A 112,409-nucleotide genomic window follows, 5' to 3' on the forward strand; every position below is an offset into this window, starting at 1 on the left:
AAAATCGCTTAAAATTGGAGGCTACCAGGCTGACTTCTTCCTGGAGGTAGCTTACCCGGGGGTGGCCTCGGGGGCGGGCTGGGCTCTCGGGGTCCCTCCACAAGGGGCAGATTTCCCAGGTCTCCCCTTCAACTGGCCTGAATTCACCCCAGTGACTTTTACAGCTCAACTTGCCAAATTGCTTGAGGGACACAGTTTTTGTTAGCCCCTAACCCTTTCCCCCACGAGCTGGGGACTCTGGGAGAGTTCAGGGTTGGTGGGCGGGAGTGGGGAGCACCGAACCCTGGCCTTTGGGCTCCTTTGGGTTTGACTGGTCCCTCCGTTCCTCACTTCTGTTTCCGGGTCGGTAAGCTCATGACCATGACATCTCAGCCCTATCCAGCTCACAGCTCTAGCCCTCCCATGGCGGCCAATGAGGAGGGCGAAGAAGGAAAAGGCATTTATTAAGCTCTCACCGTGTCAGGCATTGTTCTAAGCATTTGAGGGACTCATTCATTCTTGTCCAATTCTTCGTGACCCCATTTGGGGTTTTCTTGGCCAACGTGGAGAGTGTTGGCCGTCTCCTTCTCCAGGTCATTTTACAGATGAGGAAACCGAGGCAGCCCAGAGTCACACAACTAGTCAGTGTCTGCGGCTGGATTGGAATTCGGGTCTTTGTGACTGCAGGCCCAGTGCTCTCCCACTGTACCACCTCGCTTCCCTGAGCATTAGGGGGGAACTCAGAGAAAAATCAAGACAGTCACGTACCCTTTTTGGGCCTCAGTTTCTTCATCTGCAAAATGAAACAAGATGAATTAAGAAATCTCTTTTGGCCCTAAATCTAGGATTCTCTGAATGCAGGAGACTAGGGAGGGCAGTGGACACAGAAAGATTTCAAATCCTGCACTCTAGCCAGTGACCCTAGACAAGACACTTAACCTTTTTCTACCTCAGTTTCCTCTTCTGTAACATGGAGATGATAAATAATAGCATCTACCTCCTAGGGCTGTCGTAAGGATGAAATTAGGTAAATGCTTCACAAGGCTATCTATTATTAAGGCAGTTTGCCTTAGTTTTCATTAGTGGATAGCACAATGGATAGAGCACCTGACCTGGAATAAGGAAGACTTCCAAGATTTCCAATCCAGCCTCGACACTGATTAGCTGTGTGACTGGGCAGGCCAATTAGCCCGTAAAATGGGGATACTAAAAGCACCAAATGAGATGAGGAAAGCATTTAGGACACAGCAGGATATAATTACATGGTTCTTTCCCCTCTCTCCAGAGGGAGCCAATGAAACGACAGGTAAAAATGCCTAGGTTGGGTGGTTGGTTGGTTTTTTCAAAGTTTTTCTTCCTTTTCTCTTCAGACCCTTGGGACCGGGCCACAGAATTCGGTATGGAGCGGGGGGAGAAGCGCAGGAGGGGATGGTGTTAGGAAACTTATTTTCATTATTAAGTGGGAGTGGGACTGGTTATTGTCCTTTATATGTAACCAAAATGGCTTCCCAGTGTTAGAGTCAATTTACTCAGGTGTGTGTGTGTTGGGATGGGCAAGAAAGGTCTGGGCAACCCCAACACCCCTACAAGGGATCATCTCTAGGGCCAAGTTACCTCGGCTGCTCCTCCCCCTCTCTGTGGGACTCTGTGTCTCTGTCTGGGGGGGGGGGTCCCCTTCTCTGACAGCGCCCAAACATGGCTCAGTGTCCCTGAGCAGCCAGAACACAAGCTCCTCCCTCTTCTTCCCACTGCAGTTTTCCAAGACTGGCTCCATCCCCACTATGGGAAGCAGAAAATCCCTGGATCACCTTGTACTCAGAGCCCTCATGGTCCCAGAAGAATTCTCCCAAATCCCAGCTGGAAGGGGCCTTGGGCCAGCAACTCCCTGAACTTCATTTGGCCAGTTTTAGACAGGGCACAATAGTCGGTTGTCCACCTGGTACGATTTGAGGGACACTTAGAAGCTTTACAGTCAGAAATCTTCCCCCAAACAGTCCCACAGGGCCCGGAATTTCTCCATTAAATTGTCATTCCTATATGTTCTTACAGGTGTTACAGGCTCCCAGGCCCTCAAACTGCCGCCCCCCCCCCCCATTAATGTTCACATGTCCAAGGAGGGACCTTTCTCTGAAACCAGGTAGGATTCTATTGATATTCTGCTGAGAAAAAAACAAAAAACAAAAAACATGTGTTAGCTGGGCAGGAGGAGGAAGAGGAAGGAGATGTGAAAACAACCGCCAACTTTACATATATCACCCCCCCCCCTCCCAACTTTTTTATCCTGGCTGAAGATCTGCCCTGTCTGTGAGGCAGCAGACCCAGCGAGAAGAAAAGAGGCCTTTAGGAATAACAAAAATAGATCGAGACATCCTAAATGTCACACAGTGGATCGAGTCCTAGAGACAGGAAGACCTGAGTTCGAATGTGACCTCTGACATTGGCTAGCACGGTGACTCTGGACCCTTAAACTCTACCTGCTTTGGTTTCCTGCTCTGTAAAATGGGGATCATGATAACACCCATCTAACTTCCAGTGTTGTGGTAAGGATCCGAGGAGCTATTTCTAAAGCTCTTTGGAAACCTTGAGGTGCTCTACAAATGCCCGCTCTGATTACTGGATACCAGGTCTTTAAAGCACTGGGCTAGGAGCTGGGAGCCCTGGGTTCAGATGCCCTAAGCCTTGCCTTCAGCTCCCTTCCCCTTGACATTTGTCCAGAAGCCCATGTAGAGAAATGGGGCCGTCCCTCTGTCTGGGAAATCCCCGGCAGGGATGTTTCTAATGCCCACAAACTGGTTCAACAAACATTTAGGGAGAATCCCGTACGAGGTGCTGGGGGGAAGTCATTCATTGAGCACAAACTGATTCATGCCTATTCTGTGCTGGGTGCTGGGCGTTAGAGGGCACAATGAAAGGCCATCGGAGAGAGGAAAGAAGAGATAGAAATAAGAACAAAGTGTGTCCAAAGGAAAAATCCAGAGTGACCTGAGGAAACAGTGGGGGCCCTGGAAGAGGCTCCACACAGGGAAGGAAGGGAGCCTGCAATTATGGGAGGTGATCCTGAAGGGAAGGTTAGTCCCAGGGCAAAGGGATGGAGATGGGAGACGGAGTTCCTGGAAAGGAGGCTGATTTGACCAGAATCTAGTGTGCAACAGACAAAAGAATGGGCGCTAGATTGTGAAGGCGATGAGTGCCAGAGGACTGTGAATCTTATTCTGGAGACAGTAGGAAACTGTGAGTTTTTTGAGCAGGGATGTGATATGGTCAGACTGTGTTTCTAGCCCTTGGGCACCTGTGTGGAACATGGATTGGAGAAAGAAGAGATGGCCAGTTGGGAGCCATTGTAAGATCTCAGAACTTAGGCAGAGTGAAGTCAGCAGAACTAAGAAAACCATGTACACAGTGGCAAAAGATGGAGTCAACAGAACCAAGAAAATCATGTATATAGTGACAAAGGATGGAGTCAACAGAACCAAGAAAACCATGTACACAGTGACAAAAGATGGAGTCAACAGAACCAAGAAAATCATGTACACAGTGACAAAGGATGGAGTCAACAGAACCAAGAAAACCATGTACACAGTGACAAAGGATGGAGTCAACAAAACCAAGAAAACCATGTACACAGTGACAAAGGATGGAGTCAACAAAACCAAGAAAACCATGTACACAGTGACAAAGGAAGAAGTCAGCAGAACCAAGAAAACCATGTACACAGTGACAAAGAATGGAGTCAACAGAACCAAGAAAAGCATGTATACAGTGACGAAAAGTGAAACCAATAGAACCAAGAAAACCATGTATACAGTGACAGAGTATATGTAGTCAGCAGAACCAAGAAAACAATGTACACAGTGATAAAGAGTAAAACCAGCAGAACCAAGAAAACCATGTATACAGTGATAAAGAGTAAAACCAGCAGAACCAAGAAAACCATGTATACAGTGACAAAGAGTGAAGTCAGCAGAACCAAGAAAACCATGTACACAGTGACAAAGGATGGAGTCAACAGAACCAAGAAAAGCATGTATACAGTGACGAAAAGTGAAACCAATAGAACCAAGAAAACCATGTACACAATGACAAAGGATGAAGTCAGCAGAACCAAGAAAACCATGTATACAGTGACAAAGAGTGAAACCAGCAGAACCAAGAAAATCATGTACACAGTGACAAAGAGTGAAGTCAGAAGAACCAAGAAAACCATGTACACAGTGACAAAGAGTGAAGTCAGCAGAACCAAGAAAACCATGTACACAGTGACAAAGAGTGAAACCAGCAGAACCAAGAAAACCATGTACACAGTGACAAAAAGTGAAACCAGCAGAACCAAGAAAACCATGTACACAGTGACAAAGGATGGAGTCAACAGAACCAAGAAAACCATGTTTACAGTGACTACAACAATGAAAAAAAAAAAAGACCTCTTACCACAAACCAGAAGTAATTGTGATAAGATGATAAAGATCCAGCAGGACTGAGGAGAGATGAGAAGCCTCCAATTCAGCCCTGAGTAGAGGTGGGAAGGCCACAGGAGGTCACTTACACATGGAAAAGGTTCTCGGACTTTTCCCAATATATCCATCAGTTGTGTCGATTTTTCTTCTTTAAAAAATGCTATATCTTACTGCAACATATTTAACATTTATAGGACTGCTTGCCATCTTGGGGGGGAGTGGAGGGAGGGAGGGGAAAAAAATCGAAACATAAGTGAGTGCAAGGGATAATGTTGTAAAAAATTACCCTGGCATGGATTCTGTCCATACAAAGTTATTATTAAATAAAAAAATAAATAAAAATTAAAATTAAAAAAATAAAAAAAATAAAAAATACTATATCTGTTATATAGGATGCCTGGGAGTGGAAGGGAAAAGGATTTGGGAGGTAACTACGATGATATAAGAAATAGAAATAGTAATACAAACTTTTTTATAAAAGAAACAGCTACTGCAATGATTCATGTGAGATTTGGACTAAAGCATTAGATGTAGGAGGGAAGAGAGAAAGGGATGAATGCAAGAGATATTGGAGAGATAGAATCTCTTAGACTGGAAGGCAGTGAGGTGGCCTTTAGATAGAGCTCCAGCTTTGGAGTTGGGAGCACCTGCATATAAATCAGTTCTCAGACAGGACACTTGCTAGCTCACTTAATCTCCATTGCCTCATCCAAAAAAAAAAAAAAAAAGGATGTCTAAAACTTTATAAAAAATTGATTTAACATGGAGGGAGAGGAAGGAAGAAATGTTGAGAATGTCCATTTATTTATTGTGCCAACTATCCAATGATATATTCTCTTTGCAGTAACTGTTCACACCTCCTTGAAGGGTCTCCTGCCTCCTCCCCAGTCTTCATGGAGACATCCCTGGAATAGCCACAAAAAATCATGGAATCTCGAAGTTGGACACAACCTGAATGGCCATCTCATCCAACCCAAATTCCTTTCCTTTTTTTTAAGAAATATTTTTATTACTGTCTTCTTTTCCTTACATTATCACATTATTCCAAGTATCCCGGCCTCTTCCCAGAGAGGGATCCTATAAATCAAATAGTGTTTTTATAGGTATGGGTGGTGGTGGTGGGGAATCAGCACAACTGATGAATACATTGGAAGTTTGAAAACATATGCAGGTTGAGGTGTAACCCCTTAGAAGCTCCATGCAAGGGTGGTTGGGGGGGGGTGTCCTTTCCAATCTCTTCGTGCAAGTCCTACTTTGTCCTTATCGTTTTGTTACATTCGACTTTTGATTTGTTGGTGGTTCTTTCCATTTCTTTTGCTGTAATTATTGTGTATATTGTTTTCTTGGTTCTGCTGACTTCACTCTGCATCAGTTCATGTGGATCTTTCCAAACTTCTCTGTATTCAACCCATATATTATTTCTTATAGCACTATGAGAATATTCCATTAAATTCACGTACTTTCTTTTGTTGTTGTTGAGGCCATTGGGGTTAAGTGACTTGCCCAGGGTCACACAGCCAGGAAGTGGTAAGTGTCTGAACTCAGATTTGAACACAGATCCTCCTGACTTCGGGGTTGGGACTCCACTGTGCCACCTCACTGCCCCTATTCATGTACTTTGTTACCTTTCTAAATGATCATCCAGACTTTGCTGGTGGACCTCCGAGGCAGGGAACTTTCTCTTCTTGGGACTTTGGGACAGCTCTGGTTTCCTTTCATTGGGCCCAGATTTGTCTATTTGCCCTTATTGTCTACCCCGTAGGGCCCAGCAGAACCAGCTCAGCCCTTGCCCATCTTGCTTTCCTCCAGGTCAGCTATTCTCATGTCTTCCAGTTCATTTGCTTGTGGGTTCTTCCTCACTCAGGTTGCCGTCTTCTGAAAACTCTCCACTGGATCAAATCCTTTCTAAGACACCCAGGCCTCCAGGTATTCACTGATGGGGCAGAAGACACCTGGGGTTTTCTCTAACTTTCCATTATATTTCAGAGATGTCTGGCCACACCCAGGGACATCCCCTGGTCTTCTGATTCGGCTGAACCTGGGGATGTGAAGCGGGCTTCCAGGGGACTCAGGAGCTCCCTACTCCTTCTGGGTCTCCCTGCTCTGGGAGTCATTTTTATTCTGTCCTTCCTGGGCCAAAGATGGTTCTTTGTAGAGAAGACAGAAAAGCCAAGAACTGAGGTTTGCGCCGCTCTGCCAGTTCTCACTTCCCAGCCTTCTCTTCACGGTCTCATCCCTTCTTTGAGCTTTCCCAACATGCCTTAAAAACCACTTTTTCATTAACTTTGGTTTGCTCCCAAGCCTCAGCTTGCTGTCAGCCTTAGCACTCCTGATGCTCTTCTCACCACTCTGGGCCATGACACATACTCTTCGAGTATTTGTTCTTGCGTCTGTCTGTCACATGAGGTTACTGAAAGTCTAAGATGGGCAGGGAGTTTCCCACAGTTCCACACGCGTCTTTGGCCACAGTTTCTTTTCCTCATCAGAGCTTTCCCTTTGAGTCTCCAGAATTTCATAGTTAGGAACTTCTAAATTCACATAGAATTTTAGGCCACGGGACCCTCCCTACCCTTTCTCCAAGACCTTGAAAATCTCTCCCCTAACCTAGGGCATCTTATTCACATGGCCCATGTTCAGGTTTCCTCTCCTCCTTGAAAGATTCCCATCATCTCTGCCCCACAGCCAGCTCTTCTTTGGTGAGAATCAGATGTGGAGGAAGAAGTTCCTGCTACTCGTCCTGCCGCCTTCGAAAGATGAAATTATCATTAAGATAAAACAAGAAATAGTTAACTTATTGTCTGGGGTTGAGAGGAGAAAAATGGGAAAAGGGAGAGAGAAAGCAAGAAGGAGAGATTAAAAAGAAGGAAAGGGAGAGAGGGGGAGAGAGACAGAAAAAGGAGAGAGAAAGAGAGAGGAAAGAGCAAAAGGGACAGAGGAGGGGAGAGAGACAGAAAACAGAGGGAGAGGAAGAGAGACAGGAAGGAGAGAGAGAAAAGACAGAAAGGAAAGACAAGGAGGAGAGAGGAAAGAAGGAGAAGGAGGAGAGAGGGAGAGACAGAAAGGAGAAGGGGAGGGAGAAACAGAGAGAGAGAGAGAGCGGGAGAGAGAAGAAAGAGAGAGAGAGAGAGAGAGAGAGAGAGAGAGAGAGAGAGAGAGAGAGAGAAAGAGAGAGAGAGAGAGAAGAAAGAGAGAGAGAGAGAGAGAAAGAGAGAGAGAGAGAGAGAAAGAGAGAGAGAGAGAGAGAGAGAGAGAGAGAGAGAGAGAGAGAAGAGAGAGAGAGAAAGAGAGAGAGAGAGAAGAAAGAGAACAGGAGGGAGAGAGACAGAGAAACAGAGAGGCGATAGGGAGAAGCCCCAGCAGGGGCCCTTGAGGTTCTGCCACTGTTTTCTTGACTCCCCTCCAGTCTCCTTTTTGCCCATGGGGGGGGGGTCTAGAGCATCCTATGGGCTCTGTCCCCTTCCCCACTCCTCCACCTTCCCCCCCTTGCTGACACCCTCGGGACAGCCAGACCCCCCCCCTCGCAGGCCCTGTGACCACCTGGTGCCTTTGGTATGGGCTCTGTCTCTCTGACACCTCGAGGTGCCCCTGGGATGTTAAGGGAGCAGAGCCTCTGAGGAGTGGGGTCGGAGATTGGGAATCAAGGAGTCTCAGGTCACAGCCTTGCCCTCCAGTGAGTGTCACCTTAAGTGTCGGGTGTGGTTCCCCATCTGTGGAGGGTCCCCCAGGAGGCCGCCCCCCCCCAGCGGCCTGAAGAACAAGGCTCTGTGAGAGGAGGGCTGGGGAGGCGGGCCTGGGCTTCTTGGGGAGGTGGCCTTGCCCATCCCTGCCAGACTGGGGTCAAGGGGTGGGGCCCCAGGTGTGCAGAGACCCCTGAGCGGCTGCTGAGGGGGGATTCGCTGCTTTGGGGGAGCCGCCTTAGGGGGAGCCGCTGGGGGGAGGGGGGAAACCGCTGCGGGGGAGGATTCACTGCTTTTGGGGGAGCCGCTGCGTGGGGGGGGGAGGAGCCGCGGCTGCGGGGGCGCTTCCCCTGCCGCCCCACCCCCGGCTGACATTCTCCCGCCCCGGAGCTTCCAGCTCATGAGACTGTTGGCATTTGTGGTGGCGTGCCGGCGGGGACTGAGGCAGCTGAGGGCAGGAGGGTGGGGAGGCTGGGAGGGGAAGGAAACCCGGCAGGAATGTGCTCCCGCGGCTGCCAGCCCTGACACACTTTCCCTTTTCCCAAGGCGGGAAGGAGCCAGGAGCCGAGGGCTGCCAGCCCTGCCTTGCCCTGGGCTGCCTGTGACGTCACCGGAAGCCCCGGGGGGCACGCGGCAGGGCCTCCGCTTAGCTCACCTCGCGCCCCGCCGGGCCCCGCCGCGGCACCTGGAGCAGCCCGGGCCCTCCCCGGGCCCTCCCCGGCCTCTCCCCGGCCCGGCGCGAGCTCCTCCCGCCTTCCCCTGCGCTCTCGGGCTCCGTCTGGCCGGGCGCGCGGGCCGAGCGCAGGAGCCCCGGAACGCCCCCGCGGCCCCCGGGCCGGCTCCGGGCCCAGGCAGCCCACCCCCCGGGCTTCATGACTGGGTCTCCCCCGGTGTGTGTGTGGGGGAGATCCTTATCCTGAAGTGCTGAGTCACCGGCTGCCACCCGATCCGCTCCTTCCCTCCCTCTCCGGACTGCTCTTGCCAATGTGCGCGCTGGCTGGGCCTCCTGAGGGGCCGGGGGCCCCGGGAAGGGGAGCGGGGCCAGGTACGGCCTTCCTGAGCGTGGGGGGGAGCCAGAGAACGGCCCCGTGGCCCGGGCTCTGCTCCCGAGAAAGAAGGTGGTCCGGGCCTCCGAGCGGCTCAGAGGATCACGGGCACTTTCTAAACACCCCCCAGGGGGCGAGGCGAGTTGTCCCCCAACTCCTCGCAGCAGGACGAGCAGGGAGAGCTTCCTGTAGGAAGCGGGACCGCCAGCTGGGCCGCGGTGGCGCGGGGTCTCACCGGCCGGCTCATGGGAGGGGGTGGGGATACGGGCCGTCCTCGAGCTCAGGGCCTGGACTCTCCTCAGACCAGGAGCCGAACATGGGGGAGGACTCTAGGTGTGCGGGGGGAGGGGGGGAGGAGGGACCTGCTATTCGAGGCTGTATCGTCCAGGGAGGTTCTGGAGGTTCCTGTGGCCTTTAGAGCGGGCGGGGCCCTCGGGGACGAGCGGGGGCCAGTGGCTCCTGGTCCCTGGGTTGGCCTGGGGCGCTTTTACATTGCCAGCCCTGGAGGATGGGGGGGGGGGCGTCACCGCCGAGACCCCTTAATGAATGAATGGCAGCGGCCCGTGGGGTTTTCTCCTGAGCGGGTTGGGGGCTTGGGCTCTCCTCTCACGGGGCTGCCCTCGGTCTGGGTACCAGCCCACCACCGGCTGCCTGCGAGGGATGGCTCTCGGCCCGGCACCAGACTGAGGGAACTAGCCGTGGTGTCGTGCGCCCTCTCCCGGCCGCGGAGGGGATAGCCCCCGGCCAGCTCTGCCCCCTCCCCCTTCGTCCCCCAATCGTTGCCCAGAGCCCGAACGCTGGCCCCGAAATGCTCAGAATTAGAAAGACTCGGGTCCGATTCTGCCCGGGACACTCCGCCTTCCTGAGCTTCTTTCTGCATTAATAAAACCCGGGTCAGATGGTGGAGAAAGGTTTACACGGTGGGTTCAACTTCTATTTTACATGGTCAACATCTGCGGGGTTGCTTGCCATCTAGGGGAGGGGAGGGGGAACGAGGGAAAATCTGAAACACAAGGCGGGCAAGGGTCAGTGCTGGAACATTACCCGAGCACGTGTTTTTTTTTTTTTTCTTGTTTGTTTGTTTGTTTCTTTTCTTTTCTTTTTGTGCTGAGGAAATTGGGGTTAAGTGACTTGCCCAAGATCACACAGCCAGGAAGTGTCTGAGGCCAGTTTGGGACTCGGGTCCTCCTGACTTCAGGGCTGGTGCCCCCATCGTATGTTTTGAAAATAAAAAGTTTTAATTGAAAAATAACAAATTGGACAGTTGAAAAAAATCAAACTTGCATTTTGTCCTTCAGGGGATTGTTGGGGCTCAACGAGCCCTCCTGGGAAGTCGCTGTCCACACTGGAAAGCACCGTCCCCATTTCCGTCGTTATTATCATCACCCTCGGTGCTTCCCCGGCTGCCGGTCCTTCTGGACTTGAGGTGGGATCTGGAAACATAAGAGTGCTCTCCCCCAGCCCGTTCTCCTGGGCTGTGCCCCTGGCCGAGCACTCTCTGAAGCCCATTTTTCTCATCACTCTGTCCTGCCTTTCTCACAGCAGCCAGTGAGAGTGGCGGCCTCAGGGAGAAGCCCAGAGAGGCCTTCGTCCGCCCGGAGAGGCCTTTGTCCACCGGCCCCTCCAGGGCTGGCGTGGGGGAGACCTCAGCTGCCTCCCCTCCGAGGCATGGGCCCCAAACCTCGTAGTTTCCTTGCTAACTCATTAATGGGGCCGTCACCCGTGGAGTTATCTAAAACTTTTGTGGAACTTTCTATTTCTGGCCTGGACACGTCTTAAAATAAGGAGTTCCATGGGTACCCTCCCCCACGTGGGAAGTAGAGCTGCCTTTCATATGCCCTAAACTTACCTCTTTCTAGCCCCCGGCAGTGCTGATCCAGGTTTCTGTGAGTGACTCTATGTGGCCCACTTCAGCCGGACCTTCCCATGACCCGGAACTGGTTCGTTCCCTGGGAAATCCAGCCCCCGCCGCCATCACCCCAGCCCCCGCGCCCTCCCCTTCTAAAAAATCACAAAACAACAGTATGTCAGACTCGGGGGACCACCCCAAACCCATTGGATGACGAGCCTCGGGACTCCCAAAAAGGCCAGAGCCCTGAGCGAAACCTGAGCAGAAGAAATCCAATAGGGGCGAGTGCCAAATGACATCCCAGGTAACTGATGGCCGTGAGCAGGAAGATGAGGGAGGATCCCGTCCTCCACGGGATAGGAGGTGGCACTGGGTGGGGCACCACGATCGCTTCTGGCCCCAGCGCTGGAGCAGGGTTTTGACAAGGAGGCTGAAAGACCCCGAGTCTCTGTCATGTGGTCGTTCACCCTTCCTTCACAGAGGACCACGGCCTGGGGGATCCTGGGATGGAGTTGGACTGCAGTGAGGGAGGCAGCCTCCTTGCTCCTGCAGAGCTCCCTGGGTCCAGTGGTCAGAGAGATCCGGACAGGAGATGCCTCCAGATGTCACGTGAGTGTGCAGAAAAGGCGGATTTCTCTGACTCCAGGGCTCTTGTGTGGAAGAGGGCCCTAGGAGGCAGAATCTGTAGCAGTCGGGGAGATACCAAGGGACAACTTGGGACCCATTCCGAAGGAAGCGCGTGCTGACGAGAAGGGCCGTCCCGGAGCGGGAGGGGCAGCCTCCCCATCCTCCTCGGAGGCCTTCAGGTGGAGGCCGGACAGCCGTTTGTCCCGTCCTGCCTAGGAGTGACTGGAGGTGATGCTGATTTACACCTCGGAAAACTGACAACCGCCCAACAGGGCCTTAGCTGATTGTTTTATTAGTTGTCTAGTCTGAAGAAAGTGATGAAGAAATGTTAATAAAGCAAATTAAGTTTAAAAATACCTTTTTGGATAGCTGATGATTCCACATTTATGAGCTATCGGGGTATCTGGCTTAGTGGCGACTCCTTCAGGTACAGGAAGGGGCCCTGGAGGCAGCTGAGCTCCCTTCCAGTCTCAAATTTGGGGAGAGAATGTAGAAAGGGGGAGAGACTCTAGAACGCCCACTGTCAGAGCTGGGCGTGGAACCTGCTCGAGCTTTGGGGTGACTTCTTCCTTTGAAGAAGAGAAAGATAATAAAGCCGACATCGCAGGTGCGATGTGTAACACAAATTGGTTGATTAAATGGAAACCAAGTGACTTTCCAAGGATGACTTACAGTTTTCCCGGGGGTGGGGGGAGGGGAAGATGGAGTTAATTCTCTCTTTCTGCAGATCAGCATCCCGTTGGAGCAGATATAACCCCCCAGGTCAATGGCAGCCCCTCCACACACTCATAGACAATCATTGTGAGTTGCTGAGACCAAAGGAAAAACATCCTCTGGTGAGCAAGCTTCTGGGATCATTCATTGACAAGATCAGCCAAGAGCCCTTCCCAGAACAGGGTGCCCAGGGGCTGTGTCAAAAGGCCTCAGAAAAGGGGGAGGGGGGGTGGAAAGGCCTTGGAGCAGGGGGAAGGGGGCAGTTTCAGCACCTCTTTCAAAGTCCCCTTTGTTGGGCTTTCCAGACCATGAAGCATCAGGCTATGAAAGGCCCCGGGGGAGGTGACTCAGCTGAAACCAGGCGAGGTCCGAGAATGGGAGTTCTTGGGGTCACCCTCACTGTGCATCCCCTTAGGGCCGGCCTTTCTGGAAGGTCAGAAGCACGGACGCCTTTGTTTTCTCCAAAAGGCGAGGGAGGGGTCACTGTCCCGCAGTGACACGGCCACGTCAGGGTAACCCGAGGGACGGGCGCTCTCACCTTAGACTTCACCATCACTCCAAACTCTGCCACCCGGATGACATTTGATTCGGAAATAACCCCCTTTGATCACTTATTGAGCAACTGCTAAGGGCCAGGTACTATCCTAGGTGCTGGAGAGAAAAAGCACAATCCCCATCTCAACAATTTATTATTCTGTCGTTTTTCATTGTGACCAACTCTTCATGCCCCCATTTGGGGTTTTCTTGGCAAAGGTACTGGAGTACTTTGCCATCTTTTTTCTCCAGCTCATTTTGCAGATGAGAAAACTGAGGCAGATGGGGTTTAAATGACTTGTCCAGGGTCACACAGCTAGTAAACATCAAGTACATAGAGTGTAACTCCCCCTTGGCTCACTGCCCCAAGTAGCCCTCACACAGCAGGCTAGTTCTCTGGTTCTAGAAGGAACTCAGTGAATGACTTTTTTTTTTTTTAAAGTAATTTTTTTTCTCTAATGCTCTCTATTCCCCCCTCAAACATATTAAAAAGGTAAGAAAAAACAAAACTAAAATATGAAGTCATGTAAAACAAAGCCCCCATTAGCCATGTTCCAACTTTATTTTTTCTTCCTTCCTTCCCTCTCTTCCTTCCCTTCCTCCTTCCTCTTCTTTCCCTCCTTCCTCCCTTTCTTTTTTTTCCCTTGGAAGGCAGGCAGGAAGAATGGGAGGAAAAACAGAGAGAATACACTTTTCTCTGCATTCAAAGTCCCTTGGCTCGATTATCTGGTGGTGAGTCCCGGGTTTCATCTGGTTGGTGAGTTGATTCGTGTCCGTAAAGTCTTTTAAAGTTGATTACGTTCATAACATTGTTACCGCGTCACCCTTCTCCTCGTTCCGTTCGTGTAAGTCTTCCCAGGTTTTTCTGAACCCATCCCTCTCATCGTTTTGTTTTTGAAATGTTTTTAAACCTTTTATTTCTTTATTTTTAGGTTTTACATGTACATTCATTTAAAAAAAAAAACATTTCCATACGAGTCGTGTTGTGAAAGAAAAAGCAAAAAAAAAAAAAAAAAAAAAAAAAAGCTAAATAAATAAATAGAAAAAAGAAAAAGCAGAAGAAACGGAAAGAAACCAAACCAGGTGATCCCCATCCAGTCTCCGGAGCTCCCTCCCTGGATGCGGATGCCATTTTCCATTCCAAGTCTGTTGGAATTGTCTTGGATCGCCGAGAAGAGCCAAGTCTTTCCTAGTTGCTCATCTCCGTGTTGCCGTTGCCGTGCACAATGTTCTCCTGGTTCCGCTCCCTTCCCTCAGCATCACTTCTAAGTCTTTCCAGGCTTTTTTGAAATCAGCCTGCTCATCATTTGTACAGAACAACAGTATTTCATCGCACTCACGGACCACAACTTGGTCAGCCATCGCTCAGTTCTCGGGCATCCCCTCTGTTCCTTGCCACCGCAAACATTCTTGCCCGTGTGAGTCCTTTCCCTCTTTGGGATACGAGTAGAGACACTGCTGGATCGAAGGATATACACTTTGCTCATTCCCAACTCCACCAACAATGCATTAGTGTCCCCGTTTTCCCATATTCCCCCCCCCACTCCCCTCATTTCTTACATCACAGTAGTACCTTCCACAACCTGTTCAGCCATTCCCCAATTGATTGGGATCCCCTCAGTTTTTAATTCTTTGCCACCACAACTTATTATCATTTTTTTGCTATATTCTTATACCAAGCAAACAGGTCCAGTTTCATAGAGTCCAAATGGCTTTGCAGAATGGGATGCACTTGGCAAGAACACAAAGCATTTAGCATTTTTTTAATACAGCATTTGCCATTTTCCTTTTTTTTTTTTTTGATAACTTAGTCAAACTGATTATTATGAGGTAATAGCCTCCGAGCCGTTTTCATTTCTAATTTGCATGTCTCTGATTAGTGATCTGGAGCATTATTTTAAGTGGTTGTTAATAACTTGCATTTCTTTTTCTGAAACGAACCTGTTTATAGCCCTTTTTGTTGTCGAGTCCTGTCGGACTCTGTGAGCCCATTTGGGGTTTTCTTGGCAAAAATACTAAACGAGGGTTGGGGGTGGGCCTTCCTTCCCCTTGGAGCAGTGCTGCAGTTCGTGAGCCCCCACTAGTGTTTCCGAACAACAGAGGGAAACACAAAGACTGGCAGATGCGTGTGCGGGGGATACACGTGGCTAGGGCAGCCCACAACTCCAGGGTGGGGCTGCCTTTCCGGAAGGGGCACGATGATGGAGAGGGCCCCGCACAACGGGGCACTTCAGGGAAAGGAGTGGTGCAAGGGGCTCGGCGGCTCTGCCCGAGACAGCGCTAGCCCCTGGACCTCAGCGAGGGCAGCCGCAGCCCCGGCGTCTCCAGCTCCAGAGGCGGAGTGATTCTAGGCGCTTCCGGACCCGGGAGAGACCCTTATCTGGAGACTGACAGAAACCTCGGGGCTTCCCCTACGGGGGCACCGGGGAGGGTGCCCCGCGATACTTCTTCCTGGTTCCGAGCTGGGCTCTCCCAGAACCACGGGGATCGTCCGGCTGCATTTCCCAAATTCCCTGCGGGGCCTTCTGGGATCCGGGTCTGGCGAAGTCTGCCCAGGGCCCGAATTCCTTGCTCTGTGGCCTTTCCATGTTCAGTGGCTTCCAAAGGCCTTGGAACGAGGGGGGGGGGGGGGGGGGGGGGGCGGGGAGCCTCCTCCGGGTCCCCTCCCGCTCTCAGCACCTTTTGTCTCCCAGCTTGGGCTCTACCCTCCTCCCCGCTTCCCCCCAGGCAGGCAGGTGTGACCCGGGATTTTCTACCCCTAGAACTCCTTTTGGTCCCACAGGCAGAGCATCTCCCCCCACCCCCACCTCCGGGTTACCATGGTGCCCCCTTGTGGTCACTCCCCAGCTGCAGAAGCTGGCTATGGTGGGTCCCCCATCTGTCTCCGATTGGACTGAGCACATACATGTCGTGTGCTAGGGGTTCCCCCTGCCCCAGGGATGTGCCTTAGTCTCCCCCATGGGGAAAATGGGGGTCACACTTGGAGAGAGAGAGCTGTGATTTATTGATCATCTGCAACCCTCCCCTGAGGGCGATCCACCATTCCATCACTTTTTCCGAGTATCTATTAAGCACCTACTGCGTGGTGGGCACGTGCCTACCCTATTGGAGAACAATTTATAATAAGCAATTGTAACACTTTTGAGAAAAACCACATCGAAAGACTCGAGAACTCTGACCACTGCCTTTCCCAGGGCCCAGGATGCGTCTTTCCGCATCTCCGAATCTCACTTTCCCAATCTGCACAACGGGCACGAGAAGGGAGGGGGACGGAAGCATCTACGCATGCGCCTTCTAGGGGCGGAGTTTCTCTAAGCGAGAGCGTCGTGACGCCACCCAAATCAGTCAAATTAGATCACGTGACGAGGGCGAGCAACGGAGGCTGACTGTTTTCTCACGTGACACGGGGAGTGGGGTGGACTACTGTCACGTGGTGATGAGCACAGCAAAGATAGGTCAGTTTCTAGTCCACGTGATGGAGGAGCCCGCTTCGGCGGCGCGCGGTCCAATGAGAGGGCGAGGCGGGCCGGGGCCGGCACCGGGAACTTGCACCCAGGCCTAGCGCGCGGGAAGGGAGCCGGCCCACGGTGCTGAGGCCGGGCCGACCGAGGTCGGCGGGGGAGGCGGGTGACATGAAGTGTCTCGTGACTGGGGGAAATGTGCGGGGTGAGTGCTGGGCGAGGGCCGGGGGCGGGATCGGAGGGCACGGCCCCTGCCCTCTGACCCCGGGCCTTTCCTGCAGTGCTGGGCAAGGCCGCGCATTCGCTGTCGCGCATCGGAGACGAGCTCTACCTGGAACCGCTGGAGGACGGGGTGAGGGGGTGCGCCGGCGAGAGCGGAGGGGAGGGGCCGGGACCGGGAAGCTCCGATCGCTGACCCCTGACTTCCGTCCCCAGCTCTCCCTGCGCACGGTGAACACGTCGCGCTCGGCCTTCGCGTGCTTCCTCTTCGCGCCGCTCTTCTTCCAGCACTACCAGGCGGCCCGGCCCCCACAGGTGCAGCCGCCGCGCTGCAAGGTCCTCATGAAGGTGAGGGCGCGGGCGGGCGGGCCGGAGACGCGGGGCGGGGGCCGGGGGCACCCGCTGTCGCGCTGATGGCCGCGCCGTGTTCCCCGTCAGTCCTTCCTGGCCGTGTTCCGCTCGCTGGCGGCGCTAGAGAAGACGGTGGAGCGCTGCTGTATCACCCTGAGCCCCGAGAGCAACCGCCTGGTCGTCCAGCTGCACTGCAAACACGGTGCGGGTGGGGCGGGGCCAGTGCACGAGGGGCGGGGCCAGTACATACAGGGGCGGAGCTAGCACCCGTGGGGCGGGGCCTAAACTCCTTCTGCCTGTCCCCCCCAGGTGTGACCAAGACCTACAACCTCTCCTTCCAGGAGTGCGAGTCCCTGCAGGCCATCTTTGACCCCGCGGAGTGCCCCCACCTGCTCCGCGCCCAGGCCCGGTGAGCCTGTGCTTCCCCCGTGCACACACACAAAAACATACCCCCCTCCCCCCTTCCAGGTGAGGGATGCTGTGGGCTCAGGGCTGGCTCTGCTCAGAAGGACCAAGTCAGTGACTTCCCTCTTTCAGAAGCAGCCGGGGCCAGGGCTGGGGGGATGGGGGGCTGATTGAGCGCCTTCGGCCCGTGTGCTCCGGACAGGGTGCTGGTGGAGGCCGTGTCGCCATTCTCACCGGCGCTGTCGGAGGTGACGCTGGGGGTGAGCCGGGGGCGCCGAGTGGTCTTCAGGAGCTACCTGGAGGACGATACAGGTGAGCCCGAGAGGGGCCGGGGGCGGGGGAGGTGGGGGCCACTGCCGTTGGGGGAGGGCTCGGGGTGTGTGGGGGGGACAAGGACAGAGGCCCGGCTTCCTCCTCCGAGATGCTGCCAGGGCCATGATGACCGAGATGAGTCTCAGTGAGGACGAGTTCCAGCAGCTGCAGGCCCAGGAGGGCGCCTCCATCACCTTCTGCCTCAAGGAGTTCCGGGTGAGGCCCCGCCCCCACCCCCTCTGAGTGGCCCCACCCTCACTGAGCCAGACCTCTGCTGACTCTGGTTCTGGTCTTCCAGGGTCTCCTGAGTTTCGCAGAGTCTGCCAACCTTTCCCTCAACATCCACTTTGATGTTCCCGGCAGGTATGGTGGCCTCCCAGCCCGGGGAGGGGAAGTTGGCGAGGGGGAGCTGCAGGGCCAGCGGCCAACCCCTCCTGTGTTTCTGGTCTCTTCCCCCCAGGCCGGCCATCTTCACCATTGAGGACTCGCTGCTGGACGGTCATTTTGTCCTGGCCACCCTCGCTCAGCCACAGGCCGGGCAGGAGCCCCCTCAGCCTGGGCAGGGGCCTCACAGGTGAGGCCGCTCTACTTGTGGAAAACACGCCTTATGGTCCAGCTCTTCTCCCCTCCCCGCTCTGACCTCCGCTTCAGTCCAGACTGCCTTGTTCTAGCCCCCCCCTTCTCACCCCACCCCCTCCTGAGCTCAGTTGAAGCCTAGTGACCCCTCCCCCGTGAGAGGGGCTGCCCTGTCTGTCCCCTCACCCCCAGCTCTGGGCTTTCCTCCCCCAGCGCGACACACCAGGATGACTTCGCCAATGATGACATTGACTCTTACATGATTGCCATGGAAACAACTGTGTGTGAAGGCGTGGCTGAGGCCCCCCGGACTCCTTCCCCCGTGTCAGAGGACGAGGAGGCAGAATCCAACATGGTACCTGGGACCCCTCCTCTAAAAAAGGTGAACCAGAGTCCCTGCTCTGCTCCCCAGGGGGTGGGGGCTTCTCCAGCGCAGAGCCTGGACTCAGTGCGGCTTGTCTCTCCGCTTCTAGTTCCGCTCCCTCTTCTTCGGCTCGGTATTGGCCCCAAAGGAGCCCCCCTCGGAACCCAACCCGGTGCTGGCCGAGGACAGCGAAGGGGAGGGCTGAGCCCGGCTTCGGGGCCCCTACTGCTGCGCCACCTCAGGAGGAAGCTTCAATGCCTGCCTGGCTTGTGCCGGGAAAGGCCCGGCCGCTGCTTGGAGGGAGCGGTGTTCTCGGTGGAGATTGCCCCCCCACTCCCACCTCCCCCAGCGGGCAGGGGGCAGGTGGCCGCCACAGCCATCCCAGGCAGCACCTGGTCCCTCAATAAAGCCCTCCCTAACCCAAAGCACGCGTGGTTCCTGAACAAAAGGCAGGCCGGGAGGCTGGGGAGAATCCAGCTTTGACGTTTATTCCAAAAAGACCAGAGGAGGGCACAGAGCCTGGCGGCCCTCGACAGGGCAGCTGAGCCCAGCAGGACTCAAGCCGGCCTTCCCGCCCCCTCCCCACTGCCCCTCCCAGGACCCAGCTCAGAGGGCAGGGCCAGAGGGGGTCAGACTCTATTTGACTTTGTTTTTTATAAAAGAAAATGACCCCGAGGGTTGGTGCTCCCTGCCACTAGCGGCCCCCCGGGCCTCGGAGACCCTGAGAGGAGCCAGGATTCTGGACAGTCAGTCTTCCCTGGGGGGCCTGGAGCGGCTACTTCTTGGCCTTGGCAGAGTTACGGGGTGGGGTGATGGGGCGGCCGCCAGGATTCAAGCCGCTGAACTGCCCGTATTTGCCTTTGTTCTTGTCGGCCGGCTTAAGAATCTGCAGGGGGGGAAAGGCAGATCAGAAGGGTCCCTCCCCTGGGTGGCCCGGTCCCCCAAGTGTCCCTCCCTCCAGACCCCAGCTCACCCACCTGGAAAGAGCACATGAGGGTTTCATCCACGCTCATCATAGCGCCCGCATTGTCAAACTCGCCACAGTAGTTGGGGGCGGAGAAGAGGGTGACCAGCTGCCGTTTGGCAAAGAACTCATAGCCGTCTTCTACCACCTGAGCCAGAGTGAAGCCGGTCAGTGGTGCCCTCTGGGCACTGCCAGCCCATACCCCCCCCCAGTTCCCAAACTGCCCCCCCCCCCAACCTGGTGTGCCCGGCAGATGAGGTCCAGGTCGTGCTTGTGAAGGAACTTGGCCACCACCTCGGCCCCGAAGGTGAAGGAGACGCCACGGTCGTTCTCCCCCCAGCCCTGCACGTCCTTGTCGGGGTCTGACCACAGGAGGTCACACAGCAGCCCTTGGTCTGGCACGTCTGTGGGCCTCATGATGCGCCGGATCTGCTCCATGGACTGCAGGTCTGGGGACAGTCCTGGGGTGGGGGAAACACAGCTTCCCTGAGTGCCCGGCCCCCGATCCCTGACCCCAACCCCTGACCCTCGGCCTCCCCCTCACCTCCGTGACAGCAGAAAATCTTCTCGTCCACAATGGCCGCGATGGGCAGGCAGTTGAAGCAGTCCGTGAAGGTTTTCCAGAGCTTTATGTTGTAGCGTCTCTTGCCTGTGGGGGCAGGGGAGGGCTCGCTGAGGAAAGGCCTCTACATCGGGGCTGGGAAGGGGGAGATGTAGGGGCGGGACCTGGATCTCCTCAACCAGTTGGATCCTCCCCAGAGGCCCGGAGGGAGGGGGCCAGCTCCCACCCCTGCTCACACTCATCGTAGAAGCCATAGATGCGGTTGATGCTGGCGCACTCGTGGTTGCCACGGAGGAGGAAGAAGTTCTCGGGGTACTTGATCTTGTAGGCCAGCAGCAGGCAGATGGTCTCCAGGGACTGCTTGCCCCGGTCCACGTAGTCCCCCAGGAAGAGGTAGTTGCTCTCAGGGGGGAAGCCCCCATACTCAAACAATCTGAGCAGGTCATAGTACTGGCCGTGGATGTCACCTGCACGGGACGAGAGGCCCGTGAGGGGGAGGCCCCAGCCCAGGCTGGCCACAGGTGCCAGGGCCCACCTCGGGGTGCCTCCTGCCCACACCCAGGCTGGCCACAGGTGCCAGGGCCCACATCCACGTGCCCCTGCCCACACCCAGGCTGGCCCCAAACACCAAGGCCCACAATTCAAGAAGGGACCAGGCCCAGGGGGGGCCGGGATCTGCTCAGGAAAGTGACTCCCCAGGGCTCCCAACGTCTGTAGCCAATCAGGGGCCTGACTGGACCGGGCAGCGGTCACTGTGGTACTGCCCTCCACCCAAGCCTGGCCCCAGGGTCTCATCACCCCATCGGTTTACCCAACGGTCCCTCGGTCTCTTCTCTGGGCTCCCAATAAGCCCCGACAGCTGCCCCGAAGGGGCAGGACTGGGACAGGGGCCGGCTCTCCCTGGAGTCCCAGGAGCAGGCTGAGTTACCGGCTTAACTTCCCCCATTTGTAAGACAAGGAGCAGCCCCCGGCATACACCTAGCAATTAATAAATGCAGCTAGGAGGGCCTAATCAATACAGCTGGGGAAATGGCTCTTCCTGGGGGCCTAATCAACGCAGGAAGAGGGGCGGCCCTGCGGGGAGTCTCACCGCAGATCTTGAGGGGCGCCTCGAGCTCCAGGAGGATGGGCTGGCTCAGGAAGATCTCGCGGGACTTGAGGCACAGGCCGCGGATCTCATTCTCCGTCAGCTGCACGTTCTTGCCGGGCCGGGAACCCTGCACTGGACACAGGCCTCAGAGGCGGCCCTCCCCCCCAACCCCGCCCGCGGGCACTTCCGGCGAGGCCCGGCCCGCTTCCGGCCGCCCCCTCCCCCGCCCCCGCCCGGCCTCCGGCCCCCCGCCCGGTACCTTCCAGCAGCCGCCCGATGATGGAGTCCAGGTTGAGCTTCTCGCTGTCGGACATGGCGGCGCCGCCCCGAGGGCCCCGGCTGCGTCCCTCCGGCCCGTGCCCGCCGCTCCCGCCGCCGCCGCCGCCGCCCGCTCACGCCGCCGCCTCCTCCTCCGCCGCCGCGCCCTCCGCCCTCTGCCCGCGGCCTCAGCCCCCGCCCAGGCCCCGCCCCGAGCCGCGCACCACAGCGCCCCCGCCGCCCGGGAGGGGAGCGGCTGCGACGACGGTGGATTGAAGGGGCGGGACCAGTGAGCGAGAAAACGGCTCCTATAGGGGGAGGAGGAGACGAGGGGTGGGACCGGCGAGCGTGCCGACAGCCCGGATAGGAGGAAGAGAGGGGCGGCCGTGAAAGGAGCAGGAAAAGAAGCCGGAAGGATAGGGAGGGGCTACAGCCAGAGCCGGAAAAGAATCGGAGAGGGGCTGAACCAGGAAATAAAGAGCGAACTGGAGGAGAGCGGGGCAGCACTGGGCGGGGCCTGTGCCGGCTTGGGGGCGGGGCCTGGGAGGAGGCGGAGAAAAAGAGGGCAAGGAGCCGCGAGGTGGCGCTTTGCCCCCAGCGCAGGGGGCCCGATGCGGGATCGGATGGGCCTCCCGACGCTTCTCAGCTGGCGGCTCCCGGGCAGATCTCCCAACTCTGCCTGCTTCCGCGTCCGCATCTGTAAAATGGGCATGGCGATGCTCTGTAGAAACTTTGAACGCTACAGAAACGTTAGCTGCCGATGAAGACCGTGGGGAGGAGGGGGACGTCAGCTGTGGGGATGGTGACCATAATGAGAATAAGGAGGATGACGACCCGGGGGAGGGGTTTTGCTGTGATGATGATGAAGACAAGGATGACAGTTTGGAGGAAGGCCAAGAGAAAAGGAGGAGTTGGGCCTGGAAGGAAGGGAGCCCGGAGGGAGCCCGGGGCTTGGGGGGCCGGAAGGAAGGGAGCCCGGGGCTTGGGGGGCCGGAAGGAAGGGAGCCCGGGTGCCCAGCCTGGCCCTATCAGCCACACTTCTCTCAGGAACCGGGCTTCATCCCTGAGTCAGCAGGGGGCGCACCAGGGGGATGTGCCGCTGAGCCCCCTCCCCGTGGGCCCGCCAGCCTGGCCGAGTCCCCTATGAGGAAGCCCCCAGATCTCCCTCAGCCCCACCGGTGTCTGTTCTGGCCTCGGGCCCATGAGTTTTAGGATTTAGAAGGATACAAACTGGGGGCGCTCCTAAGGCTGTGCACCCAGGCTTCCGCCAGGCCCCCCGACGTGAGGAAGAAGGGGAGATTCTGTCCTAAGGGAAGCAGAAGCAGCAGCGAGAAGGGCAGCCCTGGGGGGTGGGGGGGGAGGCGCAGGCAGGTGGATGTGGGGCAGGAAGGAGCCAGGGGCACAGGGGCCTCCACCCTCACTCCAGGGGCTCCCCAGCTCTATCTGATGCTAAGGAGGAAGTGATACTGGGGAGGAAGTGAGCGCCAGCACTGAGGTGAGGGGCTGAGCCAGGCAGCAAGACTGAGGTGAGTCAGCTGGAAGCTTCGCGGGGGATCCCAGGCTGGCCCAGGGAGGACGGGGATGACCACGGCTGAGGGGCTAGGGCCGTGAGGTGAGTCCACTGGACCTTGGGAAGAGGAGGAGGAGGAGGAGGAGGAGGAGGACTGCAGGAGGAGGAGGAGGACCACAGCAGGAGGAGGAGGAGGAGGACCACATTGAGGTCCTGGGGCAGTGGGAATAAGGGGCTGCCGGCAGGCCCACCGGGACCGCTGGCTTCGGATTCTTCGCAGGAGGGCTGGCGATCCATGGCTGCCGCCCTGGGGGAGGACCTGGCCCAGGCCCCCGATACCCAGGACGATTCCAGCTCACTTGGCTCAGACTCGGAGCTCAATGGTCCGGGGCCCTACCGCAGGGCGGACCGCTACGGCTTCATCGGGGGCGATGCCCAGCTCCCGGAGGCAGGGTGAGCGGGGGAGGGCGAGGCCTCGATCAAAGACCCCGGGGAAGGATGAGCCGGGATCGGGCGCAGGTCGGGTGTGATTCACCATCGGAGGCTCCAGGGTTGCACGTAATGCAGTAAAGGTTCCTCATGAGCCGGGGTTTGCAGAGCTTAGTGGGGATCAGGGCCAGGGGAGAAAGTCTCGAGCCCAGCAGAGGTTTGGGGAGCTGGGAAGGGGGGCTAGAGACGGGAAGTCGGGAGCACTTGGAAGGAACGTTCAGAGGTCACCCGGCTAAGGCGGTTACCAAGGGGGGCTTGGAATACGCCGCGGCCTCAGCTCTAAAATGGGGGGAGCCAAGCTCCAGGCCCCCTCCGAGGGGGGAGGGGTCATTGAAAGAGTAGCAGCCTCCGGGGGCAGGCAGAGTGGGGCTGGAGCTGTCAGGGAGATGGGCTCAGGGTGGGCTGTGGGCTGGTCCTACTTGGTGAGACAAGCGAAGGCCGAGCCACGGTACCCAGGGGCAGGGAACACGGTCCCCTCCCCGGGTTTGGCCAGTCCTAGAACCCGATAAGGTGGCGCCCGGGAGACTCCTCGGTGGGATGGGCCGGGAAGCGGGCAGCGCGCCCCTCCCCCTCCCCCCCCCCCCCACTGGCTGCCCGGCCCGAGCTCCCTTGGCCTCCGCTCTGAGGTGGCCCAGCAGGGAGGGGAACCTGCGCCGGAGCCCCTCCCCCTCCCAACCACACGCCAAGCCACATCCTTCCCATCACAGTGACAACAAGACAGACTCAGGTTACTGCCCCCTCCCCCAGCCGTGGGGCCGACAGTGACCGTGGGGGGGCCTGTCCTATCTGACCCCTCAGCCCAGGGCAGCCCCCGCTGGAGCTGATCCGGCAGCGAGAAATGAAGTGGGTGGAGATGACCTCTCACTGGGAGAAGACCATGTCCAGGCGGCCCAAGAAGGTGAGGGCCCCGCACTGGGCCGGGCCCGGCCACCCCGGAGGGAGGGGGCCTGCGCCACGTGGAGCCGCCCTTGCAATCTCAGGGACTCGGGGAGTCCCCGGAGAGTCACGGCCAGGGCACCGCGGCGGGACCCACGCCTAGCCCGAGACCCCGGGGGCCGCTCAGCTGCCCGGGCTCAGACTCTTTCCTGGGTCCCTTCTCTCTCGCATCCGTCCTCGAGGGCACCTCAGGGTCCCTCCCCCAGACTGGAAGTCCTTGCTCCAGCCTCGGCTTCTAGAGCTTTGTTAAGGCCTTTTCTTGCCTTAAAAGCACCGAGTCTGCCTGTGCTGGGTTAGACGGTCCCTGAGCTCGGGAGGAACCCGGACAAGAAGGGGGCGAAGACTCTGGTCCCGAGAGGCTGATGCACAAGTGCAGAGCTCGGGCTCAGGGGGCATGTTCATTTCCACCGGGGCCTTCTGGGGACCGGGATTAACTCAAAGGAAGTCGGATGTAAACTCCAGAATAGCTCATTTTTCGGGGGGGGGGGGCGGCTGACCCTGTTCTCTACGTGAAGAGCTCGTGTGTCCAGTGGCCCAGCCCCCCACCCCCCGACCCCGCCAGGCTTTGGGCCTGAAGCCGCTGTGGGGGAGGGGATGGAGAGGCTGAAACAGGCCTCCTGGGGAGGGGGGAGGGGGGGCGTCTGGTTGAGGACGGCCCCCTTGCCTGCAGGTGAAGATCCAGTGCCGAAAGGGGATCCCCTCTGCCCTCCGTGCCCGCTGCTGGCCCCTGCTTTGTGGGGCCCGAAGCCGACAGGCCCAAAACCCCAACACCTACCAGGTGAGGGTCTGGGGCCTCTGCTCCCCTTTCTGCCCCCCTTCTCCTCGTGGCTCAGCACCCCCCAACTCTGAGTTTATTAACAAGGCCACGGGAAGGAGGAAAGCTAGGGTACAGCGGTGCGGGCGACTGCTTTTCCTGAAAGTAACCGTTCCCCAAGCCCACCCGTCCCCACCTCCCAGGAGAAGTTGAGCCCAAAAAAGGGAGGCAGGAACCTCTTGGAGGCTTCCTGAGGAGCCCCCGGGCAGGAGGGGGCCGCTCCAGACCGTCCACTCCCAGCCTTCTGCCCCAGCCCTGTCTCGGCTCTTCCTTCCATGTGCCTGTCCCTCCTTAACCCCAGGAACTGGTCTCAGCCCCGGGGGACCCTCAGTGGCTGGAGACCATCGGCAGAGACCTGCATCGCCAGTTCCCCCTCCACGAAATGTTCCTGTCCCCCCAAGGTCATGGGTGAGAGGAATGATCCTCGGCTCTTCCGGCCGTGCGGGGGAGGGAGGGGGGCGCGGGGCTGGCTCCCTCGGGACGGGCCCGGGACCAGGAGGTGTCAGGGAGGCTCCAGGGGCGGTAGTTGGGGCTGCCCGCGCTCACTGACCATACCCTGCTTGTTTAAGGCTTGCCCGGGCCCGTCTGCTGCCTCCCTTGGGTCACAGAGCCAGGGCTGGGGGTCCTAGGCTGGCCTTGGAATCAGAAGGGGTCACTGGGTCCCTAACAGAGTTTCCTGACACAGGCAGCAGGGACTCCTGAATGTGCTCAAGGCCTACACCCTCCACCGACCTGAACAGGGCTATTGCCAGGCCCAGGGGCCGGTGGCTGCCGTGCTGCTCATGCAGATGCCCCCCGAGGTGAGCCTCCGACCCAGGGAGCCTCCCTTCCTCCTCCTCCTCATCCCTAATGAGCCCCCAAAGTCTCCCTACTAAATGAGCCCTCCCCCCAAGTCTAATGAGCTCCCATCCACAGTGAGTCCATCCCCCCCCCAAATGAGTCTGTCTTTCAGTTCTGAAGCTCATCATCCCTCCCTCCCCACCTGGGCCCAGGGAGTTCACCTCTCCTGCCCCTCCCCGAAATGCAAGCCCCCATTTTCCCTGTTCCTGCTTTTCCTCCCTAATCTCCTGCCCCCCAGGAGGCTTTCTGGTGTTTGGTGCAGATCTGTGAGTTCTACCTGCCAGGCTACTACGGACCCCACATGGTGAGTGACCCCCTGCCCGGGGGCCTCTGGGTACCTTGGCGGGGTCAGTGATCCTGCAGGAGAAGGGATAGGTCTGAGGACAAGCCTGGGGAAGGCGCCGGGGCCAGCCTGGGGAGGGGGAGGGGGTGTTGGGGGGCGACGGCTCTAGCCTGGGGCTCATCGGCCCCGCCTGGGCTGTCCCAAGGAGGCCATCCGGCTGGACGCCGAGGTGTTCTCGGCCCTGCTGAGCAAGCTGTGTCCGCGGATCCACAAGCACCTCCAGCAGCAGGGCGTGGGGCCCCTCCTCTACCTGCCCGAGTGGTTCCTCTGCCTCTTCGCCCGCTGCCTGCCCTTCGCCACCGTTCTGCGCATCTGGGACGCCTTCTTCAGCGAGGGTGAGTGGGCCCGAATGGGGCCGAGCGCGGCAGCCGCTGTCGGGGGCTCCCAGAGCGACGTGGCAGCCGCTGGTGGGGGCTCTCGGAGTAAGGGACCCACCCAGCCTCCACAAGGTCTCCAGGGCTAGGGAGCTCACTCCTCCATTCCACCTGAGCTCGGGGACAGCCAAGGATCCCGATGGACCTCAGTCTGTCCCCTCCTTCCACCCTGGGTCCCGCTTCCGCCTCGGGTGCTGAGCAGGGCTCATCCCTCTTCCAGATGGGGACGGCCAGCCCCAGCCCCCCAGCCCCGGTGCCCAGGGTCTGCCAGCGCGGACATTTCCTCTTAACGCGTGGCTGGGCTCGGGTCTGGGATGGTCCGATTTGGCAGGAACGGGAGGCCAGCAGCTCCGCCCCCTGCCCTGTGCGGGCCTTCCCACGTGCCGGCCCAGCGGCCGAGACCCGCACGGAACCAGGGAAGGCAGGGGCTCGCAAGGGCCTTCCCGGCTCTAAGGCTCGGGGCCCAAGGCCCGCACGGGGCAGTTATCGAACAAGGGAACTCTGTGAAGGTTCCTGTGCACACAAGTTAAAGCACAAAGCAGTGGCTGGAGCAGCATCTCTTCAGCGCTCCCCGGGTGCCGAGCACTGTGCTAGGCCCCGAGGGGGGAAGGAAGGAACAGGCTGTCCCTGAGGAGCTCCCGTTCTGCCGGGGGAGGGGGGGAGGGGCGGCACGTAAAACATCGATGCGTAAAACGGCCGCAGGATGGCTGGCCTGAGCTCCCGGCGCGAGGCTCGGGGCGCAGTCGGACTTAATGTTTATCGACTGACTGATGAGGAGGAGCTGGAACGGGGAGTGATGGGGGAGGCTGCCTGGAGGCTTGGTCAGGTTTGAGTCTGAAGGACTGGGGCGTCCTGGCTCCCGGGCCCTTCCATCAGCCCCACGCGGCATGGAGCCCAGACTTGCGAGCTCTTGGTGCATTCGGTTAGAAAGAGTCCGGAGACGCCCGGATCTGGCTCCCGCTCACTCCTGGGGGCACGGCCCGGGCCGGGGCAGTGGGGCCCCAACCGGTCCTCTCAGGGCAGGCAGCCGCCCTGGGCTCCATCCCCTTGGCCTTCCGGCGCCCCTGAAAGTGACCTTTGGCAGGGACTGGGGAAATCCAAGAAGGCTTCCTGAAGGAAGGGGCTCTCAAGTGAAGGCTGTGGGGTTCGAAGTAGCAGGGGCAGGGGGCTGGAGTGAGCCTGGTTGTGCGGCAACACGCCCGCGAGGTCCCAGAGGTGAGAGGCCGGCCTCCGGGTCTGGTCCCCAGGCTGCCTCCAGCCCTCACCGTTTAGCGCATCTATGGGTGTGCCGGGAGAGAAGCATTGGAGGCTGGCTCCTCCCCAATGCCGATGGCGGGGACGGCCGGAGCCAGAACCCGGACCTCCCGGGCCAGAACCGTGTCCGGATCCAACAAGAGCAAGTTGAGTGGGAAGAAACTTAAAGTCTGACACTCGGGTCCAAAAATCGACCCCCCCCCCCCCGGGTGAGGGAGGCACATTGGACAGGTTTGTCTGGAAAGGGACTGGGCGGCCTCAGTGGACCACAAGAGCTCAGCCACAGAAGTGGGTGTGGCCTGGGCCGCGGTGGACGGCAGGAATGGGCAGAGTCCCTCCCCTTCCGTCCCGCCAGGCTGCGGTCGGGCTACATGGTCAGCCCTTGGTCACGGCTCAGGAGGGCCAGGCGGGCCTGGGGGCCCTGACACCCGAGGAAGGAACGGGAAAGAGCGGGGGGAGGACGTGAGCTGTCCACGAGGTGGGCGTGACAGGGGCTTCTGGGAGGCCTTCGAGGCCGCGCTGGGCGGGGGTGGGCCGTGGGGGCTCCGCTGACGTGCGCTGTCTCTCCAGGGGTGAAGGTCCTGTTCCGGGTGGGGCTGACCATGGTCCGCCTGGCCCTGGGCACGGCCGAACAGCGCAGGTCCTGCCCGGGGCTGCTGGAGACGCTGGAGGCGCTGCGTTCCATCCCGCCGGCCCAACTGCAGGAGGAGCCCTTCATGGCGCAGGTGGGTGGTCGCCACAGCCCCCTCCCCAGGCGGAGGTGTCCCCTGCCCACCAGCCCAACCCAGCCCACCCTGACTCCCCAGCCCCCTGGATGCCCCCAACCCCTGGACCCCCCCCCGGCCCACCTGGACCCTCCTGGCCCACTCAGACCCCCCCCAGCCCGCCCAGACTCCCTAACCCACCCAAACCCCCCAGACCTTGGACCCCCCGGCCCACCCGGACCCCTCAGCCCGCCCAGATCCCCCTAGCCCGCCCAGGCCCCGGCCCTCAGCGAGCTGTCCCTGCAGGTTCACACGGTGGCTGTGTCAGAGCGAGACCTGCGGCGGGAGAGCCTCCTTCAGCTGGCCAAGCTCCAGCACGCCTCCCCGGAGCTGCAGCTGAGGCCCCAGGACCGCCTGCCCGGGGCCCCGGCCATCTTTGAGGCTCAGCAGCTGGCCGCCGCCAAGCCGCCGGGCCGGGAGGTCCCGCGCATCGTGGTGCACCCCCCGGAGGAGCCGCGGCCCCGGAAGAAGCCCCAGACCCGGGGCAAGACCTTTCACGGGATCCTGAGGCGACCCCGGGCTCCCCCGACGGAGGGCCCCTCCAGGAGCCACCGGGCCTCCTCCTCCTTCCTGGACACGCGGTTCTGAGAGGCCTCCTGGGAGGCTGGGGAGAGAGGGGACGCAGCGAGCTTCGAGGCTGCCCCACCGGCCTCCCTTCTCCGGACCCAGTGGCGGGAAGGCCACTTGTCTCCAGGGGCTGCGGGCCTGTGCTCCTCCTGCTCTTGGGGAGGACCGTCCCTGCACCCCTCCTCCCCTGGCTCCCCTCTGCAGCCTGGATCGGCCAGGGAGGCCCAGGCCCCAGTTCCGGCCCCTCCAGGTGGGCCTAGAGATTGGTCACAGGCAGGTGATAGTCACCGGCTCCAGCAGGAAAGGGTCTTTGTGCCCAGCGAGATTCTGGGGTTCTGCCCCTCGGGGCTCCATCGCCAGCCCGGACTCATCACCTCTGGCCCTGAATCGCCCGTGATGTCGGATCGGGCCCTTCTCACTCCTGGCCTCAGTTTCCCCTTCAGAACCGGGGGGAAGAGTTGGGCTGGCTCGGACCCAAGATGGGAGAGTGAAGGCCCGAGGCCTCTGGGACACGTGTAGGTGCTTAATAAAGGCTGGTTCCATTGGCCACACCGGGGGCGTGGTCCTTCTCGTGTTCCTTTGGAGGGGTCTCCACTTGGCCAGTGCAGCGAGGAGGGGTCTCTCGTGTTCTAGAATTTCCTCCCCCCAGGGAGCCTAGGTCCTGGCAGCGAGTTTCCTGGGCCGGGGGTTCAGGGGCCTTTGGGAGGCCAAGGGAGAAAGGGGAGGGGGAGAACAGCCGCCATGACGGCGCCCTGGCTGCTTTGGCGTTAGTGGGGCCTTCCCTCCTCACGTTTCTAGAGCCGACCACTGAGTAGGGAAGACTTGGGGCGGGACCGGGGCCCGGACCAGCCTCGGACGCCCTGGCTGTTAGCACTCCTGGGTCCTTCCACCTCTGGGGGTTTGGAGAATGAGGGGTTCAAGCTCGGCGAGATGGGACTCCCCTCCCCCACTGGTCACCCCCCCGCCCCGCCCCCTTGGGCCACCTCTGCCTGCTCCAGGCCCCGTGAGAGGCCCGGGGAGGAGGGCTCTGCTTGGGCCTCCTGTGCCCCCCTTCCCAGAAGGCCGATGTGGAACAGAGGCTCACTGTGTGAGAGACAAAGGAGAAAGGCCAGAAGCTGCCCCCTCCCCCACGTGCCCCCCCAGGGCGCTCGGGGCCTGCGGGGCTCTGCCGGGGAGGGCACCCCCAAGGTGAGCCCAGGGACTGCCCGGCGGGACGGGACTGGGCCCAGCGGCCGCCGCCTCTCCCTCCCCTGGCCTCGGCCGCTCCGGCCCTGCCTCTGCCCCTGGCCCACGCCGTGGGCTCCCACCAAGGTCATGGAAACCCTCGGAGTCCTCGCCCCTAATGGCCGCCTGGTCCCCCTGGGCCTCGTTAGGGCTCCTTGCGCCTTCGCCGTTGCCGAGGCAACGGGGCTGGTCCTTTGAGACCCGCTCCCCTCCCTCCTCGCCACCTGGGCCGGCCAGGCTGTGGGAAACGCCCCCCACTGGCAAGTGGGGAAACTGAGACCCGAGTCCTCCCGAAATCAGAGCCGGGTCAGACGGGGGAGGGGCAGCTGCTGCCCCAGCCCGAGCCGGGTGGGAGAGGCCGGGCGAGCCCAGAGACCGAGCAAGGTTCTTGCTTTTAATCTAAGTCTCTTCCTCTTTCACACACATTGCTTTATGAATCACGGTGGGAGAGAAGAAGCGGAGCGAAAGGGAAGAGGAGAGATTGGGGGGGGGGGGGCGCGAGCTGGCCGCCTCCGCGGCTCCCTCGGGGCCCAGGGCGTTCCGCCCGCTGGCAGGAGCCCAGCCCTCCCTCCTTCGCCCACGGTCGCCGTTCCCGGGCGCCCGGACACCGGTTCTGCTGCTTTGGTTCAGAGAGATCAAGTTTCTTTACTTCCCCCCATGCAAACAAGAGGCTAAGCTCTCTCCCCTGGGCCGGGCTGGCAGGCCCCGCTCTGGGCCTGGGAGATAAAGCGCAGCAGGTGGGGAAGCAGGGCCCCCTCCCCTAGAAAGACTCCCCTCTGCGGCGCTGTAACTAGGCCGCTGTGACCCGGGCTGGGTCCCGGGCGCCACAGCCCTGAGGGGGCTCTGACAACGCGTTGGGCCGGAAGCAGCAAAGCTGAGAATGGTGGTTAGCAAAAATAAGGAAAGCAGGAAGCTGCCGGGCTCTGCGCTCCCTCCCCCCGGCCTTCCCCCACACTGACCGGGAAGCATCCCGGGGTCTCACTGCCCGCCCCAATGAGCTCGTGTCCCGGCCGCGGACGCCACAGGCGCTGCTTCGGCTTTCGAGGCCCGAGGCCCAGTTTTGGGCGTTCTGATGGAGGGTCACGGGGGGGGGGGTCCCTCCCGCGCGAGGATTCCGTGACCAGCCGCCTGCATTTGGGGGGGCCGCGGCGGGCAGCCCGAGGGGCAATGGGACATCTCGGGGTCCCGCTTTCGGACAATCAGAAGGCGACGTGTGCCTCGGAGCAACGGGCCTTTTGGCAGCCCCAGTCCCTGCCTCCGGCCCCAGCTGAGAGGGCCGTGGGGAGCATCGAGCGTCCCTCCGTCTTCGGACGGCACGACAGGGATCCGGGGAAGGGCTTGTTCACGTAGCCCGGAAAGGTCAGCGGCCGCATCTGTCCGCCTGCCTGACGTCACCGGCCCCTCCGGGACTCTGTGTCCCGGCCTCCCGCCGGCCCGTGCACGACGCCTGACGCCTCACGACAGATGATCACCACTCGCTGGACAAACGCGCCTCTCACGCTCTCCTCTCACGCCTCTCACGGCTCCGCGGACGGCCCTTGCTGTCCTTGGATCTTTCCCTTCATTATCGAAGCTCCTCTCTCTCCGGGCACCCTCCCCTGACTGACCCACCGGCCGACCCCTACCCTCTGACCCGCTGGCTGCCCCCGACTATCTGACCCGCTGGCCGACCCCCACCACCTGACCCATCGGCCGACCCCTACCCTCTGACCCTCTGGCTGACCCCTGCCTGAGCCGGTCCATTTCCTCCTTGGCGCCTCGGTATAAACAGCGCCGAGGGCGGATCCCCGTGGACGCTGGCGGCCCTCCCCCGTCACACCGTCCGGTGGGTGCAGGCGAGCGCAGGGCCCCCGGGCAGGGACGAGCTCCCTTTCCTCCTCCTGCTGATGCTTGTTTCTGAATGAACGAACCGATGATGTGAGGCCGGAGGAGGCGGACGAGGCTCCCTCGGGGTGCGAGAGACAGAAGCACGGGGGCGGGCGCTGAGTGCCGGGAGGGCCGGAGGAGCCCCACGTCTCCCTTAGCGACGCGGGCCCTTCAGGGGGCCCCGGGGCACTGATGGAGCGGGTGGGCATAGAGTCAGAATCCACTTCCAGCCTCAGACCCTCATGGAACCTGCCTCAGTTTCTTCTTCTGCAAAAGGGGATGATGTAGGTGATGCCGTCTGCAAACCTTCCTGCAGACGCTAGTTCTTGTGACTGTTCCTTCTCCTCCTCCCTCCTGCAGGACAGAGCTCTGCTACAGGCGGCCCCTGGGCCCGGGGCTCTGGGGCTGCCACACAGGGAAGCCCCCCCCCCGACTCCCTCCCTCTGCTCCGGGGCTGGGCGCGCCCTGTCCCACGCCCCCCCCCAATACTCTGCCCACGAATCTGGGCCGAGCGACAGCTGCTGCCCCCTTCCGGGAAGGGCTTGGGGGGGGGGGGTGGGCAGCGAAGTGGCTGAGCCGGGCCTCCTTCCTCCCCACAGAGGGGCCCTGGCCGGGGCGGCCGACAAAGCCACAGCCTCAGCCCCTCTGGAACATCTTGGGGGTCCCAGGACCTCCCGCTCCTCCTCTGAGCAGGAAATGGAGGCCCAGGGGAGGCTGGGCCGGGGACAGCTGGCAACGGGACGTGCTTGGCCAGCTGACCGGAGCCCGGTTCTGGAGCCCGGTTCTGGAGCCTGGTTCTGGAGCCCGGTTCTGGAGCCTGGTTCTGGAGCCCCGGCAGGCAGCGCCGGCTGGCCCTCACCTGTCTCCAGCTCAGGAGGTAATCCGGCCCCCAGTCGTGCCCTCTGCCCTGCTCCAGCTCAGCCTCCGCCGTCATTTCCCTTCTGTCCCAGCACGAAGCCCACGAAGAAGACTCCCCGACAATCCAAAGTGCATTTATTAAGCACCTACTGTGTGCAGGCATTGTCTTAGATTTGGGGGGTGCAAGGGCACCCCCACGACGGTCCCTGCCCTCAGGGCGCTACGTTCCTCAGGAGCCACAGGGGACAGAAGGACGCTGGGCGGCAGCAGGGAGGCCCCGGCGGAGGGCTCCAAGAAGCCCAGGAAAAGCAGCGGATCCTGGGGGGCGTTTGCCGGAGAGGGAAAGGCTCGGGGAGCTGGCTGGGGGAAGGGGGAGCTCTAGGAACTAGCGCTCATAAAGCCGTGACCTCACCTGGCCCCCACACTCCCGGGACGTGGGCCTGGGATTCTCATTTGGCAGATGGTGAAACTGAGGCAGACCCGGCGGCCCAATTTTGACTGCGAGTCTGCAGCCGGATCTGAATCAGTTCTGCCTTTAAAGGCTGACTCAGTCCGAGGCTTTATCCGCCGGGGGAGATTGGCCCGGGGCCAGGAGGGGATCGCAGCCTGACCCGAGGGAGAGCTTTCTTCGGACAATTATATCTGCCCAAGGGCGGGGCGGGCTGGGAGTGCGGGGAGGGGGGCCCGAGGCTCTCGGACGGCACCTCCCTGCGCATTCCCCGCTCCCGGGCTGGGAGGGGTCTCGCTGCCCCCACAGGGGGCGCTGGCCGGCTCTGAGACGGGGCGTTCGCGGAGGCAGCACCACGGCCAGGGCCGGGCGGGGTGGGGGGTGGGGGGGAGCTCTCCGGCCCGACGGCCTCTCTGGGCATTCCCCGCTCCCGGGCTGGGAGGGGTCGCTCTGTGGGCCGGCTCTGAGACGGGGCGTTCGCGGAGGCAGCACCACGGCCAGGGCCGGGCGGGGGGAGCTCTCCGCTCCGACGGCCCCTTTCCCCTCCGACGGCCCCTTTCCGCAGCGGCCCTGGGGAGCCGGCCCGGCCGCCTGGGGCCCGTGTTTGTGCCAGGCTCCCGCGCTGTCTCTGCGGGCCTCCGGCCAGAGCGCGGTTTCCATAGCGGGGCCCGCGGGGAGCGGGAGCCGCCTCGTCTCCGGGGCTCCGGCCGCCCGGCCCGAACAATGTGTCTCTGTCCCCGAGTCCCTGCCTGGGGGGGCGGGGGGGCGGGTCTGTACCAGGCGCTCGCTCTCCCCTCTCCGGGCCCGGTCCCTCCGCAGCTCAGTGAGTGTCCCATTCATCTCCCCTCCCCCTCCCTCCTCCCCCTTTCCCTCCTATTGTGGCGCTTTGGGTGGGACTCGGTGGCATTTTTGTTTCTTTTCTTTTTTTAATTCTCTTATCTCTGCATTTCCCTTCTGCCTCTGCTTCCCCCTTTCTGACTTTTGTCTTCTCTGTGTCTCTCTGTGTCTCTCTTTTCTCCGTCTCTCCTCTCTATCTGTTTCCTCTCTGTCTCTGTCTATCTCTGTTTCCTTTCCGTCTCTCTTTTCTCTCTGTGTCTCTGTCTGTCTCTGTCCCCCTTCCCCGTCCCTCCCCCTCCCTGTTTTTCCCGTCTCCGGGCTTTTTCTGCGTGGGTTCTCCTCCCCACCCCCACCCCCCCACCTCCCGCCCGCGTCTCTCCCTCTCCCTGTAACTTTCTCTGGCTCTGCCCGCCGGCGGCGGCGGCGGCGTCGGGCCCGGGGCAGCTCCCGCGCATCCCTCCCCGCGCCGCGCTCTCTCGGTGCCCCGCCCGCAGCTCCCTGGCCCCGCGGGACCTGAGCCCTCCCCGCCCTCCCTGGCACTGGGCATGCCCCGAGCCGGGGCTATATAAAGCCCGGGCGCCTCTAATCCCCGTACACTGGTACGAGCCCAGGCCAGCCCTGGCCAGCGAGCCGCGCCGCCCCCTGCTCACCCAGGTACCCCCGCGCCCCTGCTCGCGCGGGGCTGGGGAGCGCGCGCCCCCGGGGGCTGGCGAAGAGGGGAGGGGCGGGAGGGGGAGGGCTTGGGGGGGGCGGCCGGGGCAGGACGGGAGCCAAGGGCTGGAGGTGGGGGAGGCTCGGCAGCGGAGGCTCTGCCTTCCCGGGGCCCAGAGAGCAAGGCTAGAGCCCCTTGGAGGAAGCGGCCTCGCCCTCGGCCGGAGCCCCGGCCCTCCGGCGCCCCCACTTCCAGAAGTGACTGGCCCTTTGAGCCAGCCCAGGGTCAGGTCTACGGCTCTGCCAAACGGGGACCCAGAAGTCCTCGGCTCCCAGCCCAGTCACCTTCCCCGGTGCTCTGCAGAGGTCACCACTGATGTCCAGGTCCCTAGATGCTCTGCTCCCCCTTTCCGAAGGGGTTTCCCAGGCTTGAAAAACGCCCCTCAGCCCGCGCCTGGCTGTGGCCCCGGGGCTGGGCAGCAGTCTGGGACTGGAGAGGCTTGTGCCAGCCCCGGAGCCCGCACCTGGCATCCGGGCACAGAGCTAGCGGCTTCAGGGCTTGGAGGGCCCGGCGGGTGTGGGCCGGGTTCCCGTGGGCCGGAAACGCCGTCCGGGGCCCCTGGCAGCCGGTCGCCCCTGGCTGCGCTGCCCCTCTGCCACCCTGGGCCGTGGCCCTGGGCTGCTCGGCTCTGGTGACAGGGGACGCCGCGGTATCCTCCGCAGCGGCAAAATCACTCCAGCCGCCAGCCCCAGTGGGGGCCCAGCCCCCCTGCCTCTGCCCTCTGAACTCTGGGCCACATCTCAGCCTTTCAGGGTTCTGGGGAAGGGGGAGAGAGATTGGGGGGCAGGAGGGGCAGAATCACTCCAGCCGCCAGCCCCAGTGGGGGCCCAGCCCCCCTGCCTCTGCCCTCTCTCAGCTCCCGGCCACATCTCGGCCTTCCAGGGTCCCGGGGAAAGGGGAGAGATTGGGGGGCAGGAGGGCAAACGGGAGGGGCAGAGGCTCTCCTTTGGCCCTCAGGAGCTGGGGGCTGCACACACTCACTGGAAACCCCCTCCCCCTGTCCCTCTTCTCTCTGTCAGCCTCTTCATCTGCAAGATGGTGAGTCCACTTTCTCCCTCCCTCCTCCCCGGCCCCCTCCCCAAACCCCACACATCTGGGGCACCGGAGGTGGCCCCCACTCCTGCCACGGCTGGGACTCGGCTCCGGGACGGCTTCCTCCGCCTGAACCCTAATGGCGATTTCCCCCAGACCGCCGTGCCTGGCAGAAGGGCATCGGGGCCATTCTGTGCCATCAGCCTCCTGCTCCTGGTGGGAGGGACGGGGCAGGGTGTGATGTTCCCGTCTCATGTGGAGCCCGGAGTGGGGGGAGCAGCCGGTCACACGGGCAAGAGCCGGGGGAGAGCAGGGCCTGGCTTCTGGTTCCAGAGCAGGGACGAGACCCTTCTAGGCTTCCAGTCCAGCTCGTCACTGAACAGAGATACCCACAACCCCTCTGACTTGCAGACTTCCGGGGACGGGGAACTCGCTACCTGAGGAAGCGATCTCAGGGCGGCTTCGTTGGCAGGGAGTTTCCTCTGCCTTCTAGGCCTGCCCTCTGGGCCAAGCCCGGCCCTCCTGAGCCCTGGCCGCGGGCAGGGACGGCCTTGCTCAGGTGCCCGGGGAGGGGGAAAGCGTGCTGGGCTTGGTGCTGGAAAGATCGGGTTTCAGATGCCAGGAGCTGCCATCGCCCCGGCCTGGCAGAACCGAGGCTGGGAGGTGGCTCCGCTGGGGCACCTCCCTTCCCTCTCGTACCTCAGTTTCCTCATTTGTGCCCCTCCCGAGGCTGAGCGAGGCCCTTCCCATGAAGCGCTTTGCAGACCTGAGACGGCTGGGCCCGGGTCGCCACCGCCTCGGACCCGGGCCTCCGGGGAGTCTCAGAAGCCCCTGAGCCCTCACTTCCCAGAGGAGGAAACGGAGGCCCAGAGTGGCGCCGGCTGAGGCCGCCCGGTGCGGGGATGGCCCGGGACTCGTGTCGGGGAGGCGCCGTCCCCGCTCCGACCGTGGGCGAATATCGGGGGCGGGATGTGAACCCGCCTCCCGCCCGGGCCTCCAGCCGCCCAAGCTGCCTCTCGGAGTTCAGTAAAAGCCTCCCCGAATTTAATAAGAGTAATCCAGTAGTCAGTTAATTAATCCCCAACCCAGTAAGAACATCCCTGGTGCCGCCCACCTTCCTGGGGGAGCCAGTCATGGCGGCAGGCCCCCTGCTTTTCCCTTTCCCCCCGGGAGGTCGCCGGGCACCCCGCCGGGGAGAAGGCCAGAGAACCTTTCTTTGGCCGCTCCCTTCTTACATGCTTGACACCTTGTGGGCCGGACCCCGCCGCTCCCTGCCTCAGTTTCCTTCTCTGTAAAATACTGACGTTGGCGCCCATAGCCTCGAAGGCCACTTCCAGCCCTCCCCCTGATCCCAGAAAGCCCCAGTGCGGGCCCTGCTCACAGCGGGCGCCTGCACATGTTCGAAGGCCGCTTTCCCCGCGCTCCCGGACGCCCGGGCCGTCCCCCGCCTCCACAGCGGGCCGGGCGCTGTCCAGCTGACACTCCTCCTCCGGGATCCCGATCCACGCCCTCCTCGGGGTCCCCGTCCCCCCTTTCTGCCTCTCTCTGCCCCCCTCCCCCCCAATCTGAACCTCTCTCCCTCAAGCTTTCCTTCGGTCAGATGCGCCCAGACCTGGCCCGGCCCGTGGCCGCCAAAGACCCGGAGGACGAGGGCTGCGGGGAGCAGCACGGGGACCCGGAGCTGCCTCCCAGGGGGCCCCTGCTGGGCTCCTGGCATCAGGACGTGAACCTGGCTTGTAAGAGCTGCCCCGAGGAGGGCGCGTCCCGGGCGTGGACCACCTTCTACTACGACCTTTTACAGAGCTGCCTGCAGCAGGCCGGCCTGCCCGAGACGGGGGACCGCAGCCTAGCGCCTCGCCCAGGTGAGCCTCCCGAAGCTGGGGGGGCCGGGGGGGCCGTCACCGGCCAGACCTGGGCCGAGGGACGGGAGCAGGCCCCAGCCAGGCGGCAGGGCAGGGGCAGTGCCCACACACCGGCAGCTGGGGAAGCTGCTGCCGCCCCCTTCCTACTGTAGCCTCTGTCTTCCGCTGCCAACTTCCCATAGTAGCCTGGGTGCCCCGTTCTCTCAAGAACAGGGAAGACAGAGCAGACAGGATGAATGGGCACAATACAGTGAAAGGCTGGGGTGGCATGAGTGGGCATAATACAGTGAAAGGCTAGGTGGCACACTGGCATGGGTGGGCATAATACAGTGAAAGGCTGGGGTGGCAGGCTGGCATGCATAGGCATAATACAGTGAAAGGATGAGTGGCACGCTGGCATGCATGGGCATAATTCAGTGAAAGGATGAGTGGCAGGCTGGCATGAGTGGGCACAATACAGTGAAAGGATGAGTGGCAGGCTGGCATGTGGGCACAATACAGTGAGAGGCTGGGTGTAGGCTGGCATGTGTGGGCACAATACAGTGAGAGGCTGGGTGCAGGCTGGCATGGGTGGCGGGGTGAGGGACGGCAGGGGAGCCAGCAGAGAGTGAAATCGCTCCTTTTCTCCCGAGGCTGCCCCGGGGCCGAGGTGACCATGTGCATTCTGGGCTCTCCCAGTTCCTTCTTCTCCGTGCTCCTGGAGGGCGGGGCCCAGAGCCCAGGTAGGTGGGAGTGTGCCAGGCTGCTCAGGTCAGGGAGCCCTGCCCGGCTCTGGGCACTCAGCCCCGCCCCCTCAGCCCACTCCCGCGCCATACCTGACCTATGGAAAGGGCAGCAGAGCCGCGGCCGCTGCCCAAAATACCCGAGCCAGGCAGCTGCTGGGCATTCCTGAGCAGACAGCTGGGGATTCCTCCCCGGGGGCGGGGCGGGCCCGGGCAGGGGGAGGAGGCCAGGGTCAGGCTGGGGGGGCCGGGCCTGGGCAGGGTGGGGGAGCGGGCCCGGGGGGGGCAGGCCTGGGCGGGGGGCAGGGAGGCCTTCCTGAAGGGCCCCCAGCTGACATGCCCTTTCCCTCCTCAAAGCCTTGGGCTCAGGGGGAGAGAACTGGAGAGCAATCCTAGCTCTGGCAGCCAGGTTTATTAAGCGCCCACTGTATACCAGGCACCGTGCTAAGTGCAGGATATAAAGGGGCAGAAACGGCCGGCTCCCCTCCAGGACGAGCTGGAAGCAGCGCACGTGGTGCCGCCGGGCAGAAGGCATTCGTGCAAACTCTGGGGGGGGACACGATAAGCCTCGACTTTCCCACCCGTAAAGCCGAGGAGCTGACCCAGCTGGTCTCCGGCTCCCCCTCCCCACCCTCCTCTCCCCTCCTCTCCTCCCAGGAAACTCGCTGCTGTGTCTCTCTCCATCCTGGCTGAGCAAAGTGCCCGTGGCCGGAAAGCCGGGGGACGCGGCCCTTCTGGTCTCCAAGGCCGTGGCCTTCTACCCGGGGGGCCTCTCCTTCCTGGAGGAGTTCGCCCCCCCGAGGCGCGTCACCTACTTCCTGGGGGAGCTGGGGCCCAGGGCCGGCCGGGGCCGGGAGGCGGCGGAGCTGAGCCGGGACCTGGGCTGCCCCGCGGGGGGCTCGGCCGAGCTGGCCCGCCTCCTGGAGGACCGGCTGCTCGCCCGGCAGCTCCTGGCCCAGAGCGACAAGGTGGCGGTGCCCGCCACGCTGGCCCTGACCTACAAGCCCCCCCAGCAGCTGCGGGGCCAGGCGCGGGCCCAGAGCCTGTGGCGGGTGGAGCTCAGCGACAAAGAGGGGCAGCGGGGGCTGGTGGAAGAGGAAGTGGAGACCTTCCTGCGCCTGGGAGCCCTGGGAGAGGCCCGCCAGGTACCGGGGATGCTGGGATCGGGGATGAGAGAGAGAGCCTGGGGAGGAGAGGATGCAGGGAGGAGAGGTCGCGGGCAGGGGGACCTGGCGCACGCCCATCTAGCGGCAGCCCCGCAGCCGGGACCCCCGGGGGCCGGGCACTCTGCCATGCCCCCGGGACGAGAAGGGCTCCCCGGTAACAGCGGGACACAAACCTGTGCACGAGGCGTCTGGGGGATAAATGAGTGGGGGGGAGCGTGGCGGGGGGAGACCGGCAACGGTTCTGCAGGAGGTGGGAGGTGCCAGGGGCAGCCCCTGTAAGATGGAGGGCGGGTCTCCAGGGCTCCTTTCCCAACCCCAAGTTTAGGAGCCTTTGACCTTCCCATGTGTCTGGGGTGGCGTTCAAGGAAGGGCCGGGCCCCCCAATCCCAGACTGAAGTGAGCCCAGGGAGCTTGAGGCTCAAAGAGGGAACTGCCGGGCTTTTAGTGCCCAGAAGCCAAGAAACCCATGGGATGGCTGCCAGTCGGTAGCCATCGCGATCGTAGGAGGAGGCAGGATGGCCCAGTGGAGAGAACACTGGATGAGAGTCAGGAACACCTGGGTCTCCCCTGGTTAATGCGAGACTCTGACAAACTCAGAGTAAGGTAAAGTGCAGGTAAAGTGCAGAGGAGCTCAAGATCTGGGTTCAAATCCTGATTCTGCTGTTTAAGTGCTCTGAGACTCAGTTTCCTCATCTGTAAAAATGAAAGCGTCGGGTTTCCTCCGGCCCTGGGTGCACCCGCTCGGTCGTTACCAGCGCCGCTGGGGTTCGCTTCAGTCTGGCCGTGAGGTCTTGGAGCCCTACTCTGCGCAGAGAGGAAGGGAGGCCGGAGGGCAGGGCAGGAGGTCCGGGCCCCTCCCTGACGCCCGCCTGTCCCGTTAGGTGGCAGTGAAGCCCGGGGGCTGGCGCTGGCGGGGGTCCCGGGCCATGAGCCTGCACCCGAGGTCCGAGCCGGAGGCCGTGGTGCGAGCCGTGCTGGCCCTGCTGGAGAAGCTGGAGGAGGAGGAGAGCGTCCTGGTGGAAGCCGTGTGTCCCCCGGCCCACGTCCTGCAGCCCGACGCCCCCGGGAAGCTCGCTTCCCAGCCAGGTGAGAGCCGAACCGGGCGCGGCGGGGCTCCTCTCCTCGGCCCGCGGCCTCACACCCGCCTCCGTACCGCTGCAGAGGCCCGGCCCCGGAATCCGAGGCCCCCGCTCTAGCCCTGGCGTCCTGCCTCGTCGAGGGGCACTCCCCCCATCCCCAGGACTGTAAATCCCTGTCATAGTCACAGAGCGCCGAGTTCAAATCCCAACTCAGGCACTTGCTACCAGGTTTGGCCATGGAGAGATCACGATGGCTCTAAGAGCCTCAGTTTCCTCATCTGCAAAAGGGGGGACACTTGCCTACAAGGTGGTGTAATGAGTGGATGGGGTGCTGGCCTTGGAGTCAGAGCTTGCCCCTGCCACGTCTAGAACATGGATAGTTCTGAGTCCCAAGGGACGAAGACCAAGCCGCCAGTGGGCTGCGATCTACCGTGGGGGAGGGAGAACCCACACCGGAATTCCTGTTTACCCAAACAAAAACAGTAAACCTCTCAGGTCTGAATAGGGAAGAAGAAAGTATATTGGACCTCCAGGGGCATTGTGGGCATCTGGCAGGTCTGTCTGGGGCAGCCACCAGGTTTGTCTGGGGCATCCGGCAGGTTTGTCTAGGGCAAGTCTGTCCAGGGCAGGTCTGTCCGGGGCAGGTCTGTCCGGGGCAGGTCTGTCTGGGGCGTCCGGCAGGTCTGTCCGGGGTGGGTCTGTCCAGGGCAGGTCTGTCCAGGGCGTCTGAAGGTCTGTCCGGAGCGGGTCTGTCCGGGGTGTCCGGCAGGTCTGTCCGGGGTGGGTCTGTCCGGGGCGGGTCTGTCCGGGGCGTTGACAGGTCTGTCCAGGGCATCCGACAGATCTGTCCAGGGTGGGTCTGTCCGGGGCGTCCGGCAGGTCTGTCTGGGGCGGGTCCGTCCAGGGCATCCGACAGGTCTGTCCGGGGCGGGTCTGTCCAGGGTGTCTGGCAGGTCTGTCCAGGACGGGTCTGTCTGGGGCAGCCACCAGGTCTGTCCCGGGCGCCCAGCAGGTCTGTCTGGGGCAGGTCCGTCCAGGGCGCCCAGCAGGTCTGTCCGGGGTGTCCGGCAGGTCTGTCCAGGCTTTGCAGCAGCCTCGTTATTGAGGATCCTTCTTGTTTCTGCCAGAGCTGGCCATCCGGGCCTGTGCTGTCGTGTGCAGAACGCAGGGCGATCGGCCTCTCATGAGTCAGGTAAGAAAGGGAACCCGTCGTGGGCTACAGAAGGACCCCATATCCTCCAGCCTCTCAGAGCCCCTGAGGAGCATCCTAGGGCTGCTTGCCCACTGCTGCCCAGAGGAGAACCCCTGGGTCTAAGCAGACTCACCCAGGGCAGCTGGAGGATTAAGGGGGAGGACAAGAGGAAGCTTCAAGGCAGGGTTTGAACCCTCTGTCCAGAGGCCCTAGCTTTATCTCTGCTACTACTCCTTGTGACGAGAGGCTCTGCCTCGGTTTCCCTGTCTGGAAACAAAGAAATCGCCTTAGAAGGCTGCTGGGGTCCCTTTGGGCCCTAACTTTGTGAGTCTGGGTGTGGGCTGCAGGGGTCCCAACAGGCTCCTGATGGGAGGGGGGCCAAGGAGAATGGGCAGAGTCCCGCCGGGGGAGCTGGGCTGGAGGAGAGCCATCAGGCAGGGGCTGCAGGCTTGGGACAAAGGCCCGGGGGCCCATTTCCTCATTTTGTCAGTGGGAAACAACAGGGCAAGCGAGCTGCTGGGTCCGGGACAGAGGGAGGCCGGTGTGGCCACAGAGCTCACTTAAGGAAAGCCCCCGGAGCCGGGCATCAGACACTCGGGCCTTGAACGCCTGGACATTGGGGAGCCTGTTTCTGAGAGCAGGAATGGAGACGAGGTGCAGGGAGGGGCCCATAGGCCAGCCCCTGTTCCTCCCCCGCTCCCCCCCGGCTCCCGGTGGGCACTGGGAGAAGGCCCGGTCCGGGGCCCTCTGGGGCTGACGGCGCCCTGCCCGGCACCCAGGTGGTGTGCAGCGTGGGCCGGCCAGAGCAGCCCCTGCGGCACCAGGTGGCCCTGACGCAGAGCCTGGAGACTGCCCTGGCGGCCTGCGGCCTCAGCGAGCCCGCCACGGTGGAAGCGCTGCGGGGCCGCGTGCGGGAGGCCGCCGAAGCCGCGTTCGGAGCCGTGCTGGACTTCGAGGCGTCTCTGAGCCCTGAGCAGCGGGGCGGCCGCCAGGCGCAGACCGACGTGCTGGGTGAGTCCCGGGTCTTTAGCGCCCCCCGACGAGCTCGTGGAGTTTGGGGGAAACGGCAATGTCGGACCCACCTCCGTTCCCCTGACCCCGGGTCCTGGGCCACGTCCTTCAGGGAGAGCCTACGGGGCAGGTGGTTCCAGGGGGCCAGGATCTCCGCGCATGCGTTTTGGGGAGGGGCTAAGTGGGGTCTGTGGGCCCCCAAACGGGCACCTGGGACGCTCAGGCTGGGGCGGGGGATGGGGCAGGCCTCTATGCCTCCAGGCATGAGCCCGGCAGGAGGCGCATTGAGGTCCCGCCAGCCTCAGGGGGCGGCAGGTCCTGGGCTCTGGGGGTTGCCCCAGGCCCAAGAATCTGCGCCCTTTGACCCCATATTGGACTCCCGACCACTTCGGGGTGACGTCTAGGCCCGACTCCCAAAAGATCTCAGGCCCTCAGGGCTTGGCTGAGGCGTCCCGGGGCTCGACGCCCATATCTGAGGGAGATCCAGGGCGGCCCCGCCCCGCTGACCCGGCTCCTTCTGCCCCCAAAGGTGTGGACCTGGCGCTGACGCCCGTGGGTCCGGGAGGCTCCCTGAGCCCCGTGCTCCTGGAGCTCAACAGCTGCCTGTGCCTGGAGGCCTGCGGGCTCCTCGAGGGCCAGTGGAGCCGGCGGGGCCTGCGTTCCCAGTGGGCGGCCGCGGGGCCGCTGGTGGAGACCATGCTGCGGCGCTCGGCGCGCCACCTCATGGAGGGCAAGCACCTGCTGGTGGTGGGCGCCGGCGGCTACAGCAAGAAGTTCGTGTGGGAGGCGGCCCGGGACTACGGGCTCAAGGTGAGGGGGCGGGGCCCACGCAGGGGCCGAGCCAATGAGGGAAGGCCTGAGCGTGGGGGCGTGGTCAGAGCCTGGTCTCTACCGGTGCAGAAGGCTTGACCTGCAGGGCCACAGCGGGGGTCGCCGCAGGCGCGACAACAGAGGCGGGGGCGGGAGCCCTGGGCAGGGGGCGTGGCTGTCTCGACGTGGGCAGGACTTGAGAGAGGGAACCATCCCCCGGTGGTTCCGTTCAGTTTGCCAGACGGGCCGCCCGGGTTTGCCGGGCGCCAGGGGCTCCCCGTTCTCCCCCGGTCATTCCTCCGGGGGATGACCCATCCCAGAACTCCGAGCTGGCCCTCTCGCAGGAGGTGGGCACAGCGGGCGGCCAGAAGGGGGCCTCCCTGTGCCAACGAGTGACGCAGCTCCCGACCCCTGGGCTCAGCTCCCTGGGAAACAGGCTCCCTGGCGGGGGAGGGGGGGTACTGCCGTGGCACTGCGTGCCCAAGCACTGGGCAGAAGCGGCTTCCGCCCGCTGCTGGAAGAGGGACTTAGCTCGGCCTTCGAGGACTAGGCTAGAATCCCAGGGCTCCCGAGGGAGCAGCCTCAAAGGCATCCGGGGCCAACCGAGGCAGAACTCCCCGGGCTCCTCCAGTCCCGCTGGCACACCTCCAGGGCCGGGGAACTTCCTGCAGCAGCCCCCTCCACTGCGGCACCTCCCAGTAGCCCCCGGTTCCGTTCTCCCAGGACCAGCTGGGCAAGTCTATCCCACTGTGGCGATGACTGATATTTAAAATACCCCAAGCCGGCAGCCCTTCCTCCTGACCCACCCGGCCTTCTCTTCTTCATCCTTCATATGCCCAACTCTTCCAAACAATCCTTGTGGGTTATGGCTTCCAGAAGGAAGAGAGGAAGGAAACAAGCATTTATTAAGGACCTACTGTGTGCCAGGCACTGTGCTGAGTGTTTTATGAATAATATCTCATCTGATCCTCACCATAACCCAGGGAGATAGGTGCTATTACCCCCATTTTACAGATGAGAAAACCAAGGCAGAGTTTCAGTCACTGAAACTTGAGCTCAGGTCTTCCTGACCCCAGGGGCTCTATGAGCTGCAGCCGAGGCCCCTGCCCCGAGGGCCGTGGGCGGGACAGAGGGCCGGGCTGCCGGACCGCTCTCACTCTCCATCCCGTCTCCTCACAGCTACACCTGGTGGAGTCGGATCCCAATCACTTCGCCTCTCAGCTGGTGCAAACCTTCATCCACTTTGACGTGACGGAGCACCGGCGGGACGAGGAGAACGCGCGGCACTTGGCGGAGCTGGTTCGGGCCCGGGGCCTGCAGCTGGACGGCTGCCTCTCTTACTGGGACGACTGCCTGGTGCTGACGGCCCTGCTGTGCAAGGAGCTGGGCCTGCGCGGCTGCCCTCCGGCCGCCATGAGCCTGGCCAAGCAGAAGAGCCAGACGCAATCTCACCTGCTGCGCTGCCGCAGCCCGCGCTGGCCCGCCCCCTCCCTCTACGCCGTGCCCTGCTGCCCGCTGGAGGGCCCGGATGACGTGGAGCGCGCCGCGCGCGTGGTGCCCCTTCCCGGCGTCATGAAGCTGGAGTTCGGGGCGGGGGCCGTGGGCGTGCGCCTGGTGGAGGACGCCTCCCAGTGCCGGGCCCACTTCGCCAAGATCTCCCAGGACCTGCAGGGGGAGGCCGACCACCCGGGCATCGGGCTGGGCTGGGGCAACGCCATGCTGCTGATGGAGTTCGTGGCGGGCACGGAGCACGACGTGGACCTCGTGCTGTTCTCCGGGAGGCTGCTGGGGGCCTTCGTCTCGGACAACGGCCCCACGCGCCTCCCGGGCTTCACGGAGACGGCGGCCTGCATGCCCACGGGGCTGGCTCCGGAGCGGGAGGCCCAGCTGATCCAGGCGGCCTACCAGTGCTGCCTGGGCTGCGGCCTGCTGGACGGCGTCTTCAACGTGGAGATGAAGCTGACCGCGGCGGGGCCCCGGCTCATCGAGATCAACCCCCGCATGGGCGGCTTCTACCTGCGGGACTGGATCCAGGAGCTGTACGGCGTGGACCTGCTGCTGGCGGCCGCCATGGTGGCCTGCGGCATCCCGCCCGCGCTGCCCGCGCGCCCCAGGCCGCGGGCCTGCCTGGTGGGCGTCATGTGCGTGGTGTCCCAGCACCTGCAGGCGCTGAGCTCCACGGCCAGCCGCGAGGCGCTCCAGGCGCTGCACGAGCGCGGGCTCATCCGCCTCAACCTGCTGGAGGAGGAGCTGGTCCCCGGGGAGTACGAGGAGCCCTACTGCAGCGTGGCCTGCGCCGGCAGCAGCCCCGCCGAGGCCCGCCAGCGCCTGCTGGGCCTGTGCCAGGGGCTGGGCATCGACTCCCCGAACTACCCCGTGGCCCATTTCTTGTCCCATTTCAAATAGCAGTGGGGGCGGGGGGCGGGCAACGCCATCCTTGGCTGGGAGGGAAGAGAAGGGGGTGGGGCCCCAGGGTGTCCGTCAGCCCCGGGCAGGAGGCGGGGCTCTGCTGAGAGGCGGTGTCGGCCGGGAAGGGGCGGGGCGTCTGCTGGGAAGGGGCGGGGCCTCCGCAGAATCCGTCCGGGAGCTTCCCGGAGAAGATAGCGAGGGGGTGGGAAGCCGGAGGGCCTGAGACGAGAACGGGGCGGGAGGGAGAGGATCCCCGCTCCCTCCCAGCTGTGGCCGGGAGCGCGTCGGTGCGTGGCTCCGTGGCCAAGCCCGAGCCCATCTTTGCCTCCGAGACGAAAGTGGCGAGGGGATAGACAGATCCATCCCCCGCCCCTCCTAGTTCCCTGTCAGGGGATAAGATCGGGGGGTTGGGAGCCGGGCCTTGAATCCAGACCCTCTCTCGGCGGCCGCTGCGCCTGGCCACCCCCTCACCCACTGTCCCACCATCCCATCCCTCCTCCCGGGTCCTCCAGGCCCCAAGCCAGGGTCTTCCCGGGGCCTGAGGTGCACAACGCTTTCACTGGGAGGGAGGCAGCCATTAGCCCAGGAGCTGCCTTTACCTCTTTCCTTCCTGCAGCCTGAAATGAAGGCCCCCCTGCCCCTCCTTCCCATTCTCCAAAGCAGCAACCATCCAGTCTTCCCCGGCTACAATTCTCCTGGGCCTTGGGAGGGTGCTGCAGGGAATCATGGGTACTCTGGCAGAGACGCCTCTGGATCACAGAGAGGGTTCTGGGAGGAGAGGGGCAATGGCCCCTAAGCACCGAGTGGCTGTCAGCGATTAACACCCCCCCCCTCACTTAGGAACCCAGGGTTCCTTCCTTCTCCCCCTCCTGCTTTGGCCATCCTAGAAATCCACAGCATCTTGGTTTTTAAAGTCTTATCTTCAAGCCCAGTGTTAATGACCTGGCTGCCCACTGGGACCATCTCAGTTCCGAGGAGAACCCCTTCCCTGCTAAAAACCCCCTTATGGCTGCAGAGACCCTACGTGAACCTAATGGCTGCAGAGACCCTACTGAACCAACTGCTTCTCAGAGAGCCCAAAGTTCTAGGCTGGAAATAGGGCCCAGGCCAGTCCCTTCCTTTACTACGAGGCTCAGAGGGGAAGGGGCTAGCCCAGGGTCTTAGTTTAGGATTTAGCAGGAATCGACCTCCTACAGCATCTTATCCAACCCTCCTATTTTGCAGATGGGGAAACTGAGGACCAGAGGACAGGGCAAAGCTAACTAGGGACGTGGCTGGGTCTCCTAGCACAGGGCTTTAACCAGGCTGCCCTGTTCCCTTTCCCGGAGTATCCCCCCGGGCTCATCACGGTCCCAGTTCCTCTGGAGGGCCTTGCTCGCTGCCCTCCGCGCTAGTCCTAGGTTCGCAGAAAAGTTGGAGGCGGCCCTTTAAGCCACCGCCTCCGCTGGCTGGAAGTCTCCATGACGTCACCCCTTCCTTGGCAACGCTCCCAGCAGAGAAGACGTCAAGGGAGCCCTAGCGGGCCGGGGCCCGGGAGGACCACTGCGCCTGCGCCAACATCTCGGGTTGTTTATTTTATTATTATTTTTTTTTTAATTCTCTTGCTATTTCGCTCAGAGAAGAGTGCCTGGTAAATAAAGTCTCTGTGAAGGAGTCTCGTCCGGATTCTCACCGTCTCCAGAGCCCTCTGTCCGGCCCCAATCCACTTTCTTCTTCCGGGGCGGGGGGATGGGCAAGGGGAAGGCTGGACTGGGGCAGTGGCCGAGGGCCGCGTTCCCTGGCTTCTCGTGGGACGGGGCGGGGGACCCGAGGCTGGTGCTCTGAGGAGCTGGAGCCAGCGAAGACTGATTTTATACATTTTTGCAGGGAAGTGGCTCTATCGTTTTTTATATTTTTAATAACAGCCTTTTATTTTTCAAAATACGTGCAAAGGTCGTTCTCGACATTCACCCTTGCAAAACCTTGCGGGCCATATTTTTCTCCCTCCCTCCCCTCCCCCCCCATCTGTCCCCTCTCCTGGACAGCAAGTAATCCGATTAGATTAAATATGTTCCCACAGTTATCGGGCTGCACGAGAAAGATGAGCTCAAGAGGGAAAAAAAGAGCAACAAAATAAGCAAACAACAACAAAGGTGAAAATACTCCGTTGTGTCCCCAGGCTCCGGTCTCTGCTCTCTCCATCACGAGACCGTCGGAATCGGTCTGAATCGGCTCATTGCCAACAAACACTTATTAAGCGCCTACTTTGCTCCCCGGTGCTAAGCTGTGGGGATGCAACGAAAGAAGAAAGTATCAGCTTTTAAGGGGTTTCCAGTATAATTGGGGGAGACACCCAAAGGGAGGCAGGAAAGGTTGAGAGTGGGGGGGCTACGCCGGGCATGCGGGGGAGAGAGGGATGGGGAGGGCCCTCTTGTTTTTGCTCAAAGTAGGGAGAGCAGCAGATGCAGAGGGGAGTGAGTGGAGGAGTCCGGGCTCTCTCCCTGGATGGATACAGCTGGAAGATTGGTAGGCGACCCTCCAGCCCTCCGATCCGAGGGTAGAGAAGGCGAAGAGAGGCTGTAGGTCAGATCTTGCGTTAGCAGCGGGCTGAGAGATTAGGAGGCAGCTAGATGGCTCCATGGATAGGGTGGCCAGACAATGTCACGAAGCCCTAGCGACTGAACCATAATGATCAGATTAGAGGCCGGGAACTTAATCTGGGAGGCACATCTTGTCACAGTCACACCCAGAATTTAATTTAAGCTCTCACCCTTGGCTTGGACTCGGGCCACCGCCTCCTAATTGGTCCTTCTGCCTCAGGTCTCTCCCTTCTTACTCCATTTGGGGTTTTCTTGGCAAAGATACTGGAGCGGTTGGACATTTCCTTCAGCGGCTCATTTTACAGAGGAGGAAACTGAGGCAAACAGAGTGAAGTGATTAGTCCAGGGTCTCACAGTAAGTGTCTGAGGCCAGATTTGAAATCTACCCTGTCCATGAAGCCCCTTGCCTTTACAAGCAGGCAGCGCCCTGTGTGGGGCCCCCAGTCCTCCAGAGGGACTGTTTAAAACACAATTGGGAAATATTTCACAATGTCAATAAAATACAATGACACACCGATAACAGGACATTTGAAAGCTAAGTCAATATGCAGCAGGCAGGGATATTTAAGGGCAATTGTGTTTCTCCTCTCCTCCCCCTTTTGTATTTGCTTTCTAGAGAAGAAATTCCCGTAACAATTCCTTTGCAAGCTTATCAGCACCGAGTTTTTATTATTTAATGGGTACAAGGACGCTGTTGTTTGTGCTCATTCTCTGCCGGGACATCGGGGAGGCCGGGACGTGCAAGTGAATTGGATTTAAGGGAGGGAGGGAGGGCTGGCAAGGCCACCACCTCACACTCCCCTCCTGAGCCATCTGGGTGCAGTGGCAAGATAGAGATCAGGACTAGAGAAGGCTCTCAAGGCAAGGGGGAACAGGGCCTTTTTAAGCTCCTTCTTTGGTCTCAGTTTGACACAAGACCCAATCTGTGACCGAGGCTAGATATGACTGTTACTTCAAAGTGAGATGAATCTTCCTTTCTGATTTTTAATGTAGCTGACCATTTAAACGCGACTATTGATCACTTGTGGCTTCCTTTTGCCAATTTGTTAAGATTCTTTGACCATTTATTCATTGTGGCCTGGGAGTTCCCACTGCTGACTGCTTAACAGGTCCTCTGGTGATTTTCTTCTTTTAAAATAATATAAAGGTTCTCTCTGGGGGAGAGCAGGTTTCTCGGGGAGGTTTTCTGGAGGCAGCCTTAGTTTCAGTTGAAAGTAATAATCACCCAAATACAGCCAGGTGCTGAAAGTTCAAATCTTTTATTGATTCCTTCAATATTAACCCGGTTAGCTTTTCTTAGAGCTCTCTCTCTCTCTCTCTCTCTCTCTCTCTCTCTCTCTCTCTCTCTCTCTCTCTCTTCTCTCTCTCTTCTCTCTCTCTTCTCTCTCTCTCTCCTCTCTCTCCCTCTCCTCTCTCTCCTTCTCCTCTCTCTCCTCTCTTCTCTCTCTCTCTTCTCTCTCTCTTCTCTCTCTTCTCTTCTCTCTCTCTCTCTTCTCTCTCCTCTCTCTCTCTCTCTCTTTCTTCTCTCTCTCTCTTCTCTCTCTCTCTCTCTCTCTCTCTTCTCTCTTCTCTTCTCTCTCTTCTCTCTCTTCTATCTCTCCCTTCTCTCTCTCTCTCTCTCTCTCTCTCTCCCCCTCTCCTCTCTCTCCTCTCTTTCCTCTCTTCTCTCTCTCTCTTCTCCTCTTCTTTCTCTCTTCTCTCTCTCTTCTCTTTCTTCTCTCTCTTCTCTCTCTCCTCTCTCTTCTATCTCTCCCTTCTCTCTCTCCTCTCTCTCTCTCTCTCCCTCCTTGGTTCTAAGAGCTCTTGCAGCTTTGTCCTTTGCTTCTGCCTCTGCCTCCAGCCAGCACCAAGGTAAATGTTGTAATGAATCCTTCTTGCTTCCGAGAGAGGGCTTCTGGCTCTCCCAGAATGCTCTGTGTCCGGCCCAGAGTGCTTCTCTCCAATCTAATTCAGCCGAACAACCACGAGTCTGCTTCTTATATATCATCTCCCAAAGGTTGACTCCTTCTTCTGGAGGCACACCTAAAGGGAGGCCTGAATTCACAAACTTACAAAGTTTACTTTGTGACTCTCCCATACTTGTGAACTCCAAGGAGTACTTAAATACTTCTTGATTATATGAGCTCTCTAAAGGTGTGAACACAAGCATTGTATCAACTAGTTCTACTTAGTGCCTTGTTTCAGGTTCTGGCCCAAAACATCTCCTTGTAAGATTAGATCAAGGATCCTGAACTGTGCTAAATTAGATAATTATCGTTTCTATCAACTCTAATGACTTAACAATTTGGAAAGATTCCAACAAGCTCCATATTTTTTTTGTTTTTCTCAAAAGATGTGTTTGTGTGTGTGTTTGTAAGTGTAAGTGTGTTTGTGTGTGTAAATGTGTGTGTACGTGTGTGTTTATATGTATGTGTTTGTATGTACGTGTGTAAGTGTGCGTGTTTGTGTGTATGTGTACATGTGTGTAAGTGTGTGTGTGTGTAACTGTGTAAGTGTGTGTGTGTGTGTGTGTAAGTGTAATCCCAAGATGGCTTTATGGAAGATTGTAGATCCTTGAGAGAAGGAGAAAAGGAGAAGTCTCTGGATTGGTTTTGGCCACCGTGCAGCCCGGACACTGAGTGGTCTCACGTATTTTTGGTGGGGTGGGTCCTTGCCCCAGAGCGGGGCCCTTTGACCTGTGTCTATGGAGCCATATTCTGAGATGCTCAGAGACATGGAGACAATGAGCCAAAGAGAAGAAAGAGTTAAGACAGAATCGGGCTCTGCAGAGTCGGAGAGAGCAGTCCTGGGCCCAGCTTTCAGAGGTGAGGGCCCTGCCTCCCAGAGTCAGCCTCTTCCCGGATCTTGGAAGATGGAAGCGAATGAGAGAAAGCCCCCAGGGCTGGGGGGGGAGGGGGGGAGAGGGGGGGAGGGGCCCTTTCATGTACCTCTCCGGTCATGCTCAATTGCCATCCCTGGTGAGACTTAGTAAAAGATACATAATATCCCCCGAGGAAGTCATTAACGAAAGAAGGGCTCCTTAGATACCAAATATTTATAGCAGGACTTTTTGCGGTGGCAGAGACTTGGCAACAACGTTGCCTCGCACTGGCCTTGGCAACAGCCAAGCCAGTCTGGCCCGCAATGGAACAATGTTGCGGTGTAAGAGACAGTAAACAAAGACTGGAAACAGAAACAGAGAAGCAGGGGAAGAGTTACATGCAAGGGTACAGAGACAGAAGCCGGGTACAGAGACAGAAGCCGGGTACAGAGACAGAAGCCGGCTGCAAAACCAGAGACACTCTAATGATGACGTGGAAAAAAAGAACAACCAGAAAAGCAACTGAAACCAAAGCGAGGCAGGAGCTGTCTCTCAAAGAAGAGCTAGGAAGAGACGCCTCCCCCCACTCCTTTGCTCCCTGCATGTGGAATATTGCATATACTCTCTGTCTCTCTCTCTCTCTGTGTCTCTCTTCTCTCTCTGTCTCTCTCTCTGTCTCTGTCTTTCTCTTCCTCCCTTCCTTTTTTTTTTTTTTTTTTTTTTTTTTTTGCTGAGGCAATTGGGGTTAAGTAACTCACCCAGGGTCACCCAGCTAAGAAGGTTTTAAGTGTCTGGGGCTGGATTTGAACTCAGGTCCTCCTGACTTCAGGGCCGATGCTCTCTCTCCATCGCCCTACCAAGCTGCCCCTATTTTTTTTCCTATATGTTGATCAGTTTTGCCATTTTTTCCTTTGCTTCCTCTCTTCAAAAACTGTTCTAAGGGATGGCTCCCTGGGAGTGAGGAGGGACTGAAGGGAGAAATCGAATCAATGGAAAAACAAAAGAGATCAATCATGGATCAGCCATCGACCAATCAATCAAAGCCGGCTCCTTTAAAAAAGCACAAAGCCCTGTGGCGCTGACCCCTGCTGGCCTTGGCTTTGGAAGTTTGTCTTTTTCTGACCACAGGGCACTGGGCAGGGGGACGGGAGCACGGTGGGATCCCGGGGCCCCGACTAAGGGCAAGAGATTGGTTGGTTCTCCTTGACCTCCAGTAAGGAAGGGAGGCAACATCTGCAGAGGGGAATGGGATGAGACTACCGTGGTGACTGGATGGCAGAAAGTCTTTGGCTGTGTCTGCCCTCCCCCTCCCCTCCCCCCACCATTCCCTACAAGACCCGAGAGGTCAGAAGGGGACAGGAGTTGGTCACCCAGAGTTTACCTGCCGGCTATCCCCGCCGCGGGGATGCTGATAGTGCTACCCTTCCCTAGATCACGGAGTCTCAGCCCCTTATTTGCAAGAAGAGGAAACTGAGGCTAGTCAGGTTATGACAGAATTTGAACCCAGCCCTTCTTGGCTTCCAACGTGACCCAATGCTGCGAGAGTGATGTTGAGGAAATGGGTGGGAGGATGAGCCAAGAGAGCATTATGAGTCATTGTTGAAATGATTATTTACCTGATTCTGAAGACCAATAGGAGGGAAGATCTAGAGAGGGCTGCAAATTACCTGCACATGCTCAGTGGAAGATAACCGGGATAGGAAGATGAGCGCCACCTGGTGGCCCAGGGAGATGCTCCGAGGCCCATTAGGAGTTATCAAGTAACCTTGTCCCAGTAGTACCGGCTGTCGCTAAGCTGGGGCCAAAGTACATCTTATTAAACCTCAGAGGGTACTTAAGTCTCTCGGCTCTGTGTCAAGAGTCCGTAAACATTTGCTAAGTGCTGCGAGGCCCGGGCTGGCTTTCTGGAGGCCTCCGGAAGGTCTCGGCCGGACAGTCCCCGCGAGGACCGACGAGTCGAGTCCAAAGTCTTCCTTGTCCCTTCCCAGCCTGACCCAGTCTCCTCCGGCGGTCTGCTTCCTGTCCCCTTCTCATCTACCTTATGACAATGACGTGTGGAACTTGGAGAACCATGACCTCACCGCGCTAAGTACTAAGTACTTAATTGTCTCATCGGCTCCTCTGAGTTAACGCCACACACCGTGTGCCAGGCACTGGGGATACTGAGGCAAAGGACAGCCCCTGCCCTCAAAAAGCTCAGTCTAACAGGAGAGACTACGAGAAAACAACCTTGTAGAAAAAAGGAGCGATGTAAAAAAAAAAAAAAAAAGGAGCAACATAACGAGATAAATGGGCTAGGATTCAAAGAGAGAAGACATTTCAATAAAGAGGCGATGGGAAAGGCTGCCTGTAGAATATGGGACTTGAGGAGAGCCAAGGAAGTTAGGGAGGAGGAGAGGAAAAGGGAGAGAGCGTTCCAGGCATGGAAGAGAGCCAGGGAAAATTCCTGGAGCTGGGAGATGGAGGGGCTCGTCTGTGAAACAGCCGGGATTGGGCTGTCAATAGATCAAAGAGCATGTGTTGGAGAGTGACGCGTGAGAAGGCTAGACAGGTAGGTGGGAGCAAATAATAAAGGATTCTGAACGCCAGACAGGATTTTGGATTTGACCCTGAGAGTGATGGGGAGCCACTGGAGTTTAATGAGTGGGAGCAGGGTTCAGGAGAGTAAGGTGACATGATCTGACCTGCACTTTAGGAAAATTATTTCAGTGGCTTGAATAGAAGATAGATTGGAGTAGGGGGAGACTTGAAACAGGCAGACAACGCCCCCCTCCCCCATCCCAGCAGTTACCATAATAGTCCAGGGGGAGTCCAAGGTGAAGGTCATGTTAGAGAAGAAGAAGAGGGAGTAGGAGACATGGTACAAAGGTGAAACTGGATCTGGGGGTTTCGAGAAGTGAGAAGCCAGCCTAGGGGACTGGGAGCACCGTAGTGCCCTTGACTGGATTAGAAAATCGAGGGGGAAAGGGGTTAGGGCAAAGAGGCTACGCTCTGTTCTGGGCACGTTGGGTTTGGACATCCAGGCCGAGATGCCCCAAAGGCCGTTGGGAAATGGGAGATGGGAGCTCTGTAGACAGGTGGGGGCAGGAGAGGGAGATTTGAGAATCATCAACTTAGAGATGATAATTAAATCCGGGGGAGCTGATGAGATCACTGAGTGAAACAGTCTAGAGGGAGGAGAGAAGGGAACCCAGGTCAGAGCCCTGAGGGATGTCTGAGGTCAGAGGGCACCATGGGGAAGAGGATCCAGCGAGCTTCCTGGGGAGGAGGAAGGCCCTGTCTGGGAAGATCAAAGAAAAGGGTTTGCTCAGTGAGGTCAGAGGCCGCAGAGAGGTCAGAGAGGATGAGCACTGGAAAAAGGTCATGAGCTTGGGCCATTTAAGAGACATTTGTAACTTTGGAGTTCTGGTGGATCGATAGGGAATGTGTATGTGAGGGGAGGGGGGCACAAAAAAGCAAAGGGGAAAAAGCGGAGGCGCCTACTGCAGATGGAGTCTAGCCCAGGGCACAGAAGGGGGCCGGGATGGCAGTCACGGGGCCGAGAGGATCGACTGCAGGCTTCTTGAAGGGAGGGAAGCCGCGGGCGTGTCTGTGGGCAGCAGGGAAGGAGCCAGCGGTCAGGGAGAGAGCCCACGTGATGGAGTGGGGCCATCTGTTGGAGGAGAGGGTAGAGGATGGGGTCCATTGAGCGGGCAGGGTTAGTCGGCGGCCCAGGTAGATGCCCAGCAGGAGCGGGTGAGGGCTGGCCTCCATTTGTCCCCTAGGCAGGGCTCCCAGCTGAGAGGGCAGGGGAGGGGAGCAGCCTGTTTCCCCATCCGCCCTTTCAGGCCGCCACTCCCCTCATTTGCTGCATAGCGCCTTCTGTGACTCACCACTGCCCGCCTTACTTCGCCTTTTTTTCTCTAGCCCTCTTCTCTCCACAAGAATGGGTCAGCTCGGGCCCCCTTCTCATTCCCCTGATTTCAAACCAAAGGGCCCCGAACCACCACGAAACTGTCTCCCCTCCTCCTGTCGGCCCGTGTCGGACCGTAGGCCGTGGCCCCTGTGGGACTGTAGGCCGTGGCTCCTGTGGGACCGTAGGCCGTGGCTCTGGTTGGACTGTAAGCCAGCTGAGGGCAAAGACTGTCTCTGCTCTTGGATTTGTGTCCCTAGAACTCGGCAGATGAAGTGCCAGGCCTGTAGTCGGGAATGATATGGATTCAAATCCAGCCTCTGACACTCACTGGCTCCCCATCATTTGCCTCAGTTTCCTGATCTGAAAGGAGATGACAAGAGACCCCGGATTTGGCCAGAAAAGCCCAGATGGGATCCCGGGGCCGGACACAACTAGGTTTATAAAACGATTCTCGCTCCCCGGGGCTGTTCTGGATCCTGCTCTGCTCCGGCCATCCCCTTCTCTTCCCGGACCCGGCCTGGATAAGGGGGCAACAGCTGGCTTCCCACAGGAGCAGACTTCATAAACTGCAGCGTGTGAATCAGCTCGAGCCATGGAGGCACGCCCCCCCCCCCCCCCACCTGAACCCCACTCCCATCTCAGGGCCCTTGGAAAGCTGCGGCTAACTCTAAGGTGACTGGGATGGACTAACCCAAGGCGGCCCAGCTAGGACTTAGTCCGCCCCCCCAAAACCCTGGGAAAAGACCCCCGGGCTCCTGCTGCGAACCCTACATGCCGCTCGGGGCCCCCTACGTGCGGGAGTGACTTTGGGGCTACTTCCCACTGCCTCCCTCCTCCTCCCCGCCCGCAGCCTCCGCGGTAATTAGCATGCGGCGGCACTCCCTCCCGCTGTCATCTCGGTGGCTCCCAGCGATGACCCGAGGAACCAGCCGGGCCTGCCCCCATTTCGTAATTGGAAGCTTCCTCCTAAGTCCCAGCAGCGGAGGGGGAGGCTGAGGCCGGACGTCCTGCACCCTCCCCCCGCCCGGCCCGAAGGGGCTTCCCTGGAGCTCCGGAGGCTCCCTCAGGTCGCCAGGGGCTTAAGGACCTCCGCCTGCGTTGATTGACTGATTGATTGATTGATGGGATTAGGACTCCCCCCCAGCCCAGCCCCGCCCGGGGCGGCGGCCGCGGAGCTGCTTTTTGTCCCGGGGCGGCGGACGCCCGGCAGATCCCCACCCACCGCCCGGAGACGCGGCCCCGCGCTCGCGTGAGAACTCCGGCCGGGAAGTGTGTCCCCCGGCCCGCGCCGGGGAGCGGACCAGATCCGAGCCGGAGGCCGACCAAGCGCAAGTGAGCGGGCCGAGCCGCGGGACCCAGCCCAGCCGACTGCGCCGAGCGGGGCGCCGGGGACGCCAAGGTTCGGGACTGACGCGATCGGGCGGGGGAGGGGACCGAGAGCGCGCCTCAGCCCAGCTCCCGGGCCCGGGCCGAACTCGAACTCCCACAAGCCCCCGGGAAGGACGCCACCTCCCTTCCGGGCCGTGTAGGCGGTGGGAGGTGGCGGAGCGGGGCCGGCTCGGGGTGACCGTGACGCCCTCACGCAGAGGCGCACGCGCTCGGCCGGCCCAGCGGGCGGGGGGACGCGGGGGGACGCGGGGGGACGCGGGGCGCCGGCGCCCGGGCCGCCATGGCGGCGGTGTTCGATATTGACCTGGAGACCGAAGAAGGCAGCGAGGGCGACGGCGAGCCGGAGCTCAGCCCTGCGGTAAGGCGCGGCCCGCTCCTCTCCGGGCCTCAGTTTATCCGGCAGAGAAGTGAGGGCGCTGGACTGGCGAGGCCCCGCCCCGGAGGGAGGGAGCGGAGGCTGCTGTCAGAGTCGCGTGCCGGGGTCTCCCTCCTGGGACCCTCCGCGTTCTCAGGGCTCTGCTTTACCTCTGTCACTCCAAAGTTCCGAAGTTTCTCCTTGATTCCTGAGTTCTGAGGGTCTCCCCGCTCTGACACTACGTTCTACATTCTAAAGTTCCTCCCTGATCTCAGGGTTCTGCTTTAACACGGTCAGTTCTAAGTTCCCAAGTTTCTCCTTGATCTGTCCTGACACTCCTGAGTTCGGAGGGTCTCCCTGCTCTGACACTACATTCTAAGCCCTAAAAGTTCCTCCCTGATCTCAGAGCTCTGTTCTGACACTCCTGGGTTCTGAGGCTCCCCCTATTCTGACATTTAAGTTCTAAGTTCTAAACTTCCTCCCTGGTTTCAGGGCTCTGCTTTAACACTGGCAGTCCTAAGTTCTGAAATTTCTCCTCCATCTGTCCTGACACTCCTGGGTTCTGAGGCTCCCCCTACTCTGACATAAGTTCTAAACTTCCTCCCTGATCTCAGGGCTCTGCTTTAACTCTGTCAGTTCTAAGTTCTGAAGTTTCTCCTCGATCTGTCCTGACACTCCTGGGTTCTGAGGCTCCCCCTACTCTGACATAAGTTCTAAACTTCCTCCCTGATCTCAGGGCTCTGCTTTAACTCTGTCAGTTCTAAGTTCTGAAGTTTCTCCTCCATCTGTCCTGACACTCCTGGGTTCTGAGGCTCCCCCTACTCTGACATTTAAGTTCTAAGTTCTAAACTTCCTCCCTGATCTCAGGGTTCTGCTTTAACTCTGTCAGTTCTAAGTTCTGAAGTTTCTCCTCCATCTGTCCTGACACTCCTGGGTTCTGAGGTCCCCCCTACTCTGACATAAGTTCTAAACTTCCTCCCTGATCTCAGGGTTCTGCTTTAACACTGTCAGTCCTAAGTTCTGAAGTTTCTCCTCCATCTGTCCTGACACTCCTGGGTTCTGAGGCTCCCCCTACTCTGACATTTAAGTTCTAAGTTCTAAACTTCCTCCCTGATCTCAGGGTTCTGCTTTAACTCTGTCAGTTCTAAGTTCTGAAGTTTCTCCTCCATCTGTCCTGACACTCCTGGGTTCTGAGGTCCCCCCTACTCTGACATAAGTTCTAAACTTCCTCCCTGATCTCAGGGTTCTGCTTTAACACTGTCAGTCCTAAGTTCTGAAATTTCTCCTCCATCTGTCCTGACACTCCTGGGTTCTGAGGCTCCCCCTACTCTGACATTTAAGTTCTAAGTTCTAAACTTCCTCCCTGATCCCAGGGCTCTGCTTTAACTCTGTCAGTTCTAAGTTCTGAAGTTTCTCCTGGATCTGTCCTGACGCTCCTGGGTTCTGAGATTCTCCCTGCTCTGACACTATGTTCTAAGCCTTAAAAGTTCCTCCCTGATCTCAGGGCTCTGTTCTGACACTCCTGGGTTCTGAGGTTCTCCCTACTCTGACAATATGTTCTAAACTCTAAAGTTCCTCCTTCCTCTGCTACTCCTGTTCTGAGAGCCCCTCCCCCTCCTTCCATACTCTGCGCTCTCATCCTGGGCCTGGCCTGACCCTCCTCATTCCTGGGAAGTCTCTTTGCCCCGACGGGGACCGGGCTCAATCCTGCCCCTCTCTGCCCCTCAGCATGCTGGGGGGGCTGCTCAGACACGCGCTGTCCTCTCCCCGGCTGTCTGACATTCTGCTTTATCTGATCCGAGTCGTCCTTCAATCCCAGTGTTTTCATCTTCTGGGCCCCCCACCCCTCGTCTCTCCCGCATCCTTGGGGCTGCGAATCGGGCCGCCCTTCCTCCAGCTTCCCCCGGGCTCTCTCCGGTGGAGCACCCCGCTTTCTTCTAGCACCTTTGCTAGCCCCCTGCGTGTCTGTATGGCCTCCTTCACCCCCCGCTCAGGACTCCGGGGTTCCTTTCCTATTCTCCAGATGCTCCCCCGTCCCCTCCTCTGGCCTTGTCTGTAGCTCTCCCTTCCTTCAGGGATCTCGCCTCCCCGGGCTTCCCTCTCACCTCCTTCCTCTCCCCGCCTCCCTTGCTTCGTGCCGTGGGTCGTCTCCCTTATTCCAGTCCCTGGTTGGGCTTGGGTCCCTCTGAACTCTGACCAGATGATGGGAGCTGAAAGGAAGAAGTCCTTAAGTTCAGTCATCCCATTTTTCTAATGAGGAAACCGAGGCAGAAAGACTTGCCTGGAGTCATATGTCTAGTTAAGTGTCTGGAGTTGGATTTGAGTGTCCGGCGTGTGGTGGGCTACCCGTGATGCCACGCTGCTTCTCAGTCGCCACCTTCCCATCGCCTTGCTCTCAGGCCTGGGGCCCTGGTGTGGGGGTCCGGGGTCAGGGGTGACCGTCAGAGCCGGGACACTGACCTCCACTTTCTCTCCCAGGATATGGACCCGGATTTGAGGACAGCTGCTTGTTTGGAGTGAGTAGGCCGGAGACGGAGCCTGGACTGGGGAAGGAAAGGGTGGGGGGCTCTCCTGGGTTACCGGGGGGAGGTTTCGTTCCACTGACGGTATGCCCACAGGCCCGTGGGGCACTACGAAGAGGTGGAATTGTCAGAGACCTGTGTGAACCCTGGAACCGAGCGCATCGGCCCCCACTCTTTTGAGCTCCTCCGAGTCCTGGGCAAAGGGGGCTATGGCAAGGTATGGGGGTCTCCCCTGGGAAGGTGTATCTCCTGGAGGGGGGGCCCCTCCCAAAGGCAGCCTGGGCCCCCTCCCAAAGGCAGCCTGGGCCCCGCCGACCTCGGTGCCTTCCGGGCCTGGCTGCCTGGGTCTTTTTCCATGGGTGCTGCCCTGTGCCACAGTACTAGGACGCTGGGCTTCCTGACAGCCACCCTGTCTGCTTTTCCAGGTATTCCAGGTCCGGAAGACACAAGGCACCAATGCAGGGAAGATATTTGCCATGAAGGTGTTGAGGAAAGTGAGTACGGTCCCCAGGAGTCGGGACAGCTGGGTCTGGGGTGGGCCCCGGGGAGCAGGGGCAGCTGGGTGCTGGGGTAGTCCCCAGGAGTCGGGACAGCTGGGTCTGGGGTGGGCCCCGGGGAGCAGGGACAGCTGGGTGCTGGGGTGGAGGAGGCAGCTTCCAACAGAGTGTGACTCTGCATCTCTCCTGCCCCTCATCCCCACCCCACCAGGCAAAAATTATGCGCAACGCTAAGGACACGGCCCACACGCGGGCCGAGCGGAGCATCCTGGAGGCCGTGAGGCACCCCTTCATCGTGGAGCTGATCTATGCTTTCCAGACCAGTGGCAAGCTCTATCTCATTCTGGAATGTCTCAGTGGTAGGGTTCTAGCTCACCCTGGAGGCCCCAGTGGGGGGGGTTCTAGATTATCCTAGAGGGCTCGCGGGGCGGGAGGTGGTTCTAGATTATCCCGGAGGCCCCAGAGGCTCGCCGTGGAGGCCCCTAGCAGTATGGCCACCAGGGCAGAGCCTGCCTTTCCCCCCCCTCCCTCCCCCCCATCCCCCTCCTGCTCTTGGTCAGACCTTTGACACGAGCAAACTGAGGCTCAGAGAGGGAGTGATTGGCTCTGGGCCCCACAGCGAGGCGGGTTTGTGTTCCAGGAGGGGAGCTCTTCATGCAGCTGGAGCGGGAGGGCATCTTCATGGAGGACACGGCCTGGTGAGTGCGCTGGGCATGCGGGGGCGGGGGCCGGGTCTCCCTCCCTCCCTCCCTCCTCCCGTGACCCGTCTTGTCCCCACAGTTTCTACCTGGGGGAGATCACGCTGGCCCTGGGCCATCTCCACTCGCAGGGCATCATCTACAGGGACCTGAAGCCCGAGAACATCATGCTGAGCAGCCAAGGTGCGTGTGCGTGTGCGAGTGTGAGGGGCTGTGGACTGTCTGTTTGTAAGGGGGTGTAGAGGGGAAGGTGCGTGTGTTTGGAGGGATGCGAGTAGATGTACGGGAGTGTGTACCTGTGTGTAGGTGTGGGTGTTTGTAGGCCTGTGTGCTTACAGGTGTGGACGTGTTTGTAGCAGGTTTGGACGTGTTTGTAGCAGGTTTGGACGTGTTTGTAGCAGGTGTGGACGTGTTTGTAGCAGGTGTGGATGTGTTTATAGCAGGTGTGGACCTGTTTGTAGCAGGTGTGGACGTGTTTGTAGCAGGTGTGGACCTGTTTGTAGCAGGTGTGGACGTGTTTGTAGCAGGTTTGGACGTGTTTGTAGCAGGTGTGGACCTGTTTGTAGCAGGTGTGGACGTGTTTGTAGCAGGTGTGGACGTGTTTGTAGCAGGTGTGGACGTGTTTGTAGCAGGTGTGGACGTGCTTGTAGCAGGTGTGGACGTGTTTGTAGCAGGTGTGGACGTGCTTGTAGCAGGTGTGGACGTGTTTGTAGCAGGTGTGGACGTGTTTGTAGCAGGTGTGGACGTGTTTGTAGCAGGGGTGGACGTGTTTGTAGCAGGTGTGGGTGTGTGTATAAGGGCGGGACAGGCAGAAGGGGAAGGCCAGACTGGGGTGGGGAGGGGGCAGCAGCAGACCCCTGTGCTCCAGAGCTCCCCATCATCCTGACTGGGCTGGCCAGGGAAGCACTTTGGGCCTCTGCCCTGAAGGCGCTGGGCTTCCCCCGTGGGATTTGTCCCTTCCCCTCTCCTGAGAGCCATCCCTTAGCGGGGGCCGGCTGCTGCGGGCTCTCATGGCCTTTCCGAGGGGCTGTGGCTAGAGGCCCTGCCTCCCTCCCGCCCGGTCCTGCCTCCGTTTCCTTCCTTGGGCCCCCGCGGGCTCTGCAGTGGGAGGGAAGCTTCCTGGGGGCAGGTTCATCTCCCCTTGGTCCCCTCCCCCCCTTCTCCCCCCCAGTGGCCCTCGGGGCACTCCCTGAACTCCCTCCCGCCTCCTCCGCAGGTCACATCAAGCTGACGGACTTCGGCCTGTGTAAAGAGTCCATCCACGAGGGCTCCGTCACTCACACGTTCTGCGGCACCATCGAGTACATGTGAGTGGTGGGGGCCCGAGGGGGCGGGACATAACTGGGGCGGGGCCCAAGAAAGAAGGGGCGGGGCTCAATGAGGGCGGGGTCCCAAGGAGGGAGAGGGAAGAGTCAGACAGCCAACGGACCCCTCCGCAGGGCGCCCGAGATCCTCACCCGCAGTGGCCACAACCGGGCCGTGGATTGGTGGAGCCTGGGATCCCTGATGTACGACATGCTCACAGGAATGGCAAGTCCCCCGGCTTGGGGGGGGGGGAGGGGTGACGGGGGAGGGGAGGGGGGGGCAGGGAGGGCGGCGGCACCTGGCTCTGACCGCTGTCCGCCCCCACAGCCGCCCTTCACTGCAGAGAATCGCAAGAAGACGATCGACAAGATCCTGAGGGCGAAGCTGGCGCTGCCCGCCTACCTCACGCCCGACGCTCGGGACCTGCTCAAGAAGGTGGGCCGCGTCGGGTTCGGAGGGGGAGCCGGTTTCCCAGGGGGAGCCGGTGCCGGCTCTGTGGCTCCCCCTCCCGGCAGCAGGCTCCGAGGAGTGCTCCCCGGACTCCCGCCCCCAGGGCTCCCTTTCTCCCACTTTCCCCTCCTCTGTCCCCGCAAGGGATCCTGGGTAGGGGACCTCCAGAACTAAGGCCCATTCCTAGAACCCGGCAGAGCTGAAAGAAGCCTCAGTCATCCAGCGCTGTCCTCTTAGTTAGCAGGGTCGGAGCCACAGTCGAATCCAGGACCCCCAGAATCCCAACGCCCCATTCACTTTCAGAAAGGGCCCTTCTCCCTGGCCTGGGGCCACAGTGGCCGGAATCTCCTGCTGGTCTGGAGTCGGGAAGAGCTGGGACGGCTCTTGCCTCCGTGGCCAAGGAGCCTGGACCTCCCCGGCCTCAGTCTCCACATCTGTAATGTGGGACGTCACCCATGTGAGAATGGCGAGCTTAAGTGAAGGAAGCCCTGTCAACAAAGTGCTTGGCTGCCTGACCTGGGCAGGGAGATTGTAGAGGGCGCGGGCTCACCGGCTTCCCTCCCACCGCACTAGTGCTGCCCTGCTGCTCTGGGCGCTGCCCGACCCCTGACCTCCACTCACGCCCACCCCCTTCTCTCCCTTTTTCTTCCTTCCCTAGTTTTTGAAGAGAAACCCCAGCCAGCGACTTGGGGGTGGACCCGGGGATGCAGCGGATGTCCAGGTGGGTCAGGGGTCATTGGAAGGGTCACTCTGCTCACACAGGCACCATATGAAAATTCCTAAAGCAGATCTGACCGAGGCACCCTCCCTCAAATGCCATCAGCGGCTCCCTCTTTCTGCCAAGAGAAAAGCCAGACTTCTCAGTCTGAAAGTCCCCCCCACTCCCCTGCGTCCGGCCCCAGCCCACGTCCCTTCCCGTGTTTCCCATGAGTCCTCTTCTTGCCTGCTGAGGTGCAGACGCAGAGGCTGGGCTCTTCCCCACCCCGGGCCTAGAACGCGCTCCCCCCGGTCTCTGCCAGCTTGGGTTCCCCCCTCCCCCTTGGGCCCCTTTAGTTCTGAGGACTGTATTCCACTTGGAGCGGGGGCAGCTTGTATTTCCTGTCCCCACTACGTTCCTCCCACCCTCCCTCCCCTGCTTCCTCAGGGCATGGCCTTCCATTGTTTCCTCTGTCTTGCACACAGTAGGTGCTTCATACGTGTTGGAGTGGTCTGGGATTGGGGCACCCTGCTTGGGGGGGGGGGGCCGGGGGCGGGGCTGTCATGTCCAGGATTGGGGCAGTCGACCCTGACGGGAGTTCTCGTTCCCTAGAAACACCCTTTCTTCCGCCACATCAACTGGCAAGACCTCTTGGCTCTCCAGGTAGAACCGCCGTTCCGGCCCAACCTGGTGAGTGTGGGGGCGGGGTGGGGAGTGGAGCCCCTTGCCCGTAATCCTGACCCCTGACCCCAATCCTGACCCCTGCCTTTCCCACCCACCGCAGCAGTCGGACGAGGACGTGAGCCAGTTTGACACTCGCTTCACGAAGCAGACGCCCGTGGACAGCCCCGACGAATCTGCGCTCGGTGAGAGCGCCAACCAGGTCTTCTTGGTGAGGAACCCCCGCGGTGTTTGGGGGGCTTGGGGACGGGGGGGGGGGGAGAGATGCTGCCAGGGAGGGCAGGAAAAGGGGTAAGACTTGCGCCTCCGCTTCCAGGGCTTCACCTACGTGGCCCCCTCGGTCCTGGAGGGCATCAAGGAAGGCTTCTCGTTCCAGCCCAAACTGCGGTCCCCTCGGCGCCTCAACAGCAGTCCCCGCACCCCCATCAGGTATGCCGAGCGAGGAGGGGCTTGGGCTGGAGCCGGGCTCAAAACCAGGGCCTCCCCCTCACTGTGCCTCGGTTTCTCCTGCAGCCCCCTGAAATTCTCACCTTTTGAAGCGTTCCGACCCAGTCCCGGCGCCCCGGAGTCCATGGAACTACCCCCACCCCCGGTCAGTTCAGCCCCGCTTCCCATCCGGACTCCCGCCGGCAAGAAGTCCAAGAAGGGCCGGGGCCGCTCCGGGCGCTAGAGGGGCCGCCGCGTGTCCCAGCCACCCTCGAACTCTGATCCCCGCCTCCCCTTGACCCCTCGAAAGGATTTCCTGGCATTGGCCTGGAAGTGCTGTAGGCCCCTTGGGCCAGGCTGAATGAAGTGCCCTTGGGGGCGGGGAGGCACCTTTTGCACAGAATCATGGGAACGGACTGCTGCAGCCTCAGTGGGCAGCGAGTGCCCCCTCCCCCCCCCGCCCGGCTGCTGGGCTGCGGCTTTTAGCAAATAAATATTGGAATCGTGGCCGCTGCCGAGACCTCGTCCTTTCCTGTGAAGGGGGCGGGAGCTCAGGGCCCCCCATCTGTCCCGGGCTCGTGGGGAGCCCCTCACGGAGCTGGCGTTTGGGGTCTGGGTGCCCGCCCTACAGAGTTTGGGGTGGGGGTGGGGGCCTAGAAAAGCACAGAGGAGTCCAGCGGAGGAGCCTTTATTTCAGAAGGGGCCGTCCTCCCCCCGTGCTGGAGCTGGATGGAGCTTCCGCCCCGCACCCACAAGCTCAGTGGTCTCAGTCTGGGGGGGGGGGGGGCACTGCTTTGTGCCGCACAGTCTGGAGGCTGGGGCTGGGCACCGATCCCGGGTCAGGGGGGCGCCCCCACCCCTTCAGGACCAGGGGAACCGCTGTGGAGTCTGGGGGCGGGGCAGGCTGGGCGGGCCCCGTGTATCCCCCTGTGCCTATTGGGCCGGAGATGGGCATCAGGGAGGCGAAGCCGGACCCCCGCGCCTAGAGCGCCGTGACGCTGAGGCCGTGGCCCCCCTCCGTGCCCGCCCCGTCCTCCCAGGCTGCACTGCCCGAGAAAGCGTGGAGGTCGCTGAGCAGGGCCCCGGCGCTGCCCCGGGCCTCAGAGAGCTGGGTCCCGGAGCTTCCCCCGGCCTCGGAGGGCTGGGTCCCGGAGCTGGACCCGGCGCTGCCCCCCGCCTCGGAGGGCTGCGCCTGGGGGCCTTCCTTGGCCTCCCCCCCGCTCGCCTCCAGGCCCTGGGAGCCGCCGGGCCCTCCATCCTCGGGCTTCTGCTCCGGCTGCTGCCCGTGCTCCCCGTCTGGCTCCAGATCCTCCTCCTCCTCCTCCTCCTCCTCCTCCTCCTCGTCCTCGTCCTCGTCCTCCTGCTTCTCCACGCTGTCCTGGAGCTCTTCCACGGCCGAGCCTCGGAGCCAGCGGGTCAGGCCCGAGGCGCGCAGCAGCCGGCGGGCGCGCCGGCCCAGGGAGGAGCCCAGGCGGGTGGGGTGGTAGTGGCCCCCCGACTCCCGGTTGAGGTGGTACCAGGCCAGGGCCAAGGCCGCCAGGAGCAGCAGCAGCAGCAGCACCAGCAGCCACACGGTGACCGAGTTGGGGGAGCCGCTTCCCTCGGAGCCCCGCGCCCCCGGCAGGGCCACCAGCGCCGCCACAAGGCCCAGCCTGCACCGCGCCTGTGGGGAGGGAGGAGGGAAAGGTGGGCGGGGGCCGGGGCCGGGCCCCTCTGGCCCCCGACCGCCGCCCGCTCGCCGAGATCCAGCCTCGGTTCTCTCGTCGGCAGAACGGGGCGTGACGGTGCAGACGGGGTCTCGCGGGAGCGAGACGAGGTGGGAAGGACCAGGTTTACAGCGTGGCCCGGGGGGGGCTCCCCGAAAACACCAGCCCCCCCGGCGTCCGTGCCCACATCCTTCTCAGAAGGGCCCCGGCCCTCGCCAGCTCTGAAACTGGGCCGTCCCGTCTGACCCTCAGTTTCTTCCTCTGTAAAAGGGGCGCGCGCTCTCTAGGGGGAGCACAGGGACACAAGCTGGCAGCGGCTGTCGGGCCCCTCCCCCGAGGGCTCCCCGGAGACGGAGGCCCGAGCAGGGCGGGGGTGGGGGCTGGCACTGGGCATTTCCTGCCTCGCCCCCCACGGGCCTGGGAGCCTCCCCGAGCTCTCTGCTTAGCACGTCCTCCCTGCCCCCCCAGCATGTGACCGAGCCCACTGCCGCCTGGGCCGCCTCCGTGAGAGGAAGCTTGCGGTCGGAACAGCAGGTGGGGCCTGCCCTGCTTGTGTGCTCGCGGGGGGGAGCAGAGCCGGGGCCCCCATTTCTGGCCCCTCGGAACGTGGGGGAGGGGCTCGGAGCCCCTTGGGCCCCGGGCCTCACGCGGGGAGGCCTGAGGAGCTGAGACTTGGGGCTCCTTCCTCGGTGACCCTTCGCCTCTGACCGCCCGGACCACCTGCCGGTCCTGTCAGGTGCCAGGTACTCCCGGCCCGCGCTCCCCAAGGCCGGGTCCCGAGCAGGCCCTCGGAGACGGGGAGCAGGAGGCCCAGCCCTGGCCCCGCTCGGGGGCCCCTCCGCCCCGGTCCCTGGCGCCCCCGGCCCCCTCCTCGTCCCGGGCCCCCTCACTCACCATGTGGCCCTGCGGTCTCCGAGCGGACCCGGCTACTCTGGGGCGGAGAACTCCGGCCGTGGCGGGGCCCGAGCGCAGACTGGGCGAGGGAGGCCGGGACCGCGACCCGACTCACACTGGGGCTTCCGGCTTCCTGTGTCTTGCCCACCCCCTCCCCGAAGCTGGCAGGGGCCCGATGGTGGGGAGGGGGCGGGGCTGCCGAGGGGGGAGGCACACACTCCCTCAGGTCGGGGCCCAAGGCTTCTGGGGGGGGGGGCCAATCATGAAATTAGCAGAAACACCGCCCCCTCTCCCAGAGCTCACGTGCTGCCGAGCGAGACAAGGATGTCAGGGGGAAATGGGGGGGAGGAACGGGGGTGGTGCAGGCCCGGAGCCCCGGGCGCAGGGGCCGCTGGTACCGAGGTGGGACGCGGGGATGGAGCGGAACGGGCCCGGGCGCTGGGAGAAGTGGGGGGGCCTCCTGGTCGGTCGGGGGGTAACAGGGAGCCCCGGAAACTCATTGGGCGGAGCTGACCCGGTCGGGTCCAGGCCTGGGCGGATCACTGGCTGCCGGGTGCAGGATGCGCAGGATGTGCCACGGTCCAGGTGTGAGTGACTCACAGGGGCCACACTAGGCCCGGGCACCTGAGGGCCAGGCAGGGGGGCCGGGCTGGGGCCGCTGGGGGAGCGGGAGGGGAGCGGGCGGCCAACAGTGGCCCAGGGGGTGGAGACTCAGGGGGGCCCCTGAGCCAGACCCCCAAAGGCTGAGGGGAGCTGGAGGCCCGGGAGGGCGGCGTCCCCCAATCCCAGAGAGGAGGCCCGGGAGGGCGGCGTCCCCCAAACCCAGAGGGGAGGCCCGGGGGAGGGCAGTGCCCCCCAAATCTAGAGGAGGCCAGGAGAGAGCAGTGCCCTCAAGCCCCTGGAGACGGCGAGGAGGGAGAGTTTAGGAACTGGGGAAGCGAGTGGAGGACACTGGGAGAAAGAGGGAAGGACCGGGGGGAGACTTCAAGGTGCCGGAGCGCGGGCGTGCTTGTGGTAGAGGCGCCGCCGGGGGCAGAGATCGGGCTCAGGATGGGGGCTGGCGACAGGTGGGGGGCAGCAGAGCCGCAGATGTCATTTCCTCCCCCGGTCCCCAGGCGCGCCGCCCCCCTCTCCCTCCCCCCGCCCCGGGCCCCCCACAACAAAGGGCCAGCCGGCCGCATTCTTAGAAAGGTTTTTATTTGGAATGAAAATAGAGTCGGGCCCACAACTTCCACCAGGGGAGCTCAGGGCAGCAGAGCAGAGTCTGGGTAAGTCTTGGGGGCTCGCGGGGGAGGGGGTGCCTCGGGGGCTCCTTGCCTGGGATACATATAAAAAATTCTGGGTAACAAGTATAAAATGGTCCAGCCGGGAGGGGCCCCGGCCGGCTACACGTCCCCGTTCTCCATGCGGCCCAGCTGCTCCTCCAGCCGCCCGATGCGCTCGCCCTGCTCCTTGACCAGGGCCCGGAGCAGCCGCAGCTCCCGGGTCACCTCCTCCAGCTTGCCGGCCTCCTGCAGGGGGACAGGTCCGTGAGGGGCTGGGGCGCGCTCTGGAGCCCGGCCCGCCCCGGGGAGCCCGCCTGACCGGCCCCGAGGACGGCACTTACCCCAGTGGCCGGGACGCCGGGGGCGCCGACCGCGCTGCCGGCGGAGGCGGGGGTGGGGACGCCCGCCCGGGAGGGCGCCGGGGCCGAGGCCGCGCGGTTGTCGTGGAGGACGTTCTTCCGGCTGACCTTGAGGTCCCTCTGCTTGCTGGGCACGTAGGCCTCCCGCAGGGAGATGAGCAGGGGCTCCGCGTCCCGGCCGCTCACCCATTCTTCGGCCTCCAGGGCGGGCTCCGGCCCCGCCGTGTCTGGGTACAGGTCATCCTGAAATAGGTCTGACTGCGGGGGCAGAGAGGGGCGCTGGTGGGCGAGGGGGTGGGGGGAAGGATGGACCCCTCCCCGGGAAGGCCTGGGTGAAGCCCCCTCAGAGCTCTCCTGAGCCTGTGCCCTCTTGTTCCAGATGGGGAAACCGAGGCCCTGAGCAGGAACTGGCCTGAGGCCTCCGGACGGCGAGGCGGGAGAACCAGGGCCTAAACCCGGGCCTGCGGCTTCCCGCGCTCACTCCCCGAGATACTGCCTGGGGTCACACTCCCGGCCCCCTCGCCTCCGACCCTCCCGGGGCTCCCTGCCCTCCACGCGCAGGGTGAGCTCGGGCACCGACGGGCAGCTCCCTGGGAGGGCAGGCCCCGAACCCCGGTCCAGCCTCCACCTGGGCGTCCGCTGCCTTCCCGCCACCCCAGCTAACGTCAAGGACCGCGAGAACCGGGCCCGGCGGCCTTGGGCTCCCACAGGGCCTTGGGCTCCGGGAATGAAGCGGTTAAGGGCTGGAAGGGACCCGGGAGACTTCTGGTCCCACAAAGGAGGCTTGTCGCCCAGCAGCGGGCGCTCTCGGGAAGCCCTCCCGGGGGGGCCGCCGGCGTTCCAGCCGGAGACGGCGCTGACATTCTGCCCCAGTTGGAGCGTGCCCGGGGCCCCGGGAAGGCCATTGTGGGAGCTTGGAGAGCGTCCAGGACGGGCCGGGAAGCGCCGCGTCACATGAGAAGGAACAGATTGGAGGGAGCCGAGGGCGGAGGGCTGGCCCGGCCGGACACCAGCTCTCGCGCCGGGAGCCATGAGAGTCCTTCCCCTTGGCCAGAGGGGAAGTAACGGCGGATGGAGGGCCAAGGTCAAGATGAACCTGCTGCCCGCCTCTGGTGGGGGATGGGCCGCGTGTGAGGGGGCCTGGGTTCCGGGCAGGGAGGGTCCCTTCGGGCCGCCCCTCCCTCCAATTCTGGGTCCGTCAAGTTCAGTCATCCCAGAGCCAGCTCCCCAGCTCCTCCGCGGCCAAGCAGGGCAAGCTCAGCTTCCAGGGCCGAGAGCCCCTGGGCCCAGCTCCCTCCCTCCCCGGAGGGGCCGAGAGCCCCTGGGCCCAGCTCCTCCCTCCCCGGTCTTCCCCACACTGAACAGCTCCGGTTCCCTCCCCGTCCTCAGCTCCCAGAGACGGGCCGGACGGGGGCTGGCCGGGGCTGCAGAGGGCAGAGGTCTGGGCGCTCGGGAGCGGGGACTCAGCGGGGGCCCGAGGGCCGGGCCCACTCACCTTCCTGGGCACCGTCATGATGATGGGCTCGCACTTGCGTTCGTGGAGCTTGTAGAACCTGGGGGGGACGAGGGGTGAGCCTGGTGGGGGCCGCCCTCCCCCCTCCTGCCCGCCGGCGCTCCCGGGCCCCTCTCACCTGGCAATCTCGCACTTGCTCACGTCCAGGCCTCTCTTGGGCATGCGCCCCATGCCCCGCTGAGGCTCCTTGCTGGTGAAGGTGTTCAGGAAGTGGATGTAGGGGGGCTCGGCCGTGATCTCAAAGTAGCGGATGCTCGAGTCCCCCTGAGAACGGGGGGGCCCGAGGCAATCAGGGTCCCGCCCCCCCCCCTGCGCCCGCCTCCGCCCAGCCCCGGGGCACCCCCAGCCCCACCTTGCCACAGACATAGATGACATTGGTGTCGGGGTCGTAGAAGGGCAGCAGGGCCCCGTTGCTCGAGTCCAGCTCCTGCAGCGCCATGGGCTCCTCCAGGTTCTCCTGCAGGTGAGAGGGGGCATTCGTGGGGCACTGGGGGCTTAGAGCCCGCTCTCTGCCAGCCCGTGCTTCCGTCTGCGCCCCTGCTCTGTGCCCGCTCCTTCCCACCCGCCGAGCCACATTCTCGGTCCCTCGAGCTCTGATGTTCTGTGTCCCAGGGTCTGATCGTCCCCCGGAAGCCCACGTTCTGGGGGTGAGGCTCTTGCCAGCTGACAGTCTGTTCTCGGTTCCCTGTGGCGTTCCGTGATGTCGGGGACCTCGGTCCTCCCTCCTCCAGCAGTGGGGGCCCGCCCCGGCCTTAGCGCCCTAAGCCGAGTGTCCGTCCCCTGCTGGCCCCTCGGCAGCCCCGGCCCCACCGGCCTCGGCTTACCGGGTCCCAGAGCGCCAGCTGCCGCTCGCTCATCCGGCTGAAGCCCGTGGTGAACACCTTGCCGTTGGCCAGGAAGATGGCCCGCATGGGCCGGGCTCCCTCGTGGGCCTTCTCTCGCTCCTGCGGGCACGGAGGCCGGCCATCCTTACGGCAGGAGTTTGGGAGCCCCGCCCATCAGCGCCTCCCCACAGAGCCCAGGAACCCAGGGCCGATCTCCCAGCATCCCCCTCCCCAGAGCTTAGCATCGCCCCCTCTCCCAGGACTCAGCATCGCTGTTACCCCCATCACCCCTGGGCTCAGCATCGCTGTTTCCCAACCCCCCCCTCCCGGCTCAGCATCACCCCCCCCCCCCGGGAATCAGCATCGCTGTTCTGCCCCACCCCCGGAGCCGGCGCCCAGTCCCCCACATACCGCCACCAGCGTGCCTCGGCGGGGGTCGATGATGCGCACGCTCTTGTCCTTGCAGGCGGAGCAGAAGAGGCTCCCATTGCGGTTCCAGGAGATGTTGTAGATGAGGTCGGGGTGCAGGTCGTCCAGCCGGTACAGCTCCTCGGCCGTGCCCACGTTCCAGATGAGCACCACGTTGTCGCAGCCTGCGCGGCCCCCGCCCGTCAGTGCACCCGGCCCAGACCCCCCCCTCCCCCCCCGCCGAGGGAAAGGCTCCGATCCCAGCCTGCCCCGGGCCTCCTCTGCAGTCTCGCTCTCCCTATCTGGAGAATGGGCCAACAGCAATGGACTCCTCACTACCCCCAATTACACAAGGACCCTTCTCACCCAGGGACCGGCTAATGGGCAGCCGGGCGGGCTCCCACAGCCAGGAAGCACCGGGCCGGGCTCTCTGGGCGCTATAAACCTTATCTCCCTGAGTCTGCACGATAAACCCCAGGGCAGGTGCTGCTCGTGCCCCCATTTTGCAGGCGAAGCCACCAAGGGCAAGAGAAGGAACGCCTTGCCCAGTTAAATAAGCACCCGCTCCTAGCGGCCCCTCCCTCCCGGGGCAGCCTGGGAAGGGGGGCGAGACCTGCGCTGAGGAGAACGTTCCGCGCTGTGGGATGCCAGGTCACAATGCCCACTCTCTTGGAGTGGCCCTCCAGGACCACCACGGGCTCCGTCAGGGGCGCCACCAGGCCGTTCTCCGGGATCTGCCAGACCTGCGGGCCCCCCGCCAAGGGTTAGCAGGGGGTCCCCAGAGCAGGGCCCCGCCCCCCGCCCCCGCCAGCCCCTCACCATGACCGTGCAGTCCTCCGAGCCGCTGGCGATGACCTCGTCGTTGTGGGGGCACCAGTCGATGTCCAGGACGGGGCCGGTGTGCCCGCACACTGTGGGGTACGACTTGTCGATGCGCCCGGTCTGTGGGCATGGGGAGGGGGAGAGGGGGAAGAGGTCACGGAGCCGGGTCACGGGGGAGCCGGGTCATGAGGCAGGGCCTCCCCTTTCTCCCCTCCCCCCCACCTGGCACCGGAGCTCCACTCCCAGACTCCAGTAGCAGTTTACAGTCTGGGTGACCTTGGTCAAATTGCTTTACAGCTCACGCCTTCACTTCCCGGTCTCTATAATGGGACTGGGACCTCCCCCTTCTTCATCAAGGTCAAGATAAGGGAAGGGAGCCACTCGAGGGATGCTCAGGGAAAATGGCGGCTGGCGCTTCTGGACTCCCCGAATTCTGCTGGTTTTCAGGCCTGTCCGGCTCTGTGCGGCCCCTGCCCTCGAGTCCCGGGGGTGATGCCCTCAGAATCCTCCCCCGGCATCCAATCAGCTGCCAAGGCGCGTCCATCCCTTCTCCTCCATTCCCTTCTCCCCTTCCCGACACCTGCAGGGCCCCTTCCCTGGCCCGGCTCAGTCCCCCTCACCCCGACCGCTGCGCTAGCCGGGTCCGGCCCACGCCAACCTCGGGCTGCTCCACTGACCCCGGCTTGGAGTTAAAATGCAATCGTGCTCCCCCAAAGCACAGATCTGAGTCACCAGAGCCTCCCCTCCCCTCTCACCTCCAGTGGCTCCCTATCACCTCAAATGCAAACTCTCGTGTTTGTGACCCTTCAGCATCCGCCAATGACTTGTTTTTCTAGACTGATTTGACACCCCCCCACCCCCACTCCAGCCAGCCCACCCGGCCACTTCCTAGGGCCGCGATTTCCCTCTTGGCAGATGCTTTTGCAACAGCTGTCTCCCCGGCCTGGAACACACTCACTCCTCTCCCCTGCTCTTAGCCGGTACCTCCCACCCAAAGGCTTTCCTGGCCCCTCCTCAGTACCGTTCTTGCCCCCATGATTACTTTTGTGCCCACTCCTCTGTCCCCCTGAAGGTACTCTCAGGACTTTCCCACTTGCCCCTGCCAGGGCAGCTCTAGACCCCTCTAGGACAGACTCCAGGTCAGCTCTGGGACCCTCTAGGACAGACTCCAGGTCAGCTTTGGGACCCTCTAGGACAGACTCCAGGTCAGTTCTGGGACCCTCTAGGACAGACTCCAGGTCAGCTCTGGGACCCTCTAGGACAGACTCCAGGTCAGCTCTGGGACACACATGATGAATAACCCGGGGCCCGCCCTCTGCCCAGGAGGGCACCTTGCTCAGGGGCAGCACCATGAAGGCCCCTCCCCCGCTGGCCTCCACGATGATCGCCAGGAATTTGGGGTTCACGGCACAGAAGGTGCTGTCCCAGGTGACTCGGGACACCCGAATGTCCTCATAGCACTGGTCGTTCTTGACCGGCTGCCCGAAGACGTGCCGGAACTTGCTCTGTCTGACCACTTTGCGGAACGACATGACTGGCAAGAGAAAAGCAGAAATGAATCTCGCACCCCTTCGCCCCCCAGTCAGACGAGGCGCCCCCTCCCTCCCTCCCTGCCCGGTCCCGGGAGGGCATCTCGGGGCAGGCGGACTCTCGGCCTCCTCCGCAAGGGCCACCCCTTCACTTTACGGATGGGGAAACTGAGGCCAGGAAGGAAAAGGGGCCTCCCCAGATTCACTGCGGTGGCAAAGAGAAGAGTCAGGTCCTGAAGCAGTTCCCAGACTCCGGGTTTCCTGCAGGAGTTTCCACCACTGACTGACTAGTTTGACTTCTGTTTGATTTGGGCCACCTCTCTTTCCCGGAGTCTCAGTGTTCCTATCTATAAAATGGGGCCATCGCCCCCTTCTGCCTCCTTCCCTCCTACAGACAGAACTGGAGAAGGCCAAGGCTTCCTGGGGATTTTGGGAAGCCTTTCTTTAGCTGTCTGCAGGGACGGGAGTGGGGGTGGTGTTCCAGAAATCTCCTCCCAAGGCCTTGGAAAACAGGGCTGTCCTTAAACCACCTCCCGCAGCCCCCGAGCCGCTCCTCCGGCGCTCGCGCAGTCCGCAGCCTCGGACGGGCGCCCCTCTCCCAGGCCTGCTCCCGGCTAGACCCTTCTCTGCCTGGCTGGGGGGAGGGGAAGCCCCCCTCCCCCTCCTCCGGAGGAACTAGGCCAGGGCCCAGGCTCCCGCAGTGGGAAGGGGGGGGGCGGACGCAGATCTGCAGAGGCTGCGGCTGGAGGGAGGCAGGGGGGTCCCGCCCCCCCCAGACCCCCCCGTACCCCGCGCCCCGGGCGGCTCCGGGAAGGGCCCCGGGTCCCAGCGCGCGGGGAGGAGGGGCTGCCTCGGGAGGCCGCGCCCCCTCCCCAGCCCCGCCCCTGCTCACCGGCGGGCGGGTGGGCGCCGCTCGCGCGGGACAGCGGGACCGAGTCCGAGTCCGAGTCCGAGTCCGGCGGCCGCTCTGGATCCCCAACTCTGGGAAGCAGGAAGCGGGAATCAGGAAGTGACCGAGGATGCCCAGGGGGGAGGGGCCGGGGCGGGCCGGGGGGAGGGGCCTGGCTGGAGGAGGAGGAGGAGGAGGGGTCTGGGGACGCTGATGGGGGAGAGGACCTGGGCAGGGACTGTGGGGCGGAGGAGGGGCTGGAATCCAGGACTGGGGCGCCGGGGAAAGGGGGGGCGGAGGCGGGACTAGGGGCGGCCGCTGGGAGGAAAGGAGGAGTGGCTAAGGGGCTGGGGGCGGCCGCTGAGGAGAGGGCCTGAGGAGGGAGGGGCGGAGGGGGGCCGGGATTCGAGGCAGGGGCACGGAGGGCGGGGCGGAGGCGGGGCTAGGGGTGGCCGCTGAGGCGAGGGACTGAGGAGGGAGGGGCGGAAGAGGGGCTGGGGCGGCCGCTGGGGAGAGGGCCTGGGTAGGGAGGGGGGAGGAGGGGGGCTGGGATTCGAGGCAGGAGCACGGTGGGGAGGGGCGGAGGCGGGGGCTGGGATCCGGGGCAGGGGCGGCGGGCCGAGTTCTAAGATGCCGAGAAACGGCCGGGAGGAGCAGCCTTGAGAGGGGCCTGCGGGGGCTGCGGCACTTCCCTGCAATGGCTCCTGAAGGGTCCGGGAGGCCGTAATCCCAAGGAACTAGAGAGGAGAAGGCTGGGGGAGGGGGGGGCGAAGGAAGCGGGGGGGCGGGGCTGGCAGAGCCCCCCCGGATTGGGCCATTTGCTGGGGCTTCTCTCTGCGCTTTCCGACGGGCCTAGGGCTGCCCCAGCTGCCCTCTGGCCCAGGTGCGGGCGCTTGGGCGTCTGAAGACTTGGGTTCAAATCCCTTTTCTACTATGAGCCCGTGGGCTAGTCTGCGCCTCCCCCCAGCCCAGACGACACCCACGGCTCCTTCCTGCTCTCTAACCGGAGCGGGGCCCAGGCTGGGGCCGATTCAGCGCGCTGGGAGAGGCGCAGAGCTTGCCTGCCTACCTTCTGAGCGCATCCCCGCGCCAAGTTTGCCCGCTGGGGAAACCGAGGCTCCAGGAGAAGGGGCTTTGGCTGAGCTCGGCCAGGGAGGGCGGAGGAGGCAGGATGGCCCCCGGGCGCCCGCTCCCACTGCAGGGGTGTGGGGTGCAAAGATGCAGGGGATGGAAACTGAGGCCCCGAGGGAAGGGCCCCGCCCCCAGGTCAGACAAGCAGAGCGTCCCAGGGGGGTTATTAGTATTTCTTAGTCATTGGGAGGCCCTTCGCCCCCGCGCCCGGGATGGGGGGAGGATGGAAATTCCAGAACTCTGGAGAGCCCGGAATGTGGGAAGAGACCCCGCCCCACTTCCCCTCCCCCTTCCCCTCCCCTCCCCGAGAAAGTTCAGAGCTCCATTACTGGGGCCAAACTGCCCCCCCCCCCCCCCCCCGAGGGAGGGGATTTGAGCGAGTGTCCCGCCCCTCACCCTCTGTCAGGGTTCCCGTTCCGAGTTCCCTCGGGCCTGCTTGTCAGTCAACAAACATCCGGGGCCCTCCGGGCCTTCTGACCCAGATCTGGCCGCTGGCCGCGGGCGGCTCTGGAGGGGAAGTGAGGCAGTGAGCCCGGCCGGCCCTCCCGTAAAGTCATGGTATCACAGGACAAACGAGGACAACTGAGGCACCGCGCGAAGCCCGGCCACACACAGAAAGGCCTCGCTTAGCAGCCCGAGAGAAGCTAAAAGGAAATGATCACCAGAGGGGAGCCCCCACACTGAGGGGCTGCAGGAGGAGAGATTTTAGCGGGACTTGGAGGAAGGCAGGGAAGCCTGGAGGGCAGCGAAGAAGGGAGAGGTCCTGGCTGCGGGAGGTGGCCGAGAAATGCCCGAGTCCCGCGGGCATGGAGCACCTGGTTTGCCGGAGGCCAGGAGGCCCTGGGCCGGATCAGAGCACAGAGGGAGGGGCTGGAAGGGGCAGGAGCGCCTGGACCAGGAGCTTGACCGCAGACCCTGGGGTCTGTATTTGATCCGGGTGATGGGGCGCTACCGGAGTTCTGGGAGAGGAGGGATGTCATCAGATTTGCACTTGAGGAAGAGCACTTTGGCAGCCCAGGGAGGACGGACTGAAGTGGGAGAGGCTAGGGGAGGAGGCCGAGCAGCAGCCTGAGCAGCTTCTGACATGAAGGGGCCAGGGCTGATGTGAGAGCAGGGGCAGAGGAGAGAGGGCGTGTGGGAAAGGTCAAATCAGCAGGCGACCCACTGGGCCTGGGGGATGGGGAGAATGAGGGGAGGCAGGAGAGTGAGAGGCTGGGGATGAAGGGGCTGGGGATGAAGGACAATGAGGGGCTGGGGATGAGGGTGAATGAGAGGTTGGGGATGAAGGAGAATGGGGGGCTGAGGATGAGGGTGAATGAGACTCTGGGGATGAGGGTGAATGAGGGGCTGGAGATGAGGGTGAATGAGACTTTGGGGATGAGGGTGAATGAGGGGCTGGGGATGAGGGTGAATGAGAGATTGGGGATGAGGATGAATGAGGGGCTGGGGATGAGAGTGAATGAGAGGCTGGAGATGAGGGTGAATGAGACTTTGGGGATGAGGGTGAATGAGGGGCTGGGGATGAGAGTGAATGAGAGGCTGGAGATGAGAGTGAATGAGACTTTGGGGATGAGGGTGAATGAGGGGCTGGGGATGAGGGTGAATGAGAGATTGGGGATGAGGGTGAATGAGGGGCTGGGGATGAGAGTGAATGAGAGGCTGGAGATGAGGGTGAATGAGACTTTGGGGATGAGGGTGAATGAGATGTTGGGGATGAGGGTGAATGAGAGGCTGGGGATGAGGGTGAATGAGACTTTGGGGATGAGGGTGAATGAGATGTTGTGGATGAGGGTGAATGAGAGGCTGGGGATGAGGGTGAATGAGACTTTGGGGATGAGGGTGAATGAGGGGCTGGGGATGAGGGTGAATGAGGGGCTGGGGATGAGGGTGAATGAGACTTTGGGGATGAGGGTGAATGAGATGCTGGGGATGAGAGTGAATGAGACTTTGGGGATGAGGGTGAATGAGACTGAGGATGAGGGTGAATGAGATGTTGGGGATGAGGGTGAATGAGAGGCTGGGGATGAGGGTGAATGAGACTTTGGGGATGAGGGTGAATGAGGGGCTGGGGATGAGGGTGAATGAGGGGCTGGGGATGAGGGTGAATGAGACTTTGGGGATGAGGGTGAATGAGACTGAGGATGAGGGTGAATGAGATGTTGGGGATGAGGGTGAATGAGAGGCTGGGGATGAAGGTGAATGAGACATTGGGGATGAGGGTGTCTGAGACATTGGGGGTGACTCCTAGGTTTGGTGCCCCAGAGATGGGGAGAATGAAAGCACCAGCACTAGTACTAAGGGAGTCCTAGAGGACAGTTTGAGAGGAAAGCTGAGGGGTCCATTTTGAACATGTTGCTGGACAAGCTGTGTCCGGGACAACCCCTCTGGTGGCTAACGGGCGAGCTGGACGGAGCCAAGCCAGAGAAGGGGGGGAGGGGTCATCGGTGTAGGGGAGCACATGGAATCCAGGGGAGCCGATGAGCTCGCTCCGGGCAGTGGGCAGGAAGAAGAGAAGAGGGCCCGGGATGGAGCTGTGTGGGACACTGGTGGTGAGAAGGCGGGACTTGGAGGAGGATCCAGGCCAGGAGCCAGAGAGAGAGGCGTCAGATGGGGAGGGGGAGAGCCAGGAGAGGGACGTTTCCCAGAAAGCCTTGGGAGTATGTAGGAGAGAGGAAACCCCATCACCCGAGGCCGCAGGGAAGTGGAGGAGAAGGAGAGCAGAGCAAAGGCCATTACGCTGGGCATTTAAGAGGTCTCTGATACCTTTGGAGAGCTGTCAGTCAAGCTCTCCTGCCCAAAGCCCGGCCCTGCTGGGAGATGACCCAGAGCTGTGGAAGGTGTTAGCCAGCACGGGCCAGCTTCGGGGAGCTCCGGGGTCCTGGGAAGGCCCCCAGGCCGGCGCCGTGATGCTTAACGTGCAGCCCAACGTCCCCCAGGTTCCTCCCCATCGCCATTCAAAGACCCAGCCTTCAGGTCACCAGGGTGGTAACAGGCCTCTGTCTCCCAAAGATATAGCAGGGGTCCTCAAACTACGGCCCGCGGGCCAGATGCGGCAGCTGAGGGCGATTATCCCCCTCCCCAGGGCTAGGAAGTTTCTTTATTTAAAGGCCCACAAAACAAAGTTTTTATTTTTACTCTAGTCCGGCCTCCAATAGTCTGAGGGACAGTGAACTGGCCCCTATTTAAAAAGTTTGAGGACCTCGATACAGAGAAAAGGGGGAGGACGTGCATGCAACTATTTGTAGCAATTTCTGTGGCGATTGGAAGAATTGGAGACCGAGGGGAAGCCCAGGAGCCGGGGACGCCGGACACGCTGCGATCCACGAATGGGATGGAACACTCTGGGGCTATGAGAAATGTCGAGCAGGATGGGTCAGGAGAACCCAGGGAGGCTCAGGAGAACTCAGGGAGGCTCAGGAGAACCCGGCGAGGCTCAGGAGAATTCAGGGAGGCTCAGGAGAACCCGGCGAGGCTCAGGAGAACCCAGGGAGGGTCAGGAGAACCACTACCAAGTGAAGGGAGCAGAACCGGAGATTCCGGCGGCAATAATGGAACAAGGTTCCCCTGGAAGGACCGGTCCCGTCCAGACAACGATCCACGCCAATTGCAAAGGACTCTTGATGACAGATGCTCTCCCTCGCCCCAGAACCGATGAATCCCGAGTGCAGATTGTTTCTCCTGCTTTCCTTATTTTCTTGCTTTTCCCCCCCTTGCAACAGGGCTAACACTCTGTCATTGCCCGCTTGCATTGTTTTCCTTCCCAGGTTATTTTTACCTTCTTTCTAAATCCAATTTTTCTTGTGCAGCAGGAGAACTGTCTAAACATGTCTACATATATTGGATTTAACGGATACTTTTTTTTTTTCATTTTAAGGCTTTTTATTATTATTTTTTATATAGCTTTTTATTTACAAGTTCTATGCACGGGTCATTTTTCAGCACTGACAATGGCCACACCTTCTGTTCCAACTTTTCCCTCCTTCCCCCACCCCCTCCCCCAGATGGCAGGTTGACCAATACATGTTAAATATGTTAAAGTACAAGTTAAATACAATATATGTCTACATGTCTAAACATTAACATGGGGGGAAAGAGGGGAAAAGTTGGAACAGAAGTTTCTGCAAGGGTCGATGTTGAAAAATTACCCATGGATATGTTTTGTCAATAAAAGACTATTAAAAAAAAATGGCTAATGTGGAAATATATTTTGCATTGGTTTTTTTTTTTTTTCTGAAGCAATTGGGGTTAAGTGACTTGCCCAGGGTCATACAGCTAGGAAGTGGTAAGTGTCTGAGGTGAGATTTGAACTCAGGTCCTCCTGACTTCAGAACTGGTGCTCTATCCACTGCGCGGCCCTCCTGCCTCTTGCATTGATATTTGACATATCATGGGCAGTTATTTCTACTCTTGGCAATGGGTGGGAGAAGGGGTAGAGAGAGGGAGGGAATTTGGGACTGAAAATTAAGATTAAAAACGTAAAATAATAACAGAGTAAAACAAAAGTTAAGAATGACGGGGCTTCCTAGAAGGGGAGGGTTCTGGGTGGACTCTGGACAGCAATGGCGGGGAGAGAGGCGGGGCTTTTCCCGTAATAGCGGTTATGGCGTGCCAGATGGGGAAACCACGTGGGTTGGGGGCAGAGGGATGGAAGGGAGAGAGAGATCCCGGCCGGGCCTTTGTTGGAGAATCTGCCAGTATGGACTCTGGAGGAAGATTTAGGGAGACGCGAGCACTGCTTTCGAGCACCTGTTGCTCAGTCACGTCCAATCCCAGTGATCCCATGGGGGGGTTTCTCGGCAAAAGTCCTGGAGCGGTTCGCCATTTCCTTCCCCAGCTCATCGTACAGATGAGGAAACTGAGGCAGACAGGGTGAATGACTTGCCCAGGGCTGTAGAGCTAGGAAGCCAGTCTTGCTGCCGCCAGGCTTCTGTGGCGAGCCCGGCTGCCCCAAGCCTCTGTAGGTTGTCCTAACGGAGCTTTGCTTTGTTCTGCTTCACCCCAGAAGCTAGAAGGGGGGAAGAAGCTACAGAAAGGGGTGGATTTGAACTTGAAGTCCTCCCAGTTCAGACATCCCGGGTTCCAGGGGCCCCCGCGGCTCCTACCCTCCACATTCTATGCCATTCTGCAGTAAAAGTTTTGAGCCATCCGTGGTGGGCAGACTCGAAGGAGTCAGCTCTGTGTCACCCTCGAGGCCCAGAAAAGACTGGGGGGGGGGGCTCCACTTCTCTGAGGACCCGTGTCTTTTAGGGGATTCCTCTGGGGCGGAGGCCAGAAGCTCCCACGGCCCCCAAGGACTCTGCCCAGGATCACGACTCCTTATCCCAGAACAAGCGAAAGAAAGCTTCCTGGCAGCGCCCGCCCGGCCAACGGGTGTGAGCGTTTATTGAGCACCAGTGATGTGTCCGGGCGGTCCTGGGCGCATGGAGGAATCCGGCGGCCGCCCCCTCGGGAGGAGGGGCTCGCGGACGGCTGAGAAGCCGTGGGAAGGGCTGGCTCCCTTATGGCACAAGGTCGGCCCCTGCATCTTGGGATACAATGTAGCCCTCCCAGGCTTATCTGGGCCACAGGGCCTAGTAGGGAGTCCTAGGCTAGAACTGAGACAGTAACAGTCGGTCCTGGGCTCAGTGTCCGCCAGCCGTGCGGCCTTGGGGGTCCCTGGAAACTGGGTACAAAGATACTGTAATAATCATCTCCGGGCTGACGCCTCCTGCAGGAGCCGGGCCCCCCACCACGCGAGGTCGTGGAAAGGGGAGACGGACGCGGCTAAAGTTCGGTCCGGGGGGAGGAGCTGGGCCCCCCACCACGCGAGGTCACAGAAGGGGGAGACGGACGCGGCTAAAGTTCAGTCCCAGGCGGGGGAGCTGGCGGAAGGACCCCCGGCCAGACATCTGGAGGCTTTGCACATGGTTCCGGTGGGCTCCACTTGACCTTGGGGGCAGAAAAAGGGAAAGCCTGGGGGCGGGGGCGCCCACCTGTAGGGCCCGAGTCCTTTTCAAGGCACCGTCACCGAGTCCTTTCTGCGGCCTCGGAACATCTGCCTTTAGAATGCAAGGGCCTCAGTGGGAGAACTCCATTCAGCTGGCGTTAGTCACGCGCCACTCAGTCTCACTTAGTCCCAGAGCCCCACCCCCCGCAGGATCGGGGACGTCCACCAGTCTCCAGCATTTATCCCTCGTCTCCTGGGGGGGCAGGTAGATACTGGGCGCTGGTGAGGGGAGACAGGAATAGCTACCATTCAAGCCCTGCCCTCAGGGAGCTCCGGGGGGGAAACAAATGGTATGAAGCCGAGGGAGCGTCACCCGGCCCAGAGAGGAACGTGGGTCTCCGGGAGTTACAAAGAAAAATGGCTGATGGAGGCATTGGGAGGGGGGAAATTGAGAGTTATTGCAAGAAGAAATTGACAGCAAAACTATAATAGTCGGAGATCTCAAACTTGCACTCTCAGAACTAGATAAATCAAATCACAAAACAAATAAGAAAGAAATTAAAGAGCAAGGGGGGAAATCCAGGGAGGCTTCATGGCAAAGGTAGCCTTCAAGCTGAGCCTCAAATCCCGGGTAGGATCACGTAGATGCTGGAGGGAACAGGGTGAACAACATAGAATTATCAAGGTCCGGCCCTGGACGCGACCTCCCAAGGCCTAGAGTTCCGCCGACAGATCCCCTTGACGACGAACCCAGCGGGTGACCCCCGGCAGCCTCTGTGCCCCGTCCCGCTCTGGGTCACAGGAACAGGGTTCGCTTCTAAGCTCACTCTGGGTTTGGAAGAACCAGCAGTGGAACAACGATGGTTCTCACTGAGCCGTCATTAAGTCGGAGCTCCCAATGGGCCCCAGGGACCGTCTGCCCAGGATGACGATCCCTTTTATCCCAGAACAAAGGAAAGCGCCCAAAACACAGCCTCTGTCTCACTTCTCACGCTGAGTCCGGTTTTGTTTATGTTCCAAGAAATGTAGTCATGCGTGTATACATATACCTTCCCATACATTACACCAGTGCAGCCCATATACATATTATTCATGGCTCTATATACATTTTAAACACATATGTAAGCACAGACCCATTCAGTGGAAGAAGAAGAAGGAGAAGGAGGAGGAGGAGGAAGAAGAAGAAGAGGAGGAGGAGGAGGAAAAGAAGGAGGAAGAGGAGAAGGAGGAGGAGGAGAAGGAGGAGGAGGAGGAAGAAGAAGAGGAGGAGGAGGAGGAGGAAAAGAAGGAGGAAGAGGAGAAGGAGGAGGAGGAGAAGGAGGAGAAAGAGGAGGAAGAGGAGAGAAGGAGGAGAAAGAGGAGGAGGAAGAAGAGGAGGAAGAGGAGGAGAAGAGGAGAAAGAGGAGGAGGAGGAGAAGGAAGAGGAGAAGGAGGAGGAAGAAGAAGAGGAGAGGAGGAGGAGGAGGAGGAAGAGGAGAAGGAGGAGGAAGAAGAAGAGGAAGAGGAGGAAAAGGAGGAGGAAGAAGAGGAGGAGAAGGAGAAGGAAGAGGAGGAAGAGGAGGAGGAGGAGGAGGAAGAAGAAGAGGAGGAGGAGGAGGAAAAGGAGGAGGAAAAGGAGAAGGAAGAGGAGGAGAAGGAGAAGGAGGAGGAAGAGGAGGAGGAGGAGAAGAAGGAGGAGGAGGAGGAGAAGGAAGAAGAAGAGGAGGAGGAGGAGGAAAAGGAGGAGGAAGAGGAGAAGAAGAGGAGGAGAAGGAGAAGGAAGAGGAAGAGGAGGAGGAGGAGGAGGAGGAAAAGGAGGAGGAGGAGGAGGAGAAGGAAGAAGAAGAAGAGGAGGAGGAGGAAGAAGAGGAAGAGGAGGAGAAGGAGAAGAAGGAAGAGGAGGAAGAGGAGGAGAAGGAGGAAGAGGAGGAGGAGGAGGAGGAGGAGGAGGAGGAGGTCCATGTAAGGTTTTTTCCTTTTTGTTAAGGCAACTGGGGTTAAGTGACTTGCCCAGGGTCATACAGAAAGAAGTGTTACGTGTCTGAGAGCACATTTGAACTCAGGTCCTCCTGACTTGAGGGGTGCGCCCCCTAGCTGCCACGGATCCATGGAGTTTGGTACTGAGGTAGATCGAAAACAGGGAAAGATTTTACAAATGTCCCATTCTAAGCCACGAGCAAACCCTTGAATGTGTCCGTTACGAAAAGGCCACGGAAGTTGGCGGCATCCCTTTGGTAGCAGGTGCTGCGCTCGTGGACTGGGCAGTTCTAGGTATTTCTATCATCCCGTTCCCCATCTCCTGGGAGGAGAAGGAATCTCTATGAAGACCTCGACTTGCCTGGAACTCATCACCTTCCAAAGCCGATTATTATCCCTTCGAAGAGTAACCAAGAAAATAGAGACGTCCTCCAGTGAGAGGGCTGGATGTGCTGCGAGCAGTGGGACAGAAGGCTGGGGGAGCCTCGAATGCCAACCGAAGGAGACAGAACTTTATCTGGGAGAAACCAAAGCGGGGGGCCGCGATCAGAGAAGCAGATGCCCCGGGGGCCCGCTGTGGCGTGGGAAACCGTGTCAGACAACAGCTCACTTAGGTCGTGGCAGAACTGGTTGGGTTTGTGGCTCCTCGTCAATAAAAGGAGATCTCCGGAGCATTTCCCGAGGGTCTGCATTTGACCCTGACTGTTTACTCCTTTTATCAATTATTGGAAAGAGATTATAACCTACTCATCTAGCTATAGGTTTTTTTTTTTTGGGGGGGGGGGTCCAGAGTCACGGATAAAGGAAACTCCCGGTGGGGAAACTCCCTTCCTCAATACCCAAAAGCAGATCGGCAAACCCAGAAGCATGGAGAGAGTCGGGGCCCGATAAGCCCGTGGAGACGGTTGAGAATGCCGAGAGGTTCCTCAGTTGCCCAGGATCCCACGGCCAGCGAGGACCAGAGGCGAGCCTGGAGCCCACGTTTATTCGGACTGGGAAGCCATGGTCTCTCCGCTGCCCCCTGCTGCCTGTCAGAGATGACACTCTTCTCTAATTTGCACATGACGCATAGCTTGGAAGGACGGCGGACATGCTGGATCCAAAGAGAGCCAAGAAGGATCCCGAGTGATTTCAACTGGTTACAATATTTGGCTGAATTTAAAAAGATGAAATTCGACAAGGGTAGATGTAAAGTCTCACCCTTAGGTTCCACATGCTTCCCAAGAGCAAGATGGAACAAGTGTATTTAGAAAACATATTGAAAAAAACCGAGGAGGGAGGCTTGAATCTGAAAAAAAAGATCTGAAGGTCTGAGTAGACCACAAGATCAAGGTGAGTTCCTCATGTGGGTGATGTGGAAGCCGGGAGAGCGGATGCCATTTTGACCGGCCTTCCCACATCTGCAGAGCTGTGTTCCGCTTTGGTTCCACGTTTTTAGCAAAGTCACCGTTGGCTGGGGGAGCATCCGGGTTGCTTAAAGTGCTTCTATACAGCAAGCACTCGATAAGTGTCTGCCCAATTGTATCGATGGACCATTCCACATGAGATGTGCTCGTTGGCGGGGGGGAAGCTCAGGCTGGGGACTACGTGCCCGCTGTCACGTGGAGGAAAGCTGAGGCTTCTTCCGCTTGTCTTGGCCCTTGAGCACAAGAGCCAGAGCAGTGGGGGGGGGGCAGAAGACAGGAAAGAGGAGACTGAGTTATAGAGAGGAGAAGTCCCTGATAGGGAGGTGTTGGGAGGGAGGGAGCTCCCGCTCCTGGAGGCCGGCACGGATGCTCCGGACACCTGCGGTGAGTCTCTGGGGAGGGGCCTTCCATCACCAGGATTCTGTAAAAATGGTGGAAAGGCTGGAGGCGAAGCGGCGCAGCCCAGAGAGCCGGGGCCCCCAAGGGGCGCCTCCTGAGAAGCTGGCACGGGGCGGGCAAATTGCAGCGCGCTTGACCAGCCCGGGGCACTGGTGAAAGGGCCTCTGGGAGCTCCCTCTGACTCCCCGCCACCTGCTCCATCTTGGGTGCTGCCATTCACGAGGGCTTCTGGCTCCCTCCAGAGAGAGCCATGAGAGGCTCCCAGAGGCCACTTGGTGCGGGATGTCCAGTCTCCTCTTGGCATTTTGTGGGAAGGCAGAGGTGGCTGGGGACGGGGGACTTGGGGAAACTGCTCCTTCCCCCTGCGGGGAGGCCGGGGACCGCTCCCAGGCTCTGGGGGACGCAGGGAGCCAACAGCCCACCCCTCGTTACCGCTCTGAGCCCTCAAGTCAGCGGGCCGGGGGGCTACTGGTGCCTTTGATGCGACTCATGGCTTTCGTTCCCTGCGGAGCCAGGGGCGCCTCCTCCAGCTCAGTGATCAAGGGGGATTTCCCCCCACTCATTGCTCCGTCCCGCTCTCAGCCATTGGTGAGGGCCGGGTGCTTCTCTAGGCCCCCTGTGTGGGGCTGCCCTGTCTGCCTCCTTCCCCCGGCCCATCTTCACCTTCTCAGGAGGGGGCTTGGGCGGGGGATGTCTCCGGAGGAGCGTCTCCAGAGCCGTCCCCCCGGGGGGCGGGGGGCACGGCCGTCTCTTCCGGGGGCGCGGCCGTCGGCTGTTCAGTGGCTGCGGGTCCTTCCGGGGGGTCGGAGGCCGAGGGAGGGGGAGGCTCAGAGGGCTGAGCCGGAGGGTCGGGCTGCGGCAGCTCGGCCAGATTCGGCTGGGGCTGGGCCGTGGGGTTCACCTGGGCCTGGGCCGTGGGGTTCACCTGGGCCTGGGCCGTGGGGTTCACCTGGGCCTGGGCTGTGGGGTTCACTTGGGCCTGGGCCGTGGGGTTCACCTGGGGCCCGTCCTGGGGGGGCGGGGCGGGCTGCAGCTGGACCGTGGGCTCCGGTTGGGCGGGCGGCGAGTCTGCGGGCACGGGGCCCCCGAACCGCTCCTCGGCCAGGGCGGCGGCGAAGGAGGAGAGCGTGGAGTGGAGCAGGGCCCGGATGTTGGCGCTGGCCAGGACGCAGAGGAAGGGGCTCAGGCAGCTGCTGAGCACCATCAGGTAGTCGGAGTAGACCAGCGCCTCCCAGAGGAAGTAGCCGGGGTAGAAGTCCCACAGGTAGGCCAGGTAGAGCAGCTGGGCCAGCTGGTAGGGCAGCCGCAGGACCACGTAGGCCGAGAGCACGGCGGAGGCCACGCGGGAGAAGCCGGGCGGCCGGGCCCCGCGCTCCCCGCGCTCCCTGGGGCGGCGGCGGCGCGCCCGGCACGCCTGGATCTGGGTCAGCACGTGAGAGCCCAGGAGCAGGAGGAAGGGCAGCAGCCCCCCGAAGATCTCCAGCACCCGCAGGGGCAGCTCCTCCGCGTCCCAGAAGTCCAGGCAGATGACCAGGTCGTACCACCACACGTTGGCCTCCGGGAAGATGAGCCAGGGCACGCCGAAGAGCGTGGCCAGCACCCAGGCGCCCGAGCACAGCCAGAGCGGCAGGCGGGCCGGCCGGCGGCGGGGGTAGCGGCGGGGCAGCAGCGCCGCCAGGCAGCGGTCCAGGCTGAGCGCCGCCAGCAGGAAGAGGCCCGACGAGTAAGAGACGCCCCACAGGAAGTAGTAGAGGCGGCAGGCGGCCGTTCCCAGCGGCCAGTGCCCCTGCAGCCGGATCTCCATGACCTGGAAGGCCGTGGCCACCAGGAAGAGGAAGTCGGAGACGGCCAGGCTGAGCAGGAGGAGGGCCAGGCGCCTGCCGGCCCCGAGCCGCGCCTGGGAGCCCGCCAGCCACCCCATGAGCCCGTTGGCCGGCAGCCCCAGCAGCAGCAGGACCACCAGGAAGGCCGTGTCCCAGCCGCCCTGGGGGTAATAGTCATCGTCCAGCTCGGATCTCGGCCTCCAGGCCGGAGCCCGCCGGGCACTGCCCGCCTCCATGGCGCCGTCACCGATGGGCCTGCACAGGGAGAGGAGAGAAGGAGGGGCGGGGGACGGGGTGGGGTGAGAGACGAGACCCTCACGGCACCGGCTCCGGGCAGGGGGGTCCCTGAACCTCAGCGCCAGGGCCCACCTCCCAGGGGCGGGGGCGGGCCCCCAGCGGGCTCAGGCAGGGAGTGGCCCGAAGCCCCCGGAGTCCATCCCCGCTTTCTGCCGACTCCTGAGCCCGGCGGGGGCAGGGGGGAACGCTACTGCCCTGAGAAAACCTCCCCTGGCTTCTACCTCCTTCCCAGCCTTTGGAGGGGCCCGGGCACCCCGTGAAAAGGGGGCTGGACTCGGAGCCCAGAGTCCCAGATTCGAATCCCACCGCAGACGGATCAGCCTCTCCAGGGAGAAAATGGGGGTGATGGCACATACACATGGGGCCTTTCCTGATCCCCCAGCGGCCCTAAACCAGCCCCAAGCCCCCGGAGGGCGAGGAAGCTCCCAGAAGCACGACTGATGTGTCTCTCTGGCTTTCTGGCGCCCGGTGCCGTGCTGAGGTCAGGCTGGTGTCTAATCAATGCACGTTCATGGGATCCGAGATTTAGCACTAGAGGGATCTCAGAGCCCGGCCGGCAAAATCTCCCATTTATAAATGAAGAAACTGAGACCCGGGCAGTGGAAGGGCTTGCCCAGCCAGTAAGTATCTGAGGTAAGATCTGAACTCAGATCTTTAAGACTCCAGACTCAGTATCATGGATTAGATTTTTGGGGAGGCTCCAATTCCCATGAGGGAGGGGACTGGGGTGGGGCTGGGGAAGGAAGCAGGAAGGTCTGGAGAAGGGAAGGACACTGCAGAGCCAGGGGGCTTCTTCCAAAACACTGTCCTCCCTCCTCCCTCCCTTCTTCTCTTCCTCCCTCCCTCCCTTCCTCTCTACCACTCTTCCTTTCTTCCTCTCTCCCTCTCTCCCTCCCTCCCTTCTTCCTTTCTTCCTTCCTTCCTTCCTTTCTAAGCACCAATTTCCCCCCTCTGTAAAATGGGCAGAATGACTGAGGACTCTTGCAGACACTAGAATTCTCCTTCCCAGGAGGGGTTCCCAGATGGATCCTTCTTGAAACAATTCCTCTGGGTCCCAGAGAAATAACAGGGACTGAGTTCTTCCTCCTGACTCAGCGGTGAGGTTTGGGGCAAATTCCTCCCTTGCTCTGGGCCTCAGTTTCCCCCTCTGTAAAAGGAGAGGGTTCCTTCCGGCATTCAATCCCATCAGCCTCTGCTTCTGCCTCCAGTCTCCTGCCTGGGAGCCAGCTCCTCTTGGTGGGGGGAGACACTCGCTCGTTGGAAGCTCTCTGTTAAAAAGTCACCCTACCAGGGCCCTACCCCAGGAAGCTCCTGGGACCCGGATGAAGCCCTGGCCGGGCTCCTGGGGGTAGATGGGCTTACCAGCACGTGGGGAATGGACCCGGACGAGCGGGGCAGAGAGCTGGGTGCACACATGCAGGCCGGCTCCCCTGCGCTAGCTCCCGGCTCCCCTGCGCTGGCTCCCGGCTCCCCTGCGCTGGCTCCTTGCTCCCGTGCTGGCTCCCGGCTCCCTCGCCAGGCAGCGAAGGCCCGGGGCTGTGCCGCCGTCTGCCAGTCTGTCTGTGTGGGGCCGGGCTCTGGCTGTAGTGGACGGTCGCCCCGTGCACTTCTGCGGTGGGAGAGGTAACCCAAGCCCGGCGGGCCATTAAACATTCATAGAGCTCCTCTCCTGGAGAAACTCTAACCCCAGTCCCTGCCGGGCAGTGCTCTGGAGTCCCGCGGCTGCCCCCTTCCCCCAGCCGGGCCCCCAGTCCTGCCGCGGCTCTGCTTCCAGCCCACCCCTGGGAGCTCGCTGGCCCCTGCCAAGTAGCACCCCCTCCCTCCTGGACAGGGAGATCAGGTCGTCAGGGGGATGAATTCAGAGGCGGAAGGGGGAGCCAGGCAGAGGCAGGGACCGCCCTCGTCACGTGCAGCCAGAGGCCAGAGGGACCCTCAGGCACCCAAGTCCTAGCTAAGATCCCTCCTTCCTTCCCTCCCTCCCTCCCTCCCTCCCTCCTTCCTTCCTTCCTTCCTTCCTTCCTTCCTTCCTTCCTTCCTTCCTTCCTTCCTTCCTTCCTTCCTTCCTTTCTCCCTCTCTCCCTCCATCCTTCCCTCCCTCTCTTCCTTCCTTCTTCCTTCCTTCTTCCTTCCTTCCTGCCTTCCCTTCTTCCTCCCTCCCTCCTCCCTCCCTCCTTCCCTCCCTCCCTCCTTCCTTCCTTCCTTCCTTCCTTCTTCCTTCCTTCCTTCCTTTCTCCCTCTCTCCCTCCATCCTTCCCTCCCTCTCTTCCTTCCTTCCTTCCTTCTTCCTTCCTTCCTGCCTTCCCTTCTTCCTCCCTCCTTCCCTCCCTGTCTCCCTCCTTCCTTCCTTCCTCCCTCTCTCCCTCCATCCCTCCTTCCTTCCCTCCCTCCCTCCCTCCTTCCCTCCCTCCTTCCTTCCTTCCTTCCTTCCTTCCTTCCTTCCTTCCTTCCTCCTTCCTTCCTTCCTTCCTTCCTTCTCCTTCCTTCCTCCCTCCCTCCTTCCCTCCCTCTCTTCCTTCCTTCCTTCCTTCCTTCTTCCTTCCTTCCTGCCTTCCCTTCTTCCTCCCTCCCTCCCTCCCTCCCTCCTCCCTCCCTCCCTCCTTCCTTCCTTCCTTCCTTCCTTCCTTCCTTCCTTCCTCCTTCCTCCCTCTCTCCTCCATCCTTCCCTCCTCTCTTCCTTCCTTCCTTCCTTCTTCCTTCCTTCCTGCCTTCCCTTCTTCCTCCCTCCTTCCCTCCCTGTCTCCCTCCTTCCTTCCTTCCTCCCTCTCTCCCTCCATCCCTCCTTCCTTCCTCCCTCCCTCCCTCCTTCCTCCCTCCTTCCTTCCTTCCTTCCTTCCTTCCTTCTTCCTTCCTTCCTCCTTCCTTCCTTCCTTCCTTCCTTCTCCTTCCTTCCTCCCTCCCTCCTTCCTCCCTCTCTTCCTTCCTTCCTTCCTTCCTTCTTCCTTCCTTCCTGCCTTCCCTTCTTCCTCCCTCCCTCCCTCCCTCCCTCCTCCCTCCCTCCCTCCTTCCTTCCTTCCTTCCTTCCTTCCTTCCTTCCTTCCTCCTTCCTCCCTCTCTCCCTCCATCCTTCCCTCCTCTCTTCCTTCCTTCCTTCCTTCTTCCTTCCTTCCTGCCTTCCCTTCTTCCTCCCTCCTTCCCTCCCTGTCTCCCTCCTTCCTTCCTTCCTCCCTCTCTCCCTCCATCCCTCCTTCCTCCCTCCCTCCATCCCTTCCTTCCTTCCTTCCTTCCTCCTCTCTCTCCCTCCATCCCTCCTTCCCTCTCTCCCTCCATCCCTTCCTTCCTTCCTTCCTCCTTCTTCCTTCCTTCCTTTCTCCCTCTCTCCTCCATCCTTCCTTCCTTCCTCCCTCTCTCCCTCCATCCCTCCTTCCCTCTCTCCTCCATCCCTTCCTTCCTTCCTTCCTTCCTTCCTTCCTTCCTCCCTCCCTCTCTTCCTTCCTTCCTTCCTCCCTCTCTCCCTCCATCCCTCCTTCCCTCTCTCCCTCCATCCCTTCCTTCCTTCCTTCCTTCCTTCCTTCCTTCCTCCCTCCCTCTCTTCCTTCCTTCCTTCCTCCCTCTCTTCCTTCCTTCCTCCTTCCCTCTCTCCTCCATCCCTTCCTTCCTTCCTTCCTTCCTTCCTTCCTTCTTCCTTCTTCCTTCCTTCCTTCCTTCCTTCCTTCCTCCCTCGGAGGAGCCTCTGTTAATGATCCCATCTCCAGCACATTCTTCTTGCCCCATTAGAGTGAGAGAAGGCACTGGGCTTCCCTGCCCTTCCCTCCCTTTCCTTTCCATTTTCTCTCCTTTGGATACTCAGCTCTGTAGGGAATCTGGTGCTTAGTAGGTGCTCGATAACTGCTAGTCTGTCCTACTCCTTGTTCATGGTGCCTCGTGGCCCCCACGGACTCGGTTTTCAGGGGACCAATGATGTCAGGAAATGACGTCTTGACTCGCAGGTGAATTGGATTCCCGGCAGGCAGAGCCCAAAGGCTCCGGCTTCCCGCTCTCATCAAAGCCATGGAAGTCCAGACAAGTCGTGAGGGCGACGGCCCTCGGTGTCTTCTCTGCCGAGCAAGCTCTAAGCCCTCCCTCCCCCATTCCATCGTGCTCGAGGGAGACGCCCCCTAACTCACTGACGGGGCCTGAGCGAGCTCAGTGTGCGTGGGCCCTCAGCTGTGTCACGGCCCCGGCCGCTGGGACCGCACGTGACGTCCCCGGGCACCCGCTGGTCCCGGCATCTTGGGCAGTCCCCACTCCCAGCCGTGCGGCTCGGCAGGCTTGCAGGATTTGTTCCCCAGGTCTGGCGGGGCCCCCTCTCCTTCGCCTTCCAGCTGGAGCGGAGCCGCCTCCTTCTGGTGAATAATAATAATAATAACAGCAGCTGGCATCGTAGGGAGCTTCAAGGTTTGCAAGGCATCCAACAGATCTAATCTCACTCATTCCTTGTTGCCACTGCCAGGGATTTTTACCCTATTTTGCGGGTGAGGAAATTGAGGTAGACAGAGGTTAAGTCACATGCCCAGAGACAAATAACTATTAAGTGTCTGAGGTTGGATTTGAACTCAGATCTTCCCTATTTCAGGCCCTGTCTCTAGTCTGTAAAAGTACAGCATTTCCTTCAATGAAATGTAACGTCTCTTTCTCTTCAGCACCTAGGACAGCACTTGTCCCTCAGTCTCTGGAGAAAGACTAGTTGATTGATGAATCGATGGATATCGGCAGCCTAAAATTCCCCAGCTGCATGAAGTGCCGTCTCCAGAAGGCCCCAGCGGAAATGGCAATAGTTGGGGAGGTGGGGAGGGTGTATGGGGGCTCACCTAACGGTCACATGACACATTAACGTTGTAACGACCCCTCCCCTTTCTACCTGAGGATTGGCTCGTTCTCAGCCTCCTACAAACAGGAACGTGATCCTCAGAGAGAAGAAATGGCTCCATCTGGCATCAGAGGATCCGGATTCAAGTCTCGGCTGCCCGTGTGGCCCCGCGACCCCCTTCTCGGGCCTCCGTGAAGGTCGTGCCCTTCAAACTTGGCTCCTAGGGGTGACTAGATGGCTCAGGGGATGGAGCACCCAGCTGCAGTCCAGAGGATTTGGGTTCAGACACTTAACACTTCCCAGCTATGTGATTCTGGGCAAGTCGCTTTCATCTCAATCGTTTCTCAAAAACAAACAAAGAAGGAAACCAACAAAAAAGCAAATAAACAAAGAGCAAAAAAAAAAAAAAAGCAAACAAACAAAAAAACAAATAAAAAGCAAACAAACAAAAAGCTCCAACCTTCTCTAAATCATGAGATTTCCTTCCTTCCTTCCTTCCTTCCTTCCTTCCCTTCCTTCCTCCCTTCCTTCCTTCCTTCCTTCCTTCCTTCCTTCCTTCCTTCCTTCCTTCCTTCCTTCCTTCCTTCCTTCCTTCCTTCCTTCCTTCCTTCCCTCCTTCCTTCCTTCCTTCCTTCCTTCCTTCCTTCCTTCCTTCCTTCCTTCCTTCCTTCCTTCCTTCCTTCCTTCCTTCCTTCCTTCCTCCCTTCCTTCCTTCCTTCCTTCTCCAGGACTCCAGGAGGCCCTCCCCCCCCCCCAATAGGAACTAGGCACTGGATGGGCATCTTGAGCTGCCCGCCTGTTTCTTTTCTTTTTTTTTCCTTTTTGTTCTCAATAGTATTTTATTTCTCCAAATGTGTGTAAAGATGTTTCCTACATTTATTTTTGTAAAACTTTGGGTTCCCAATTTCTCTCCCTCCTTCCCTTCCCTCTCCCCAAGAAAACAAGTCATCTTATCTAGGTTAAACATGTGCAATTCTTTCCAACATATTTCTGTATTTGCCACATTGTACAAGAAAAAGCAGCCCAAAAGGGGAGAAAAAGACAAAAAGTGACGAGTCCGCTTCCATCCACATCGCCTCCGAAGCGCTCTCTCCGTCTCTCTGTCTCTGTCTCTGAATCTCTCTGTCTCTCTCTTTTCTGTCTCTGTCTATGTCTCTGCCTCTCTCTGTCTGTCTCTGTCTGTCTCTGCCTTTGTCCGTCTCTGTCTTTCTTTCTCTGCCTCTTTCTGTCCATCTCTGTCTCTCTCTCTTTCTCTGTCTCTGCCTTTGTCCATCTCTGTCTCTCTTTCTCTGTCTGTCTGTCTCTGCCTCTCTCTATCCATCTCTGTCTGTCTCTGTATCTGTCTCTGTCTCTCTCTCTTCATGGTTGACATTTTCCATCCCAAATCTATTGACATTTTGGCCAGTTTCTAGGGTCCAGATCTGCTTTGAGCACAGGGGCCCAAGCCGGGGCCTCGGGGGTCCCCGGGCGGGGGTCGGGAGAGGGTTGAGGCCCCATTGGGTGATCAGCCTGGGCAATGTCCTTCTTATTTACCTTAATCCCCAGTCAGTGACCTGACCCCGGCCTTGCTGTCTCCAGGGTGGGGGTGGGGGGTGGAATTAAGCTGCTTTTCCGGATCCTTGAGGACTGGATGTAGACTCAGTGACCGTTCGCTTGGGTCCGGCCTGCATGGCTGCTAAGCATGGGAGCAGATCCAGGAAGGAAGCGGAGAGCCGGGGCGGGGGCCCCGAGAAGCCTCCCTCGGGGGACAAGGCCAAGCCTGAAGGGGGGCTCCTGAGGGACCGCGGCTCAAGGAAGAGCAAGAGGGAGAGCGGGAGAGGGGACGCCCCGAAAGGCAGAGGCGGCGGGGACAAGGCCGAGGAGCGGGACGGGCCCTCCCTCAGGGGCCGTGAAGAGGACAAGAGTGGGGGGGGTCCTGCCGGGGGAGAGGCTGGGTCTGGGGAGGGCTCCCAGGCCGCCCTGGCTCCCGCCCCCCGCAGGCTGTCCCATCGGCACCGGGGCGACTCTCAGCACGATCCTGCCCACAAGGCTTACTGGCCCCTGCTCAACACTGTCTTTGGCAAGGTGAGGGTCTGGGGGCTGGGATTATAGGGCTCGGAACCTGACCCCCCGAGGTGAGGGAGTGCAAGGTCGGCGATGAACCATCTGGCCGCCTCTTCTCTCTTGGGAGCCCCCAGCTTGGTAGGGAGGGGATGGGGGGCAGGGACCCCAAACTGTCCTACACAACCACCCTCCCACTCCCACAGACATATTCCCCCCCACTCTCTCTGTCTCTGTTTCTCTCTGTCTCTGTCTCTCACTCTGTCTCTGTCTCTTTGTCTCTCTCTGTCTCTCACACACACACTCTGTCTCTCTCTGTCTCTTTGTCTCTCTCTGTCTCTCTCTCACACACACACTGAGACAATCTCTCCACAGCAGGGCCCTGGGAGGGTGTGGGGACCGCGCCGGGCCGGGAGCAGCGTCTGGGTCATGGATCCCGGGGACATTTATCCCCTGCGGTCCTGCTGGGGCGGGGCTGGCACTGGGGAAACAGGGACTCTAGAGCAGGCAGTTTCCACAGCCCCACAGGCAGTTCTCCCCCAGGCCAGGTGTTGGCGCTAGAGTGGACACTTGTTCCAGGCACAGCTAACTCTGCTTGGACCAGTCACAGCATCTCTGAGCCTCAGTGGCTGCATTTGTAAGGGGGGGGGGGAATTCCTTCCCTTCCAACCCGCTCTCGTGGGGCTGCCAAGTCTCCCAGGAGCCAAGGGATGGGAAACCTCCTTGTGGGACGCGGGCAGACGTGGGCTAGAAGGGCAAGGCCTTAGTTAAGTCCAGTTCAACCTCGTTTCACAGATGAGAAAACTGAGGCGACTGAGGCCCCCAAGTAAGGGAGGGAGTGACAGCCTTGGAGCCCAGACCTGACTCCCCGCTCTTCCCACCCCACAGAGCAGGCGGCCCCTTCCCCGACTAGAGCAATGGGCGCGAAGGGCACTGGGGGCGGGAGCCAGGGGGCGGGCACGAGTTGGGGGGGCCAGAGGCTTTGGGCACTTTCTCTGACCTTTCTCCTTGCAGGATCGGGAGCTGGGTCCCGAGGAGCTGGATGGTGAGCTGCTGGGGAAACTGAGGCAGAGGGGAGGAGGGGCCCCCCGGAGCTGGGAGCAGAGAGAGGATCAGGGGTGGAGTGGCCCTGGGTGTTGGTGTAGATGGGTGGTGAGGGACAGTAGGACCACAGGAGACCAGCACCTGTGACAGGGGGTGCCGAGCCCTGACCTTCCCTCCCCCCCCCACACCCTTGGGCCCGGCCAGAGCTGTTCCAGGCTTTCAATGAATTTGACACGGACCAGGACGGTTACATCAGCTACCGGGAGCTGGGGACCTGCATGCGCACGCTGGGCTACATGCCCACCGAGATGGAGCTCATCGAGATCTCCCAGCACGTCAAGATGAGAAGTCAGTGGCCGGGGCCCCGGCGGGGGCGGGGCACATGCCTAGTGTGTGTGTGTGTGTGTGTGTGTGTGTGTGTGTGTGTGTCTGTATGTGTGAGTGTGAGTGTCTGTATGTGTGTAAGTGTGAGTGTGAATGTGTCTGTATGTGTGTGTATCTGTATGTGAGTGTGAGTGTGTCTGTATGTGTGTAAGTGTGAGTGTGAATGTGTCTATGTGTGAGTGTGAGTGTGTCTGTGTGTGAGTGTGAGTGTATCTGTATGTATGTGAGTGTGAGTATGTCTGTATGTGTGTAAGTGTGAGTGTGAATGTGTCTGTATGTGAGTGAGTATGAGTGTGAGTAGGAGCTGGGGGGGGAGGGCAGAAGCCTCCTGGGGGCCATGTTGGAGCAGAAAACCAAGCAGGCGAGGAAGGGGGGCAGCATGGCATCCACGGGCAAAGGCTCAGAGGCAGGAGGTGGGGAACAGCAAGGAAGCCGCTGATTGGGCGTTTGGCGGGACCAGCACAAGGAGGAAGGCTTTACAAGCCCCGCGAAAGGTTCTAGACCCGGTGTCGGTGGGGCTTTTTGATCGGTGATTGGCCGGGGTTCCCGTCGGGACTCGGTGGGAGCAGAGGTTGTCCCAGGGAAGGCGGGGCTAGAGCGTCAAGGGCCGCAGAGGCGCCAACAGAGACGGGGCTGGGGATGGAGCCGCCAAGTCCGGCCATCGCCGGGGACCGGAGGGGAGGGGGCTCGCACCCAGGGGTGAGACTGCGGGGGCCCCAGGGGGCGGTAGCGTGAGCAGTCAGGGCCGTGGCCCCCTGAGGGCAAAGCAAGGGCGGCCCTAAGGGAGGGGGCGTGGGTGCCGAGGCCCGTCAGACCCGTCCTGGGCGGTAGCTCCCGGGCTGCTGCGCTAAGGCTCCTCCGTCCCCAGTGGGCGGCTGCGTGGACTTCGAAGAATTTGTGGAGATGATGGGGCCCAAGCTGCGGGAGGAGACGGCGCACATGCTGGGCATCCGGGAGCTCCGCATCGCCTTCCGAGAGGTAGGGGGAGCAGTGTGAGTGTGAGAGCCGAGTGGCTGAGCCCCTTTCCTTGGGGGTGGGGGGAGGGGGGCAGGGGACTGAGCCCCTTTCCCTGGGGGTGGGGGGGAGGGGGGCAGGGGACTGAGCCCTTTTCCCTGGGGGTGGGGGGGAGGGGGGCAGGGGACTGAGCCCTTTTCCCTGGGGGTGGGGAGGGAGGGGGGCAGGGGACTGAGCCCCTTTCCCTGGGGGTGGGGAGGGAGGGGGGCAGGGGACTGAGCCCCTTTCCCTGGGGATGGGGGGACTGAGCCCCTTTCCTGGGGGTGGGGGGGAGGGGGTAAGGGGGACTGAGCCCCTTTCCCTGGGGGTGGGGGGGAGGGGGGCAGGGGACTGAGCCCCTTTCCCTGGGGGTGGGGGGGAGGGGGGCAGGGGACTGAGCCCCTTTCCCTGGGGGTGGGGGGGAGGGGGGCAGGGGACTGAGCCCCTTTCCCTGGGGGTGGGGGGGCTGAGCCCCTTTTTTGGGGGCGGGGGAGCAGGGAGCTGAGCCCTTTTTCCTGGGGGCTGGGGGCTGAGCCCCTCTCCCGGCTGTCCCGCAGTTCGATGCCGACAGGGATGGCCGGATCACCGTGGCCGAGCTGCGCGCTGCCGCCCCCGCGCTGCTCGGGGAGCCCCTGGTGGGACCAGAGCTGGAAGAGATCCTTCGGGAGGTCGATCTCAACGGGGACGGCCACGTGGACTTTGACGGTGAGAATGCAGCGCGCCCCTGGCCCGGGCCCCCTCCCACTCAGAGCCCCTCCCCCCTCACGGGGGCACTCCCATGACTCCCCGCTCCTCCCCGCCCTGCCCCCTCCCCCGGCCCAAAGGCTCATCGGCTCCCCCCTCCCCAGAGTTCGTGATGATGCTGTCCGCGCGCTGAGCCGCAGCTCCCGCCCCGAGGCCAGACCGGGCCGGCGTTCCTTCTGCCCGTGACGTCACCGCGCCGGCTGGGCCCCGACCTCGCCGCTTTCTCCTGCGTTCCCGGCAGTCCCCTCGCCCGGTGGCTCCCCGGGGCCCTCGGGCCGCCCCCAGCCACTCAGCCCGGCCTGAAGGGAACCGGAAGCCCGGGCCGGAAGGGGGCCGCCCCTCCTGCAGCCGCCCCCGAGTTCAGATCCTGCCACTGCCTGGGGACTCCCGTTGTGAAGGGCCGACAGCTCAGGGGGCCTTTCCAGCTGCTCCTCGCACAGTTACTGGCAGGGCCGGATTTGAATCCAGTCCCGTCTCCGGGTCCAAACCTCCCCGGGAAGCCCCCCTCGGCCCGCCCGCTGTCGCAGCGCGGGATTCGCCCTTTTCTCGCGTCTCCCTGACCTCGGCCCGCAAGGGCACAGGCTGCTGCCCGCGGGCTTGTCTGAGGCAGCCCGACCAGCAGGGGTCCCTGCACCGCAAAGGCGAGGCTCCCACCTCCCGCTGGGAACTGTCCAGCGGCCCCTCCGGGACCTCCTCCTCATTGGTTGGCTGCCCTCCCCCCAGGTGCGCCTCCTGCCCCGGCTGCTCCCAGCTCCCCCCTCCCCCCGGGCAGAGAGCTGAGCTCCGAGGGCGCCGCCCAGCGCCTTCCCTGCCTTTTGTTCTCCCGGCGCCCCAAGAAGAGACAGGGAAGGCGGCTCTGGCTCAGCAGGAGCCCGAGCTAGGGCAGGTGCCAGCTCCTTGGCCTGGCCCACATTCTGGGCTCCGGGGGGAGCCGGCCCAGGCGAGGAACCAGGACGCTGGCCCCCAATTCCCATGTCGGCGTCACTGTCTCTGGCTGCCCTTGGCCCCGGGCATGGAAAGCTTCAGGCCAGCTGCCAGCCTGGGGCCCGCTTGTTGCCCCAGAGGGTCCGCCGGGCCCCCAGACTCCTTGGGAGGAAAGCCTGGCACTCAGAAAGCTGAGCCCATAAAGGCCCCAGGAGGGGAGGGGCTAAGGGCCCTAAGGGATGCAGCTTCTGGTACCAGGCCTGCGGAGGAAGCAGGAAGGGGGCGCTCCAGGAGTGGAACAGCCCCCTGGGCCTGGGGCCCAGACCCCGTGTCCAGGAAAGAGTTCTGGTTGGAGGAGGAGCACATATGGAGCACCTTCACTTTGTCCCCCCTCCCCAACCCCCCCCCCCCAGCTGTCATGGGACCCAAGCACAAGACCCCTTCCCCAAAAGCCCAGCACCCTCCTCTCTGGCTTCCTAATCACTGGCCGCAGGGTTTGCAGAGCCCTGCCCTTTTAGGGACAGAGACAAGCGCTCCTCTCCCCCCATTGGACGAAGGTTGTCCGTTGCTGATCTCATATCTGTCAGGGTCTGAGGCAGGATCTGGCCTCCGCTTCTGGACCACCCACCCACTGGGCCCTTCAGCCTCCCTGCAGGTCCTGCCTCTGACTGGCGAGCCGTGTGCCGGAGACTGAAGATGGGGACACCCTGGCAGGGCTGAGAATCCGATGGAATCCCTCTCCCCGTCAAGTCCTGGGCAAATGGCGCAGTGGGCTCTTAGGAGGAGAAGGGGTGACCGGAGAGGGGCGGGCGCCAAACCTTCTCCCGGGGGGCAAAGGCTCCTTCCAGATCTCGGGGAACCTTCCTCCCTCATTAGCCGGGCTCCTGATCCAGCGGCCAGGGAAGGGGAGGCAGAGGCCTGAGGGTGTGGAAAGAAGGTGGCCAGGGCCTGGAACAGAACGGGACGTTGTGCAGGGAGAAATAGGAAGCATCCAAAGTTTTGTACTGAAAGACCCAAAACCTAGAAACTCGAAGCACGAGACAAGTTCTATAAAGAACTAGAACAGCAAGACTCAAGAACTGTGACCATGGCAGTGCCAGAGCAGTGGGGAAGCAGGCCTTCAGGCCGAGGTGGTGGGCCGCGTGTACCGAATGAGCCATGCGCTGACCCCGGGCTGTTTTGTTATGCTCTGTTACAAGGGAAAGATCTACTGGAGAAGAGGGTGGGGTCTGTGCCAGAATTAAAAAATAAATAAATAAAAATCCCAAACCTTCTCACCTTTATTTCTGGAGGGGGACCCTCTGCAGGGGCGGGGGGGTGGGGGGGGACAACAGGTGTGGAGTACTACATGTGCGAGCAGACTGCTCCTCCATTTCCTTTTAATCTGACAAGAGGAAGGGAAGTGGGCTCTCCTCGCCATGTAAAAGGTGCTGACGGAAAAAAGGCCGGCCTGGTGAGGGTCGCGGTTCCCCCTCCAGCCAGGGCTGCACCAGAGACCCCGGCCAAGCCCTCCTTAAACCGGCCCTTTCTGGGTCAGCTTCCTCCTCGGGCCGGGGGATCCTCCCAGTCAGGTGCCTCCCAGTCAAGAGGCGGAGTCTTTAAGCTTGGCCACTTGGGGGCGGCCGAGAGTAGGGAGGAAAGAGCCAGTTCTCCCAGCAGGGATCAAAGCCATTTAGTTGGGACAGAAGGCCCAGAATGCAAGGACGCCTCGGCCTCCTAATAAGTTAAAGGCACCGGGATTAAAGGCGGACGGGCTAAGGAAGGAGGAGGGATGGGGGCAGGAAACTTCCTGAGAAAACCCGGGCCCCAGGGGTCCTGTGCCGGCCAGAGGAGCCGGAGGCGAGGGGCCCAGCCCGGCTAGCAGGGTCGGAGCTGCCTCGGTGTAGTGGTCAGGGGGCGGAGGGCCCGGTGCGGGGGAGACTCGCTGCCCCCAAGCGGGAAGTCTCTGGCCAAGGTACTAGTTCCTGCTCCTTTAGGGGAGGAGCCGACCCCGGAGGTCTCCGCATCCCAGGAGGGGGAAGGGAGCCCTCCCCAGCCAGGCCCCTGCCCAGTGTGGAGCGGCCGGCCTCCGCATCCGGCCAGCTGCGTCCATTTCCGGCCGCCGAGGCCCCGGCGGGCGGGGAGCTCCGGCCCTGCTGCAGGCCCGGCTCATTTCTCAAAGTAAGGCAGGTAGAAAAACTGGAAACCTCGGTGGCCCTTGACAGCGAAGTAAATGAAGATGACGTGGTACACTGGAAGGGAGAGGCTTGTCAGCATCTTGGCCTCCATCACCGCCCCCAGGCCCCAGGAAGTGGGGGCCCTGCCCTCCCCCCAGGTGTCAGGAAGTAGGGATCTTCCCCCCAGATCCCAGGAAGTGGAGACCCGACCCTCCCCCTCCCAGACCCCAGGAAATGAACACCTTCCCCTCCCCGTCCCAGGCCCCAGGAAGTGGGGGCCCTTCCCTCCTCCCAGGCATCAGGAATAGGGATCTTCCCCCCAGATCCCAGGAAGTGGAGACCCTCCCCCTCCCAGACCCCAGGAAATGAACACCTTCCCCTCCCCCTCCCAGGCCCCAGGAAGTGGAGGGCTCCCCCTCCCCGCCAGGCTTGGGATGCACCTCCAGGAATGAGCAGCAGGAAGCCAGGGACAAGGAAGATGGCACTGGAGACGCCTGCGGGGGGAGAGGGAGACAGGCTGGGCCCAGACCAAAGAGAAATGGGGAGGGGGCGGCCGAGGGCCCGGCCGTCCTACCCCCGGAGCCCAGGCAGGAGCCTCTTCTCTTCCCCAATCCTGCTCTTCCTCCTCCCAAGCACAATAAATGGCGGGGAAGGAGCCCAGCGCTCACCTGGAGAAGGGTTCACCTGCAGTCCTATCCCGGTGAGGATGAGTACTTCAGTCAGAAGGCAAGGGGAGAATTAGGGGGAAAAAGTGGGGGAGAAAGGGGAGTAGAAAGGGAGGAGAAAGGGGGGGAGAAAGGGGGGAGAAAGGGGGGGGAAAGGGGATAAGAAGGTGCTAGGTCAGAGACCCTCTGGTGATCTCTGGATTGTTCCCCTTCTTCCCCTCCCCCTTCGTGGCCCTCAGTGGAAGCCAGATTTAGGGGCCAGCCTGCCCACCCCCCCATTTCCCAAAGGGCCCTCAGACATTAAGTGGGGGCTTTCCCGCCCCCAGATCCACCACTGCGCCCCCCAGTGTGCCGAGTGCCCCCATATTGCTTTGGGGTAACGGAGGTGGGGTGGGGGCTTCCCCTAGCAGGGCCTCAGTTCCCTGAGTCCGGGGGGTCCCTCGCTGCCCCTAACTTAGTGCTGGGCCCTTGGTGCCCTGAGGAGCCCCTGGGGGTGCCAGCTCCTGCTGCTTCGCCAGGACGTTGGCAGAGACTCGTGGGTGGAGGTATCTGTGAAACTCCGGGCGCCCCGGCCCCTCCCCTGATCCCCAGAGGCCGGGCGCAGCTCATTGGCCTAAACTGTCTCCATTGTCTCTCCGGCCCAAAGCCAACTAATGGGCTTCAGAGATTAGGAGGGGAAGGAAGCGCGGGGCCATCTTATCCACCTGGAGCCCGACCTCCCTCCCTCCCTCCCCCTTCCTTCCTTCCCTGCCCTTCCAGCCCCCCCCCCCTTCCCCCAGTGCATAATGGGAAGGCCACCGGCCGGTTACTCTGACAGGAGTGGGGGCGGGGCATGCCGGGAGTCCGACACTCACCGAGGCCCAGCAACAGGAGCAGAAAGGAGGCCAGAACCACCCGGCGATTCTTCTGGATCAGAGGGTGCTGCGTCCAGCTGCGGGCAGACCCAGAGTCAGAGCCAGGCGGCCCCGTCCCGGGGGGAACGGCAGCTGCCGGGCGGCTCCCTCCCTCCCATTTTCCGGAGGGGAAACTGAGTCCCAAAGAGGTTAAAGTCACGGAGCAAGTCAGGGCCGGAGTCAAGCCCGGTCTCTGCGTCCGAAGCCTGGGAACCCGACTGGCCCGAGTTTAGAAAAGGAGGGGGCTGGGGCGGGAGAGGGCCCCGGGAGGGCAGGAGGAGGCCGGGAGCTGGTGCTGGCCGGTGGGCAGGGGGCGGGGCGGCCGGGGAGGGGGAGGGGGCCGCGCTCACCTGCAGCAGGCCCGGTAGGAGCGCTGGGTGCTGTTGCTGATGGTGCCGAAGGACCACTGGGAGCTTCGGGTGGAGGAGGGGCCGGGGTCCCTGCTGGGAGAGGCGCACTGAGCAGGGGGTCTCCTGCCAGGAGCGGGGGGAGGGGCGGGGGCGGGGGCAGCCCTAACCTGGTCTTCAGGGCTCCATCGGGATCCGGGAGGGTCCGGAGGCCGTCCTCGTCGTTCTCCAAGTTCTGCTCCAAAACAGCAGAGGGGACCGCTGGGGGGGGGGGGGCGCTGTCCCCGGGGACCCGCCTCCTCCGCGCCCCCCTCCCCCACCAGCCCGTGCTCGCCAGCTGCTCCCCAGCCTGACAAGTTTGATGATTCACAGAAACCGAAACCGGTCGAGGCGGGAGGCTCGGAGGCTGAGCTAGAGCCCGACCGGGAGGAGTCGGCCCAAGCAGAGCCGCCGGGGGCCGGGGGCTGCCGCGGGCGGGGGCTGCAGGCGCCGAGGGGCTCTTTCTCTGGGGGCGCAGGGGGACCCGCGGGGGGGGGGGGCGGGGACCTGGGGCGGCGCGTGCTTATGGAAGGGAAAGGGGCCTGGCTGGGAAGGTCCCGCTCACCAGGACGGTTCGCAAGGGCCTCAGAAGCCCGTCTTCCCTATGTGTAATGGGGGGGAGGGCGCTTGGTTTCCAGGCTCTCTTCCAGTTTGAAGGCTCATGATTTGGGCTCGGGGCCACATTGGGGCCCGGTCAGATCCTGGGATCCAAAGCTGGAAGGGGCCTTGGTGAGGATCAGTGCGATGCTCCCATTTTATAGACGGGGAAACTGAGGCCGAGGAGCCGGGGAGCTGGCCGGGGGAAGGCGGTCGCCGTCCTCTCACCTGGTACTTGAGACGAGACTGCTTCTCGCCCTCCTCGCCCTTGCGCTCGAAGTGCAGCGCCCCGAAGCGCGCGGGGGCCCCCCCGGCTCCCGGGCCCCCCTCCTCCAGGGACAGCTCAAAGGCATCGTCGATGCTGAACTCGGAGCGGCCGCCGCTCATGGCTCGGGCCCCGCATGGAGCGGCCCGCAGCTGGCCCGCCCGGGCCGGCCCTCACACACCCATGGGCCGCGCGCCGCTGGGCTGCGCCCACCGCTCGGCCCCCGGAGCCGCCTCCGAGCTCGCCTCCGCCTCCCGGGACGCTGGCGCTCACTCCGGCCGGGAGCGGGTGGGGGAGGGGAGAAGGGGGCTGCCGGGGGAGGGGGGAAGGAGGAGCTAGGGTCCCCACCCCCCCACGGGAGGCGAGGCAGGAGCAGTCAACCGCCTATGGCCGGATAGCTTCACCTTGCCCCGGAGGGAAGAGGAGGGAGGGGCGCCAGTCGGGGGTGGGGGGGAGCTGGGAGGGAGGAGCGGAGAGGAGGAAGGAGGAAGGAGGAAACTCCCCTTCATTCGGGAGTTTTGATGTCGGAGGCCAGATTAGTTTTAACTCTTCCTCTGAAAAAGATCCGACGGTTCCAGTGGCCTGCGCATTCAGTCTGAGTCAGCTGTGTGAACCCGCAGCCTAGGCAGCTCGGGCTCTGACTGAGACTCCGTATTCCAGAAAGTCTCAGGCAGCGCCGGGAACAACAATCGGAGATTCGTTATCTACTAAGTAGAGACGGCCGGGTGGGGCAGTGGATAGTGCCGGGCGGGGCTTGTCCGACTCCAACACTTCCTAATGACGTGTCGGGGCTCCCACAGAAAGGGTCTGAGGCCATCTGGACTGGGGGAATGGAACTGCCTCTGGGTCTGGCGCTCGAGCCCCTCAGCCACCTTGGGCGAGTCATTTAATCTCCGTTTGCCTCAGTTTCTTTACCTGTAAAATCAAGATAACAGTAGCAACCTCCAGGATTGCTGCGAGGCTCAAATGGGATGATGACAAAGTGATTAGTACAGGCCCCGAACCAGCGAGTGAGCTGAAAATATCAGCCGGCGTTATTCCTAAGTGCGCCCGGAGCCGATTCCTGGAGACAAAACTGAGGCTGTGATACCGGGCCCTGGGTTATCCCAGAGCTCGCCCCGAATGGGGCGTCTAGGGACGGGTCCCAAGGGGACAATTTTCCCTTTTTCTTATTTTCTTGTCCCCGTCTACCCCGGGAAAAGCCCATATTCCTCGTGTCTAATGCACCGTTCTAGGCGCTTGAGGTAACAAATATATAGAGAGCGGGACAGCCACAGAAAACTCCCCAAGCACAAAGCACTCGGGAGCCTATGACAAGAACCCCAAGCCCTGCAAGAGTTCCTGAGCTGCCCAGGAGGGGCCCGAGGCTGGATCGCTTCTGATGCGTTCAGGGGAACTCAGCATTCTGGTCAGGGGCTCTGCACACAGGATTCTGCCCAGTTTCCCTCCTCCGGAACAATCTAGAGAGACTCAAATGGAAAGAACCGTGTGGGCTCCATATTGATTCCGAGAACCACAGGCTATCCCGCTCCATATTGACTCCAAGAACTGCAGGCTATACCGCTCCATATTGACTCTGAGAACCACAGGCTATCCCGCTCCATATTGACTCTGAGAACCACAGGCTATCCCGCTCCATATTGACTCTGAGAACCACAGACTATCCCGCTCCATATTGACTCTGAGAACCACAGGCTATCCCACTCCATAGTAACACTAAGAACCACAGGGTATCCCACTCCATATTGACTCTGAGAACCACAGGCTATCCCACTCCATATTAACTCCAAGAACTGCAGGCTATCTCGCTCCATATTAACACTGAGAACCGCAGGCTATCCCACTCCATATTAACACTGAGAACCACAGGCTATCCTGCTCTATATTGACTCCAAGAACCACAGGCTATCCCTCTTCATATTGACTCTGAGAACCATAGGCTATCCCCCTCCATATTGACTCCAAGAACCGCAGGCTATCCTGCTCCATGTTGCACCTATTTTATTTATTCAGTTAAACCCTCCCTGGTGCTGTCTTTCTGGTTCCTGCCTCACTCTGGAGTTTGGGGTTTGGGCTCTAGCCCAAGCCCCGCCCTTCCTGTGCCACTCCAGGTAAACCCCTGGCTTAGCTGTGCCCTGTAAGTAGGACCCAGCAGGGAGGACGGGGGATTAGCCTTTTCTTTCTCCAAGTAGGAAAGCCTGTCTCCTGAAGGTCAACCAATCCCAGAAGGAAGAAGAGTTGCAGACCTCCCCCCCCTTCTTCTCAGCCCCCCTCCCCAAATGATTTAGAATTATTATCTAAATTGAGTCTCATACCCTTGGGAAGTGCTATCATTTATCCTCATATTACAGATGAGGAAACTGAGGCAAACAGCAAACAGCTATGCAGCGTCTGAGGTCACATTGGAACGGAGGTCCTTCCGACGGCAGCTCAGGATCCGCAGGGAGGTGTCCCCGGACACTTCCAAAGCCTTGTTTGCCTTGTCATCTCATCGGACAGAGAAGAGGCTCTTCTGATGATCGCCCCCCCTTTTGTCTCCCCCCCCCCAGTTCCCCTTATTTATCTGAATGGAGGAGAATGACATTTACAAAGACAAACTGGGGGGAGGGGCCCAAGCTGAGGTTTCCTTGAGAACCCCCGGGGCAGGAGTGCAGGGCACCTGCTTTGGGGTCCACCATCTCAGGGAGCCTTTAGCCACTGAATGGGCGTTGCCTCCGTCAGACAGAGAGCGGGGAAAGACCTCAGCTTAGGAGGGAAGGTCCAGCTCTCCATCCCTCGGTGTCCTGAACTGGCTTGCCACTGGCCTCAGGGGCTCTGGAGGTCAGAGGAAGGCTGGTGACCGGCACAGCCCTGCCGCACTCAGGGCCCTGCCACATTGGCACGGCCCTGCCACATTGGCACGGCCCTGCCACACTGGCACGGCCCTACCACACTGGCACAGCCCTGCCGCACTCAGGGCCCTGCCACACTCAGAGCCCTGCCGCACAGGCCTGCCACATTGGCACAGCCCTGCCGCACTCAGGGCCCTGCCACACTCAGAGCCCTGTCGCATTGGCACGCCCTGCCACACTGGCACGCCCTACCACACTGGCACAGCCCTGCCGCACTCAGGCCCTGCCACACTCAGAGCCCTGCCGCACAGCCCTGCCACATTGGCACAGCCCTGCCGCACTCAGGGCCCTGCCGCACTCAGAGCCCTGTCGCATTGGCACGGCCCTGCCACACTGGCACGGCCCTACCACACTGGCACAGCCCTGCCGCACTCAGGGCCCTGCCACACTCAGAGCCCTGCCGCACAGCCCTGCCACATTGGCACAGCCCTGCCGCACTCAGGGCCCTGCCGCACTCAGAGCCCTGTCGCATTGGCACGGCCCTGCCACACTGGCACGGCCCTACCACACTGGCACAGCCCTGCCGCACTCAGGGCCCTGCCACACTCAGAGCCCTGCCGCACAGCCCTGCCACATTGGCACAGCCCTGCCGCACTCAGGGCCCTGCCGCACTCAGAGCCCTGTCGCATTGGCACGGCCCTGCCACACTGGCACAGCCCTGCCACATTGGCACGGCCCTGCCACATTGGCACAGCCCTGCCGTACTCAGAGCCCATTCTCGCGCAAGGCAAGACATCACCCTCCTGATGATGAGAATGAAAGAGGAACCGCGAGCCAGACAGTTGCTTAGAGCATCGAGAAGTTAAATGACTTGTCCAGAGTCACCCAGCCAAAGACGGTGCTTGAACCCAGGTCATGCTGCTTCTGAGACGGTTCTTTGGGTACTCTGCATCGAGTTTGTTTGGGGGGGGGTGAGTGTGAGTGTGAGAAAGAGACAGGCAGGCGGCAGACCGAGGCGGATAGATGAAGACAAAGGGAAGAGAGAGGAGACAAATGGGGAGAGCCAGAGCCGGGGCCACAGGCACATGTTCAGAACATCAGCTCAGCGGGAAGATTGGAGCGGGCAGAGGCCGAGGCAGTGGCACCCGCTGGAGGCCGCCGTGGGCCTCCCGTTTCCAGCCTGTTGGGACTTCCCAGAACTGGCAAAGTCCCTCCTGAACCCCGAGTCTCCTTTACCTCGAGACATGAGGAGACTGGGAGAAGCCCCCAGCGGTCCGCCGCGCCCCAGCCTCCCGGACGGTTTGGCTCTGAGGCTGGGACCCCCCTTTCCTGCTGGGAGCTGGGGAGGCTGCACCCCTGGGCTCTCCTCCTCCTCCTCCTCCTCCTCCTCCTTCTTTGTGGGCTCATCCACCGTTCCTGCCCTTTCCTTGGGGTTGTTCTCCAAGGTACTGGCCCGGGCCCTGGGGCTCTTCTCTCTGCCTATATCCTTTCCCTCTGCAACCTCACCAGCTGATTGAGAAGGAGTCTACACCGAGGACTTCCAAATCCACCTCCAGCCTAATCTCCACCCTGTGTGTGTGAATGTCTCTCTCCTCCTCCATCTCTTCCCTTTCTTTTTCTCTCTCTCTCTTTCTTTCTTTCTTTCTTTCTTTCTTTCTTTCTTTCTTTCTTTCTTTCTTTCTTTCTTTCTTTCTTTCTTTCTTTCTCTCTTTTCTCCTCTCTCTCCTCCTCCTCCTCCTCCTCCTCCTCTTCCTCCTTCTCCTTCTCTTCTTTCTCCTCCTCTTTCTCCTCCTCTTCCTCCACCTCCTCCTCCTCCTCTTCCCCTTCTTCCTTTTTCTTCTCCTCCTCCTCCTGCCCTTTCTCCTTCTTCTTTCTTCTTCCTTCCTTCCTTCTTCCTCTTTCTTCCCCTCTCTCTCGGTCTCTCTCCTCTCAGTGTCTCTGTCTCTGTGTCTCAACTGAGTCACCCAACTGAGGCCACTTGAGAGTCTCCATCAGTTCCTCAGTTTCCCTCGCCCCACCCACCCCATCATCTGAGGGTCAGTGGCCAGCTCCAAGGGCTCCTGCCCCGCCCCGCCTCTGGCCCCGGCCCCGGGACTCGCCTGCAGGATGAGGGCAGCTCCCAGGGGTTTTCCCGCTCCGACCTCTCCGCAGAGCGGCCAGACGGACCTTCCCAAAGCACAGATTTGACCACGGAACTCCTCTGCTCAAGAATGGCCAGCGACTCCCTATTGCCTTTGAGAGAAGCAGTCGTCGTCCCTAGGGCGCATTGCTCCTCCAGCCCCCCCTTTCCCGGGCTGTCCCCTTTCTCCGGGGCCTCCGGCCCTTTTCCCCGGGACGCTGCCTCCTAAACTTGGCCCGCTGGGGTCCCGGCCCTCCTCCCAAGTTCGGCTCAAACTGCATTTCCTGCTGCAAACCTTCTGATAGTTATTGGTTCGTGGCATGCCCTACCCTATTTTCCCGAGGCCGCTAGAGGGCGGCACAGTGCACAAGCGACTGGGCCTGTAGGAGTTCCAGTACATCCTCCTACACCCATCCCCTGTGAGACCCCGGACAAATCACTGAAGGGAATCTGCCTCAGTTTCTTCACTTGTGAAATGGGGATAATAACAGCACCTCGCATTTATATCCCAACCTAATTAATTGAATAAAAAAGTTTTTTTTTTTTTGTTTTTTTCCATTCCAAATTCCTTGGAAGACGTAACAACAGAAAAAACTGTTCGATGACCTTCCGGTCACAAATATCCAACGGGGCGTTAAAAAAAAACAGATGTTCCCTCCACAAAGGTGCACGGGGCCAAGGTGCGATTCTCTGTGGGAGGTCCCTAGGTGTTCTCGTCCAAGGCCTACGGTTGCCTTGAGCTCAGAGGCGTTGCGGGGCCTCTTGGAAGAAATCCACGATCGTTCAAAGGCGTCTCGTCCAGTCGTAACACAGGAAAGACCAGGTGGATGAACATGTCCGGTGTGCGGATTTCCGCATGCTCAGAGGGTCATTCTAGAGTCTGCCCAGTAGCATCTGTGTCTGGGACAGACGATATGGATGGACGTTGGACCGGGCCCGGAGCCGGAAAAGAGAACGAAGGGAGGCCGAGGCTGCCTCCGGGAAACGGCAAAGGACTTTTGCTCATTCCAACCTGGCTGTAAAGCTAACGCCCGGCTTTTCGATATGTACTTAAACAAATCAATGTTCTGCATGGCAGGGAGAGGCATGCAGGGCCCCACAGATGACGATGGAAAGGGACATGGTGACATAAGCAGTCACAGCCTCGAACCCGTTGGAACCCTTACAAAGTGTTAAGTCATTAGAGTTGATAGAGACAGTAATTCTCTAATTTAGCCTGGTTCGATATGATTGATCTGATCCTAGGAGGAGAGGTTATGGGCCAGAACTTGAAACAAGGTACTAAGTGGAACTCATGGAAACAATGCTTGTGTTCACACCTTTAGAGAGCTCATATGAGCGAGAAGCTCTCAGGGCCAGAGAGCACTCTGGGAGGAAACCCATAATCCCACTCTCGATCCCACAATCCCACTCTCGGAGAAGGAGCATAAAGAGAGCTTCAGTGAGCCAGTCAAGTCAGTTCAGGAGAAGCCCTCTCGGGGAGGCGCAACCGGATTCATTCATCCCCCTGTGGTGGCTGGCCTCCTGCACTTCCCCCGCTGAGACCAAGGCTGATCTGAAAGGCTCTCCAGAAAGCTGCCCAGCCCCAGGAAAGGAGACAAGACTGGGAAGGAAAACTCTGGGAGATGGAGAGCCAGAAGCGCTCTCTCGGAGGCAAGAGAGATTCATTCCATTTTCCACCTTTGTGCTGGCTGGAGACTGAAGGACAAACCTTTGGATTTGGCGACATCGGGAGCAAGCAAAGAGCTAGGCCTCTAAGAAAACCAACCGGGCCCAAGGAAGGAGAAAATAAACATTTGCATTTTATCAGCTGGCTGCGTTTGGAGGGATTATTACTTTGAACTGAAACTAAAGCTGCCTCCAGAAAACCTCCCCGAGAAACCTGCTCCCTGAGAGAACCAGTATATTTTAAAGAAGAGAACGCCACAGAACCCACAAGGAACTCAGAAAAAAGGAGTAAAGGAGGTCACCAAGGGACTGAAAAACAGCAAGAGAATGTGGGATGGTCACATGGCCAGAGAAAGAGAGGCCAAGAGGAGATAATGGGAGAGAGAGGAAGGCTTTTATTTTTTTTTTTAATTGTAACTCTTTATTGACAGAATCCATGCCAGGGTAATTTTTTACAACATTATCCCTTGCGCTGGCTTCTGTTCCGATTTTTCCCCTCCCTCCCTCCACCCCCTCCCCCAGATGGCAAGCAGTCCTTTACATGTTAAATAGGTGACAGTATATCCTAGATACAATCTATGTGTGCAGAACCAAACAGGTCTCTTGTTGCCCAGGGAGAATTGGATTCAGAAGGTAGAAATAACCCGGAAAGAAAAACCAAAATGCAAGCAGTTTCTATTCATTTCCCAGTGTTCTTTCTCTGGGTGTAGCTGCTTCTGTCCATCCTTGATCCATTGGAACTGAGTTAGAGCTTCTCTTTGTGGAAGAAATCCACTTCCATCAGAATCCATCCTCATACAGTGTCGGAGAGGAAGGCTTTTACATCACCTGAAGGAGCTTTGGGAGGACCTGGACTGGAAGCACCCATCAAGAAACATCTATAAAGTGCCTACTGTGTGCCAGAAACTACGCTCAATTCCGGGGATGCAAAGAAAGGGAAAAGACACTTTCTGGTCACAAGGAGCTCACCTAATGGGGGAGACTCAAAGCAAACAAAGCAAGCTCTAGGCAGGATAAACAGGAAATAATTAGCAGAGGGCGAGTGCTGGGATTAGGAGGGTTTAGGGAAGGCTGCTTACAGAAGGCAGCATTCCAGCTAAGACTTAAGGGAAGTTGAGGAGCTCTGTGGGAAAGATCCCAGGTCTGAGAAAAGCTCTAGAGCCAGAAAATGTTCATGGAACAGCTGGGAGGCTGTTGTCACTGGATAGAAAAGTCTGTGTGAGGGAATAAAGAATAAAGTGACTGGAAAGGTAAAGGCAATCAGGGTTACAAAGGGCTTTGAGTGACAAACAAAGCGTTTTGCATCTGGTCCAGGAGGCAATAGAGACCTATTGGTGTTTATTTTTTGTTTGTTTGTTTTTTTAGGCAATTGGGATTAAGTGAATTGCTTAGTCAAGTATTAAGTGGCTGAGGCTGCATTTGAACTCAGGTTCTCCTGACTGTAGGGAGGGTGCTCTATCAACTTCCGCATCCGGCTGCTCCCCTAACTGAATGGGGGGAGGGGAAGGGGGTGTTGACATGGTTGGGCCTGCACTTGAGAAAAATCGCTTAGGTGATTGAATGGAGGAGGGACGGGAGGAGGGAAAGACCAGAGGCAGGTCAACCCACCAACAGGTGGGAACTTTCAAATGATCGATCCCCAGATTTAGAGCTGGAAGGGATCTTATTGAATCATATCCCATTCTTCAAGAATCCATAGATCACAGTAGTCAGTACAATCCATGGGATTCTCTAAATTTGCCCTTTCTTCCTTCTCCAGTGGATTAAGGCAGACAGATTGAGTGACTTCCCCAGCCAGTGAGTATCTGAGGCCAGATTTGAATTCAGATCTTCCTGACTCTAGATCTTAGGCCTTATTCACTGAGCCACCTCACTGCCTCAGAGGCCAGCAGATCTAGCCTCCTTTAGGAGG

At 60.7% G+C, this 112,409-nt stretch overlaps 10 protein-coding genes and 1 long non-coding RNA gene across 25 annotated transcripts; 6 read left to right on the forward strand and 5 right to left on the reverse strand.

Annotated features, from left to right (window-relative positions):
* Nucleotides 1-9,422: 9,422 nt before the first annotated feature.
* LOC127541298 (uncharacterized) lies at nucleotides 9,423-14,816 on the forward strand. 4 transcript variants are annotated; one of them, XR_007948428.1, is made up of 5 exons: nucleotides 9,423-10,076; nucleotides 10,455-11,309; nucleotides 11,486-11,614; nucleotides 12,360-12,468; nucleotides 13,532-14,816. It is a non-coding gene; the product is annotated as an uncharacterized LOC127541298 (long non-coding RNA). The 4 variants fall into 4 exon arrangements; XR_007948429.1 differs by lacking the exon at nucleotides 9,423-10,076 and having other exon boundaries at nucleotides 10,103-11,309; nucleotides 13,532-13,612; nucleotides 13,813-14,816; XR_007948426.1 differs by lacking the exon at nucleotides 9,423-10,076 and having other exon boundaries at nucleotides 10,105-11,309.
* A 1,130-nt stretch (nucleotides 14,817-15,946) lies between these two features.
* Nucleotides 15,947-18,993, forward strand: RAD9A (RAD9 checkpoint clamp component A). Its single transcript, XM_051966566.1, has 11 exons — nucleotides 15,947-16,546; nucleotides 16,623-16,693; nucleotides 16,777-16,908; nucleotides 16,999-17,113; nucleotides 17,221-17,320; nucleotides 17,519-17,628; nucleotides 17,738-17,844; nucleotides 17,927-17,991; nucleotides 18,089-18,202; nucleotides 18,418-18,586; nucleotides 18,678-18,993. Exons 1-11 carry the CDS (start codon nucleotides 16,513-16,515, stop codon nucleotides 18,771-18,773), a joined length of 1,113 nt encoding a protein of 370 aa, XP_051822526.1. The 5' UTR covers nucleotides 15,947-16,512; the 3' UTR covers nucleotides 18,774-18,993.
* A 42-nt stretch (nucleotides 18,994-19,035) lies between these two features.
* On the reverse strand, nucleotides 19,036-21,560 carry PPP1CA (protein phosphatase 1 catalytic subunit alpha). The gene is made up of 7 exons (XM_051966567.1): nucleotides 21,444-21,560; nucleotides 21,185-21,316; nucleotides 20,331-20,561; nucleotides 20,077-20,181; nucleotides 19,770-19,993; nucleotides 19,546-19,680; nucleotides 19,036-19,454 (listed from the first exon to the last, which is right to left on the reverse strand). The coding sequence occupies exons 1-7, from the start codon at nucleotides 21,496-21,498 to the stop codon at nucleotides 19,344-19,346; spliced, it is 993 nt and encodes a 330-aa protein (XP_051822527.1). The 5' UTR covers nucleotides 21,499-21,560; the 3' UTR covers nucleotides 19,036-19,343.
* Nucleotides 21,561-22,843: 1,283 nt separating this feature from the next.
* Nucleotides 22,844-29,884, forward strand: TBC1D10C (TBC1 domain family member 10C). 4 transcript variants are annotated; one of them, XM_051966561.1, is made up of 10 exons: nucleotides 22,844-22,968; nucleotides 23,233-23,405; nucleotides 24,240-24,339; nucleotides 25,048-25,155; nucleotides 25,493-25,599; nucleotides 25,877-25,991; nucleotides 26,270-26,335; nucleotides 26,520-26,709; nucleotides 28,573-28,727; nucleotides 29,013-29,884. In XM_051966561.1, the coding sequence occupies exons 2-10, from the start codon at nucleotides 23,248-23,250 to the stop codon at nucleotides 29,352-29,354; spliced, it is 1,341 nt and encodes a 446-aa protein (XP_051822521.1). In that variant the 5' UTR covers nucleotides 22,844-22,968; nucleotides 23,233-23,247; the 3' UTR covers nucleotides 29,355-29,884. The 4 variants fall into 4 exon arrangements, with proteins under 4 accessions (XP_051822521.1, XP_051822519.1, XP_051822520.1 ...); XM_051966559.1 differs by having other exon boundaries at nucleotides 22,950-23,054; XM_051966560.1 differs by lacking the exon at nucleotides 22,844-22,968 and adding an exon at nucleotides 22,969-23,054 and having other exon boundaries at nucleotides 23,198-23,405.
* Nucleotides 29,885-34,928: 5,044 nt separating this feature from the next.
* Nucleotides 34,929-48,226, forward strand: CARNS1 (carnosine synthase 1). Of its 5 annotated transcripts, none has more exons than XM_051966550.1 (10): nucleotides 34,949-35,220; nucleotides 36,298-36,316; nucleotides 37,911-38,172; nucleotides 38,805-38,894; nucleotides 39,552-40,039; nucleotides 40,942-41,146; nucleotides 42,267-42,331; nucleotides 43,111-43,342; nucleotides 43,872-44,152; nucleotides 45,332-48,226. In XM_051966550.1, the coding sequence occupies exons 2-10, from the start codon at nucleotides 36,314-36,316 to the stop codon at nucleotides 46,556-46,558; spliced, it is 2,853 nt and encodes a 950-aa protein (XP_051822510.1). In that variant the 5' UTR covers nucleotides 34,949-35,220; nucleotides 36,298-36,313; the 3' UTR covers nucleotides 46,559-48,226. The 5 variants fall into 5 exon arrangements, with proteins under 5 accessions (XP_051822511.1, XP_051822510.1, XP_051822506.1 ...); XM_051966547.1 differs by having other exon boundaries at nucleotides 34,950-35,220; nucleotides 37,896-38,172; XM_051966551.1 differs by lacking the exon at nucleotides 36,298-36,316 and having other exon boundaries at nucleotides 34,929-35,220; nucleotides 37,896-38,172.
* An 8,990-nt stretch (nucleotides 48,227-57,216) lies between these two features.
* Nucleotides 57,217-65,362, forward strand: RPS6KB2 (ribosomal protein S6 kinase B2). 2 transcript variants are annotated; one of them, XM_051966557.1, is made up of 15 exons: nucleotides 57,217-57,234; nucleotides 60,058-60,095; nucleotides 60,198-60,318; nucleotides 60,527-60,595; nucleotides 60,810-60,957; nucleotides 61,239-61,296; nucleotides 61,379-61,479; nucleotides 62,513-62,603; nucleotides 62,736-62,826; nucleotides 62,929-63,036; nucleotides 63,710-63,772; nucleotides 64,361-64,438; nucleotides 64,533-64,640; nucleotides 64,746-64,858; nucleotides 64,943-65,362. In XM_051966557.1, exons 2-15 carry the CDS (start codon nucleotides 60,061-60,063, stop codon nucleotides 65,097-65,099), a joined length of 1,341 nt encoding a protein of 446 aa, XP_051822517.1. In that variant the 5' UTR covers nucleotides 57,217-57,234; nucleotides 60,058-60,060; the 3' UTR covers nucleotides 65,100-65,362. The 2 variants fall into 2 exon arrangements, with proteins under 2 accessions (XP_051822517.1, XP_051822516.1); XM_051966556.1 differs by lacking the exon at nucleotides 57,217-57,234 and adding an exon at nucleotides 57,476-57,582.
* Nucleotides 65,363-65,527: 165 nt separating this feature from the next.
* PTPRCAP (protein tyrosine phosphatase receptor type C associated protein) lies at nucleotides 65,528-67,677 on the reverse strand. Of its 3 annotated transcripts, none has more exons than XM_051966570.1 (3): nucleotides 67,456-67,677; nucleotides 65,988-66,518; nucleotides 65,528-65,954 (listed from the first exon to the last, which is right to left on the reverse strand). In XM_051966570.1, the coding sequence occupies exons 1-3, from the start codon at nucleotides 67,456-67,458 to the stop codon at nucleotides 65,838-65,840; spliced, it is 651 nt and encodes a 216-aa protein (XP_051822530.1). In that variant the 5' UTR covers nucleotides 67,459-67,677; the 3' UTR covers nucleotides 65,528-65,837. The 3 variants fall into 3 exon arrangements, with proteins under 3 accessions (XP_051822530.1, XP_051822531.1, XP_051822529.1); XM_051966571.1 differs by having other exon boundaries at nucleotides 65,528-65,987; nucleotides 66,033-66,518; nucleotides 67,456-67,675; XM_051966569.1 differs by having other exon boundaries at nucleotides 65,528-66,518; nucleotides 67,456-67,676.
* A 958-nt stretch (nucleotides 67,678-68,635) lies between these two features.
* On the reverse strand, nucleotides 68,636-75,180 carry CORO1B (coronin 1B). The gene is made up of 11 exons (XM_051966555.1): nucleotides 75,068-75,180; nucleotides 73,978-74,180; nucleotides 72,644-72,766; nucleotides 72,438-72,567; nucleotides 71,828-72,009; nucleotides 71,417-71,536; nucleotides 70,945-71,049; nucleotides 70,711-70,856; nucleotides 70,575-70,632; nucleotides 69,062-69,337; nucleotides 68,636-68,966 (listed from the first exon to the last, which is right to left on the reverse strand). The coding sequence occupies exons 2-11, from the start codon at nucleotides 74,176-74,178 to the stop codon at nucleotides 68,841-68,843; spliced, it is 1,467 nt and encodes a 488-aa protein (XP_051822515.1). The 5' UTR covers nucleotides 74,179-74,180; nucleotides 75,068-75,180; the 3' UTR covers nucleotides 68,636-68,840.
* Nucleotides 75,181-84,043: 8,863 nt separating this feature from the next.
* On the reverse strand, nucleotides 84,044-87,958 carry GPR152 (G protein-coupled receptor 152). Its single transcript, XM_051966558.1, has one exon. It carries the CDS (start codon nucleotides 87,939-87,941, stop codon nucleotides 86,550-86,552), a length of 1,392 nt encoding a protein of 463 aa, XP_051822518.1. The 5' UTR covers nucleotides 87,942-87,958; the 3' UTR covers nucleotides 84,044-86,549.
* A 77-nt stretch (nucleotides 87,959-88,035) lies between these two features.
* CABP4 (calcium binding protein 4) lies at nucleotides 88,036-100,186 on the forward strand. The gene is made up of 7 exons (XM_051966568.1): nucleotides 88,036-88,622; nucleotides 92,845-94,852; nucleotides 95,843-95,873; nucleotides 96,077-96,220; nucleotides 97,125-97,234; nucleotides 97,807-97,954; nucleotides 98,098-100,186. Exons 2-7 carry the CDS (start codon nucleotides 94,457-94,459, stop codon nucleotides 98,124-98,126), a joined length of 858 nt encoding a protein of 285 aa, XP_051822528.1. The 5' UTR covers nucleotides 88,036-88,622; nucleotides 92,845-94,456; the 3' UTR covers nucleotides 98,127-100,186.
* TMEM134 (transmembrane protein 134) lies at nucleotides 100,174-105,730 on the reverse strand. Of its 2 annotated transcripts, none has more exons than XM_051966572.1 (7): nucleotides 103,843-105,730; nucleotides 103,149-103,213; nucleotides 102,982-103,074; nucleotides 102,593-102,669; nucleotides 101,742-101,786; nucleotides 101,514-101,567; nucleotides 100,174-101,148 (listed from the first exon to the last, which is right to left on the reverse strand). In XM_051966572.1, exons 1-7 carry the CDS (start codon nucleotides 103,999-104,001, stop codon nucleotides 101,066-101,068), a joined length of 576 nt encoding a protein of 191 aa, XP_051822532.1. In that variant the 5' UTR covers nucleotides 104,002-105,730; the 3' UTR covers nucleotides 100,174-101,065. The 2 variants fall into 2 exon arrangements, with proteins under 2 accessions (XP_051822532.1, XP_051822533.1); XM_051966573.1 differs by having other exon boundaries at nucleotides 102,982-103,071; nucleotides 103,843-105,302.
* Nucleotides 105,731-112,409: the final 6,679 nt, after the last annotated feature.

This window comes from Antechinus flavipes, chromosome 6, assembly GCF_016432865.1.
Source record: "Antechinus flavipes isolate AdamAnt ecotype Samford, QLD, Australia chromosome 6, AdamAnt_v2, whole genome shotgun sequence".
Classification (NCBI taxonomy): domain Eukaryota; kingdom Metazoa; phylum Chordata; class Mammalia; order Dasyuromorphia; family Dasyuridae; genus Antechinus; species Antechinus flavipes.

Bases quoted from the DNA above. Each gene is read 5' to 3' on its own strand.
- TBC1D10C (XM_051966561.1), top strand. From the start codon at position 23,248: ATGGCTGCCGCCCTGGGGGAGGACCTGGCCCAGGCCCCCGATACCCAG. The intron at 23,406-24,239 runs GTGAGCGGGGGA...CTGACCCCTCAG, and splicing joins GCCCAGCTCCCGGAGGCAGG to CCCAGGGCAGCCCCCGCTGG. The intron at 25,600-25,876 runs GTGAGAGGAATG...TTCCTGACACAG, and splicing joins CTGTCCCCCCAAGGTCATGG to GCAGCAGGGACTCCTGAATG.
- GPR152 (XM_051966558.1), bottom strand. From the start codon at position 87,941: ATGGAGGCGGGCAGTGCCCGGCGGGCTCCGGCCTGGAGGCCGAGATCC.
- RAD9A (XM_051966566.1), top strand. From the start codon at position 16,513: ATGAAGTGTCTCGTGACTGGGGGAAATGTGCGGG. The intron at 16,694-16,776 runs GTGAGGGGGTGC...TTCCGTCCCCAG, and splicing joins TGGAACCGCTGGAGGACGGG to CTCTCCCTGCGCACGGTGAA. The intron at 18,587-18,677 runs GTGAACCAGAGT...CTCCGCTTCTAG, and splicing joins GGACCCCTCCTCTAAAAAAG to TTCCGCTCCCTCTTCTTCGG.
- TMEM134 (XM_051966572.1), bottom strand. From the start codon at position 104,001: ATGAGCGGCGGCCGCTCCGAGTTCAGCATCGACGATGCCTTTGAGCTG. The intron at 103,214-103,842 runs GTGAGAGGACGG...GTTTTGGAGCAG, and splicing joins AGTCTCGTCTCAAGTACCAG to AACTTGGAGAACGACGAGGA. The intron at 102,670-102,981 runs GTGAGCGCGGCC...GTCTGCCCGCAG, and splicing joins TCCTACCGGGCCTGCTGCAG to CTGGACGCAGCACCCTCTGA.
- CORO1B (XM_051966555.1), bottom strand. From the start codon at position 74,178: ATGTCGTTCCGCAAAGTGGTCAGACAGAGCAAGTTCCGGCACGTCTTC. The intron at 72,767-73,977 runs GTGCCCTCCTGG...CCATGCCCACAG, and splicing joins TGGTGCTGCCCCTGAGCAAG to ACCGGGCGCATCGACAAGTC. The intron at 71,537-71,827 runs GTATGTGGGGGA...CCGTGCCCGCAG, and splicing joins GCCGAGGCACGCTGGTGGCG to GAGCGAGAGAAGGCCCACGA.
- CARNS1 (XM_051966546.1), top strand. From the start codon at position 37,707: ATGTTCGAAGGCCGCTTTCCCCGCGCTCCCGGACGCCCGGGCCGTCCC. The intron at 38,173-38,804 runs GTGAGCCTCCCG...TTTTCTCCCGAG, and splicing joins CAGCCTAGCGCCTCGCCCAG to GCTGCCCCGGGGCCGAGGTG. The intron at 41,147-42,266 runs GTGAGAGCCGAA...TGTTTCTGCCAG, and splicing joins GAAGCTCGCTTCCCAGCCAG to AGCTGGCCATCCGGGCCTGT.
- RPS6KB2 (XM_051966556.1), top strand. From the start codon at position 57,505: ATGGCGGCGGTGTTCGATATTGACCTGGAGACCGAAGAAGGCAGCGAG. The intron at 61,480-62,512 runs GTGCGTGTGCGT...CCTCCTCCGCAG, and splicing joins CATCATGCTGAGCAGCCAAG to GTCACATCAAGCTGACGGAC. The intron at 63,773-64,360 runs GTGGGTCAGGGG...CTCGTTCCCTAG, and splicing joins GGGATGCAGCGGATGTCCAG to AAACACCCTTTCTTCCGCCA.
- PPP1CA (XM_051966567.1), bottom strand. From the start codon at position 21,498: ATGTCCGACAGCGAGAAGCTCAACCTGGACTCCATCATCGGGCGGCTG. The intron at 21,317-21,443 runs GTACCGGGCGGG...GCCTGTGTCCAG, and splicing joins CATCGGGCGGCTGCTGGAAG to TGCAGGGTTCCCGGCCCGGC. The intron at 19,994-20,076 runs GTGAGGGGGAGG...CCCCCACCCCAG, and splicing joins GATTTTCTGCTGTCACGGAG to GACTGTCCCCAGACCTGCAG.
- CABP4 (XM_051966568.1), top strand. From the start codon at position 94,457: ATGGCTGCTAAGCATGGGAGCAGATCCAGGAAGGAAGCGGAGAGCCGG. The intron at 97,235-97,806 runs GTAGGGGGAGCA...GCTGTCCCGCAG, and splicing joins TCCGCATCGCCTTCCGAGAG to TTCGATGCCGACAGGGATGG. The intron at 97,955-98,097 runs GTGAGAATGCAG...CCCCCTCCCCAG, and splicing joins CGGCCACGTGGACTTTGACG to AGTTCGTGATGATGCTGTCC.